At 42.9% G+C, this 144179-nt stretch overlaps 4 protein-coding genes and 1 long non-coding RNA gene across 6 annotated transcripts in view; all 5 read left to right on the top strand.

Annotated features, from left to right (window-relative positions):
- The window catches only part of LOC115173226 (triple functional domain protein-like), an 84263-nt gene extending 78480 nt beyond the window's left edge, over window positions 1-5783 (top strand). Inside the window, exons 49-51 of the mRNA XM_029731143.1 lie at window positions 1988-2188; window positions 3303-3441; window positions 3715-5783. Of these exons, the coding sequence (XP_029587003.1) occupies window positions 1988-2188; window positions 3303-3441; window positions 3715-4287 (913 nt within the window). The 3' untranslated portion in view covers window positions 4288-5783. The remainder of the gene's footprint in view (window positions 1-1987; window positions 2189-3302; window positions 3442-3714) is intronic.
- Window positions 5784-22424: 16641 nt separating this feature from the next.
- LOC115173212 (uncharacterized) lies at window positions 22425-23229 on the top strand. Its single transcript, XR_003871570.1, has 3 exons — window positions 22425-22512; window positions 22657-23029; window positions 23139-23229. It is a non-coding gene; the product is annotated as an uncharacterized LOC115173212 (long non-coding RNA).
- Window positions 23230-41869: 18640 nt separating this feature from the next.
- Window positions 41870-96913, top strand: LOC115173834 (growth factor receptor-bound protein 10). Of its 2 annotated transcripts, XM_029732278.1 has the most exons (17): window positions 41870-42120; window positions 52084-52198; window positions 54762-54852; window positions 64612-64855; window positions 65150-65273; window positions 83363-83519; window positions 84864-84979; window positions 85487-85561; window positions 87172-87309; window positions 87457-87567; window positions 90725-90823; window positions 90934-91011; window positions 91113-91229; window positions 91360-91426; window positions 94198-94285; window positions 94413-94506; window positions 94649-96913. In XM_029732278.1, exons 2-17 carry the CDS (start codon window positions 52148-52150, stop codon window positions 94793-94795), a joined length of 1797 nt encoding a protein of 598 aa, XP_029588138.1. In that variant the 5' UTR covers window positions 41870-42120; window positions 52084-52147; the 3' UTR covers window positions 94796-96913. The 2 variants fall into 2 exon arrangements, with proteins under 2 accessions (XP_029588138.1, XP_029588139.1); XM_029732279.1 differs by lacking the exons at window positions 41870-42120; window positions 52084-52198; window positions 54762-54852; window positions 64612-64855; window positions 65150-65273 and adding an exon at window positions 80607-80705.
- A 10022-nt stretch (window positions 96914-106935) lies between these two features.
- On the top strand, window positions 106936-109823 carry LOC115173835 (60S ribosomal protein L14). Its single transcript, XM_029732280.1, has 6 exons — window positions 106936-107006; window positions 107654-107755; window positions 108056-108150; window positions 108557-108656; window positions 109521-109574; window positions 109732-109823. Exons 1-6 carry the CDS (start codon window positions 107004-107006, stop codon window positions 109792-109794), a joined length of 417 nt encoding a protein of 138 aa, XP_029588140.1. The 5' UTR covers window positions 106936-107003; the 3' UTR covers window positions 109795-109823.
- Window positions 109824-122948: 13125 nt separating this feature from the next.
- On the top strand, window positions 122949-137667 carry LOC115173837 (SNF-related serine/threonine-protein kinase). Its single transcript, XM_029732281.1, has 8 exons — window positions 122949-123422; window positions 125525-125860; window positions 126137-126355; window positions 126565-126811; window positions 130206-130347; window positions 134046-134258; window positions 134778-134912; window positions 135101-137667. Exons 2-8 carry the CDS (start codon window positions 125738-125740, stop codon window positions 136485-136487), a joined length of 2466 nt encoding a protein of 821 aa, XP_029588141.1. The 5' UTR covers window positions 122949-123422; window positions 125525-125737; the 3' UTR covers window positions 136488-137667.
- The last annotated feature ends 6512 nt before the right edge of the window (window positions 137668-144179 follow it).

A 144179-nucleotide genomic window follows, 5' to 3' on the forward strand; every position in this document is an offset into this window, starting at 1 on the left:
GAAGTATAAAAAAATCTACAGTCAAAAGTTCAGACACTTACTCATTCATTTTTTTTTTCATTTAAAAAAAATATATTTTCTACATTGTAAAATAATAGTGAAGACATCAACACTATGAAATAACACATGGAATCATGTAGTAATCAAAAAAGTGTTATATATTTTTCTTCAAAGTAGCCACCTTCTCCCTTGATGACAGCACTCTTGGCATTCTCTCAACCAGCTTCATGAGGTAGTCACTTGGAATGCATTTCAATTAACAGGTGTGCCTTGTTAAAAGTTAATTTGTGGAATTTCTTTCCTTCATAATGCGTTTGAGCCAATTAGTTGTGTTGTGACAAGGTAGGGATGGAATACAGAAGATAGCCCTATTTGGTAAAAGACCAAGCCCACATTATGAAAAGAACAGCTCAAATAAGCAAAGAAAAACGACAGTCCATCATGACTTTAAGACATGAAGGTCAGTCAATCCGGAACATTTAAACAACTTTGAAAGTTTCTTCAAGTGCAGTCACAAAAAACATCAAGCGCTATGATGAAACTGTCTCTCATGAGGACCGCCACAGGGAAGGAAGACCCAGAGTTACTTCTGCTGTAGAGGATAAGTTCATTAGATAGAATTAACTGCACCTCAGATTGCAGCCCAAATAAATCCAGAGTTCAAGTAACAGACACATCTCAACATCAACTGTTCAGAGGAGACTGCGTGAGTCAGACTTTCATGATCGAATTGCTGCAAAGAAACCACTACTAAAGGACACCAATAAAAAAAAGAAACTTGCTTGGGCCAAGAAACACGAGCAATGGACATTAGACCGGTGAAAATCTGTCCTTTGTTCTGATGAGTCACATTTGAGATTTGGTTCCAACCGCCTTGTTTACAGATGATCTCCACATGTGTGGTTCCAACCGTGAAGCATGGAGGAGGAGGTGTGATGGTGCTTTGCTGGTGACACTGTTGTGATTTATTTAGAATTCAAGGCACACTTAACCAGCATCGCTACCACAGCATCCCATCTGGTTTGCGCTTAGTGGGACTATCATTTGTTTTTCAACAGGACACTGACCCAAAACACACCTCCTGGCTGTAAGGGCTATTTGACCAAGAAGGAGAGTGATGGAGTGCTGCATCAGATGACCTGGCCTCCACAATCACCCGACCTCAACCCAGTTGAGGTGGTTTGGGATGAGTTGGACGGAAAAGCAGCCAACAAGTGCTCAGTATATGTGGGAACTCCTTCAAGACTGTTGGAAAAGCATTCCAGGTGAAGCTGGTTGAGAGAATGCCTAGAGTGTGCAAAGCTGTCATCAAGGCAAAGGGTGGCTACTTTGAAGAATCTCAAATATAAAAGATATTTTGATTTGTTTAAAAGTTTTTTGGTTACTACATGATTCCATATGTGTTATTTCATAGTTTTGATGTCTTCACTATTATTCTACAATGTAGAAAATAGTAAAAATAAATAAAGAAGAATCCTTGAATGAGTAGGTATGTCCAAACTTTTGACTTGTAATATTTGATGAAAAAAATATTTTGGGCCTTACTGCTGTTAGACCATACAAACACATTGAATAACAGATTCACTACATGAAACAAAAGATAGTCCCCCAAAAAATCTAAAGGAAGTTTGTTCTGAAGTGTCTGAGATATAAGAAAGATCAGGAAAAATGTGTTATTTTTATTGACATGTATTTAACCTCTTATTTAGTGAGAAGACCGATTTTCGGTATGTCTCATAGTCTGACAAACACCGCTCTAGCTCTGTCATCTTTCACCGCAAATGCGGAAGTGTTACATAGATGGATGCGGTGGATTGAGACATATCCAATGCAAAAAAACTAAACCGTATCTATAGCTTAAACTGACACATTTTTATATTATGCTAATTTGATTTCCACCGGGGCGGGACATCGACCTTAAGGGGATAATGACGTTTCCAATGATAATGATGAAGATGACCACCGTAACCTCTTCTCCTTGCCCCAGGGGCCGGTTCTCTGTGGTCAAGCGTTGTGACCACAAGTCGAGCAAACGCACGGTGGCGGTCAAGCTGGTCAATAAGAAGCTGATGAAGAGAGACCAGGTGACCCAGGAGCTCAGCCTGCTACAGAGACTACAACACACACACCTTGTCAGACTGCTGGACACGTATGAGACCCCCAGCAGCTACGCACTGGTCCTGGAGATGTGAGTTACACACACACACACACACACACACACTAGTGCTGAGTGATTAGTGCTTTTTTTAGGTCAGTTCGATTTTAAAAAAGTTTCAAGTTTTTTCGATTTCAATATATATATATTTTTTTTTACATATCCCATTCAAAGGCACTTCAATATTTTGTATTTCCCATTCACTCTCTGACTGTCACACATGCACACTTACTCTTGTGTTACTGACTTGTTGCACAACTACTATGATTATTATTATTTGACAATGCTGGTCATTTATGAACATTTGAACATCTTGGCCATGTGCTGTTATAATCTCCACCCGGCACAGCCAGAAGAGGACTGGCCACCCCTCATAGCCTGGTTCCTCTCGAGGTTTCTTCCTAGGTTTTGGCCTTTCTAGGGAGTTTTTCCTAGCCACCGTGCTTCTACACATGCATTGCTTGCTGTTTGGGGTTTTAGGCTGGGTTTCTGTACAGCACTTTGAGATATCAGCTGATGTAAGAAGGGCTATATAAATACATTTGATTTGATTTGATACACAATCCATGTCTCCATTGTCTCAAGGCTTAAAAATCCTTATTTAACCTGTCTCCTCCCCTTTATCTATACTGATTGAAGTGGATTTAGGTGTCATCAATAAGGAATCATATATTTCACCTGGTCAGTCTATGCCATGAAAGGGCAGGTGTTCTTAATGTTTTGTACACTCAGTGTATATTACATTTGTTTTATTTGATGACTTTATTATTTCATTCCAAGTCATCATCTCATCTCTATAGAGCTGCTGCCTGTGCTGTCTGACAAAATCACTATTTTAGTAGTTCTTCAATGTACATAAGGCATACTTTATGACTGCTGAATACCAACTATCAATCACTTAGATTGTGTTCAGGTAGAGATACCTCACGAAGCAACTGCTCTATATCCCTCTCAATCGTACATTCTTCTGTCTCTTCACCATTTCCATTTTGGTTAATCGCTCAACATAAACACACACACCTGGTAGCACTCCTAGACCTCTTCAGCTACAGATTGGTCCTGGAGATGTGAATACACACACACACACACACAGTAGCATTCAACATTCTCACAGATCTGCTTGACGTGTGTGTGTTTCTCTCTACAGGGTTGACCAGGGTCGTCTCCTGGACTACATAGTGAGCTGGGGGAATCTGACTGAGGAGAAAGTGGCCAGCTACCTACGGAACATCCTAGAAGCTTTACATTACCTACACAACTGTAGGATAGCCCATCTGGACTTAAAGGTACTGTACTGTGGTATTAATCATCTTTCTTTTCAATTCTGTCTCTCCTTTCCATTTCTCTCCTTCATATCTCTCCATTCTTCCTATCTCTATCCTTTTAATTTCTCCATTCTCACTTCTATAGCTTCTATTTATACTATCCCATATCTCCCCTCTGTTTTCTCTCACTTTCTCTCCACCTCTCTCTTTTCTAAACCTTCTATTTATACTCTTATCTCCCTCCCCCATATCGCTCTCCCTCCTTCTCCTCCCTCTTTCTCTCCTCTCCCCCAGCCTGAGAACCTGCTGGTGGCCCACACCTCGTCCGGCCAGCCCGTGGTCAAACTGACTGACTTCGGGGATGCCGTCCAGCTCAACAGTGCCCACTACATCCACCCTCTCCTGGGAAGCCCTGAGTTTTCCTCCCCTGAGCTGGTCCTGGGGGAGCCCGCCGCCCTGACCTCTGACCTCTGGAGTCTGGGGGTTGTGACCTACGTCCTCCTGAGCGGGGCCTCTCCTTTCCTGGATGAAAGCGTGGAGGAGACGTGTCTGAACATCTGTCAGCTAGACTTCAGCTTCCCCCACCACTACTTCAAGGGCGTGACCCAGGGGGCCCGGGAGTTTGTCTGCCTGCTGCTGAGGGCCGACCCGTCCAGGAGGCCTCCGGCTGGGCTATGTCTGCAGGAGCCCTGGGTCCAGGGCCAGGCCAGTTTAGCAGACATCCAGGGACAGGGTAGGGTGGAAGGTGGGTGTCTGGACACGTCTCGCCTAGTGTTGTTCATAGACAGGAGGAAGCACCAGACAGACGCCAAGCCCATCGGAGGGGTACAGAGCTTACTACACAGCCGTCTACAGCCACGGGCCTGAGTGAGGGATGGAGAGAGATGCCCCCTCCCACCACCCTAATAGGAAGAACAGGACGTCCAGTCCCAAACAGACTCCTTGCTACATTCCCACTAGCAGCTTGTGTAGATCTAAGAAGATTTTATAGGTATGAGCAATATTATTTCCACCTAACCTCTCAGAAGACAAGGTGGAGACGGTATTGATAGAACCATATTGCTTAGACCTATCCAAATCCTTTCAGATCTATATGAGGTGACTAGGGTGTAGTGACTAGGGGTTGATTTGGGACTGGGCATCTCAGAGAAAGAAAAAGGTGGGGGGAAAAATGAAATTCACTGATCTCATCCTCTTTCAGATATGTTGTGGTTTTAAAGAGTCCTGTGGTCCTTCAACTGATCAAAACATGAGGCCTGTAGGCCTAGAGGTCCTTAGCCAATCAGAGTATTCCCTGAGAGAACACACACTGAGTTCTTAGCCAATCAAAACAAGGATGACAATGTCCTCACCAGTCTACTGCTGCTTGCTTGTTTACACTAAAACTGATTTTCGAAAGATGAAAAAATCTAAAACAGGAAAAATACTGACAAATCGATGGAGTAACATATTTGTCCTCTATCTTACTGAGAGTCAAACAAACAGAGCTTTCAGAGAGTGTGTTGCCAAGGAAGCTAGTGTTAGCACACATAGCAACCATCCCTTCCCTCTTGTTGCCAGAGAAAGAGAGAGCTGTTTTGTTTTTGTGCTTTTACAATATGTGACTCAAAGACTTTTGAGACACCCCCTTTCTTAAAGAACCAATGTATAAAGAGAGAGAACATTGTTCACAACTTTTCAAAAAAGTTTTTGAAAAAAACAACAAAAAACTCAAATTAACATTTCAAAAGAAGATTGAAAAAAACGCTCAGCAGTAGAAAGTCGCTACACTACTTTACAGCCCGGAGAGGACTCATCCATTGACTGAGCTCCTCCACTTTGTTGAGATAGTTTTATGTCTAATCAGAGTTTTCCAATTGCTGCGCTTATGTACTTAATCTAAGAAACCTTAATCTAAGTAAAGATAGAGATTCTGCTGACTGCTGCAAAGTCTCAACAACAGAAAATAATGATTTGTTTTGTTTTTGCTTTTACTAGAAAACAGAAATGGTGTTGCGCAGATTTAAGATGATTAAGCCTTACTTTGTATATAGACTCTTAACTGCCTTCTGTCCCTCCCGTTTCAAAATGGCCGCCTGCTTTTAAGGACATTCTTGGGACTAAAGAATCCTGCAAATGAAATGTAGTAGATCACCAATTGGGCGACTGAGCCTGAGTGGCAGCAGAGATGGTCAATCGGATGGAGAGTGAATGAGGAAAAGGAGCAGGAAGACAGAATACTGTAAATGCACTCAATGTATGTTATGTTTCCCCCATTCTTATCATGTGCAATGTTGCGGCTTTAACATTTTATGCAACTATTTATGAAGACATCTGTTGTACATGTAATAAATAGAGATAAAAGCATGTACTTGGTACTGCAAGCTCCGCTGGTAGTAGTCCTCATTATTTGACCTATGACCCTGTTGGGGTGTTAACTTATCACCATAGAATGGACATCCCCATTCAGGTCAATGACGCCATAATGGGTGCTGGTGGCCATTTTGAGTGTCCTCATAGGACATTCGAATCCTATGGTTATCACTTCCTAGGTAACCTAACCTTCTGGGGTCGCCCTCTACATGGCACCTATGGCTCGATCAATGAATCATTTTTTATTTGTCACTTTTCTTCCTCTCACTTTTTCTTTTTCTATAGAAGTTTACTGATATACCAAAGTTGTCCCAGCATTACCTTCCCTGTCCTACGCTATTGTTTTAATGCTATTTTTATTAATTAATGACATTTCACTTTATTTCTAACGTTTTACGCTATGGAACCCTAAAAAGGGTTGTTTACACTTTGTTTGACTGGAAGTTATGGTCTGGTTTTATTCTGGTGTTACGATAACTTTAGCCAGTCTACAAGGCGATAACGATCTCCACTTTTGGCATGGATCTCTGGAAATGCAGGGGGTTTCTGAACTTCACCTACCTGTTTAATCTAGACCATTGTAGACTACTGTTGAAAAATAGGTCATGTCCACTCACTGATTACTGCTTCTACAAGTGACCTGTGTCAAGTGTTAAAACAAGACTTCTCTCATTCAGCTGGCACTCTCTTCCTGAAGGCTTGTCTTATTGGGAGTTCTCGTGTGCATCCCAAATGGCACCCTATTCCCTTTATAGAGCCCTACCAGGGCCAGGGTCAAAAGTTGTGCATTACAAAGGGAATTGTGCATTACAAAGGGAATAGGATGCCATAGTGTTAATGAGCTGAATTTCAAACCCCTTTTATATGAAGTTATTTATGTAAAAAGAGATCATATTACAGCTGTTTCTCATGATTGAAATGATTAAGTGGGCTGTGTCAAACACCTGGGCTGCGTCTCAAATAGCACCTTATTCCCCATCCAGTGCACCACTTTAGACCAGGGCCCTATGTTGGAACTAGGTATGAGTTGATATTTGACCTATAGGTGCCTCTAGCTTGCTGTCTAACCTCGTACTAAACCTACTACAGGGCTCTTCAACCCTGTTCCCAGAGAGCTATCGTCCTGTAGGTTTTCGACTCCAACCCTGTTCCCAGAGAGCTATCGTCCTGTAGGTTTTCGACTCCAACCCTGTTCCCAGAGAGCTATCGTCCTGTAGGTTTTCGACTCCAACCCTGTTCCCAGAGAGCTATCGTCCTGTAGGTTTCGACTCCAACCCTGTTCCCAGAGAGCTATCGTCCTGTAGGTTTTCGCTCCAACCCCAGTTGCAACTAACCTGATCCAGCTTAATAACCAGCTAATTATTAGAATCCGGTGCGCTAGATTAGGGTTGGAGTCGAAAACCTACAGGACGGTAGCTCTCTGGGAACAGGGTTGGAGCGAAAACCTACAGGACGGTAGCTCTCTGGGAACAGGGTTGGAGTGAAAACCTACAGGACGGTAGCTCTCTGGGAACAGGGTTGGGGTGAAAACCTACAGGACGGTAGCTCTCTGGGAACAGGGTTGGGGTGAAAACCTACAGGACGGTAGCTCTCTGGGAACAGGGTTGGAGTGAAAACCTACAGGACGATAGCTCTCTGGGAACAGGGTTGGGGTGAAAACCTACAGGACGGTAGCTCTCTGGGAACAGGGTTGGGGTGAAAACCTACAGGACGGTAGCTCTCTGGGAACAGGGTTGGGGTGAAAACCTACAGGACGGTAGCTCTCTGGGAACAGGGTTGGGGTGAAAACCTACAGGACGGTAGCTCTCTGGGAACGGGGTTGGAGACCCTTGCTCTACAACATGCTTACAAACACAACACAACACTGATGAATGATTCTGGTGTATATGATAGATGTCTACAGACATTGTTCCTTTGGGTTGAATGGGGGGTAATTTAGTGGTTTAACCCTAGCCCCAATCTGGACATTAACCATTAGGTTTTGGGAAAATCTGACCCTGCATCATCTCTGAATCAAATGTCATGTTACCAGATTTGAGTTGATGTCATAGTTTGGGGTAAAAGGTAGTGGAATGTTTATTAGAACACTATATGGCCAAACAGTCAGTTAGATTTGTCATATAATTAAATGTATTGTTGCCATCTTTGCTGTTAGGGAATTATAGTGCAGGCTTTGAATGGGTCACGGGTGTCTTGAGTAAAATAATTAAATGTATTTAATTTTTACAATGAAAAAATACTCCAGTCTGAACTTAAATGACCAGGTAGAATGTGTGTAGAAAGGATAGTGAAATAAAAAATATATATAATTTAATCTTTAATTTTTCTTCAATGACAGTATTTTCAATAAAGCTATTAGCCGTGCTAATTTGGTTGATTTTGTGGTCTCAAACCAGCGAGTTTATTAACATTCTTCATCAAGAATGTGGGCAAAATGTTATTATTGACAATGAAAGAGGTGGGAATGTTGTTCCCTTGTCATATAATTGCAACATCTACTATCAACATAGCATTAAAATAGTTTTCCAGATTCTATTTGGGCTATTATTTTTTGCAATGCAAATATTGGGTTGCGACAGGCAACCTGGTCCAATTTGGGTATAGTATACAGGTATAGTGAGTCACCTGATAGGAACTTGCTAAATAGGGTAATTTCCTTCTGGCAGAGAGAAAGAGAAAATGCCCATTGACCAGCCCATGCTGTCAGGGAAGTATGTTGATTTATCTAATAGGAACATGCAAAACTGGAATATTTCCTTGAGGGAGGGAGGGACGGACAGGGAGAGAAGTGGCCCATTGTCAGGTCACCTGTACATTCCCATACCATATCATGTCCTTTAATTTATTTGTTAATCCATTTTTTGTAAAGTTGTATAAAGGATGTTGAAACATGGGAATGTGGACTGGGTGTTTTTTTCTGTTTTTTGTCTTTTTTTGGTCCCAATCTCATCCTATTTTATACATGAAATACATTATGATTTTTAAAGGGTTTTATTTCACGTTCTTTTTTATTTTCATTACTTTTGCATGTATATTTCTTTGTACAGAGACCATGAGTGTTTATGCGAATGTATGTAAATATTTTCATTATTTTTGCCATCAGTTATTTGGAAATTAAACATGGAACATACCCACTTGTGCTGTCCTCACTAAAGCCTTGCTAGCATTATCTAGGTTATCTTGCTAGCATTATCTAGGTTATCTTGCTAGCATTATCTAGGTTATCTTGCTAGCATTATCTAGGTTATCTTGCTAGCATTATCTAGGTTATCTTGCTAAGATTATCTAGGTTATCTTGCTAAGATTATCTAGGTTATCTTGCTAGCATTATCTAAGTTATCTTGCTAGCATTATCTAGGTTATCTTGCTAGCATTATCTAGGTTATCTTGCTAGGATTATCTAGGTTATCGTGCTAGCATTATCTAGGTTTTCTTGATAGGATTATCTAGGTTATCGTGCTAGCATTATCTAGGTTTCCATTCAATTGGCGACAGATTTTCATGCAAGTATTCAAAAATCTGCATGAAGAAATATGTTTCCTACCAGTGGTGTATTTCCACCAAATTGACTTGTTTCAGTTTTTTTATCAATACGTGATGACGTAGTGCACACAAAATGTAGTAGTTCGATCAAGTTTTCATATACGGAACAAAAAAAATCTAGAGTTCAATGTGTATCCATCGCATTTTCATCTCTACGGATAGTTTTGGCCAAAAACTGTTGCGTAAAATAGCAAATGTGTCTACTCTGGTCTTGGCACGTGCGCTGTAGCCAACAGCTCGCAGATACAGTACGGGTAGGCTAGTGAGTCGACATGATGAGATTACTTATTTGTCAAAATGGCAATGAAGCATCGATCATCATGTCACCAGAATAAGACCGTCAATATTTATTGAAAAGGTGTATCAAACTAATCACCGTGCACTTTCATTACCATATGAAGTTCATTGTAACTTATTTCATGTGTAGCCTAATAAACTGCATTATTTCCCGAGTCGTAGTGGAAGGACCACACACCATATCATCGCACGACTCCAATTTACTTAGATTATAATGATTCTTTTTTTTAACCAGGTTGGCCGGTTGAGAACAAGTTCTCATTTACAACTGCGACCTGGCCAAGATAAAGCAAAGCAGTGCGACACAAACAACAACACAGAGTTACACGTGGAATAAACAAAAGTACAGTCAATAACAATAGAAAAGTATATATACAGTGTGTACAAATGAGGTAAGATTAGGGAGGTAAGGCAGTAAATAGGCCCTAGTGACGAAATAATGTGATGGTTATTAAATCAATATTTGCGCATAAAGTAGTTTCCACCTTCTTTACCACATAATTTATTTTACCGACACAAAAAGATCCCACCATGTCGAACAAATAAATTATCGGTCGGCATTTATAAAATTGTACCGAATCTTACTGTTTCATTACAGCTGTCATGATTTTATTTTTAGATGATATGGCTTTACTCCCATAACAACTGTGGGAGGAAACGTGGTTATTGAGTACTTTTTTGTTGTACTCTTCAACAGTTTGTACTCTTCAACAGTAAATCTTCCAAGAAACAGGCTAGAAATTGATTTAATTATACAGTTGAAGTCGGATGTTTACATACACTTAGGTTGGAGTCATTAAAACTTGTTTTTCAACCACTCCACTAATTTCTTGTTAACAAACTATAGTTTTGGTAAGTCGGTTAGGACATCTACTTTGTGCATGACACAAGTAATTTTTCCAACAATTGTTTACAGACAGATTATTTCACTTATAATCCACTGTATCACAATTCCAGTGGGCCAGAAGTTTACATACACTAAATTGACTGTGCCTTTAAACAGCTTGGAAAATTCCAGAAAATTATATCATGGCTTTAGAAGCTTCTGATAGGCTAATTGACATAATTTGAGTCAATTGGAGGTGTACCTGTGGATGTATTTCAAGGCCTACCTTCAAACTCAGTGCCTCTTTGCTTGACATCATGGGAAAATCAAAAGAAATCAGCCAAGACCTCAGAAAAAAAATTGTAGACCTCCACAAGTCTGGTGCGTCCTTGGGTGCAATTTCCAATCTCCTGAATGTACCACGTTCATCTGTACAAACAATAGTACGCAAGTATAAACACAATGGGACCATGCAGCTATCATACCACTCAGGAAGGAGACGCATTCTGTCTCCTAGAGATGAACGTACTTTGGTGCGAAAAGTGCAAATCAATCCCAGAACAACAGCAAAGGACCTTGTGAAGATGCTGGAGGAAACAGATACAAAAGTATCTATATCCACAGTAAAACGAGTCCTATATCAACATAACTTGAAAGGCCGCTCAGCAAGGAAGAAGCCACTGCTCCAAAACCGCCATAAAAAAACCCAGATAATGGTTGGACAACTGCACATGGGGACAAAGATCGTACTTTTTGGAGAAATGTCCTCTGGTCTGATGAAACAAAAATAAAACTGTTTGTCCATAATGATCATCATTATGTTTGGAGGAAAAAGGGGGAGGCTTGCAAGCCGAAGAACACCATCCCAACCGTATAGTACGGGGGTGGCAGCATCATGTTGTGGGGGTGCTTTGCTGCAGGAGGGACTGGTGCACTTCACAAAATAGATGGCATCATGAGGGAGGAAAATTAGGTAGATATATTGAAGCAACATCTCAAGACATCAGTCAGGAAGTTAAAGCTTGGTCACAAATGGGTCTTCCAAATGGACAATGACCCCAAGCATACATCCAAAGTTGTGGCAAAATGGCTTAAGGACAACAAAGTCAAGGTATTGGAGTGGCCATCACAAAGCCCTGACCTCAATCCCATAGAAAATTTGTGGGCAGAACTGAAAAAGCGTGTGCGAGCAAGGAGGCCTACAAACCTGACTCAGTTACACCAGCTCTGTCAGGAGGAATGGGCCAAAATTCACCCAACTTATTGTAGGAAGCTTGTGGAAGACTACAAGGTTTGACCCAAGTTAAACAATTTAAAAGCAATGCTGCCAAATACTAATTGAGTGTATGTAAACTTCTGACCCACTGGGAATGTGATGAAATAAATAAAAGCTCCGATAAATAATTCTCTCTACTATTATTCTGACATTTCACATTCTTAAAATAAAGTGGTGATCCTAACTGACCTAAGACAAGGAATTTTTGCTAGGATTAAATGTCAGGAACTGTGAAAAACTGAGTTTAAATGTATTTGGCTAAGGTGTATGTAAAGTTCCGACTTCAACTGTAAGTGTAAAACCAGTGGCGTCATTAGGCCTGGGCTTCTACGGCTTCAGCCCCAGATGTTTTTGGCCCAGCCCCAAACCTTTTTATGCTCAGTCTGATATGCTTCCATAACCACACATCACTTGTGCTATGCAGTATAAAAATATATGTTTTGCTGACACATTTTAATGACAAAAATAAACAATACAATATACTGCGCTATCCAGTAGCAGGCACTCAAGAAGCCCCTGGAGTGATGTGGTGCCTGTTGTGATTGGTTGAGATTTTACAACGCAATGGACCGCTCGTCCCTTAACCCCTCCTCCACCCCTAGAGGCAAAACAAAGGGAGCAGGTTGAGGCTGCAGTGAATAAGATGGAGAGAGCAGAACAGACAGAAAGTCATAGTGCAGCAGCATCAGTAGAGTTAGCAACAGGTTTGTGCAGGGTTGGTGGTAGCTAACTGGCTACTCTTCCTCAGCATAAGAGTTGACTAATGCTAATAAGCTATAGTTAGCACTCAGCATCCTTATGCTATTGGGTGTCAGTCAGAGTTATTTCATGGTATATTTAGTGAATGAGCAAGCTAAGGATGTAATAAGTTATGATATTAGGAAAACATTTTATTTCCAGCAAATGTATTTGATGGGTTTTGTTTCTGTAGCTAGCTTGGCTGGCTAGCCACTTCGGTAGCTACTGGCTGGCTAGCTAGATGAGACCGAAGAGATTTTTTTTTTACTGAAGCATTTACACTACAAGACCAAAAGTATGTGGACACCTGCTTGTCGAACATCTCATTTCAAAATCATGGGCATTAATATGGAGTTGGTCCCCCCTTTGCTGCCATTGCAGCCTCCACTCTTCTGGGAAGGCTTTCCACTACTTGCTTCCATTCAGCTGCAAGAGCATTAGTGAGGTTGGGTGCTGATGTTGGGCGATTAGGCCAGGTATGCAGTCGGCGTTCCAATTCATCCCGAAGGTTTTCGATGGGGTTGTTCTTAACTGACTTGCCTAGTTAAATAAAGCTTAAAACTAAAAAATACACAAAATAAATACAAAAAACTAAGTCAGGGCTCTGTGCAGGCCAGTCAAGTTCTTCCACACGGATCTCGACAAACTATTTCTGTATGGACCTCGCTTTGTGCATGGGGCTTTGTCATGCTGAAACAGGAAAGGGCCTTCCCCAAACTGTTGCCACAAAGTTGGAAGCACAGAATGGTCTCTAGAATGTCATTGTATGCTGTAGCATTAAGATTTCCCTTCACTGTTACTTAGGAGCCTAGCCCAAACCATAAAAAACAGCCCCAAACCATTATTCCTCCACCAAACTTTACAGTTGGTCAGGTAGCGTTCTCCTGGCATCTGCCAAACCAAGATTCGTCCGTCGGACTGCCAGATGGTAAAGCGTGATTCATCACTCCAGAGAACACATTTCTACTTCTCCAGAGTCCAATGGCGGCAAGCTTTACACCACTCCAGCCGACGCTTGTGCTGAAGTTGCTTCCAGAGGCAGTTTGTAACTTGGTAATGAGTGTTGCAACCGAGGACAGATTATTTTTTCGCGCAATGTGCTTCAGCATTTGTTCTATGAGCTTGTGTGACCTACCACTTCGTAGTGGTGGAAAAAGTACCCAATTGTCATACTTGAGTAAAAGTAAAGATACCTTAATAGAAAGTTACTCAAGTAAAAGTGAAAGTCACCCAGTAAAATACTACTTGAGTAAAAGTGTATAAATATTTGGTTCTAAATATACTTAAGTATCAAAAGTAAATGTAACTGCTGAAATATACTTAAGTATATTGTAAAAAACGTAAAAATAATTTCCTTATATTAAGCAAAGCAGCCGGCACCATTTTCTTGTTTTTAAAATTCATGGATAGCCAGGGGTACCCTCCACCACTCTGACTTAATTTACAAACAATGCATTTGTATTTAGTGAGTCTACCAGAGCAGAACCAGTAGGCATGACCATGTGTTCTCTTCATAAGTGTGTGATTTTGACAATTTTCCTGTCCTGTTAAGCATTCATCATGTAACGAGTACTTTTGGGTGTCAGGGGAAATGTATGGAGTAGAAAGTACGTTATTTTCTTTAGGAATGTAGTGAAGTAAAAGTAAAAGTTGTCAAAAATAGAAATTGTACAGTACAGATACAGAAAAAAGCTACTTAAGTAGTACTTTAAATTATTTTTGCTTAAATACTTTACACCACTGCCACTTCACGGCTGAGCCGTTATTACTCCTTGATGTTTCCACTTAACAGCACTTACAGTTGACCGGGGCAGCTCTACCAGGGCAGAAATTTGACGAACTGACTTGTTGGAAAGGTGGCATCCTATGACAGTGCCACGTTGAACGTCACTGAGCTCTCCTGTAAGGCCATTCTACTGCCAATGTTTGTCTATTGAGATTGTATGACGGTGTGCTCGATTTTATACAACTGTCAGCAACGGGTGTGGCTGAAATGGACGAATCCACTGATTTGAAGGGGTGTCCATCTACTTTTGGCCATGTAGTGTATGTGCAAATCATATTTTGACTGCCACTTACAGCATGGTCTCATAGCCTAGACGTAACATAGTAAATGTAAATCTGGGACACTTAACCTCTCTAGGGTATGTGGGACGAAATCGTCCCACCTACTCAACAGCCAGTGGAATCCCGTGGCGCGATATTCAAATACCTTAGAAATGCTATTACTTCAATTTCTCAAACATATTACTATTTTACACCATTTTAAAGACAAGACTCTCATTAATCTAACCACACTGTCCGATTTCAAAAAGGCTTTACAACGAAAGCAAACCATTAGATTATGTCAGCAGAGTACCCAGCCAGAAATAATCAGACACCCATTTTTCAAGCTAGCATATAATGTCACATAAACCCAAACCACAGCTAAATGCAGCACTAACCTTTGATGATCTTCATCAGATGACACTCCTAGGACATTATGTTATACAATACATGCATGTTTTGTTCAATCAAGTTCATATTTATATCAAAAACCAGCTTTTTACATTAGCAAGTGACGTTCAGAACTAGCATATCCACCGCAAACTTCCGGTGAATTTACTAAATTACTCACGATAAACGTTCACAAAAAACATAACAATTATTTTAAGAATTATAGATACAGAACTCCTTTATGCAATCGCTATGTCCGATTTTAAAATAGCTTTTCGGTAAAAGCACATTTTGCAATATTCTGAGTAGATAGCTCGCCATCACGGGCTAGCTATTTTGAACCCCACCAAGTTTGGCCCTCACCAAACTCAGATTTACTATAATAAAAATTGGATTACCTTTGCTGTTCTTCGTCAGAATGCACTCCCAGGACTTCTACTTCAATAACAAATGTTGGTTTGGTTCAAAATAATCCATAGTTATGTTCAAATATCCTCTGTTTTGTTCATGCGTTCAAGACACTATCCGAAGGGTGACGAAGGGTGACGCGCCCGACGCGTTTCGTGACAAAAAAATTCTAAATATTCCATTACCGTACTTCGAAGCATGTCAACCGCTGTTTAAAATCCATTTTTATGCGATTTTTCTCGTAAAAAAGCGATAATATTCCGACCGGGAAACCATGTTTTCGTTCAAAGACAGAGAAAATAAAAACATGGTGTCGCCTCGTGCACGCGCCCCAGTCTCATTGTTCTCTGATTGACCACTATCCAAATGCGCTATTGTTTTTCAGCCAGGGCCTGCAAAGACATCATTCACCGTTTTGCCGCCTTCTGAGAGCCTATGGGAGCCGTAGGAAGTGTCACGTTACAGCAGAGATCCTCAGTTTTCAATAAAGAGAGTGTAGAAGCCCAAGAAATGGTCAGAGAGGGCACTTCCTGTAAGGAATCTTCTCAGTTTTTTGCCTGCCACATGAGTTCTGTTATACTCACAGACACCATTCAAACAGTTTTAGAAACTTTAGGGTGTTTTCTATCCAAAGCCAATAATTATATGCATATTCTAGTTTCTGGGCAGTAGTAAAAACCAGATTAAATCGGGTACGTTTTTTTATCCGGCCGTGCAAATACTGCCCCCTACCCTAGAGAGGTTAACCTCTCTGGGCTAGGTGGGACGTTAGCATCCCACTCTATTCAACAGCCAGTGGAATCTCGTGGCGCGAAATACAAATACCTCAAAAATGCTATAACTTCAATTTTTCAAACATATGACTATTTTACACTATTTGAAAGATAAGACTCTCGTTAATCCAACCACATTGTCCGATTTCAAAAAGGCTTTACAGCGAAAGCAAAACATTAGATTATGTCAGGAGAGTACCCAGCCAAAAATAATCACACAGCCATTTTCAAAGCAAGCATATATGTCACAAAAACCCAAACCACAGCTAAATGCAGGACTAATCTTTGATGATCTTTATCAGATGACACTCCTAGGACATTGTTTTATACAATACATGCATGTTTTGTTCAATCAAGTTCATATTTATATAAAAAAACAGCTTTTACATTAGCATGTGATGTTCAGAACTAGCATACCCACCGAAAACTTTCGGTGAATTAACTAAATTACTCATCATAAACATTGACAAAATACATAACAATTATTTTAAGAATTATAGATACAGAACTCCTTTATGCAATCGCTATGTCAGATTTTAAAATAGCTTTTCGGCGAAAGCACATTTTGCAATATTCTGAGTACATAGCTCAGCCATCACGGCTAGCTAATTTGACACCCACCAAGTTTGGGACAACCTAAACTCAGAATTACTATTAGAAAAATTGGATTACCTTTGCTGTTCTTCGTCAGAATGCACTCCCAGGACTTCTACTTCAACAACAAATGTTGTTTTGGTTCCAAATAATCCATAGTTATATCCGAATACCTCCGTTTTGTTTGTGCGTTCAGGTCACTATCCAAAGTGTAATGCGCAAACGCTTTTTGTGACAAAAAAAATCAAAATGTTCCTTTACCGTACTTAAAAGCATGTCGAACGCTGTTTAAAATCAATTTTTATGCTATTTTTCTCGTAAAATAGCGATAATATTCCAACCGGACAATGTTGAATCCATTCAAAGAGGGTAAGAAAAAAATGTCGAGGTCTCGTGAACGCGCATCTCCAGTCTCACTGTCCCCAGGCAGTCCACTGACAAACTCTGCTCCTGTTATCTGCCCGGAGACAGGAGACGCGTCAATCCGGTTTCTGAAGGCTTTAGAGAGCCAATGGAAGCCTTAGAAAGTGTCACGTAACAGCACAGATACTGTAATTTCGATAGAGATGCAACAGAAGGACTACAAATTGTCAGACAGGGCACTTCCTGCTTGTAATTTTCTCAGGTTTTTGCCTGCCAGATGAGTTCTGTAATACTCACAGACACCATTCAAACAGTTTTAGAAACTTTAGAGTGTTTTCTATCCAAATCTACTAATAATATACATATTCTCGTTTCTGGGCAAGAGTAGTAACCAGTTTAAATCGGGTACGTTTTTTATCCGGCCGTGAAAATACTGCCCCCTAGCCCAACAGGTTAAATGAGTATTATGTGTTACGTTTGGTATGGTGACATAAGACCAATGATTACTTAAAGCAAACTCATCACAGACAACTTGAACATTTTAACAACGTTCAACTACTAGTAACTACGTAGCCTGTTAGCTAACCCTAATCTTAACCATTTTAGTTAACCCTAACCTAAACCCTTTAACCTAACTCTTAAACTTAACCCTAACCTATACCCTAACCCCTAACCCCTAGCCTAGCTAATGTTAGCCAGCTATCTAACGTTAGCCACCTAGCTAGAATTAGTAACATTTCACACATTTTGCTAATTTGTAACATATAGTATGTTTTATGTGTTGGATATCATAAGGTGAATGCACCAATTTGTAAGTCGCTCTGGATAAGAGCGTCTGCTAAATGACGTAAATGTAAAAAAAATGTAAATGTATATTTTGCGAATTCGTAACATAGAATAACATATATGAAATAGGTGATTGACATCCACATATGAATACATGCAATATGAAAAGTAACATATACTATGTAGAGTATTTCGGATTTACTTACAGAATAATACAAAATACTCTGAGACCAGGTTGCCACTCAGGGTAATCTGTGGAAAGAATCCAGACTGAATGAGGTCTATATCCCACAGAAGCAATGATGTTAATCTTGGTCTCATTTCAATAAACACAAATGAATGTCCCTTTGCAAATACACTTGTACAGTAGAGACCTTGCAATCACACACTGTATTAGAGTTTATTTGATATTAATTTAATCACACATTTTAGTTCGGCAACACCTTATATGAAGGGGGTCTTTATGAAACCGGGCATAACACCTTTATGTGTGTTCCAGTATAATTTATAAACAACCGTCATAACGTATTTATTCAACATCATTCATAACCAAGGTACCACTAAATAGCTCTTTATCAGTACAATGGAAATGTCACTTCCTGACCAGTAATAGGGGTTATTTGTTATTATAGTTTGGTCAGGACGTGGCAGGGGGTGTTTGTTTTATGTGGTTTGGGCTATGTATTTAGGTAGAGGGGTGTTTGGTTTATGTGATCCGGGGTTTGTTAGTCTATGTTCTGTGTTAGTATTTTTCTATGTTCTATCTAGTTTTTTGTATTTCTATGTTTAGTTAATTGGGGTTGGACCTTCAATTGGAGGCAGCTGGTCATTGTTGCCTCTGATTGAGAGTACTATAATTAGGAGTTTGTTTTTCATGGGTTTTTGTGGGAGATTATTCTTGTTTAGCTGTTTGCCTGACAAGACTGTCAAGTTCGTTTTGTTTTGTATATGTGTTTTTCCTTCTTCACCTAAATAAAAAGAAGATGAGTATATATTTTCCCACTGCGTCTTGGTCTCTACCCTACGACAACCGTGACAGGAAATTCATATTTTCCTGTCATAGTACCAAATCCGCTGACATACTATTCATGCAACAATCTGGGAGCACCAGGTAAGCTTCAGAGCCTTACCCAGCTAGCAGTGTGAGAATTTATTCCTTGCTTAAGGCCACATTTTCATGGTCAGGGCCTCTAGCCTTTTGGGGGCCCTAAGTGAGATTTGGTTGGCGAACCCACCCACCAAGAGGTCAATTTTTTTTTCTGGCCCCCATCTTGAGCGGAGAGAAAAAGGTTTTAACGTTTATTTCCTGCAATTCTACATGTATTGCCATGGAGCAAAGAGAAAATATTTAAAAAATGTATAACAAATTTCATGCAATTTTACTACATTTGCCATGGGGCAGAGCATTTTTTAAAAACATTTTAAGCTAATTTCCTGCAATTCTATACATTTTGTCATGACTTATGCCACATTAATGATCTGAGTGACAGTGACTAACATAATCAATAGGGTCCTGTCATGCCAGATAGTGTCCCCCCTGTGTCACAATGGGATTCAATGAGTTCTAGCTTCCGTTGCTAGGGCTGTTGCAAGAACTTCCAAAATTCTGACTGGGTTACGTAATGAACCAAAGCGTCCGTTGCTATGCTGGTTGCTTGGCTCTATTTTACCTGGTAACGGTAGCGAAGGACTGAGGACGCGGGCAGTTCTAGTTCTTTTCACCTAATAAGAGCTTGCTCAGTCCACACCAAATTATTACCTCAGAATTTCTCTCCAAGGACTGTGTTTTTGATGGTGACTACCTACTGCTTCAGAGGCCTGAAAAGGCTGGAAAGAGAACCCTCTTTCTTTACCATATATTTGTCGTTATATAAGAACATATTGTTAAATAGGAAGAAATCATTTAAGCTGTTTTTAAATTTACGTTGCTAGCTACTATACTTATTTACCTCAGCCTGCCTAGTTAGCTAGCCAGACAGTTTATTTAGCTAACGCTAGCTAGCTACTGTAATTGCAATTGTAGCTTTCTGTTTGTATGTAGCTTGCACTTCAATGGCATCCCTCAAGGAGACTTTCATCTTTCTAACCAGGCAAAGTACTCTGAAGGCACCACTGATCTCGACAAGAGGCGCAACATTAAGAGAAATTCACAATTCAGGGTAACGTTAAGCAGTTAACTTCTATTAGATAACTGGATGGATTTAGCTATGTACAACCATTTTTCAACACCCATTTTCCATCTAGCTAGTTGGTCATCTACATGTTGCTAGCTATACATATAGTTCAGTGGAGGCTGCTGAGGGGAGGATGGCTCATAATAATGTCTGTAATGGAGTCAATGGAATGTTATCAAACCCGTGGTTGATACCATTCCATTGTACAGGGAGTGAACATTTAATGAATAACAGACATGAAACAAAACGAGGACAGCATCTGGACAAGGGAAACGAAACAACATCAATGCTAACACGAGGATCAAACTGAGGAATAGACAGATATAGGGGAGGCAATAAAACGTGAAGGAGTCCAGGTGAGTCCAATGAAGTGCTGATGCGCGTAACGATGGTGACAGGTGTGCGTAATGATGGGCAGCCTGGCGCCAGGGAGGGGGAGCGGGAGTGGGATGCGTGACATCCATTGACTCCATTCCAGCTATTATTATGAGCCATGCTCCCTCAGCAGCCTCCACTGATATAGGTATATGTCTGTCATATTGAGGTATGTAGCTATAAGTTAAACCTGATCAATAAAATGGATAGGTGTAAACAATTATGGTAATTCCAAATGCCCTTAACTAGGTAACTTTGCTAGACAAGCACAGAGAGAGAGGGGGGGTGGAGAAAGAGAGGAAGAATGTGAGAAAGAAAGGATGAAGTGAGAGAGGGAGAAAGAGATGGGGGAAGAGTGGAAGACGGAGAGAGATGGAAAGCGAGAAACAGAGAAAGAAAGACAGCAGTGCAAATGTACTCGTCTCTTCCAACTTGTTAGGCAATCGCATGTACCTACGGGGGAAGGATTGGCAGCCACACAGGAGGGTGATTTTTACTAAGGAGGAGAAGGAGGCCGTGCTGACAGAGATGCATGCTGGCCATTTCGGAGTAAAGCGCATCTTTGCCAAAATCAACCTACGCATCTTCTGATGGGGAAATGTCAAGGAGGTGGACAGCTGGGCAAGTGAGAGTCTTTTGTTTATCAATCACATTCTATTATTTCTGAAACTATTATGATTTCAATGAATGTCATATCAGAGAACAACCAAAGTTTTAATTTGTCACTTTTTGCTTAAAATGACATACCCAAATCTAACTGCCTGTAGCTCAGGCCCTGAAGCAAGGATATGAATATTATTAGTACCATTTGAAAGGAAACACTTTGAAGTTTGTGGAAATGTGAAAGGAATGTAGGATAATATAACACAATAGATCTGCTAAAAGATATTACAAAGAAAAACCAACCATTCTTTTGTACTTTTTTGTACCATTAACTTTAAAATGCAAGAGAAAGGCCATAATGTATTATTCCAGCCCAGGTGCAATTTAGATTTTGGCCACTAGGTGGCGTCAGGGTATGTGCAAAGTTTTAGGCTGATCCAGTGAACCATTGAATTTCTGTTCAAAATGTTGTGTCAAGACCGCCCAAATGTGCCTAATTTGTTTATTAATAACTTTTTATGTTCAAAATTGTGCACTCTCCTCAAACAATAGCATGGTATTATTTCACTGTAATAGCTCATGTAAATTGGACAGTGCAGTTAGATTAACAAGAATTGAAGCTTTCTGACAATATCAGATATGTCTATGACCTGGGAAATGTTCTTGTTACTTACAACCTCATGCTAATCACATTAGCCTACGTTAGCTCAACCGTCCCGTGGATGGGACACTGATCCCGAAGAAGTTTAAAGCTCAGTACCCTGTCTAGCCTGCCAGAAGTTTGAGAAGGTGAAGACTGTGGCGCCGGAGTTGAATCCCATCAAAGTTGTTTCCCCATGTCACATGATCGGTAAGTGTCCCAATTAAAAATGTTCCCTGATCATTTGTTTTGTAATGGTTGCTTTATTTGACTATAGCAGAGTTCAATATTATAGAATATGTGTTTTGTGTGTGTCAGTATCCTTACAAATATGAACATTTGCACACTGTATGACACAGATACGGGTAAGAATAAAATAATCTTCTCTCTAACACTTTAAATGTTAGGGTTGGACCTCATCGAGCCCTTCACAAAATCCAGGAATGGCAAAAGCTGGTGTCTGACAGCGACCAATCATTTTACCAAATGGGTGGAGGCAATACCCATTAAGGTCAGCAAAGGAAGAGAACGTGCTTAACGCTAAATTCCCTTCTGTAACCCATTTAAAAAGGGTGCTTGGAACCCCAACATCATTTTTGTTTTGTATGATACCCATCAAGGACTAAACTGGCGAGGTCACCTCCAAGGTGATAATGGTCATCTTCATTTTTACTTTTAGCAGACGCTCTTATCCAGAGCGACTTACAGTAGTGAAAGCATACATTCCATTTCATGCATTTGTTTTTTGTACTGGCCCCCCGTGGGAATCGAACCCACAACCCTGGCATTGCACACACCATGCTGGCGTTGCAAACACCATGCTCTACCTACTGAGCCACAGGGAAGGCAACACCCACAGTTCTCTTGAGGTCATCTTGAGTGACCGAGGTCATGAACACTGGAACAAGGTACGGATGTTATAGGTTATATTATGTCACCTATCATTTCTTTTATTTATTTTTTATTTTTTACCTTTTTACATGGTACATAATCAGACATATTTCAATATCTTAGAGTGTCAATAGGTAAGGCTTTCCTACCCCCTCCTCCAGGTTTGGTGAATGGACCAACCAGACCATCAAGACTGCCATGGGCAAGTCCCTTGATGGTAACCAGCAATGGTGGGAGAACAACCTGAAGGTAATTATCTTTCCACACAACAGCAGCGTCCAGACCACCACAGAGTACGGACGGGAGCCGCACCTATTGACTGAGGTAAACAATGCAATTGTTTATACAATTATTGCATATACTGTAGTCTTTCATATTTGTGATTGACTTAGTGTTGTTGTTTGTCTTTTGCTATTTTTGTATAATGTACTTTCAGATCACTGAAACCCCACCTGATGTGGTGGAAGTTGTGGAACCAGATCAGAACGCCTTCGAGGACCACCTCCAGGCACGGATGTGGAGGTTTTTGACCAGGTAAAAATGATTGTCTGCTGTTAATTTATATTCTGGCCCTCCAAGAGATATGTAAGAAATGTATTTGTAATACGAAATATAATTGCATTTATTCTTGTTATCAATCAAGGTGATACTGAACATGGACAAGGCGCAGGAGAAACAGAAGGAGAACTACCGGAGCAGAATCAAGACGGGGACCAAGTGCTACAACATCTGGCCAAATTACATGGTTGAAAAACATTTTTTATCTAAAAAATATATATATATATTAGTGCATTTGGAAAGTATTCAGACCCTTTCACTTTTTCCAGATTTTTTTCCCTCATCAATCTACACACAATACCCCATAATGATGAAACAAAAACAGGTTTGTAAAAATTATTCCCCTAGTACTTTGTTGAACCATCTTTGGCAGCGATTTCAGCCTTGAGTCTTCTTGGATATGACGTTACAAGCTTGGCACACCTGTATTTGATGGAGTTTCTCCCATTTTTCTCTGCAGATCCTCTCAAGCTCTGTCTGGTTGGATGGGGAGCATCGCTGCACAGCTATTTTCAGGTTTCTCCAGAGATGTTTGTTCGGGTTCAAGTCCGGGCTTTGGCTGGGCCACTCAAGGACATTCAGAGACTTGTCCCGAAGCCACTCCTACGTTGTCTTGGCTGTGTGCTGGGGTCATTGCCCTATTGGAAGCTGAACCTTCTGGAGCAGTTTTTCATCAAGGATCTCTCTGTACTTTGCTCCGTTCATCTTTCCCTTGATCCTGACTAGTCTCCCAGTCCCTGCCGCTGAAAAACATCCCCACAGCATGATGCTGCCACCACCATGCTTCACCGTAGGGATGTTGCCAGGTTTCCTCCAGATGTGACGCTTGCCATTCAGGCCAAAGAGTTCAATCTTGGTTTCACCAGACCAGAGAATCTTGTCTCTCATGGTCTGAGAGTCCTTTAGGTGTTTTTGGCAAACTCCAAGCAGGCTGTCATGTGCCTTTTACTGAGGAGTGGCTTCCATCTGGCCACTCTACCATAAAGGCCTGATTGGTGGAGTGCTGCAGAGATGGTTGTCCTTCTGGAAGGTTCTCCCATCTCCACAGAGGAACTCTGGAGCTCTGTCAGAGTGACTATTGGGTTCTTGGTCACCTCCCTGACCAAGGCCCTTCTCCCCCGATTTGGCCGGGCGGCCAGCTCTAGGAAGAGTCTTGGTGGTTCCAAACATCTTTCATTTAAGACTGATGAAGGTCACTGGGATCTTGAGGCCTTCAATGCTACAGACATTTTTTGGTACCTTTTCCACAGATCTGTGCCTGATCACAATCCTGTCTCAGAGCTCTATGGACAATTCCTCGACCTCATGGCTTGGTTTTTGCTTTGACATACACTGTCAATTGTGGGACCTTATGTAGACAGGTGTGTGCATTTCTGAATCATGTCCAATCAATTTAATTTACCACAGATGGACTCCAATCAAGTTGTAGAAACATCTCAAGGAAGATCAATGAAACAGGATGCACCCAAGCTCAATTTCAAAGGGTCTGAATACTTAGAGCAGTCAAAAATGTAAAAAAAACGGTTTTCACTTTGTCATTATTGGGTAGTGTGTGTAGATTGATGAGGAAAAAAAGAATAAGAATAAGATTTAGAATAAGGCGGTAACGTAACAAAATGTGGAAAAAGTCAAGGGGTCTGAATACTTTCTGAATGAACTGTAACTATTTGCATTTGCACACAAATTAACCAGAAGCTAGTTTTAGTTTCACTAAAATGGTGGAAGCCAATAATCTTCTTCAGTTGGAGCAATTGGACGGTCAACCACTGAACACTGTCAAGGTTGTCGTAAGGAGACGCGGACCAAAGTGCAGCGTGTGTGTCGTTCCACATTTTATTTACACTGTGAAACTATGCAAAACATAAACTAAAGAACAAAACAACAAACCGTGACGCAGAGATGAAACATACACTACTCAAAGACAATCTTCCACAATCCCAGGTAGAAAAAAACCCTACTTAAGTATGATCTCCAATTAGAGACAACGAGGACCAGCTGCCTCTAATTGGAGATCATCCCAAACAAAACCAACATAGAAATACAAAACTAGAACATGACAACATAGAAAAACTAAACTAGAAAAAAAACCTGTCACTCCCTGATCCAGTCTACCATAGAAAATAACAGCTTTCTATGGTCAGGACGTGACAAACGCCCTGACACCCTACACTTCGGTGAAGCCCAATAGACAAAGTATGTTAAGCTTTGGTTGACATTTGAGAAAACAAGAAATGGAAGTTATGCTGAGCTTATAAAAATGGAACTCTTCAATTTACCTCTCCAAATGACTTTAGGACCACTGACTGTCCAAACCCCCCAGGAGGTATCCCATCCACCAGAGCCAGTGAGTTCGGATCAGTCTGATTCTCTGTGCTCTGAGTCGGAGGGGGACCAGCTTGAGGTAGGCTATACCTTCCAAAAGTGTTGGACAGTACATATCTCCCATTAATAACACTGCACTAATCCATCACATTCTCACAGAAAAGTGTAACCTGTCTGTTTGCTTGTTTACATCTCTGTCTCCTACCCTGTTCCCTTTAACTCTGCTATTGTTCTCCAACACCCAGACGTGGATCCACCTGATGTCCTCCATTACCAACCACCCTCCAACTTTTCATTATATCATCTACAGCTACTGTTGTTGTCATTCTCTGCTAAGAAACGTTTCTTACTCTATCATACTGGGCACATAATATATGAGATACACACACTTCCGGCGCCGACAGAGATGGCCGCCTCGCTTTGCGTTCCTAGGAAACTATGCAGTATTTATTTTTTTAGGTATTATTTCTTACATTGTTACCCCAGGAAATCTTAAGTTTTATTACATACAGCCGGGAGGAACTATTGGATATAAGAGCAACGTCAACTCACCAACATTACGACCAAGAATATGACTTTCCCGAAGCGGATCCTCTGTTTGGCCCACCACCCAGGACAATGGATCAGATCCCAGCCGGCGACCCAAAACAACGGCGCCGCTGAAGGGGCAGACGGAGCGGTCTTCTGGTCAGGCTCCATAGACGGGCACACCGCTCCCGAGTATACTACTCACCAATGTCCAGTCTCTTGACAACAAGGTAGACAAAATCCGAGCAAGGGTGGCCTTCCAGAGAGACAACAGAGATTGTAACGTTCTTTGTTTCACGGAAACATGGCTCACTCGGGATACGTTTTCAGAGTCGGTACAGCCAACTGGTTTCTTCACGCATCGCGCCAACAGAAACAAACATCTCTCTGGTAAGAAGAAGGGCAGGGGTGTATGCCTTATGATTAACGAGACGTTGTGTGATTATAACAACATACAGGAACTCAGGTCCTTTTGTTCACCTGACCTAGAATTCCTTACAATCAAATGCCGACCGCATTATCTACCAAGAGAATTCTCTTCGATTAAAATCACAGTCGTGTATATCCCCCCCCAAGCAGACACACCGACGGCCCTGAAATAACTTAATTGGACTCTATGTAAGCTAGAAACCACATATCCTGAGGCTGCATTTATTGTAGCTGGGGATCTTAACAAGGCTAATCTGAAAACAAGGCTCCCTAAATGTTATCAGCATATCGAATGCGCAACCTGGGCTGGAAAAACCCTGGATCATTGTTATTCTAACTTCCGCGACGAATACAAAGCTCTCCCCCGCCCTCCTTTCGGAAAATCTGACCACGACTCCATTTTGTTGCTCCCAGCCTATAGACAGAAACTTAAACAGGAAATGCCCGTGCTCAGGTCTGTTCGGATTCCAAGCTTCAAGATTGCTTCGATCACGTGGACTGGGATATGTTCCGCATAGCGTCGGACAACAACATTGATGAATACGCTGATTCAGTGAGCGAGTTTATTAGCAAGTGCATGGGTGACGTTGTACCCACAGTGACTATTAAAACCTTCCCCAACCAGAAACCATGGATTGATGGCAGCATTCGCGCAAAACTGAAAGAGCGAACCACAAGGGTGTGTTCTCAGCCCTCTCCTGTACTCCCTGTTCACCCATGACTGCGTGGCCATGCACGCCTCCAACTCAATCATCAAGTTTGCAGACGACACTACAGTACAGTGGTAGGCTTGATTACCAACAACGACGAGACGGCCTACAGGGAGGAGGTGAAGGCCCTCGGAGTGTGGTGTCAGGAAAATAACCTTGCACTCAATGTAAACAAAACAAAGGAGATGATCGTGGACTTCAGGAAACAGCGGAGGGCGCAGCCCTCTATCCACATTGACGGGACAGTAGTAGAGATTGTGGAAAGTTAAGTTCCTTGGCGTACACATCACGGACAAACTGAAATGGTCCACCCACAGACACCGTGATGAAGAAGGCGCAGCAGCGCCTCTTCAACCTCAGGAGGCTGAAAAAATGTGGCTTGTCACCTAAAACACTCACTAACTTTTACAGATGCACAATCGAGAGCATCCTGTCGGGCTGTATTACCGCCTGGTACGGCAAGGTCAATACAGGTGCATCAAAGCTGGGACCGAGAGACTGAAAAACAGCTTCTATCTCAAGGCCATCAGACTGTTAAACAGCCATCGCTAACAGTGGGTGGCTGCTGCCAACATACTGACTCATCTCTAGCCACTTTAATAATTAAAATGTATGTAATAAATGTACTTTAAACAATGCCACTTTATATAATGTTTACACAACCTACATTACTCATCTCATATGTATATACTGTACTCTATACCATCTACTGCATCTTGCCTATGCCGTTCGGCCATCGTTCATCCATGTATTTTTATGTACATATTCTTATTCATTCCTTTACACTTGTGTGTGTGTAAGGTAGTTGTTGTGAAATTGTTAGATTACTTGTTAGATATTACTGCATGGTCGGAACTAGAAGCACAAGCATTTCGCTACACTTGCATTAACATCTGCTAACCATGTGTATGTGACAAATCAAATTTGATTAGATTTTTTTTTGATACGCAGATTAACTAAAAACACTAGCGCTGCAAACACTCAGAACAAAGAGAGCAGCAGCAGTGCCTGGACTTTGCAGTCTCCCGTTTCAAGTCCCCCTTCTGCCTGTTGAGAACAAGTGACAGGCAGAACCTCCCACCCACACAGCAACCACCTACTCTATATTCCACACACCAGAATTCAGTATTTTAGTCTAGGATTGCCATGTGAGTGTACAAACAAATCTGTGAAAATGAGTTAAGGACACAACTGTACCAATTTATTTTTAAAGTTTGTCTAAAAATCTTAAAATATTGCCAGGTTGGCTTTCACAGCTGTTTCATAAGGTGTTCATTATTGTAAGTTGTAATGTATCCTTTGGTGGTATGTATTTGTTGCACATTATTATTTGTTGTGTCCTAGGATCTACAATAGTGGGTACTAATGAGCTATGTTGTGTCCTAGGATCTACAATAGTGGGTACTAATGAGCTATGCGAGATAGATTTTTTAAAATCAAGATAGAGGACTACTGAAATGATATTTCAGTGTAGATAAGGGAAGGGCAGGTTAAAATAAAAACATGACAGACAGACAAGCCAGTGTATCAAACGGATTTGCATATGAAGGGAGTGGAAATTAGCTGACTTCGTGATCTGTAAGGAAAGTAACTTTAATGTGTCAAGCAGATTACACGTTTTCTTTGCTATTTCCGAAACGTAGCAACGTTTCAGACATGGATTTCATGTTGTAATGTTAACAAGGTACCCAAAAGTAGTTTGAAGTGACGTTTTCATTTTATTAACTAAACAAAACTTGTTTAAACAGTGAAATTGGCACGGAAATCAGCCTTGTTTGCATAGCGATGATGAAAATAATGTAATTTAGGCTGTAATGATCTCCAAAATTCTAATCATTAGGTCATCACACCGTTGATATAGCAATGGATGCTAATAGTTTATTGAAAACCATTATGATGGAGGGGACACTTTTTGGCTGGGGGACATTATTTGGCATGACAGGCCCCCTCGAGGTCAGGGCCCCTGAACACGTGCCCTGCATGCCCGGTCAGTATTCGGCACTGATTACTACAAGTTTAGATAACTGGCTAGACTATCTTACCAATCTAAAAATTGTTAGCTGACATGGCTTATTGAGTTTATTTATTTAACTAGGCAAGTCAGTTAAGAACAAATTCTTATTTACAATGACGGCCAAACCCGGCCAAACCCTAACCCGGACGATGCTGGGCCAATTGTGCGCCACCCTATGGGACTCCCGATCACGGCCGGTTGTGATACAGCCTGGAATTGAACCAGGGTCTGTAGTAATGCCTCTAGTACTGAGATGCAGTGCCTTAGACTGCTGTGCCACTCTGGAGCTTGCACCTTGTGTATTCTACTATTGAAACTCTCAACAGTAAGTTGAGATCCCAACTGAATTTCTAAGTGAATGCTTATGTCGCTAATGCCTGGAGCCGGTCCTGGTCATTGTAACATATTGAGTAACCTTGACTGAGACCTGAAGACTTGCATTTGCTCCAAAAGCTAATGCCTAGGCTTTAGCTAAGCAGAGGCTAACAGTATTGTGGTGTGCAGGACTAACCCAGTCAGTAACACAAGCTATCATTAGGCTCACTCCCACTAGATTCTTGTGTTATGAATACGCTATGTATACCCCCTTCATATAAAGTGTTACCTTTTAGTGTTACCTGCCCGCCCGTCTAGCATCACTACTCTGGACGGTTCTGACTTAGAATATGTGAACAACTACAAATACCTAGGTGTCTGGTTAGACTGTAAACTCTCTTTCCAGACTCACATTAAGCACCTCCAATCCAAAATTAAATCTAGAATCGGCTTCCTATTTCGCAACAAAGCATCCTTCACTCATGCTGCCAAACATACCCTCGTAAAACTGACTATCCTACCGATCCTTGACTTTGGCGATGTCATTTACAAAATAGCCTCCAACACTCTACTCAGCAAATTGGATGCAGTCTATCACAGTGCCATCCGTTTTGTCACCAAAGCCCCATATACTACCCACCATTGCAACAAGTATGCTCTCATTGGCTGGCCCTCGCTTCATATTTGTTGCAAAACCCACTGGCTCCAGGTCATCTATAAGTCTTTGCTAGGTAAAGCACCACCTTATCTCAGGTCACTGGTCATCATACCAGCACGCGCTCCAGCAGGTATATTTCACTGGTCACCCCCAAAGCCAATTCCTCCTTTGGCTGCCTTTCCTTCCAGTTCTCTGCTGCCAATGACTGGAACGAACTGCAAAAATCACTGAAGCTGGAGACTCATATCTCCCTCACTAACTTTAAGCATCAGCTGTCAGAGCAGCTTACAGATCATTGCACCTGTACATAGCCCATCTGTAAATAGCCCACCCAACTACCTCATCCCCATATTGTTATAAAAAAATGAGCTCCTTTGCACCCCAGTATTTCTACTTGCACATTCATCTTCTGCACCTCTATCACTCCAGTGTTTAATTGCTAAATTGTAATTATTTCACCATTGTAGCCTATTTATTGCCTTACCTCCCTAATCCCTAATCTTACTTCATTTGCACACACTGTGTATAGACTTTTCTATTGTGTTATTGACTGTACGTTTGTTTATTCCATGTGTAACTGTGTTGTTGTTTGTGTCGCACTGCTTTGCTTTGTCTTGGCCAGGTTGCAGTTGTGAATGATAACTTGTTCTCAACTGGCCAACCTGGTTAAATAAAGGTTAAATAATTGTAAATAAAATAAGTTATATCACCTGCGTGTGACAATCTCTCACAGTACACCTGGTACGCAGAAGTTATGAAAGATGTCTTTGGCAATGCCACCTGGTATGGATGGAAATGTATTGTCTAGGCTGCCTAGAACATAAATGATTGTCTGTCAGATAACATAGAGAATTGTGAGTCATTGTCTATAGGTAGGTTTCCATCAGGCCTGTCCTGACGTTGGATGGAAACCTGGCTATTGTAATTCCTTGCAGGGTGCATCCTCAGGTCAGGAAAAAAACAATTTAGAATGAGGAAATACTGAGATTATGGGTATAAATGACTGTGTATTCGTGCTGCATTAGTGTTCCAAAGAGCACAAACAAAAATATGATTCTCCTCACTTCAATACAGTTGACACTGGGAGGTTGTGTCAACTCAATACAGAGAAAGCAGCTGAAGCTAAACATACGTTAACGAAATAAGTGAATGAAAAACATAAACGTGTGTCAGGCCGAACAACGCCAGTTCCCTGTGACTGTATTCATGTTACAGCCTTATATGTTAATCGTCAGACATGTGGTTCTCGAAAAATGTGGGTCAGCGAATTCTACGAAAGATTGTGGATTAATCAAAGATGCCACACTAAGGCCGTTTACCATTGAAACATTTTTCAATTTCCGGTCTACTTAAGGGGTAGCTCTCCCATAGACACTAATGGGATAGCAGCTGTGTCTGGTCTACTTAGTTTATTGACTGTATATGAACCAGAAAGAAATGAGGGAGAGAGATGTCTCGCTTCCTCTTTCGTCTCTAATTCTGCAAGATGAAAAGCTGAAATGAGTATGACATCCTGGCATTTAAAGCATACTAAATGTTAGATATTATTCACATGAGCTACTATAAATCTTATTTTTTGGGAATACCCAAAATGCCTAGGCTTCTATTTAGAATGCAAGCACGGGTATTCGGACATGGCTGTCCCAGGCCACTGTTATTCATAATGAATTAGTATGTGATCTCTTCACCTGAGCCAGGCCCAGGACTGTTGATGCTGTTCAGTTTGAGTGTAGGTCGAAATAAGATTTTCTTTTCACTGTAAATAAAGAATTTGATCTGAATCTGTTGCATTGCCCTTATGGCTGCTACAATGTCCTATTCTACAACAGGTGGGGGACTTTCAGAGACTAGGGCACCCTGACTGATAATCAATCACTCAATCATATCAACACCGTAACACCGGACAGATTTCACATTTTTGACTTTAACATTGCCCCCTTGTGAAAAACTGATTGAACTTCAACCAGGAACTAAGAAGCTTGTCTGGTGATTAGGGCCTGTATCCACAAAGCGTATCAGAGTGCTGATCTAAGATCAGTTTTTCCTATTAGATAATAATGAATAAGATTATATGGATCCTAGATCAGCATTCCTACTCAGAGATGCTTTGTTGATCCGTGACCAGTTCATCACTCCTGTCCCTTCACATGGCCATTAGACCACTAGGTGGCGGTGTCACTCCAGGCAATATCCCCTGTAGAATAATGCTCAAACCCTCCATGAAGACTAATTTGTGTGTGCGTGTATGTTTACATTGTTATTTTACCTTTATTTAACTAGGGAAGTCAGTTAAGAACAAATTCTTATTTACAACGACGGCCTACCTAGTGTGTGTGTGTGGGGGGGGGGGGGGGGCAAAGGCTGCGCTGTCCCACAGTGTGTTTCTGTAAAGGGAGAAGAACAACAAACGTCACCTCTGTTCTGTCCTGGAGTGTTATCTCCCCCCTCTGACAGACTCCCCACCTCCCAACAAAGACAGGAAGCTCCCTGTCTCCCACTTTCTGAAAGGATGACTTCCTGCTTCCTGTCCTTGCGGGGGAATGTGGGAAAAACAGAGAGAAACAGGAAGTATCGATAAATCAGACCTGTAGTAGATGCTTATTGTTGCTGATTTCCCCTCTGCCGCTCTACTGTAAGAAGTGATGTGCCCAGCCAGCCACCACTTGATAGAGAGATTGGAGAGGTGAGCGGGTTGTTGGTGGAGAGTGTGTGTGTGTGCGCATGCGCGCATGTGTGTGTGTTTGTGTTATCACTGTGAATCAGAGGGCTTGATTCACCACAACAAGCCAAGCACTTAGGAGAAGCACTACAGTGTGGTGTGGTGACTGATGCTAAAAGTGGTTTATTTTTGGGGGTGCGGCATGGCTGCGTCATTCAGGGCCGTCCTGTCTGTCTTTATCTTCCTTCCTTCCTGTCTCCCTCCTGCCTCTCCATCAACATGTTTGTGTTCAGGGTCGCATCCCAAATGGCACCCTATTCGCTATTTAGTGCACTACTTTTGACCAAGGATAGGGCTCTGGTCAAAAGTAGTGCACTAAATAGGGAGTAGGGTGCCATTTGAGATGCATCCCAGGCCTAGTTGCGACTGTTACCAACCAGGAAATCCTGTGTGACCTCTCACTCCGTTCTCCCCTGAAAACACAGTCTGCCTGTCAGTGACGTTCAGGAGGTGGAATGTTCATCTGTGTTGTTGAACTCCTTACGTAACGTACCTCGGCTGCTAATCGGTGTTTGAACAGGCCATCTGAGGAGGTGGTGTTGGTGGAGGTAGTAGAAACATCAGCAAGACTTAGCCAGGGTATTGATGGAATGGAAGCCCTGTGACACAACAGACAGTAACATACAGAGCGGCAGAGGGGAAATCAGCAACAATAAGCATCTACTACAGGTCTGACACACTCGTTCCATCCCATTCAAACATACATGCACGTACACACACATGCGCACACACATGCACACACTCACGCACAAGATGGCGCCAACAGAGTGACTTTTATTGTGTTTATCTTTACTTTTTCTGTACAGAAAGGTCACACTATTATCATATATTATGATCGCCAAGCACTTCTGGACATCAGATCCACAGTTACTAACCTCGATTTCAACATCAAATACGACTTCAACTCCAACTCAGCTGTTCCACTGTTCATATGGGCCCTATTCCTTTGTTCCATGGGATACCCAAAACACCGCAGGCGTAGACGTGTGAGACGAGATGGAGTCCTGGTGAAATTGAGGCGAAGAGAAAACCGAAAAAGCTGTAATATTTTGTCTTACTGAAACGTGTCTGGATGATGACGCTATGCATGTAGTACTCAGTGGTTCCTCCATGCAACAGCATGATCAGAGGACGGCTTCGGGTAAGTTTCGTTTTTTGATAAATAGCAACTTGTCTGATGCTTCAAGTGTGAAAGAAATCTCAAGCTTTTGCTCACCTGATATAGAATACCTCATGGTAAGCTGCAGACCCTTTTATCTACCAAGAGAGTTTGTGGAGACTTTCTAATGCTGGGAGACTTAAAACCATCCTACCTCACTTCTACCAACACGTCTCCTGCCCCACTAGGGCCCTAAAACTCTAGACCACTATTATTCTACACACAGAAACACATACAAAGCCCTCCCTCATTCTCAAATCTATTATTCTACACACAGAAACGCATACAAAGCCCCCCCTCATTCTCAAATCTATTATTCTACACACAGAAACGCATACAAAGCCCTCCCTCATTCTAAAAACTATTATTCTACACACAGAAACGCATACAAATGTCACGTCCTGACCAGCAGAGGGAGTAGTTGTGTAGTATTTTGGTCAGGACGTGGCAGAAGAAGTCTGTATGTGTTTTCTAGTATGTCTGTTTCTGTGTTAGTCTTGTGACTCCTGATCAGGAACAGCTGGGTATCGTTGTTCCTGATTGGGAGTCATATATTAGGAGTGTGTTTTTTACCTGGGGTTTGTGGGTTGTTGGTTTAGCACTGCTTTATGTTAGCCTGCTAACTGTTCCTGTCGGTCTATTGTGTCTTGTTTTTTTGTGTTCATTTTATTCTAATTAAAAAGAAAGATGAGCATTCACATCCGTCTGCGTTTTGGTCATCCATTCACCACGACAGCCGTTACAACAAAGCCCTCCCTCATTCTCAAATCTATTATTCTACACACAGAAATGCTTATAAGCCCTCCCTCATTCTCAAATCTTGTGCAGACCATCTGGCAAGTGTCTTCACAGACATTTTCAATCTCTTCTTGTCCCAGTCAGTAATCCCAACATGTTTCAAGCTGACCACCATTGTCCCTGTTCCCAAGAGCTCCAAGGTAACCTGCCTTAATAATGACTATCGCCCTGTAGCACTCAGATCTGTAATTATGAAGTGCTTTGCAAGGCTTGTCATGACACACATCAACACCATTATCCCAGACACTCTAGACCCACTCCACTGCACCAACACCATCATCAAGTTTGCTGAAGACACGACAGTGGTAGGCCTGATCACCGACGGCAATGAGTCAGCCTACAGGGAGCAGGTCAGAGACTTAGCAGTGTGGTGCCAGGACAACAACCTCTCCCTTAATGCCAGTAAGACCAAGGAGGTGGTCGTGGACTATAGAAAAAAGATGGGAGAGCAGTTCCTTGGCGTCCACATCACTAAGGACTCAACATGGTCCACACACCCATACAGTCATGCAGAGGGCACAGCAGCACCTTTTCCCTCTCAGGAGGCTGAAAAGATTTGGCATGGGCCATCGGATCCTCAATAAGTTCTACAGCTGCACCACCGAGAGCATCTTGACTGTCTGCATCATCGCTTGGAATGGCAAATGCACCTCCCTTGACCGCAAATCTCTACAAAGGGTGGTGCGGACAGCCCAGTACATCATGGGGCCGAGCTCCCGGCCATCCACGACCTCAATAACAAGCGGTGTCAGAGGTGTCTGAGAGTGAACACGTTCCCTCTATCATATATACACAACATATTGCATCTGAATAACACATTCACGCAAGCACAGACGCGCACACGCAGACTGTGACAGACAGACAGTACCTCCAGCACACTCCCTTACCTCATATGGCTCCTACCCCTGCCCTCAATAGGTTCCCCTTCTTTTTCTGTATCATTCACAGGATGTTTTCTCTTCACTGATTGGGCCACAAGCTTGTCTTCCCTGTTTCTATTGGCCCTTGGCCAGAGTCCCGGTCTATGGCTACGAGATAAGACAATCAGGGTGGCCTTGTCAATCCTGGGGTTATCAGGACTACTGTTTATTCAACCCTAACTTCAGCTGCCACTCAAACCCTGCTAACGCTTTCTGTGTGTGTGTGTGTGTGTGTGTGTGTGTGTGTGTGTGCGTGTGTGCGTGCGTGCGTGCGTGTGTGCGTGCGGGCGTGCGGGCGTGCGCTTGCTTACATATATGTGTGTGTGTGTGTGTCACTCTACCCTGCCCTTGTTGTTACTATAGGAAACAAACCATCACACTGCAGTGTATCACAGGGTGGACCAGGCTATCAGGCGCTGGGCTCACTCTTGCATACTACACTCCAATGAGAACAGTCATACTTCCCCCTCTTTCTTTTTTTTCTTTCTTGGCGTGCTCAGAACAGATGTGTCAGCGTCTGGACCACTGCTAACTGCTCAGCCCCCCATTCCCCATTCCCCTTATACTTTTCTCTCTCCCTCCCTCCCTCCCCCTCTCCCTCATTCGTTTTGTTCTAGTTGTTCTGAGAAAGGATATGTTTGATGTTTTAAACGGAATGTTCCACAGCTCCTCAGTGGGGGTGTAGGGGTGGGGGTTAAGAGGTTGCAGCGATGCTCTTGTCATAGACATTAGCGTGTTCATGGAAAGCTGAGCCTTTCAGTGGACAGTCTGAATGGAAAGGTACTGTACATACCTTATGCTGGGAGGGGTGTGTGTGTGTGTGTGTCCTGATAGCACAGCACATAAGGCAGACAGAGAAAACTAGACACAGGTTATCAACTGATGGGATGGGAAAACAGCATATCCTCTGTGAAGCTATACACTCTTAGAAAAAAGGGCTCCAAAATTGTTCTTTGGTTGTCCCCAAAGGAACCCTTTGAAGAACCCTTTGGTTCCAGGTAGAACTATTTTGGGTTCAATGTAGAACCCTCTGTGGAAAGGTTCTATCTGGAACCCAAAAGGGTTCTTCAAAGGGTTCTCCTACGGGGACAGCGAAAGAACCGTTTTAGGATCTGGATAGAAAAAAGGTGCTAAGTGTAGGGAGGGAGAGAAGGAGGGAGAGACGGAGGAAGGCAGTGAGGGAAGGATGGACAGGGGGGGGGGGGGGGGGTTGGGGCTCCTTGTGGCAGGCCGGGCACCTGCAGGCTGACTTGGGCCATCAGTTGAACGTATTTCCTCCGACACATTGGTGCAGCTGGCTTCCGGGTTAAGCAGGCGGGTATTAAGAAGCGTGGTTTGGTGGGTCATGTTTCAAACTCTCTTAACATACTGTATCATAACTCAAATCTAAGGGAAATATTCCTACATGTAATTGGGGTTTTGGTTTTAAGTTTAAGTTTTAGTAAACAAAGAATGGGTAGCGTCAAAACGGGTAAAAAAAAGTCATGTTGATCTCAGAGAACAGACATGATAGCAATTAAGTGATCTTTGCATGTGCTTATAGTCATGGATTGCATTTGCTCCATTCATTGTAAAAATGTTGTTAGTCTGGCTTGATGGTGCACATATAAACTTGTTGCTCTGTTGACTAGGGCGGTTGCCTATGAGTTGCGTGTCGTGCAGAAAGTTGATAGACCGATTGAAGCAGAATAGAATGCACTCTATTACATCTAGACTAACTTACCGTAAGCTACCTATACACTCTGTATCGGCAGTTTGGTATTCATAATTTGGTTCACATGACATGAATATGCCTGTTTTCAATCCTAACAAAGCTGTAAGATTCCATCGCATTTCTTTTGGTGAAAACCCATCTGCATCCAGTGTGTTTCACACATTCCATTTAATTCCGTCTGTCCAGTCGAGGCTATATCTAATTCCTCCACTGATTATTGCTCAATGTATTTTAAGGAGTTGCTGGAAAAAGAGAGGACTTGCAGGTTCAGGAAAAGGAAAATGGGAGAAATGGAAAAAAAAGGAGAAAGCAATCCTTTATAATTCTGTTGAAAGGAGAATGATGTTCTTGTGTTTCTTAGTATTCTATTCCAGTAGTGGGTATTCCTTGTGCCAGATGGGAGGCTGGTGTTCCAACTCAAACATCTACAGCGGTCTACAGCGCCTCTACACCAGACTCCGGGAGATGGAACACAGGCCAGTTTAGCCTTTTAGAACATAATGAGTAAGATTACATGGTCTAGGTCCCAAATGGCACCCTATTCCCTATGTAATGCACTGCTTTTGACCCTATGGGCCCTGGTTAAAAGAAGTGCACTAAGTAGGAAAGAGAGTGCCATTTATGACACAACCACGGACAGGGGTAACCTCGTCCTCAGGCTAAATCCTACCACACAATACAGAAGGCTAGACAAAGGGGGATACAGCTGGTGGACGAGACTTTAGAGATAGGGGGAACCTGATCCATGATCAGCAACCCTACTCTAAGACCGTGGAATGTGGATTGCTATGTGTGTGTGTGTGTGTGTGTGTGTGTGTGTGTGTGTGTGTGTGTGTGTGTGTGTGTGTGTGTGTGTGTGTGTGTGTGTGTGTGTGTGTGTGTGTGTGTGTGTGTGATGTAGCAGCCAGACGTGATCTACTGTATGAGAGGAATGTTGTATTATTAGTGAATCATAGCTTCTGTTCTGTTCTCTGTATTATAATCTACACATCAACCTCTGACCTCATAGCTGACTGACTGACTATAGGAGGAAAAAGGGACACAGCACACACATACACGTACATGCACGGGAATGCATGAACACACACGTACACACACTACAGACCTGTTAACAACCAGCCAAAAAAAGGTCAGATTTGGAGCATATGTGTAAAGTTCATTGCCAGTCAGAACAAAAAAATCTGACTCTCAAATCTGTGTGTTCAGAGGTTTATTATGTTTACAGAACCTCATTACAACCAAATCCATGTTAAACCAATGACTGAATCTCCTCACACAAAAACAAGATTAGGCCATTTTTTCTTGCTAATTTAGGCCACAGAGATTACCAGGTGATTTATACAGTGATGCACTTCAAAGGTTAAAGGTTCGATGCAGCCGTTTTTATCTAAATATCAAATCATTTCAGAGTAAAAATAAAGTACCTTACTATGATTGTTTTCAATAAAAATGGTCAAAAAGAAACAAGAAAAACCTAGAAAAATGCAATTTGTCTCGCAAGGATTTTACCAGGACTGGGAGTGGTCTGAGGAGCCTAATTGTAGGAGCCTAATAGGAGGGATGTGTAACCTGAAAACTAGCTGTTGTCCAACATTTCCTCTTCTCCCACCCCTTCTAATGCGACAACCCCTGATGCTTCTCCCTCTTTTTCCCCTGCCCGGCTACAAAGTTTCTCCCTGCAGGTGGTCACTGAGTCTGATGTGCTAAAGGGAAAAAAAAGCTCCTTAAACTTAACCCCCAAAAAACATCTGGGTCAGATGGTTTTGACCCTTTCTTCTTTAAGGTTGCTGCCCCTATCATTGCCAAGCCTATCTCTGACCTTTTTAACCTGTCTCTCCTCTCTGGGGAGGTTCCCATTGCTTGGAAGGCAGCCACGGTGCATCTTTTATTTAAAGGGGGAGATCAAACTGATCCTAACTGTTATAGCCAAATTTCTATTTTACCCTGTTTATCAAAAGTTTTGGGAAAACTTGTCAATAATACAGTGACTGGCTTTCTTGATAGTATTCTCTCTGGTATGCAATCTGGTTTCCATGCAGATTATGGATGTGTCACTGCAACCTTAAAGGTCTTAAATGATGTCACCATTTCCCTTAATTCTAAGCAATGTTGTTCTGCTATTTTTATTGACTTGGCCAAAGCTTTTGATACGGTAGACCATTCCATTCTTGTGGATGATACAGTCTTATACTCAGCTGGCCCCTCCCTGGATTTTGTGTTAAACGCTCTACAACAAAGCTTTCTTAGTGTCCAACAAGCTTTCTCTACCCTTAACCTTGTACTAAAAACCTCCAAAACAAAGGTCATGTGGTTTGGTAAGAAGAATGCCCCTCTCCCCACTGGTGTGATTACTAACTCTGAGGGTTTAGAGCTTGAGGTAGTCACCTCGTACAAGTACTTGGGAGTATGGCTAGACGGTACACTGTCCTTCTCTCGGCACATATCAAAGCTGCAGGCTAAGGTTAAATCTAGACTTGGTTTCCTCTATTGTAATCGCTCCTCTTTCACCCCAGCTGCCAAACTAACCCTGATTCAGATGACCATCCTACACATGCTAGATTACAGAGACATAATTTATAGATTGCCAGGTAAGGGTGCTCTCGAGCGGCAAGATGTTCTTTGCCATTCGGCCATCAGATTTGCCACCAATGCTCCTTATAGGACACATCACTGCACTCTATACTCCTCTGTAAACTGGTCATCACTGTATATCTGTCGCAAGACCCACTGGTTGATGCTTATTTATAAAACCCTCTTAGGCTTCACCCCCCCTATCTGAGATATCTACTGCAGCCCTCATCCTCCACATACAACACCCGTTCTCCCAGTCACATTCTGTTAAAGGTCCCCAAAGCACACATATCCCTGGGTCAGTCCTCTTTTCAGTTCACTGCAGCTAGCGACTGGAACGAGCTGCAATAAACACTCAAACTGGACAGTTTTATCTCCATCTCTTCATTCAAAGACTCAATCATGGACACTCTTACTGACAGTTGTGGCTGCTTCGCCTGATGTATTGTTGTCTCTGTTGTCTTTGCCCAATAATGTTTGTACCATGTTTTGTGGTGCTACCATGTTGTGCTGCTGCCATGTTGTGTTGCTTCCATGTTGTTGTCATGTTGTGTTGCTACTATGCTGTGTTGTCATGTGTTGCTGCCATGCTATGTTGATGTCTTAGGTTTTTCTTTACGTAGTGTTGTGGTGTCTCTCTTGTCGTTATGTGTGTTTTGTCCTATATTTAAAAAAATATATATATTTTTAATCCCAGCCCTCTGCCCCGCAGGAGGCCTTTTGCCTTTTGGTAGGCCGTCATTGTAAATAAGACTTTGTTGTTAACTGACTTGCCTAGTTAAATAAAGGTTATATATATATATATATATTTTTAAATACATTGGCAGAGGAGTGCATACTCTCAGGTGGTCCAAAAACCCCACCCAGCCAAACAAGCTGACATTTCAGGCTGTCTTTTCAAACAAGTCTTAAACTAAAAGTGCATTATCATAATTTTCCCAATTTCACAGTATTGTTCCAACCTCATAGTGTGGAAATATATATAAAACACAGAAAAATCACGTTTTAGACTGCTCTGCCCCTTTGAAGGCACAGTCTGCAATATTGTTTCCTGCTTTTCATCAGTGATTTCAACTAATTAAAGATAAACCCATTGAAAGAGATTAACTTGGCCTCCCAAGTGGCGCAGCGGTCAAAAGGCACTGCATCGCTACAGACCCGGGTTCAATTCCAGGCTATGTCACAACCACCCATGACCGGGAGTCCCTTAGGGCGGTGCACAATTGGCCCAGTGTCGTCCGGGTTAGGGGAGGGTTTGGCCAGGGGGCTTTACTTGGCTCATTGCGCTATAGCAACTCCTTGTGGCGGGCTGGTTCTCCTGCAGGCTGACTTCGGTAGTCAGTTGAATGGTGTTTCCTCCAACACATTGGTGCAGCTGGCTTCCAGGTTAGGCTGGCGGGTGTTAAGAAGAGCGGTTTCAGAGGACGCATGACTCGACCTTCGCCTCTCTGGAGCCTGTTGGGAAGTTGCAGTGATGAGACAAGATCGCAATTGGATATTATGAAAAGGGTGGGTAAAAAAATATATATAAATGAGTATAACATGTAAAAAAAACTTTAAAAAATTAGTATAACTTATAAATGCCTTATGAGCGTGTCTTAACATACTGTATCATATCTCAAATCGAAGGAAATTATTGCTACATGCAATTGGGTTTTTGGTCATTTAAGTTTTAGTAAACAAAGGATGGGTAGCTTCAAATCATGTTTAAAAAAAGTAATGTTGATCTCAGGGAACAGACATGATAGCAATTAAGTGATCTTTGCATATGGTTATAGTATTGGATTGCATTTGCTCCATTCGTTGTAAAAATGTTGTTAGTCTGGTTTGATGGTGCATATATTGAAGACGGTGGCTTTATTATCGAGAGGGATTCCCTGTATGGGGAGGAGTCAGCTGCGTATGGAGGCGGTTCAGGGAAGAGTTTTCCTTCTTGTGTGTTAAACTTGTGGCAGTCAGCTGTTGGATGTCCAGTGTTAAATGTGTGTGTGTGTGTGAGAGAGAGAGAGAGAGAGAGAGTGAGTGAGTGAGTGGATGTTGTGTGTGACTGTGTACCCAGCTCAATAGGACAACGTGAGAGATAACTACAGGAGATTTACCCATTTGTTTGGTCCTTTTATCTAAAGGAATAGCCTACAGACACCGATTGTCACGCGCTCCCCTCGTTTCAGCTCCGTGCGTTTCTGTGTGCTAGTCCAGCAGGTCTCGAGGTGAGTCGTCCTTTCTTTACCTGATCTGATCCGTTATGTTTCTGTTTGGAGAAGTGCCACGAAGACTATTTTCTTGGCAAACGTTATGTTGTTTATGGTTGCTTTACATATCTCATGCACCCAGATAGAGTGGAGGGTACAGCCTGGTCTATAGGACCCTCTCACACATACTGTTGAGCAGACTAGTCTACCGGTTTCATAAAGCAGAAGTCGCCTACAACAACAACACACTATGCATCTTTACCTAAGTCACAGACTAAATCATAATAATATGTTCTACATTTTATACAAGATGTAGAGTGGACCTGAAATCATGGTTGCATCAGGCCAGAGGTTCTGTTAGTTTATGACAGTAAGTAGTTACTTTTGTTTGTCTGCATGGCTGACTGTCATAAAGACCATGACTTATTATACATAGACATTACATAATGTAATCTGTACCTTTTATGGTCTCAGCTATCTGACTGGCTTAGCTGCTCTGTCACTGAGTCATCTGTCAACCCCTCTCTCTAGTGCTCTCTCTCTCTCTCTACTAATCAGCTGTGCCTCCAGATATTGAATTGCAGGATCAGGTGTGTTCGTGCAGGGAATTTTTCAGAATCAGCAGAATTGACTTGGGTTGGGGGCCTTCTCAATAAAACTACACACACACACACACACACACACACACACACACACACACACACACACACACACACACACACACACACACACACACACACACACACCAGAGGAGGCTTGTGGGAGGAGCTTTTGGAGGACAGGCTCATTGTAATGGTTGGAATGGAATAAATGGAACAGAGTCAAGTGTGGTTTCCATATGTTTGTTTGATACCATTACATTCATCCCATCCATTACAATGAGCCCATGTTCCTATAGCTCCTCCCACCAGCCACACACACACACACACACACACACACACACACACACACACACACACACACACACACACACACACACACAGGGCCCTGACATTATTAAGTTGCTCTTTGTTCCAGTCAGCTCTCTGGTCCTCTATGTATGGCCAGTTAATCAGTTTCTCTCTCTCTCTCTCTCGCCCCCCCCTTCTGAAACACAAATTAAATGTCAGAAAATGTCAGAAAATGTCAAGTGGGTTGTGTTTCAATACATCAACATGGTTATTAGATGGACATGGCATGTTATTAACACCCATTCCCTGTCCAACTAGAGGCCAAATAACATGAAGCTAGTTAGTCTCTCTCTCACATGAAGCTAGTTAGTCTCTCTGTGTGTGTCTGAATGAATGAAGGGGTCAGTGTGATAAGACAGGAGAATGGGGTAGCTGTTAATAGCTGGCTTCTATTTTCAGCTTCTCGAGTTAGTGAGTTGGCCCAGTCATGTTTCTCCTAGCGTTAAAGCTCAGACATACCGGTAGAATTGTCAAACGTTTTTCTGCCGACTCTACTTAGCACCTTTGAACAGTGTCGGCAGTCAATCTCTTTTGTGTTCACACAGCAACGACCTTGGACGTCTTCAGCCACTCAGCCTTGTTAGCATACTCCAAACCAGAAGGTGGCAGTAGCGTTGCTTGGCAACGCATATCCATGCGTATTGCTTATGGTCTAGCTTCCAAGCTATCTAATGTTGCTTTTTTGTAGAAAGCCCTTGTTGATACTAGCCAGATGCCCACAGCTAAATAACTACCTAGCAAAGTGACAAATAAACAATTTAATTAACTTTCCATAATTAAACTGTCAGTGCTAGTCCATAGCCAAATGTTTAGCTAGCTTGCTGACGTTAGTGTATTCGCTAGCTAGCACAACATAGCTAGGTAGGTAGCTAGCTAGGTAGGTAGGTAAGTAGGTTCGTCGCTACCGGGTCGGCATACAGCAGGTACTGTTTTTGTTCTAGCAAGATGAGGAACAACCTTCCACTGATAAGAACCAGTGAGATTCTCTATATGTTCCATGCTTCACAGTGAGTTAGCCCAGTCAGTGTTTCTCCTAGCGTTTCAGTGCTGCGGCAGCCCACCGAAGATTGCCTACTAGCTCCACTCTGTCCAAGGTGAAAATGTTAACTTCCACTTAAATAGAATTTTCGCGTGCTCTTGGCAATCAGCAGTTGAAACAATAACAAAGCGCTTTTCCCGCCCCTGTTTACATTTACATGTAAGTCATTTAGCAGACGCTCTTATCCAGAGCGACTTACAAATTGTAAAAAGCTGAGGGATGGTGCTGGAGAAGTGTAATTAGTCTAATTCATAGAGAGAGCTAAGGACTGATTGATCATCCATGATATAAAGTATATATATATAAAGTATAGTTTTTAACCATGTTTAAAGTGCTATATAGTGTTTGTTTACGTTTCTTTGTTAACAAACATTGGAGTAAAACACTATTTTGGGTTCTGATGGGGTCTGACAGTTGAACTAAGCTGAGGCATTTCTAAGTTATATTCTTTAAGAATCAATGGGTACATATCATTCATTTTATTTTTTTATTTAACTTTTTATTTTTTACCTTTTATTTATACAGGTTTATTCTCATTGAGATAAATATCTCTTTTCCAAGAGAGACCTGGTCCAATAGCAGCAAGGGGAACAACGTTTCTGCCAAATTACATACACTCACACAACATTAACCAAAACTGTAAACACACATACAGTACAACAAAAACATATTACATTTAAAAACACAAACATCTTGACTAAAAACAGCTGGCCTAAAAACAATTGCACTCTTCTATAATATACTGCTCAAAAAAATAAAGGGAACACTTAAACAACACAATGTAACTCCAAGTCAATCACACTTCTGTGAAATCAAACTGTCCACTTAGGAAGCAACACTGATTGACAATAAATTTCACATGCTCTTGTGCAAATGGAATAGACAACAGGTGGAAATTATAGGCAATTAGCAAGACACCCCCAATAAAGGAGTGGTTCTGCAGGTGGTAACCACAGACCACTTCTCAGTTCCTATGCTTCCTGGCTGATGTTTTGGTCACTTTTGAATGCTGGCGGTGCTTTCATTCTAGTGGTAGCATGAGACGGAGTCTACAACCCACACAAGTGGCTCAGATAGTGCAGCTCATCCAGGATGGCACATCAATGCGAGCTGTGGCAAGAAGGTTTGCTGTGTTTGTCAGCGTAGTGTCCAGAGCATGGAGGCGCTACCAGGAGACAGGCCAGTACATCAGGTGACGTGGAGGAGGCCGTAGGAGGGCAACAACCCAGCAGCAGGACCGCTACCTCTGCCTTTGTGCAAGGAGGAGCAGGAGGAGCACTGCCAGAGCCCTGCAAAATGACCTCCAGCAGGCCACAAATGTGCATGTGTCTGCTCAAACGGTCAGAAACAGACTCCATGAGGGTGGTATGAGGGCCCGACGTCCACAGGTGGGGGTTGTGCTTACAGCCCAACACCGTGCAGGACGTTTGGCATTTGCCAGAGAACACCAAGATTGGCAAATTCGCCACTGGCACCCTGTGCTCTTCACAGATGAAAGCAGGTTCACACTGAGCACGTGACAGACGTGACAGAGTCTGGAGACGCAGTGGAGAACGTTCTGCTGCCTGCAACATCCTCCAGCATGACCGGTTTGGCGGTGGGTCAGTCATGGTGTGGGGTGGCATTTCTTTGGGGGGCCGCACAGCCCTCCATGTGCTCGCCAGAGGTAGCCTGACTGCCATTAGGTACCAAGATGAGATCCTCAGACCCCTTGTGAGACCATATGCTGGTGCGGTTGGCCCTGGGTTCCTCCTAATGCAAGACAATGCTAGACCTCATGTGGCTGGAGTGTGTCAGCAGTTCCTGCAAGAGGAAGGCATTGATGCAATGGACTGGCCCGCCCGTTCCCCAGACCTGAATCCAATTGAGCACATCTGGGACATCATGTCTCGCTCCATCCACCAACGCCACGTTGCACCGCAGACTGTCCAGGAGTTGGCGGATGCTTTAGTCCAGGTCTGGGAGGAGATCCCTAAGGAGACCATCCGCCACCTCATCAGGAGCATGCCCAGGCATTGTAGGGAGGTCATACAGGCACGTGGAGGCCACACACGCTACTGAGCCTCATTTTGACTTGTTTTAAGGACATTACGTCAAAGTTGGATCAGCCTGTAGTGTGGTTTTCCACTTTAATTTTGAGTGTGACTCCAAATTCAGACCTCCATGGGTTGATAAATTGGATTTCCATTGATTATTTTTGTGTGATTTTGTTGTCAGCACATTCAACTATGTAAAGAAAAAAGTATTTAATAAGATTATTTCATTCAGATCTAGGATGTGTTATTTTAGTGATCCCTTTATTTTTTTGGGCAGTGTATATACATCGATCAAGTGTTTGAACTCCACCAACGAAACTAGATCATCACATTATAAAATGTTCAAAAGAGAATTCCAGGACCACGGTGCTAAGTAACTAAAACTATTTCTACCTTGACCTGTTCTAATTTTTGGTACTGTTAGAAGCAAATCAGAATGGGGCCGTAATTGATACTTATTTCCTGACCTAACTAAAAAAGAACAGCGATAAAATGGCATTTTACCCAATATGGCCTTATAAATCAGTGTATACCAGTGTTTAAGCCTACGCAAGGTCAATGACGACCAGCCAACAGCGCTGTAGAGATCACAATGATGTTAGATGTTTCTGATTTGTAATGAACCTGAGGGCTGCATGATACACTGAATCAAGTGCTCTTGGGTACCATTAAACTGAAGACATGTTTATCAATTAACTCCCTGTAATTATTGTCACGCAATTAAACTGATTAATCGTTTAATTGTAATTAACTAGGAGATCGGGGCACCAAGGAAAATATTCAGATTGCAAAGTTATAATTTTCCTAATATAACTTTCCTATATTTTAACATTATATATTATAGTATAGGCCGATTACCTTCTGGTTTAAATTGTGTATTTTACCTCACGTCCAGTCTCATTCCAAACGTCGTAAATTGTTGTATCTGCACGAACCCAGTCTTTACTAAAATCATCCATACATCAATTGTCTTAAAATAATTTATTTACTACACTAAGTAATTAACAGAAAACATACAAACAGTAATTATCGTCACAAAGGATTGGTAGAGTAATGTGCCCTAGTGGCTAAACAGGCAGTGCGGCCTGTTTTGTTCAACAATGGATCATAAAAGTTCAGCTGAGGAGGTACACAGAGTTCATTAATATTAACAATTGATATGCTAATCCTTTGCACATGAACGCTCACTCATTCGGGAACAATTGCAATCAATATATATTTACGCTCAGTGTGTCGTCGGGATCCTTGTTGAAGAGTTCTGTTCTGTTGGAGAGTTTTGTCCGCGTTCTTTCTCTCTCTCTCTCTCTCTCTCTCTCTCTCTCTCTCTCTCTCGCTCTCTCTCTCTCCTCTCCTCTCCTCTCTCTCTCTCTCTCATCTCTCTCTCTCTCTCATCTCCTCTCTCTCTCTCTCTCCTCTCTCTCTCTCTCTCTCTCTCTCTCTCTCTCTCTCTCTCTCCTCTCTCTCTCCTCTCTCTCTCTCTCTCCTCTCTCTCTCTCTCCTCTCTCTCTCTCTCTCTCTCTCTCTCTCTCTCTCTCTCTCTCTCTCTCTCTCTCTCTCTCCTCTCTCTCTCTCTCTCTCTCTCTCTCTCTCTCTCTCTCTCTCTCTCTCTCTCTCTCTCTCTCTCTCTCATCTCCTCTCTCTCTCCTCTCCCTCTCCTCTCTCTCTCTCCTCTCTCATCTCTCTCTCTCCCCTCTCTCTCTCTCTCCTCTCTCTCTCTCTCTCTCTCTTCTCTCTCTCTCTCTCTCTCTGCTCTCTCTCTCCGCTCTCTTGCTTCTCTCTCTCCACCTCTCTCTCTCGTCTCTCTGTTAGAATGGATTTTCAAGAGCGACATTCATTAATGTCGTCATAGAATGGATGTTTCGTCGGTCTTCGCGTTCGATGATATAATTTACTTAGCTGCAGACTAATAATTAATATCAAAGACTTGTTCTTATTCTGTCGGTCTCGATAGTCTAAAAGTTAACCACGTGGTGTAGTTTCAGTAGAGGAATTGGATGGTAAAACCTATTGGCCAACTCACTAATGGAGTGGAGGCCTGGTCTGAAGAAAGTAGCTCAGGGTATAGTTTTATAGTGAACATGTCACATGACGCCTGGTCCTGTCTGTGTCCCTGGGGGGCATGCCGATGCCTGAGTTAGAATTGGATTTCTGTACCAAGCTTATCACATTAACATCAGTACATAGCATCTCAATGTATTACAAATAGCTTTATCCTTATTAATACATTTTATACAACCATTATGATGCAAGTCTCATCGCTGAGGCTATTATATAAACAGTTTTATGGTAAATGGCTATATTGTATCTTCTGAGTATCACAAAATTGTACCAAGCGGACCAGTTCGTAGCTGGATTCTTCACCAATCTTCCATACCTTCTCCAGAACACAAATGTCGCTCGGTTCTCCAATTCTCTATGAAACATGTGGTAGGAGATTCTCCTCTTAGAGTTTTTACAACCCTTTCACACAGGGCCTGGGTGGTTGGGGAAGGTAGGTTGGGGGATGGTACAAAGGGGAGGGGGTCAACTGTCCTCCCTGTACCCAAAGAGGCCAACGTCATGACACCTGCATATATATAGCATCAGTAAAATCTGAAACCGTCAGTAATGTACATCGTACCAGCTCCTTCCTGGCCTCAAAAGAAAAACAAGCCTTATGCCGGTAATAAAATCCTATTTTCAGCTTGAGCTTCCTTATCAAGTTCTCTACATGCACAGTGAAGCTCAGCTTATCATCAACCCACACACCCAAATATTTGTACACTTTAACTTGCTCTTAATTATGTCCAGCTAATTTAGCAATGACATGATTTGTAACATGCCTGGCATTTGAAAATACCATGCATTTTGTTTTACCCGAATTTAGAATCCGCTTCAAATCATACAGATTCTGTTGTATGATGTTAAATGCTCTTTGGGCATTTTCAAAGGCTAAAGATAAACTACTACCACTTGAATAAAGAACAGTATCATCTGCATAAAAATGAACATCCACTGTTTCAATAAGATCCCTAATGTTGTTGATATACAAAATGAACAACAGTGGGCCCAAAATAGAACCTTGCGGAACACCTGAGCACACCTCTATGGACTCAGATTTGCAACCATCTGCCATTACACATTGTGTACGATTTGATAGGTAATTTATAAACCAATCTAGAGCATGACCAGTAATTCCACAACATTTTAACCTTTGCACTAACACAGCATGGTCCACGGTGTCAAAAGCCTTCGACAAATCAATAAAAACAGACACACAATGTAACTTCTTATCAAGAGCACAGTGGATGTCATTTAAAACCTTCAATGTTGCTGAAACAGTGCTGTGGCCAGACCTAACACCTGATTGCATTCCATTTAAGATATTGTTTTCTTGGAAGTAGGTCTTTAGCTGCCTACTAACTAAGGACTCCAGTACCTTTTGATCGTACAGACAATTTTGAAATGGGTCGATAGTTGTCAAGTAGCGAGGGATCTCCACCTTTCAGGAGAGGCAGTACAAAAGCAGATTTTCATAACTTGGGGATTTCCTTAACATCAAGCGTAAGGTTAAAAATACATGTTAAGCGGGGAGCAATGATGTCAGCGGCTAGGTGTAGGAGGCGGGGGTCTAGTTCATCAGGGCCAGGGGATTTTTTAAAATCAATTTCTTTCAGGGCTTTACACACATCTGAAACAGAAGGATGAAAAGGAAAACCTGGTGAAGGAGTGCACAGGGGTGTCAGGTAAAGGGGGCTCAATTATACCTTTTGACCTTTTCAAATAAACTGCCTGCATCTAAAAAATGCTGGTTCAAGGCTTTCAGAATGGAGGTTCTCTCAGTTACAATCTGAGTGTCGACCAACAATTGTTTAGGAAGCTGTGTATCTTTTCTGCACTCCAAACCTTTCACTACTTGCCAAAATTTAGATGGATTATTTACATTTTGTGAAGTAGATTTCAGGAAGTGGTCTGCTTTCAATTTACGGATCATAGCCACACCCATATTTCGAAGACGTTTAAAAGCCATCCAATCATCTGCCAAACCAGTCCCTCTTGCTTTAGCCCACATAGCATTTCGTTCCCTTATGATTTTTGTAAGTTCCTTAGTAAACCAAGGGTTCTTTCTGCCCTTAATCCTGAATTTTTTAAAAGGGGCCTATTGCATACATCCTGGAATGCGTTGTGGAAGTAAGAAAAGGCTAGTTCAACATCAGGGATTAATTCTATTCCATTCAATGCTAGATACATCATGTAAAAAACCTTGAATATCAAACCGCTTCCAGTTTCTTTTCGTAATGACATGTGGAGATTGCTTAGGAATTTTACCATCTCTCACACAGGCAATGGCACAGTGATCACTTATGTAATTTGCAAAAATACCAGAAGCATTAAAACGATGAGGAGTATTGGTCAAGATCAAATCAATCAAAGAGGATTTCAGAGGATATTTTATATTCAACCTAGTTACACTGTTGACAATCTGAGTAAGATTGTCGGTATTGCACAGAATTTTAAGTTGATCAGAGCTAGATGTTAGCCAGTCCTGATTCAGATCACCCATCAGGACAAACTCAGAATTGACATTCTGTGATAACAATTTGAAAATACAATCCAGAGAGCCAACAGTAGCCGATGGAGGTCTATAACAGCAAGATACAACAATATTTAAAGATGAGCCAAGGTTTTAGGTTCAAAGACAGATATTCAAATTGCTTAGGTTTAGTAACAGAAGTCAGAATGACCACAGAAAACTTGTCTTTTACATATACAGCAACACCACCACCCTTAGATTTACGATCTGTATGAAAAACATTGTAACCATTTATGCCAATATTTTTGTCTGTAATAGATTTTTTAAGCCAGGTTTCAGAAAGCATAAATACATCCGGGTCGGCAGTTTTTATCCATATATTCACAAAATCAAGCTTCGGCAGAAGACTTCTTACATTCATATGCAAAAACTTCATTTATAAGTCCAAAAATGGATGTAGCAACTGCAGATTGCCTCTTTTTTTTAAAGTGGAAGTTAGGATTTTCCCCAGGGGAGAGCAACTGCCCCCTCTCATTGAACCACAAGTTCAAGGCCGACCGCCCTGTGGGCATTGTTAGCAGGAAACAGGATCCCCATTATAGTGAATGAAAAAAACTCAATATTTGTGTAAAAAAAAATCTAAAATCAAAGACAATCATGGTACCAATAATTTTATTCTAAGCTAGCTAAGGGCATATATCGCCTTGAACCAATTATTTTAAAATCACACACAGAAGTTTAGTTGCCAATGGCAACCTGCAGTACCCCAGTCAGCCTTCAACTTGAGTTACACAATGAGAGGGGGCAGCACTGAGCTAGCCTGCAACATCACTTCCTGAAGTAGCTCAAACTGCATGTCTCCATAAAATGCCATCTTAACCAACCTAATTTGTCTCCAATGTGCTATTGAGTCTTCACATAGGAATAAATGTGTCATGTGATCGATTGTTTTGTCCATTCATATACTGTATATACAGTCAAGGTTAGGATAAGCTTCATCATGGTACGGTCAGGAATGTGGCAGTGAGTTATCTGGGACCAGTGTGCTTAGTCAATGCATGTAGACCAATTTAGACACTCTAAGACTAGCCAATATTAGATAAGAAAGGAGACTTGAGTACTAGACTACGAAGCACTTTTAATGGAGATTCTCTTTTGAGCATACTTTTTAGTTCAGGTCTATAGGCTTACTTTTTGTCTGGGAAACTGGCCCTTAGTCTGTCGCTCTCCTCTTTTTTTTTCTTTCTTTCTCTCTCTCTGCAAGTGTTAAGTAGTCATGGGATAATCCCTTATTTAGTCTGAGGAATTGCTGTGTTTGCCAAGCATCGTGTGTGTGTGTGTGTGTGTGTGTGTGTGATTGTGATTTTGTTATTGTGATTTTGTTATTGTCTATCTCTACAGTTAGGGTTCCTTGTTTGATGGTCCGTTGGTCTCTCTGTTTAGGTATCTGGTCTGTGGCGTGAGAAGTAAATGTGATCTCCAGAACCGGAGCCTGCAGAAGGATAACATGGCCTTAGCCGGGTGTCCGGACTACTTCCTCCTCCAATCTAACTTCCAGGTAAAGACTATACACACACACACACACACACGACACCTGTGTCTGTGACTATAACCATAGTGACAGGGCTGGGTCTCACATGTTTGCATGCCTGCCGTAACCATGACAATGCTCAGCTGACACATAGACCCATTAGAAGTGCCAGTAACCGAAAGGTTGCTGGATCGAATCCCCGAGCTGTCAAGGTAAAAATCAGTCGTTCTGCCCCTGAGCAAGGCAGTTAACCCACTGTTCCCCGGGTGCTGAAGATTTGGATGTCAACTATGGCAGCCCTCCGCACCTCTCTGATTCAGAGTTAAATGCGGAAGACACATTTCAGTTGAATGCATTCTTGTACAATTGACTAGGTATCCCCTGTCCCCCCCTTACTACTGTAGTGAATGAGGCTATTGTGAGTCAAGCAGGCTTTTGTGCTTTAGTCTGAGTCTGAACCGTTGTGTCCTATAGGACTAGACTGGTGGCCCTTAAGGCCTATAAATAGACCAGCAAAACAAACAACTTCACAACATCAGACACACACCACCTTTCCCACCCACCCCAATCAGCATTTTAGTTCATTAGGGCTGAAAGCGTGGAATGTGTGTGTGTGTGTGTAAGCTGTCATGCTGTATCATGTTGATGGGCCAACCTTATCCATTATATAATGCATTGTCACACACACACACACACCATGCAGCCTCTCAGGGCTGAGACAGTAGGTTGAGTGTGTGTAGATGAGGACGAACCTCTTCCACATACTGTACTTGCATAACTCTCTCTGGGCATATTTTGTCCATCTGAGCCATGTTCCAAGACTCTCGGAGCGGAAGAGCTGAGCGCGTGTGTGTGTTTCCAAGCGGGAGAGCTGGATGTGAGCCATGGACACATTAGAGGGAGAAACACTTTGTGTGTGTGTGTAGCAGAGAACCATGCTAGAAGACTTTTCTCTCCAAACTAGGCTTTAGCTCAGCGGGCTAATTCTGTCTTGTGGCACACTAATAAACTGTGTTCAAACCCAGTGGTCTCCATATGCGTGGATATGGTGTGTACTGTGCAGGCCCAAGTTCTGCCATGCTTGCTAAGATGGTCAGACCTGCTCATTTTTACAACACTAGCTTCTCAAACCGCTCTCTCTTTCACCACTTTTGTCCTCGATCTGTTCAATACAGTCAGAAAAGACTTTCCGCAAGGTAAGGAAAAAATATCTAAATATGTAAAATTGATCAAATATCCCTTTATTGTGGTAATATAATACCTAACTCTGTTCTATTGACATGGGAATGTTGTAGTTACAACCTTCCTGCACGGTTATGTGGTATCACTGCTGCCATGGACCTGTGTGAAAGGTCAGTATGGTTGTGGTTATAGGACCGTTCTGGTGTGTCAAGTTTGTGTATGACGTGCATATTATATGTGTGTTATGGAGTGTTTGTGTTGTGTAGTTCTGGTTTCCACAGACGTATGTATGCAGCAGAGCTGTCCCTGGAAAATCCTTGGCTGCTTCTCGGAGCTGTAAATCTCTCTCTGGGCGTTTATGGATGTTTTCAGAGGGGAGTGGTGTGTGTGTGTGTGTGTGTGTGTGTGTGTGTGTGTGTGCGCGTGTGTGTGCCGTACCTCTGGCAGCGAGCAGTTCCTGGAAACTGTACTTCCGTGTTCTCCGCTTTCCTGGAAAATTGAAAATGTCTTTTTCCTTTTTTTTCTTTTTTTTTTTCTTTTTTGAATATATTCTCCTCAGCAGTGCTCCTTATCTGAGGCTACTTCGTGTGTGAAGAGCAGTTTTTGCATCTGTGTGTGCTGGCACATGCAAACATTTGTGTGTGTTTGTATATATTGGCTGGATGACAGATTCATATCCGTGCAGACAAAACTCTCCCAGACGTGTTCCAAACGGTTTCTCTTTCTCAAATGACACCTTAATCCCTACCACTACTTTGACCAGAGCCCTATGGGTACCTATGTTCAATTTGCATAAAAAACCAATACTATGCCAAGGGAATATGCATGTTGCCCTGCAGTGTATACTACCATTCAAAAGTTTGGGGTCACTTAAAAATGTCCTTGTTTTTGAAAGAAAAGCACTTTTTTTTTGTCCATTTTTAAAATAACATCAAATACAGTGTAAACATTGTTATTAATGTTGTAAATGACTATTGTAGCTGGAAATGGCTGATTTTTGTAAAAAAACAAATGTATTGAATATCTAAATAGGTGTACAGAGGCCCATTATCAGCAACCATCACTCCTGTGTTCCAATGGCCAGAAACAAAGACATTTCTTCTGAAACTCATCAGTATTCTTGTTCTGAGAAATGAAGGCTATTCCATGCAAGAAATTGCCAAGAAACTGAAGATCTCATACAACGCTGTGTACTACTCCCTTCACAAATCTGCTGTTTCCAGCTACAATAGTCATTTACAACATTAACAATGTCTACACCGTATTTCGGATCAATTTGGTGTTATTTTAATGGACAAAAAAATGTGCTTTTCTTTCAAAAACAAGGACATTTCTAAGTGACCCCAAACTTTTGAACGGTAGTGTATGTCCTGATTTTATTGTGCTTTCTGTTTCTCCATTCACACAGGAAACTGTGGACCGGACTTCCTCCCGCAGACCGGACAATTTGAATGGTCAAGGGTTTCAACTCTCTGCCCATCAGAACTCCGACCACCAAGGTGATTGTCCTCTCATCTCATCTATCCTCCCCTTTCTCCTATGTTGTCCAAATGAAGAGGCTATAATAGTGTTGTTATTTTTTTTGGTGCTCAACATTTTTCTCACTGGCAAGTGGGTTGATTTTTCCAGAATATCCAGCAGACTCCTTGGAATTCTGTAGGAATGCTCTTCTAGGAATGCTGTGGGAAGGCAGGCTGTAAATCTTCTTCCTGTTTGACCCGTTACTTCCTGGGGGTGTCGTCAACGCCTGGTCTCCATGGAGATTGTTGCTCACAGTCATGTTGTAAATATTGGCTCACTGTAAAGTATGTAGGCCTAAAGGACCATTCTTTTTATTTTACCTTTATTTAACTAGGCAAGTCAGTTAAGAACAAATTCTTATTTTCAATGACGGCCTAGGAACAGTGGGTTAACTGCCTTCCCTGTGGCTCAGTTGGTAGAGCATGGTGTTTGCAACGCCAGGGTTGTGGGTTCGATTCCCACGGGGGGCCAGTACAAAAAATAATGCATGAAATGGATGCATTCACTACTGTAAGTCGCTCTGGATAAGAGCGTCTGCTAAATGACTAAAATGTAAAAAATATAAAATGTTGTTCAGGGGCAGAAGGACAGATTTGTACCTTGTCAGCTCAGGGATTCGAACTTGCAACCTTTCGGTTACTAGTCCAACGCTCTGATGGCCTTGAGATATAAACTGTTTTTCAGTCTCTTGGTCCCAGCTTTGATGCACCTGTACTGACCTCACCTTCTGGATGAATGCGGGGTGGACAGGCAGTGGCTCAGGTGGTTGTTGTCCTTGATTATCTTTTTGACCTTCCTGTGACATCGGGTGCTGTAGGTGTCCTGGAGGGCAGGTAGTTTGCCCTCGATGACGCAATGGGCAGACTGCACCACCCTCTGGAGAGCCGTGTGGTTGTGGGCGGTGCAGTTATCATACCAGGTGGCGATACAGCCCGACAGGATGCTCTCAATTGTGCATCTAAAAGTCTGAGGGTTTAAGGTGCCAAGCCAAATTTCTTCAGCCTCCTGAGGTTGAAGCGATGCTGTTGCGTCTTCACCTCACTGTCTGTGTGGGTGGACCATTTCAGATCATCAGTGATGTGTATGCTGAAGAACTTGAAGCTTTCCACCTGCTCCATTACAGTCCCGTCTGTGGATAGGGGCGGGCTCCCTCCGCTGTTTCTTGAAGTCCACCATCAGCTCCTTTGGTTTGTCGACATTGAGTGAGAGGTTATTTTCCTGGCACTACACTACCAGGGCCCTCACCTCCTCTTTGTAGGCTGTCTCGTCATTGTTGGGAATCCGACCTACTACTGTTGTCGTATACGAACTTGATGATTGAGTTGGAGGCGTGCGTGGCCACACAGTCATGGGTGAACAGGGAGTACAGGAGGGGACTGAGCATGCGTCCTTGTGGTGAGGATCAGCGAAGTGGGGTTGTTGTTGATCCTCTGTGTTGAGGATCAGCGAAGTGGGGTTGTTGTTTCCTACCTTCACCGCCTGGGGGATGGCCTGTCAGAAAGTCCAGGACCCAATTGCACAGGGCAGGGATCCGACCCAGGCGATAGTCATTTAGTTCAGTTACCATCGTTTTCTTGGGTACAGGAACAATGGTGAACATCTTGAAGCAAGTGGGGACAGCAGACTGGGATAGAGAGAAATTGAATATGTCTGTAAACACACCAGCCAGATGGTCTGCGCATGCTCTGAGGACACGGCTAGGGATGCCGTCTGGGCCGGCAGCCTTGCGAGGGTTAACACGCTTAAATATTCATGTTGGTCATGGAGAAGGAGAGCTCACAGTCCTTGGTAGCGGGTCGTGTCGGTGGCACTGTGTTATCCTCAAATTAGGCGAAGAAGGTGTTTAGCTTGTCCACGACTTGACTGGTTTTCCCTTTGTAGTCCGTTATTGTCTGTAGACCCTGCCACATGCGTCTCGTGTCTGAGCCGTTGAATTGCAACTCCACTTTGTCTCTCTACTGACATATTGCCATAAGGAGGGAATAACTACACTGTTTGTATTCGGCCATATTCCCAGTCACCTTGGTTAAATGTGGTGATTCACGCTTTCAGTTTTACGCGAATGCTGCCGTATATCCACGGTTTCTGGTTAGGGTAGGTTTTAATAGTCACAGTGGGTACAACATCTCCTATGCACTTCCTGATAAACTCAGTCACTGTATCCGTGTATTTGTCGATGTTATTCTTAGAGGCTACCCTGAACATATCCCAGTCCGCGTGATCAAAACAATCTTGAAGTGTAGATTCCGATTTGGTGAGACCAGCCTTGAATAGTTCTTAGCACAGGTACTTCCTATTTTTTTGTTTCTGCCTATAGGAAGGGAGGAGCAAAATGGAGTCATGATCAGATTTGCCGACGGGAGGGTGGGGGAGGGCCTTATAGGCACTTTGAAAAGCTGAGTAGCGGTGGTCTGTTTTCTCAGAGCGAGTGCTACTATCAATGTGTTGGTAGAGCTTCGGTAGTGTTTTCCTCAAATTTGCTTTGTTAAAATCCCCAGCTACAATAAATGCGACCTCACTATATGTGGTTTCCATGTTGCATAAAGTCCAGTGAAGTTTTTTTGAGGGCCGTCATGGTATCGGCTTGAGGGGGAATATACACGGTTGTGACTATAAACGAAGATAATTATCAGCATTTGATTGAGGTATTCTAGGTCGGGTGAACAAAAGTACTTGAGTTTCTGTATGTTATCACAATCACACCATGAGTGGTTAATCATGAAACATACACCCCTGCCTGCCTTCTTCCCAGAGATGTCTTTATTCCTGTCTGGGCGATATACTGAGAACCCAACTAGCTGTACAGTCTCAGACAGTATATCCCGAGAGAGCCATGTTTCCGTGAACATTAGCAAGTAATATTCTGGAAGTGGTGGGTGGTGCGCCCGCTTCCTGAGTCGGACTAGAAGTCCACTCCGATCACCTCTTCTCCGCCGGCGGTGTTTTGGATCAGCCTCTGGAATCCGTTCAATTGCCCTGGGGGGTACGAACAAAGGATCCAATTCGGGAAAGTCGTATTCCCGGTCCTAATGCTGGTTTGTTACTGCCACTCTGATATCCGAAAGTTCTTTCCGGCTGTATGTAATAACACCAACAATTTCCTGGGCTAATAATGTAAGAAATAACACACACCAAAAAAATGTACATACTGTGAAGTTGCTTAGGAGCTAGAAGTAGAGCTGCCCTATCATGCCAGGCTATATCATGCCAGGCTATATCATGCCAGGCTATATCATGCCAGGCTATATTATGCCAGGCTATATTATGCTAGGTTATAGGGATGTGCATCTCTCCTTACAAGCACGATTCGATACGCATCTAGATACATGTGCTCCAATATGATACAGGAACAATACTTTTTGTTTGAAACGATTCGGTGTGATTTGATTAGTTGAATGGATTGGCGCAATTTATGTTTCTGTCCCCCCCACCTTTTATCTGAAATACTCATCACCCACTGATTTAACTTGTCAGATAGCAGATTTTTTAAAAACAATTTTTGCTAGTAATATGTCAATATTTATCTTTTAGAAATTAGCTATGACACACATAGCTAATTAATATAACAGTTTTGGATTTCACCCCGTTTCAAAAGCAAATGGTTTCGACCAAGAGCTGCTCTCTTCTCCCATTCCGACCAGTGCGGCTCGGGAAAATTATTGCTGTCCTTGTTATGAAATTACACCTTTACCCTTTTCATGTAAAAATGACCAAATGCATTGACTGTTTAAAGCAGAGCTAAACTAATATTTTGTACGGTGGACCTGGCAATCGAAAACCACCAATCAGCAGTTAGCTGTGCAGTCAGCAAAATGTGAGTTGTCCACTCCGGTAGCCCGGTGAGTTGTCCACTCCGGTAGCCCGGTACGTCTCCACCGGTAAAACAACATTTTCTACAGTGCATTTGGTATCAATGACCCAAAAAACTACATTGGTTGTCCCTCATGTAGCCTTTTGCACTTGCACCCATATACATGTTGAAAATGGCAGATTTGAACTCTGATAAGCACTTAAATTGGAATGCTGTACACTTCACATTTCCATATCATAAAACTCATGCTATATACAGTGTTAACTTTCATGATCACTATGTTTGATGTACAGTTACGCATGGCGTTATATTCTGGGTCGTCCTGAACAGAATGAGCCTATGTTTGTTGTATTGTGAAGGAAATGCACTCATGACTCCATTCTATTGCACCAAAATTACAATCTGCTTCTCTAAATTGCCTAGTGAAAGCCTAACACTGTAAGATCATATTTTATCATTTAGCTAGTCATGTTGGAAATTGAACAAGCTGTCAAATTATACCCATCTGACCCAGATTGTGATTTATAATGGACCGTTTTTGTATTGCTTAACAGTAATTGTGTAAAGGTGAAGATGCAGGGCTATGTTCCAAACAACACAACTACAAGTGTTCTTGCTCTAGTTCCTCAACGGCACAGCTAGGAGAGCTAAAAAAAAACACCTTCTAGTTGAAGACTCTTCTTTGAGTCATAAAAGTGCATTGAAATGACTTAGGAACTGTGCACACTTTGGAGATGTGTGTGTGTGTGGCCACTTGGAAACACCAGTTAGACCTCTCACTCAAACCCTTGTCATTTTTGTTGTCTTATGTTGCAACTACCCAAAATTCTGTTACTGAATGTATCCAGAGTATTTTCAGATTTCGTTATCAACAAATATGACGAAAAGTACAGTAAGTGTAAAATCAACATTGTAATGTTTTGGATGCAGTCTTGTGTCAGGTGAACTGTTGTGTTTTCACCTTTGTCTAATCATTTTCCCATTATCTCCAAACTGTTCAAATTTTTAATGGCTATATTGCATATACTTCCCATATTTCTTCTGTAAGAAACATTTCCATTTAGCCCTATCCATACGGTATAGGACAATTCCCACGAGTGTAAGGAGTTAATAAAGTCTGTTGTAAAATGGCTTTCGCAATATGAAAAACATCTGAATGCTGAAGGTGCCATGCAGATGTAGCCTACCAATATTAGAACAGGGTTAGAGTAGGCCTACCTCTCGTTGGCTCGTGCAGCTGCATCTCTCGCGCTGTGCAAACAGTTGTTATCTGACTTGTAGAGCAATGTTTGCAGAGTAAGGCAGAAACAATTGAGTTAAAAATGTTGCTGAACCTGCAATTCGTAACGTTTGAATCAGTTTTCTTACCGATGTATGCTTCATTTGGATCGGTGTGGGCTCCCGCGGACCGATACACTTGCCTATTTAGCTGGTTTAGTGACTTGAAGACTTCGGTATGTTGACTGTAGAGAATGATCGACTTCGGTATGTTGACTGTAGAAAGTGATAGACTTCGGTATGTTGACTGTAGAGGATGATAGAGACTTCGGTATGTTGACTGTAGAAAGTGATAGACTTCGGTATGTTGACTGTAGAGGATGATAGACTTCAATATGTTTTAAAAATGTTAATGTAACCTTTTATTTAAGTAGGCAAGTCAGTTAAGAAAATATTCTTATTTACAATGACGGCCTAGGAACAGTGCCTTGTTCAGGGGCAGAATGACAGATTTTTACCTTGTCAGATCGGCGATTCGATCCAGAAACCTTTCGGTTACTGGCCCAACTCTCTAACCACTAGGCTACCTGCCACCCCATGTTGAATGTTGGGGATGATAGAGACTTCGGTATGATTTTTCCTTGAATGTAACCTTTTAAGTATGACTGTAGATGGATGATGGTTCCAGTCAGACAGCAGCTCTAGTTTCACTTCTGACTCTGTAACAGGCCACTATGTTTAGATGCTGTATCACCTTACCTGCATAGGTGTGTGTGTGTGTGTGTGTGTGTGTGTGTGTGTGTGTATATGTGCGCTCATTAGGAATGTAAAGCATGTCAATGTCTCATTACACCATAACACCCTATAATAAGAACCATATTTACCCCCTCTCTTTTTATGTAATGTAGGTTTGTTCTCTTTTTCTCTCTCTCTCTCTCCCCCCCATTGGTCACCCCGTCCTATACATGAACCCCAGCATCACATGGCCTTGTGTCCCAGACTGTCCCCAGGGTGTGTGGTTAGAAAACAAATGGTCAGACCCTGTGTATGGTAGGGGGACCCATTTCTTGTCTCCAACTGATCTAAGCCTGTCTGTGTGTGGTTTTGGTGTCCCACTTTCTAGATTTAACATATGCGAGGCAGTGACTGTGTTCCCAGTGCTCCAGAGTCAGCAGACTCAGGCCTACACATGCACACACACTCAGAGCCTAGGGACACCTTAGAACATGGTAGAGGAAACATTTTAGTGGAAGGCTGGAGTCTTCTGTTATATTCCAATGGTTTCTTAATGTCCCTCTGACATACACTAGCTCTCTCTCTGCTCAGGACAGCATCCTAACTATCTACTGTATGTCTACTGTAGCTTGAGGAACTTGAAACTCTCAACCCTGCTGCACCACAGCCCCATTGATGGGAATTGGGGGATGTGTTTGGCCCTCCTTTTCCTGTAGTCCACAATCGTCTCTTTTTGTCTTGCTCACATTGAGGGAGAGGTTGTTGTCCTGGCACCACACTGCCAGGTCTCTGACCTCCCTATAGGATGTCTCATCGTCGTAGGTGATCAGGCAGGTCTACCACTATTGTGTTGTTAGCAAACTTAATGATGGTGTTGGAGTTGTGCTTGGCCATGCAGTCGTGGGTGAACAAGGGGTACAGGAGGGGACTAAGCACACACCCCTGAGGGGCCCCTGTGTTCAGGATCAGCGTGACAGATGTTGTTGCTTACCCTTACCACATGGGGGCAGCCCGTCAGGAAGTCCAGGATCCAGTTGCAGAGGGAGGTGTTTAATCCCAGGGTCCTTAGCTTATTGATGAGCTTTGAGGGCACTAGGGTATTGAACGCTGAGCTGTAGTCGATGAATAGCATTCTCACATAGGTGTTCCTTTTGTCCAGGTGGGAAAGGGCAGTGCCCGTCTGGTAGGCTCGCATCACTGATCACTTCATGGCTGGGTTTCCCTTTTGTAGTCTGTAATAGTTTGCAAGCCCTGCCACATCCGACGAACGTCAGAGCTGGTGTAGTATGTTTCTATCTTTGTCCTGTATTGAAGCTTTGCCTGTTTGATGGTTCGTCTGAGGGCATAGCTGGATTTCTTATAAGAGCCGTCACACCTTGAAAGAGGCAACTCTAGCCTTTAGCTCAGCGTGGATGTTGCCTGTATTCCATGGCTTCTGGTTGGGATATGTACGTACGATCACTGTTGGGACGACGTCATCTATGCACTTATTGATGAAGCCAGTGACTGAGGTGGTAAACTCCTCAATGCCATTTAATGAATCCAGGAACATATTCCAGTCTGTGCTAGCAAAACAGTCGTGTAGTGTAGCATCCGCATCATCTGACCACTTCCGTATTTAGCGAGTCACTGGTACTTCCTGCTTCAATTTTTGCTTGTAAGCAGGAATCAGGAGGATAGAATTATGGTCAGATTTGCCAAATGGAGGGCGAGGGAGAGCTTTGTACGTGTGTCTGTCTGTGGAGTAAAGGTGGTCTCGTTTTTAAAAAATTCCCCTCTGGTTGCACATTTAACATGCTGCTAGAAATTAGGTCAAATGGATTTAAGTTTGCCTGCATTAAAGTCCCCGGGCCACTAGGAGTGCCGCTTCTGGATGAGTATCTTCTTGTTTGCTTATGGCCTTATACATCTCGTTGAGTGCGGTTTTAGTGCCAGCATCGGTTTGTGGTGGTAAATAGACCGCTTCGAAAAATAGATAGTGTGGTCTACAGTTTATCATGAGGTAAGCTACCTCAGGCGAGACAGACCTCAAGACTTCCTTAATATTTGACATTGTGCACCAGCTGTTATTGACAAATACACAAACCACCAACCTTCATCTTACAGGATGCAGCTGTTCTGTCCTGCCGATGCAGCTAACTGTATATCCATGTTGTCGTTCAACCATGACTTGGTGAAACATAAGATATGACAGTTTTTAATGTCCTGTTGATAGGATAGTCTGGAACGGAGCTCATCCCGTTTATTCTCCAGTGATTGCACATTGGCCAATAGAGCGCATGGTAAAGGCGGGTTACTCACTCACCGACAAATTCTCGCAAGGCACCCGGATTTGCACCCCCTGTATCTCCGTCTTCATGCGAATAACGGGGATTTGGGAGTAGCTCTCCCTGTGCTCAGGACAGCATCCTAGTTTTCTCTAGTCTACAGTGACATCTATTGGTAAGAGCAAGATTTGCAGCATGTCTCCTTTTTGCTGTGTTTTAAATACACCTATCTCTCTCCCTCTCCCCACCTCCCTCCCGTCTTTACGTCTGTCTTTACGTCTGTCTGTCTCTGTCTGTCTGTCTCTGTCTGTCTGTCTCTGTCTGTCTGTCTCTGTCTGTCTGTCTCTGTCTGTCTCTGTCTGTCTGTCTCTGTCTCGTTCTGTCTGTCTGTCTCTGTCTCGTTCTGTCTGTCTCTCTGTCTCTCTCTCTCTGTCTCTCTCTCTCTGTGTGTGTTGCTCTGTCTCTCTCTCTGTGTGTGTTGCTCTGTCTCTCTCTCTCTCTGTGTGTTGCTCTGTCGCTCTCTCTCTCTCTGTGTGTTGCTCTGTCGCTCTCTCTCTCTCTGTGTGTTGCTCTGTCTCTCTCTCTCTCTGTGTGTGTTGCTCTGTCTCTCTCTCTCTCTGTGTGTGTTGCTCTGTCTCTCTCTCTCTCTGTGTGTGTTGCTCTGTCTCTCTCTCTCTCTGTGTGTGTTGCTCTCTCTCTGTGTGTGTTGCTCTCTCTCTCTGTGTGTGTTGCTCTCTCTCTCTCTGTGTGTGTTGCTCTGTCTCTCTCTCTCTCTCTCTGTGTGTGTGTTTGCTCTCTCTCTCTCTCTCTCTCTCTCTCTCTCTCTCTCTCTCTCTGTGTGTGTTGCTCTGTCTCTCTCTCTCTGTGTGTGTTGCTCTGTCTCTCTCTCGCTCTCTCTGTGTGTTGCTCTCTCTCTCTGTGTGTTGCTCTGTCTCTCTCTCGCTCTCTCTGTGTGTGTTGCTCTGTCTCTCTCTCTCTGTGTGTGTGTTGCTCTGTCTCTCTCTCTGTGTGTGTGTTGCTCTGTCTCTCTCTCTCTGTGTGTGTTGCTCTGTCTCTCTCTCTCTGTGTGTGTTGCTCTGTCTCTCTCTCTCTGTGTGTGTTGCTCTGTCTCTCTCTCTCTGTGTGTGTTGCTCTGTCTCTCTGTGTGTTGCTCTGTCTCTCTCTCTCTGTGTGTGTTGCTCTGTCTCTCTCTCTGTCTCTGTCTCTGTCTCTGTCTCTGTCTCTGTCTCTGTCTCTGTCTCTGTCTCTCTCTGTCTCTGTCTCTGTCTCTGTCTCTGTCTCTGTCTCTGTCTCTCTCTCTCTCTCTCTCTCTCTCTCTCTCTCTCTGTGTGTTGCTCTGTCTCTCTCTCTCTCTCTGTCTCTCTCTCTCTGTGTGTGTTGCTCTCTCTCTCTCTCTCTCTGTGTGTTGCTCTGTCTCTCTCTCTGTGTGTTGCTCTGTGTGTGTTGCTCTGTGTGTGTTGCTCTGTCTCTCTCTCTGTGTGTGTTGCTCTGTCTCTCTCTCTCTCTGTGTGTGTTGCTCTGTCTCTCTCTCTCTGTGTGTGTTGCTCTGTGTCTCTCTCTCTCTGTGTGTGTTGCTCTGTCTCTCTCTCTCTCTGTGTGTGTTGCTCTGTCTCTCTCTCTCTCTCTGTGTGTTGCTCTGTCTCTCTGTCTCTCTGTCTCTCTGTCTCTCTGTCTCTCTCTCTGTGTTGCTCTGTCTCTTTGTGTAGATGATGTGGATCTGGAGGCGTTGGTGAATGACATGAACTCCTCTCTGGAGAGTCTCTACTCCAGCTGCAATACCCACACAGAGACGGCCCCGCTGCTGCACAACAGCCACATGCACACCCCTCATCACGGGCACGCTCCTCATCGGTGCGTCCCTCGCTCCCAGCGCCCTACGCCCCCTATTCCCCCCTCCTGCCCCCAAGAGAGGCTGTGTCGCTCTCAGCCCGTACACATCAACGCCTTTAGGTAACTATGTCTCTATCTCTCTCACTCACTCACTCACTCACTCACTCACTCACTCACTCACTCACTCACTCACTCACTCACTCACTCACTCACTCACTCACTCACTCACTCACTCACTCACTCACTCACTCACTCACTCACTCACACACACACACACACACACACACACACACACACACACACACACACACACACACACACACACAGTATCTCTATCTTTCTATGAGTAAATGTAAATCTGTGGTTGTGATTGAGGTGTCTTTTATTTTTGTGCAACTCTGTCTCCCTCTACAGGAGGCTCCAGGAGGAGCCGCAGTGTCGTCCCTCCTCTCTCCCTGCCGTCATCAACCCCTTCCCTGAACTCTGCACCCCCACTGGCTCTCCCATCCTCAGCCTCATACACACCACAGACAACCATGTAAGCGCACACACACACACAGACGGAGTGACTTTTGAGTGCGAGTGCGTGTCTGTTGTTTCTGAATCAGCTGACTGGACTGTAATGTCCTGGCATAATGTTGTGTTTGGCCGTAGACCTGCCTTTCTTATGTTACTCAACAGTTCACGCTGGGTTATCGTGTGCGTGTGTGTGTGTGTGTGTTATTCATTCTGGTATGATGGTCATTAATCACACACACGCACACCCATTTGGCGCCAGACAGGTGACCGGAAAGATTTCAATTGATCTGACGTTTGAGAAATGTATCCATATGTATTGGGTGCGTAATCAATTAGGCCATCTTCCCACGCAGTCAGCTCCATCAGTAAACCAGGGATATTGGTCAAATGAGCCGCATTTGTGTCCTTAAACAGCCTATATTTAATTACAAAACATTATTCCTTGTGTTTCGATCTGTAGCATATGCAAAAATGTGTACCCTATTTTATTGGTTTTTGCTTTCCTAAAACACTAATTGTCCACCTCACGGTTCAGCTGTTGGAGATTTGAACACCAAATGCATAACGGCATTGCATGCATTGGCCTATAGGCTTAAGCGTCCACTGTATGATATTAATATTTAAAAGATAAATGGGAAGAAAGAGAAGCTTAGGCCTAGCCCCAGAGAGAGAGATGCCGGTGGCATGATACGACACGAACATGCGTTTTTTTCATGTCAGACAGGCTGCTGCATCTGTCAGACAGATTTACAGAAAGTGGTTAATTCATAAATGTTCTATTAGAATTTGTTATAAAGGTAAGCATTATATTGTTAGATTACAGGAGTAACTCTGGTAGGCCTAAAACATCCTTCATCTCAAGTTCAGCTGTCGGAATCAGTTGGAGCACCAGTGCGCACTGTCGTCATATCATAGGCCTTCAGTATAGTAGGCTAATAGCCACACCAAACCTTCACAAATGTTTCTAAACTTTTATTAAGGTAATATCTAAATTAAGTCAAGCCATTGTTTATAGGGAAAATACGAGTAGGATATTATATTGTGGCAAACACAACATTACAGTTAACTAAATAAAATGTCTCAACAGAATGAAACAAAACATATTTTGCATATTTAAAGAACTGGTTTAGATTAATAAAAAGGCCTACAATAATAACAATGACATATAATAATCATAAAACTAATGATTATAAATACAAATAAATAAATAACAATGGCCAGGTGCAAAGTAGCATGCATTTGGCCGCATCATTCTTCTCATCTTTGTCCACTACAATAGTTCAACTCCTCCACACGGAGGACATTCCCCTTGTAGCAGGGCTCCAGACTAACAGACTTGTGCCACTAAGTTTTTCAGTTGGTGGCACCAGCCCATGATTTGGTCGTACCAATTTTTTTGGGGGGGGGGATCATGCAGTAGAAAAAAATTGTAGGCCTATCAAGTTATTCACAATGAGGTGACCAAGAACCCGATGGTCACTCTGACAGAGCTCCAGCGTTCCACTGTGGAGATGGTTGTCCTTCTGGAAGGTTCTCCCATCTCTGCAGCACTCCACCAATCAGGCCTTTATGGTAGAGTAGCCAGACGGAAGCCACGCCTCAGTACATGACAGCCCACTTGTAGTTTGCCAAAGGCTGCCTAAAGGACTCTGACTCTTAGAAAAAAGATTCTCTGGTCTGATGAAACCAAGAATGAACTCTATGGCCTGAATGACAAGCGTCATGTCTGGATGAAATCTGGCACCATCCCTACTGTGAAGCATGGTCGTGGAAGCATCATGCTGTGGGATGTTTTTCAGCGGCAGGGACTGGGAGACTAGTCAGGATCGAGGGAAAGAGGAACGGAGCAAAGTACAGAGAGATCCTTGATGAAAACCTGCTCCAGAGTGCTCAGGTCCTCAGACTGGGGTGAAGTTTCACCTTTCAACAGGACAAAGACCCTAAGCACTCAGCCAAAACAACGCAGGAGTGGCTTCGGGACAAGTCTCTGAATGTCCTTGAGTGGCCCAGCCAGAGCCCGGACTTGAACCTGATCAAACATCTCTGGAGAGACCTGAAAATAACTGTGCAGGAACACTCCCCATCCAACCTGACAGAACTTGGATCTGCAGAGAAGAATGGGAGAAACCATTTTAGAATAAGGCTGTAACGTAAAAAAATTTGGAAAAATCAAGGGGTCTGAATACTTTCCGAAATAACTGTATTTGGGGCTAATTCACCACCTGAGTAAGTGGAAACTCAACACATTAGCTAGATTGCTAACTCTAAATATAATATCCACTCATAGTAGCCATGTATTAATCTAAAAGTTCATTTCATTTCCAGTTGTAGCCTACTGTTCAATGAGGCCTATGCACTCGCAATGGCCAATGTGCTTTTCACACACTCCATATCTGAAAGCCAGATCAAATATCTTTGTAAAATAGTTGCTGTTGAGTTTGGAATTGAGAGCTGAGACATCAAAAGTATACCTTCAGAAAGCTGAGGCAAACAGACACTTTCATTACAGGATTCATGAGGATAATGGATATAGCCTTCAAACTCAACTATGGACCTCACAGCCAGTTCCATTGTTCCCCTCTAATCAGGGACTGATTCAGACCTGGGACACCAGGTGGGTGCAATTAATAATCAAGTAGAACAGAAAACCAGCAGGCTCCGGAGGTGAATGAATGTGCAGCCCGCACTGATGTGACCAATACATTTCTTAACTCACACAACCAAGTCTAAGGGTCGCAAAATGTGGCTACATGATCACAGTTTGAAGCCCTGCCTTGTAAGCTTTTCACAATAGGCATACTCTCTAACTTTAATTTTACTTCAATTAAAAAGGCCTTCATCCTCGCAATCAACTGTAGCCTAGGCCAAAGCTCCTCTCTTGCTTTCTCTCTCTCTTCAGCAGCAGGGCAGCCGCTGACACACACACACACACACACACACACACACACACACACACACACACACACACACAGTGTTCTAGGTCTACAGGATGCTCGGTGTCCCTCTTCCTGGAGATGTTGCTGGGAACCTCTCAGTATCTGGGCTCTGTGAACCCTGCCAATACCGTCCACACACACACGCACACACACGCAGTATCTGGGCTCTGTGAACCCTGCCAATACCGTCCACACACACACGCACACACACACAGTATCTGGGCTCTGTGAACCCTGCCAATCCGTCCACACGCACACACACACAGTATCTGGGCTGTGTGAGCCCTGCCAATCCGTCCACACACGCACACACACACAGTATCTGGGCTGTGTGAGCCCTGCCTATCCGTCCACACGCACACGCACACACACACAGTATCTGGGCTGTGTGAGCCCTGCCTATCCGTCCACACGCACACACACACAGTATCTGGGCTGTGTGAGCCCTGCCTATCCGTCCGGCGTTCCGGCTTCTCCGACAGCGTCTCTGGGAAAGACAGACGCTCATTTCCCGTTCACACGCTTCCACCCCAGCTCGGAGCGTCACGGCTGTGTGTGTGTGAGTGTGAGAGAGTTTGTCAGAGTCCAGCCTTTCCTTCCCCCAGTGTGTGTTATTCAGAGAACCCAGTGTCCCAGTCACGCGCAGACACTGCTCCTTCTAAGTTACAGGACTGTATCGCTAGTACAGACAGGAAAATGTTCTGGCATTCATACGATAACATTAAGGAGTTTACCACATCAGTCACCGGCTTCATTAATTAATCTACTGTCCCTCTAACCACTCTGACATCAATGCAATTGAAAATCACATCCAACATTTATCATAACAGTATCAAGCTTTTAAAACTCATCTCACTGTGATCGATCAAAACGTTGAAACTGAGTGGAAAACATGGTCGTTGTGGATGTTGTTTCAAAGCCAAAGAAAATAGACAGCTCTTTGTAAGGTGATGATAAAAATGTAACCTACGCATATTAGAGCTTATGTATACACATAGGCCTATAGGACGGACCTTCATGTCTTAGAGTAATGATGGACTGTTGTTTCTCTTTGCTTGTTTGAGCTGTTCTTGCCATACTATGGACTTGGTCTTTTACCAAATAGGGCTATTTTCTGTATACCCCCCTACTTTGTCACAACACAGCTGATTGGCTCAAACGCATTAAGAGGGAAAACATTTACACAAATGAACAAGGCCCACCTGTTACTTGAAATGCATTCCAGATGACTCCTCATGCAGCTGGTTGAGAGAATGCCAAGAGTGTGCAAAGCTGTCCTCAAGGCAAAGGGTGACTACTTTGAAGTATCTCATATAAAACTTTTTAATTTTTATTTGTTCAACACTTTTTTTGGTTACTACATGATACTATATGTGGTGTTTCATAATTTTGATGTCTTCTATTATTCTACCATGTAGAAAATAGTACAAATAAAGAAACCCTGGAATGAGTAGGTGTGTCCAAACTTTGTTCTTTATAAGCCTAGACATTTCTATATGCAATCCTGTTTGAAAGCAGAGTTTTGATGGTTGCCACTGAAAAGAGGAGGATTCCAGGTGCTACTATATTTATTTCTCAGCAGCTAAAATTAAGCACATGCTCCACTATAAAACTGGAATAGCCTGCCGGGCAGGATTTGAAAAACAAACTGCGGCCACAATTTGCTATTAGAGTGCATAGGGATGACGTCTTTTCCCTCTTGCCCCTGCTCCTACCCATTTGATAATGGGCCATTCTAAATCGAAACAAATTGTACATACTAGTAAAGACAAGATTAAATTGAGAATAGTCAATTAAAATATGATCACTTGAGTGAACAGCTGTGCAACCTGAGACGAGGAATGGAGCCCTAGCTTTTTTTGCGACTTTCTCAAATAGCCTTTAGTCGCATAATTCTAACCCAACAGCGTTGCTTTCTAACCCAACAGCGTTACATGAAAATAACCAGCTAACAAAATGTCATGACTGCCACAGCCCTACGTATGTACATGTCCCAACCAGAAGCCATGAATTATAGGCAACATCTGCACTGAGCTAAAGGCTAGAGCTGCCACTTTCAAAATGCGGGAAACTAATCTGGATGCATATAATAAATTCCGCTACAACCTATAAGACCTCAAACAGGCAAAGCATCAATAGAGGACTTATACCTACTATGCCTACTATGCCGACTCTGATGCATGTCGGATGTGGCAGAGCTTTCAAACTATCACGGATTACAAAGGGAAACCCAGCTGCGAGCCTCCCAGTGACAACAGACGAGCTAAATGCCTTCTATGCTTGCTTCAAGGCAAGTAACACTGAACCATGCATGAGAGCACTGGCTGTTCCGGACGACTGTGTGATCTCATTCTCCATATGGCCCTGCGGCCTTGTGAATGTTAACTTGTTTAAAGGTCTTACGACCTTTAAACAGATGAATTACCAGGACGCGTACTCCTAGCATGCGCTGACCAGCTGGCAAGTGTTTCACTGACATTTTCAACCTCTCCCTGACCCAGTCTGTAATACCTACATGTTTCAAGCAGCCCACCATAGTCCCTGTGCCCAAGAACGCCAATGTAACCTGTCTAAATGACTATCACCCCATAGCACTCATATCTTTAGCCATGAAATGCTTTGAAAAGCTGGGCATGGCTTACATCAACACCATCGCAGACGCACTAGAGTCTCCAATTCGCATACCACCCCAACAGATCCAAAGATGATGCAATCTCCATTGCACTCCACACTGCCCTCTCCCACCTGGACAAGAGGAACACATTTTTTACATTTACATTTTAGTCATTTAAAAAAATTGCTACAAAAAAAATTGTACTGGCCCCCCGTGGGAATCAAACCCACAACCCTGGCGTTGCACACACCATGCTGGCGTTGCAAACACCATGCTCTACCAACTGAGCCACAGGGAAGGCTCAGTTGGTAGAGACTGCTATTCATTGACTACAACTCAGCGTTCAACACCCTTGTGCCCTCCAAGCTCATCACTAAACTAAGGAACCTGGGACTGAACACCTCCCTCTGCAACTGGACTTCCTGACAGGCCACCCCATTGGTTAGGGTAGACAACACATCTGCCATACTGACCCTCAACACCAGGGGCCCCTCAGGGGTGCGTGCTTAGTCCCCTCCTGTACTCCCTGTTCACCAATGACTGCGTAGCCGCATGACTCCAACACCATTCTTAAGTTTGCTGACGACATGACGGCGGTAGGCCTGATTACCGACAACGATGAGACAGCCTATAGGGAGGAGGTCAGAGAATGCCAGGACAACAACCTCTCCCTCAACATCAGCAAGACAAATGAGCTGATCGTGGACTACAGGAAACAGAGGGCTGAGTACGCCCCCATTCACATCAGGGCTGTAGTGCAGGGGGTTGAGAGTTCATCTCTGTCCACATCACTAAGGATCTATCATGGTCCACACACACACAGCACAATCATGAAAAGTGCACAACAATTCCGCTTCCCCCACAGGAGGTTGAAAAGATTTGGCATGGGCCCTCAGAGCTTTAAAAAGTTCTACAGCTGGAACGTTGAGAGCATCTTTACTGGCCTCATCACTGCTTCATTTGGCACCTGCTTGGCATCCGACCGTAAGGCGCTACAAAGGTTAATGCGTACAGCCCAGTACATCACTGGGGCCAAGCTTCCTGCCATGCAGGACCTCTACCAGGTGGTGTCAGAGGAAGGCCCTAAAAATGGTCAAGGACTCCAGCCACCCAATTCATAGACTGTTCTCTCTACTACTGCACGCCAAGCAGTACCGATGCACCAAATCTGGAACCAACAGGACCCTCAACAGCTTCTACCCCCAAGCCATAAGCTAAATAGTTAGTGCGGGTAGCTATTTGGTTAACAATTTTACTGTTATCTATCCTGTTTCCTAGTCATTTTACCCCTAACTATATATACATATCTACCTTAGTTACCTTGTACCCCTGCACATCGACTCGGTATTGGTACCCTGTGTAATAGCCAAGTTATCGTTACTCATTGTGTATTTATTCATTTTATTATTACATGTTATTACTTTTCTTTTCTTTCTCTATTTTTTTCTCTCTGCATTGTTGCGAAGAGCCCATAACTAAGCGTTTCACTGTTAGTCTACACCTGTTGTATACAACATTATTTATACCTACACACCAAGGTCAAAAGTTATTTATACATGTTACCGACTTCTTCCCACAAACACAGGGTCTTACCAGATAGCATAGCCTCCACAACAATGCAGACAAGAGTCTCAGACATGCCTTGTGGAAAGCGAGAGTTAGCCTACCATAAAAAAAATTTTTTTAGACCTACATGGTCTAATAAGAAAGTAAAATACTATCACGAAAATCCACTTTTATAGATGAGAGCATACATTACATAAAAAAAGAGGGGGTAAATATGAGAAATGAGATCACTGCACACCATTGTAAATACAACTCGTGTCTGTTTTATTTATTTAGCCTTTTGTACTTCAACAATTTGCACATTGTAACAACACTGTGCATAGCCATAATATAACATTTGAAATGTCTCTATTCTTTTGAAACATTTCTCAGTGTAATGTTTACTGTTCATTTCTGATTGTTTATTTCACGTTTGTTTATTATCTATTTCACTTGCTTTGGCAACATAAACATATGTTTCCCATGCCAATAAAGCCATGTGAATTAGAGCGAGTGAGTGTACTTCGTTTTCACTGGCTCTGTTCTCTTCTAGAATAGACGGGACTTCTCTCTTTCTTACCATCTTTCCTGTAATTCTTCCCTCTGTCTTTCTGTGTGTCTGTATCCATGTCATTTTCTCTCTCCATCCCTCTATATTAGTTGCTGTATGATCTGAAACTGAATAGATTTGAAAGTTTAAACGTTCAGACCTACAGTACCAGTCAAAAGTTTGGACACACCTACTCATTCAAGGGTTTTTATTTTTACTATCTTCTACATAGTTTTGATATCTTTGCTATTATTCTACATATGGAATCATGTAGTAACCAAAAAAGTGTTAAACAAATCAAAATATATTTTATATTTGAGATTCTACAAAGTAGCCACCCTTTGCCTTGATGATAGCTTGGCACACTCTTGGCATTCTCTCAACCTGCTTCATGGTAGTCATGCCTTGTTAATTTGTGGTATTTCTTTCCTTTTAATGTGTTTGAGCCAATCAGTTGGGTTGTGACAAGGTAGGGGTGGTATACAGAAGTTGGACCAAGTCCATATTATGGCAAGAAAAGCTAAAATAATCAGAAAAAAACAACAGTCCATCATGACTTTAAGACATGAATGTCAGTCAATCCGGAACATTTCAAGAACTTTTAAAGTTTCTTCAAGTGCAGTTGCAAAAACCGATAAGCTCTATGATGAAACTGGCTCTCATGAGGACCGCCACAGGAAAGGAAGACCCAGAGTTACCTTTGCTGCAGAGGATAAGTTCATTAGAGTTACCAGCCTCAGAAATTGCAGCCCAAATAAATGCTTCACAGAGTTCAAGTAACAGACACATCTCAACATCAACTGTTCAGAGGAGACTGCGTGAGTCAGACTTTCATGATCGAATTGCTGCAAAGAAACCACTACTAAAGGACACCAATAAGAAGAAGAGACTTGCTTGGGCCAAGAAACAGGAGCAATGGACATTAGACCGGTGGAAATCTGTCCTTTGGTCTGATGAATTCAAATTTGAGATTTTTGGTTCCGACTGCCGTGTCCTTGTGAGACGCGGAGTAGGTGAACAGATGATCTCCACATGTGTGATTCCCACCGTGAAGCATGGAGGAGGTGGGGTGCTTTGCTGGTGACACTGTCAGTGATTTTATTTAGAATTCAAGGCCCTCTTAGCCAGCGTGGCTACCACAGCATTCTGCAGCGATACACCATCCCTTCTGGTTTGCACTTAGTGGGACTGTCATTTTGTTTTTCAACAGGACAATGATCCAAAACACACCTCCAGGCTGTGTAAGGGCTATTTGACCAAGAAGGAGAGTGATGGAGTGCTGCCTCAGATGACCTGGCCTCCACAATCACCTGACCTCAACCCAATTCAGATGGTTTTGGATGAGTTGGACTGCAGAGTGAAGGAAAGCAGCCAACAGGTGCTCAGCTTATGTGGGAACTCCTTCAAGACTGTTGGAAAAGCATTCCAGGTGAAGCTGGTTGAGAGAATGCCAAGCGTGTGCAAGCTGTCATCAAGGCAATGGGTGGCTACTTTGAAGAATCTCAAATTTGTTTTGATTTGTTTAACACTTTTGGTTACTACATGATTCCATACGTGTTATTTCATAGTTTCGATGTCTTCGCTTATTCTACAATGCAGAAAATAGTCAAAATGAAAAACCCTTGAATGAGTAGGTGTGTCCAAACTTTTGACTCATACTGTAAGCCATGTTCTCATAGACCTCAGCTTTAAACCGCTTTTAGTAAGGACACGTGAAGTTGTGTGTGTGTGTGGGTGCGTGCGCAACTGGCTCTCACTATCTCACATCCGAATTAGACGTTCATCCATGTTTCTCAAACATCAAATTTGGAAGTATTTAAGGTTACGTTTAGGCATTAAATCTCAAAAACAACATAGCTGGATTTGAACTTGCAACCTTTGGAATCAGAGGCATAAGGTAGACGGCAACAGCACTCACTGTTGCCCCTAGTGGCCAGTTTCCACCTCATCTCCCAACGTCCACAGACATGGATGGACGTCAAATACTGACTTGTATCACAGGTGACCTGGCTGGCGTGTGTGTGTGAGAAGGCAGTTTCCCAGACAATGGGAATGGCCAGTCTTACACAAGTCTCAGTCAGGCCCTCTGGGTTAGCTGCCCTCACCACTGCCTGTCTCATTGGCTTGGTTTACTTTGGCATCTGTGTGTGTGTGGCCTCCACAATCACCTGACCTCAACCCAATTCAGATGGTTTGGGATGAGTTGGACCGCAGTGTGAAGTTAAAGCAGCCGACAAGTGCTCAGCATATGTGGGAACTCCTTCAAGACTCTTGGAATAGCGTTCCTCATTTTTTTATTTTATTTAAACTAGGCAAGTCTGTACTATATTATTGACTGTATGTTTGTTTATTCCATGTGTAACTCTGTGTTGTTGTTTGTGTCGCACTGCTTTGCTTTATCTTAGCCAGGTCGCAGTTGTAAATGAGAACTTGTTCTCAACTAGCCTACCTGGTTAAATAAAGGTGAAATAAAAAAATAAAATAAAAAGTCAGTTAAGAACAAATTCTTATTTACAATGACAGCCTACCCCGGCCAAACCCTAACCCGGCCAACGCTGGGCCAATTGTGCGCTGTCCAATGGGACTTCCAATCACGGCCGGTTGTGATACAGCCTGGAATAGAACCAGGGTCTGTAGTGACCCCTCTAGCACTGAGATGCAGTGCCTTAGACCGCTGTGTCACTCGGGAGCCCCCCCTTGAATAAGTATGTGTCCAAACTATTGATTGGTACTGTATATTTGGACACACCTACTCACTCAAGGGTTTTTCTTAATTTGTACTATTTTCTACATTGTAGAATAACAGGGAAGATGTCAAAACTATGAAATGACACACATGGAATCATGATAAACAAATCAACATATATTTAAGATTCTACAGAGTAGCCACCCTTTGCCTTGATCTATTACCAGTGTGATCATATACCTCAGATTTTGAAATCTAATTTCAAAATAGTCTGAGAAGAACAACATTGACAGGGCAATTCAAGCATAGCCAATATGAAGTGATAATGTAATGGGCGTATAGCCTACTACAAACCTCATTGCTACAGTACTGTTTTTAATATGTTCAAATTGCATAGGCTTATGTTTAAGTCATGTTAAAAAAAAAATCTGAGCAGTAGATCTTGGCTTGCATTTTGATTCAGAAATTGATCTTGACTCAAAGGTTGGTGATCACTGTTGTAGTTAATTACCACGTTTTCTGCACAAAACTATGTCGAATATTGGCCTGTTGGAAACTACAACTCCCTACTACATCCCACAGTTCAGGCTTGATCAGATTTATCTCGACAGAAACTTCACATTGAGCTCACAGAAAAAAAAACTAAATGGAATTCAAATAAATGAACTGACTTTGGTCAATTAGTTGTTCAAAAAACAAAACATTTTGTTAATCTCTCAGCACTAAGACAGAGGGACAGAAAGATAGAAAGAGTGAGAGAGGCAGAATGAGAGACAGAAAGAGGAATGTCTGTAATGTAATACTGAGTCATAATCAGCCTCATGTGTGGATTGCTGCATGCCAGCTGGCCCCTAATACAGCCTGCATGAGAACACACACACACATGCAAGCATTCACGTACACACAACATAAAATGTTATGTTAAGTAGCCCCACAGCAAGAGAGAGAGCTGTGGGTTGTCATAGGTCACATCCACAGAGATTAATTTCTGTGTGTGTGTGTATATATATGTATATGTGTGCGTCAGTAAAACTCTTCTTTCACATTACATCTTAACTATTAACACCCTCTTCCCTTCCATCAATCCCCTTTCCTCCACGACCCTCCTGACTCCTTCCTCCTCGCTCCGACTTCCTCTTCCCGCCCTCTTCCTCCCTCCAGCTCAGATATCTGACCATGTCATGGAGGGAGAGATGGAAGCGAAGCGTCTAGACATTATGAGCAGGCAGAATTATGTGGTTGTTAGTCTGGGTCAGTGTGTGTGTGTGTGTGTGTGTGTGTGTGTCACACCGAGACGCTCGCTCACACACTCGTGGTCTTAACTTGATTAGAGGCCACAGTTCAGCCTCAAACTCAATTTACCACTTAACTAACCTTGTCTTAACCACACACACGCTGTGGTCTACCCCCTTATCATGACTCAGGCTCTCTAACAGATAAACAGATTCCCCCCATGGAAGAAAAACAGAACTTTGTTTTTACATTTTAGTTTTTAAAGGTTTTTCAACCTCTATTGGTTTTAGGTTTCAGGGAGGTAGAGCGAAACACACAAATGATGTTAAGTAATACGGAACACACACACACTCAATGATCTTATGGCATTTATCACCGAACCTCTACATGTAGTAAGGAGAGGGAGGGGAGGGGGGGAGCGCGAGCGAGCGAGAGATTGTTTCTGTAACCCTTGGCTTCAGTCTTCCACATTTTTATTTGATGTTCTAAAAAAAGACTTGTGCCTCTGGGCTCGTTTAAAATCAAGAATTACATTACAGATGGACTGACTCAATCAATCACACACAGATGCCAAAGTAAACCAAGACAGGCAGTGGTGAGGGCAGCTAACCCAGAGGGCCTGACTGAGACTTGTGTAAGACTGGCCATTCCCATTGTCTGGGAAACTGCCTTCTCACACACACACACACACACACACACACACACGCCAGCCAGGTCACCTGTGATACAAGTCAGTATTTGACGTCCATCCATGTCTGTGGATGTTGGGAGATGAGGTGGAAACTGGCCACTAGGGGCAACAGTGAGTGCTGTTACCGTCTACCTTATGCCTCTGATTCCAAAGGTTGCAAGTTCAAATCCATCGATGTTGTTTTTGAGATTTAATGCCTAAACGTAACCTTAAATACTTCCAAATTTGATGTTTGAGAAACATGGTTGAACGTCTAATTCGGATGTGAGATAGTGAGAGCCAGTTGCGCACGCACCCACACACACACACAACTTCACGTGTCCTTACTAAAAGCGGTTTAAAGCTGAGGTCTATGAGAACATGGCTTACAGTATGAGTCAAAAGTTTGGACACACCTACTCATTCAAGGATTTTCATTTTTAGTATTTTCTACATTGTAGAATAAGCGTGAAGACATCGAAACTATGAAATAACACGTATGGAATCATGTAGTAACCAAAAGTGTTAAACAAATCAAAATATATTTGAGATTCTTCAAAGTAGCCACCCATTGCATTGATGACAGCTTGCACACGCTTGGCATTCTCTCAACCAGCTTCACCTGGAATGCTTTTCCAACAGTCTTGAAGGAGTTCCCACATAAGCTGAGCACCTGTTGGCTGCTTTCCTTCACTCTGCAGTCCAACTCATCCCAAACCGTCTGAATTGGGTTGAGGTCAGGTGATTGTGGAGGCCAGGTCATCTGAGGCAGCACTCCATCACTCTCCTTCTTGGTCAAATAGCCCTTACACAGCCTGGAGGTGTGTTTTGGATCATTGTCCTGTTGAAAAACAAATGACAGTCCCACTAAGTGCAAACCAGAAGGGATGGCGTATCGCTGCAGAATGCTGTGGTAGCCACGCTGGCTAAGAGGGCCTTGAATTCTAAATAAAATCACTGACAGTGTCACCAGCAAAGCACCCCACACCATCACACCTCCATGCTTCACGGTGGGAATCACACATGTGGAGATCATCTGTTCACCTACTCCGCGTCTCACAAGGACACGGCAGTTGGAACCAAAAATTCATCAGACCAAAGGACAGATTTCCACCGGTCTAATGTCCATTGCTCGTGTTTCTTGGCCCAAGCAAGTCTCTTCTTCTTATTGGTGTCCTTTAGTAGTGGTTTCTTTGCAGCAATTCAACCATGAAGGCCTGATTCACGCAGTCTCCTCTGAACAGTTGATGTTGAGATGTGTCTGTTACTTGAACTCTGAAGCATTTACTTGGGCTGCAATTTCTGAGGCTGGTAACTCTAATGAACTTATCCTCTGCAGCAGAGGTAACTCTGGGTCTTCCTTTCTTATGGCGGTCCTCATGAGAGCCAGTTTCATCATAGCGCTTGATGGTTTTTGCAACTGCTCTTGAAGAAACTTTCAAAATTCTTGAAATGTTCAGTATTAACTGACCTTCATGTCTTAAAGTAATGATGGACTGTCGTTTCTCTTTGCTTATTTTAGCTGTTCTTGACATAATATTGACTTAGCCCTATTTGGTAAAAGACTATCTTCTGTTTACCACCCCTACCTTGTCACAACACAACTGATTGGCTCAAACGTATTAAGAAGGAAAGAAATTCCACAAATTAACTTTTAACAAGGCACACCTGTTAATTGAAATGCATTCCAGGTGACTTCCTCATGAAGCTGGTTGAGAGAATTCCAAGAGTGTGCAAAGCTGTCATCAAGGCAAAGGGTGGCTACTTCGAAAAACAGATAATTTTAAATATATTATTGTTTAGCAGTCTTTTGGTTACTAGATGATTCCATATGTGTTATTTCATAGTTTTGATGTCTTCACTATTATTCTACAATGTAGAAAATAGTAAAAAGAAAAGGAAAAACCCTTGAATGAGTAGATGTGTCAACTTCTGACTGGTTGTGTGTGTGTGTGTGTGTGTGTGTGTGTGTGTGTGTGTGTCACAGTATCAACTTTGCTGTGCGCTCAAGGCTTCTTTTTCCTGTCTATAGGCTCAAGGAAACTGTGATCTGAACTATCTGATTGGCCAGTGGTAGGCTTGATTTGCTCTCTGGGCTCGTCAACAGCACGAAACAAATAACACATTTTTGAACCGACCTCAAAGCACTAGTTGCTCAGCACTAGTCTCATTATTATTGTTATTCACAATTTATACACTTGAATAATTGCTAGATTTTATTCAGTTTAAACTAAAATAATAAATCAATGGATAAACTAGAATCTAAATAAATATCAAATGATTTGTCACTCACTGTCTCTCTCCCTCACTTAATCCCCCCTCCCTCTCTCCTCTTTATCTTCCATTTTCTCTCAGCAGAATAGCTGAGCAATCCCCAGTCTCTCTCGCTCTCTCTCTCCCCCCTCTCCTGTCTGCCAGCCCCTATAGCTGACCCGTAATCCCAGTCTAAAACTAAAGAACTCTTTACAGACTCTTCCACTTTAACTAGTGACCAAACTGTTTCTCCCCCACAGCCCCATGAAAGACAACAGATACCTGTTCCTCATACTGCTCCATACCTGACCCTTCATCCCTTCATCCCTCCATCTCACACTCATCTGTAGAGGAGAAGAGGGCTGGAATGGAGAGGAGAATAGAGGGGGAGGGAAGAAAACAAAGGGGGAAGGTTGGTCTGATAGGAGAAATTGAAACCGTGAGGCAGCTAGAAAATGTTTGGAGATGCGTGACTATGAGTGTGTGTGTGTGTGTGTGTGTGTGTGTGTGCGTGCATGCATTTGTTTGTACGTCGTGTGTGACATGAAGTGAATTCTCTGCACGCATGACGCACACACACAAACACACACCACACTAATCCACTGGCTGAGTCTTAGAGAGAGGAGCATTCAGGCATTATCCTGCCCAGCATGAGAGGAAGTGCTCTCTCTCTCTCTCTCTCTCTCTCCTTTTCGTTCCCTCTCTCCTTCTCTCTCCCTGTCTCTCTCCCCCACCAATATTCCTTGTTCTATTTCAATGTCCCCTCCGTCGCGCCTTCTCCCTCTGCCAATCTCGTGTTCACTTTACCTCTCAGTCCCTCCCTCTCTTCCTCTCCTTTCCCCTCCTTCCCCCTATCCCTCCCCCTTTCTCTCACTCCACTCTCTCTCTCTGTCTCAGTAAAGTGAGGCTCAGTGTGAAAATGCCATCGTGCTCTCCTGACTGTTGCCTCTTTCAGGCTGTAGAGGTAAGCATGTTTGTATGTAGTGGGTAGCTTGTGTGTGGGTAGAGTGTGTGTGTGTGTGTGTGTGTGTGTGTGTGTGTATAACTTTAGCAGTGATGACATTCCACATTTAGAAACTTTCTCAAACTACTAAGAGACGCAATAAATACTTTTCTTTTGTTTCTGGAGTCTCCTTTCTAGTGCGTACCCTTTGTGTTCTCTGCTGTCCTGTCTCTGTCCTGTAATGGTCAAGACACAGCCTGGGCACTGGGCTGAGACGGTGGAAGGAGGAGGCAGAGAGAGCTGTGGCGTCACTTTTGGTTTCCTGTGATTCTCTGTGTTCTACCGTGGAGTTGTTTCTATTGTTGTGTGATTCTGTGTTTTACTATTGTGTTTCTATTGTTGTGTGATTCTGTGTTTTACTATTGTGTTTCTATTGCTGTGTGATTCTGTGTTTTACTATTGTGTTTCTATTGCTGTGTGATTCTGTGTTTTACTATGGTGTTTGTAGTGTCATGTGATTCTGTGTTCTACTCTGGACTTGTTTCTAGTGTCGTGTCTTGATGGGTTTGGGGATAAAACTTAATGATGGAAATTTAGGCACATTTTCTGTGGACACACACACAACACGCTCACACCCACCCTTACACACACACACACACACACACACACTTCCCTGCTGGGAGGAAGAAGATTAGGATGGAGAGATGGTTAGATAGAGATATCTCTATCAATAGGGTTTTGCTCACAGGTGTATGTGTGAATTTGAGTAAATGTGGTTGTGTTTTTGAGGCGTGAATATTTGTGTGTGTGTATATCGTTAAGTGTGTATGTGTATTTTTAAGTGTGAGTACTGTGTATGTTTAGGTGAATGTATGTATATTTTCAGGCATATGTTTAGTGCGTATATCTCAGAGGTATTTATGTACACTACCGGTCAAAAGTATTAGAACACCTACTCATTCAAGGGTTTTTCTTTATTTTTACAATTTTCTACATTGTAGATCAATAGTGAAGATATCAAAACGATTAAATAAAGGGTGGCTATTTGAAGAATCTCAAATATAAAATATATTTAGATTTGTTTAACACTTTTTTTAGTTACTACATGATTCCATATGTGTTATTTCATAGTTTTGATGTCTTCACTATTATTCTACAATGTAGAAAAAAGTAAAAATAAAGACGAACCCTTGAATGAGTAGGTGTTTTAAAAACCTTTGATTGGTAGAGTATGTATTTATGGTGTGTGTGTATACTGTATCTCAGGCATATTGTTAAATGTGTATGTTCAGGTGCGTAAGTGTAACCACGGGTCAACCGTTTTTCTGACAAGAACCGTATGTCATGGTCATGGTCAGCATTCGAGAATATCCTCATTTACATCAAATCAAATTATATTTGTCACATGTGCCGAATACGACAGGTGTAGACCTTGTGAAATGCTTACTTACAAACCCTTAACAGACAATGTGGTTTTAAGTAAAATAAGAGTGAAGAAAATATTTACTAAATGACCTAAAGTGAAAAAAGTAAGCAATAACAATAGTGAGGCTATATACAGGGGTACCGGTACCGAGTCAATGTGCGGGGGTACCGGTACCGAGTCAACGTGCGGGGGTACCGGTACCGAGTCAATGTGCGGGGGTACCGGTACCGAGTCAACGTGCGGGGGTACCGGTACCGAGTCAACGTGCGGGGGTACCGGTACCGAGTCAATGTGCGGGGGTACCGGTACCGAGTCAACGTGCGGGGGTACCGGTACCGAGTCAATGTGCGGGGGTACCGGTACCGAGTCAATGTGCGGGGGTACCGGTACCGAGTCAATGTGCGGGGGTACCGGTACCGAGTCAATGTGCAGGGGTACCGGTACCGAGTCAATGTGCAGGGGTACAGGTTAGTCCAGGTAATTGAGGTAATATGTACATGTAGGTGGGGGTAAAGTGACTATGCATAGATAATAAACATTGAGTAGCAGGGGGAGGTCAATGTAAATAGTCTGGGTAGCCATTTGATTAGTTGTTCAACAGTCTTATGGCTTGGGGGTAGAAGCTGTTAAGGAGCCTTTTGGACCTAGATTTGGCGGGCTGGTACTGCCTGCCATGTGATAGCAGAGAGAACAGTCTGTACCACAGGATCCGGATTCAACCATCTGGATAGAACGTAGAACAGATACAAAGTGTGTGTGTCAGTCTGTGAAACAGACACACAGTAGGACTAAGTCTAACAGCTCAGTGGCGATCAGGACTAGGCTGTTTTATTAACATTTCAACTGACTCAAAATGGCCGTTATTTAGTCTGGATTATTATGACATGAATATAAGGCATACAGTCATGCTTATGACAAGTCTTACAATGTGTTATAACTCCATCATAATGCATTATAGTTGCAGTGTTACAGTTTGAGCTCAGAAGGACAGTTTCTAGCAGCTCTATATGCCAATTTCCTGGACACAGATTTAGCCTAGTCATATTGAGCCTTTTAGTCCGTGGGCTTAACGGTTAACCGGCCCTTGATGTTTCCACTGCTCTTTACAGTGGCCTGTTTGTAAATGACTGTAAATGTATTTTGTGACCTTTCATTCAAATAACGGTGAACAGTGATGATGGGACAGGGACGTTGTCATATTGTTTTTATATGAACGCAATATTTCTCTCTCTCTCGCTGTGTGTGTGTGCAGATCATCAAGGTGTACAGTGAGGATGGAGCAGGGAAGGTGGTGGAGGTGCCGGCTGATATGAGGGCCAGAGACGTGTGTCAGCTTCTGGTCTATAAGAGCCACTGTCTGGATGACAACAGCTGGAGCCTGGTGGAGCATCACCCACTACTGGGCCTCGGTGTGTGTGTGTGTGTGTGTGTGTGTGTGTGTGTGTGTGTGTGTGTGTGTGTGTGTGTTAAGGAAGCATATACTGTAGACTCTAGCTACCTAAAAGCTTCAATCACATAAAATCCACAGTTCTGTTTAACCTTCTGTGACCTTTTTAGTGTGCTTTTATTGCCTCACCTTTTTAGTGTGCTTTTATTGCCTCACCTTTTTAGTGTGCTTTTATTGCCTCACCTTTTTAGTGTGCTTTTATTGCCTCACCTTTTTAGTGTGCTTTTATTGCCTCCCTCTTATTCTCTATCCTGTTTTCCACCAAGCTTTCCTATCTCTACTGACTGTTACTGGAATAGAAGACTGTTTTATACTTGGTAGATCATCGTAATTTCTGGAAAAACTGTATGGGAGAGATGGAATGTGAGAGGAGCGCAGAGAAAGGGAAGGGTGCAGAGGGAGAGGGGGAAGGGTGCAGAGGCACGGTGTCAGTATCAGGCCAATGCTGCAAACAGCCAATCCCAGGGCTGCATTGTTCGAGCCCCCAGACAGCTCAGACAATCAGCTCTGTCCCTCTACTTCAACAGGAAATTCCCCTGCTAGACGCCAGGACAGAGTGGCGTAGACACACACACACACCTTGAGCTCTGTGTTAGCCAGCAGTGAGGCACGGTATGGGTTCAATCCTTTTTGAGCAACTGTGGGTTTTAGCACTGTGTGTGTGTGCGTCCGCCCGTCCGTCCGACTTGGAACGTGTCAATATGGGTCTCCAATCAGCTGGAGTCATGTGATCTCAAGATCAAGAGCGAGAGAAAGGAGAACAGACTTCTAGCCTATACATCAAACTAGAGAGCGTTAACAATAAACGAGGTCTATTACTCTCAATAGTCAACTTCAGCTTTTCATACAAACTACAGTTATTTCTGACTGTGCTTTGACAGGGGGATGAGTTAGAGGGAGGGGAGACAGAGTTAGAGAGGGAGGGAGGGAGGGAGGGAGGGAGAGTGGGAGAGTGAGAGGTAGAGAAATGGATGGGAAGAAGAGGGTGAGACAAAGGGAGGGAGGGAGAGAGAGAGGGAGGGAGGGGATTGGGTGGTAGGGTGAAAGGAGAGGGAGAGGACAGGAGAACTGGGCTCGGCTTCTCTGTCCAATCAAGTTAAATATATGACATCATCCTACTGCAATGCCAAAACCTGCTTCTCTCTCACGCGTGCGTGCTCACAGCCTACCAATCTCTTCCCTCTTCTCTTTTCCAGTGGCAGTTCAGATACTGGAAACAAGTGTGATAACCAACTGTAGCAATGCAAATAAATGGGCTAATGGCTGATCTCTCTATTCTCCCTCTTCCTCCCCCTCCCCTCTGCAGAGCGCTGTCTGGAGGACCATGAGTTGGTGGTTCAGGTTCAAGCCTCTATGACCAGCGACAGTAAATTCCTCTTCAGGAAGAACTATGCCAAGTATGAATTCTTCAGGAACCCCCTGGTGAGTCCTCTGTACACACGTGCACACACTCAGTCGCACACACTGCCTGAGGTGATTCAGCAAGAGGGAGTGACCTCACCTCAGTGCTTTGGTAATGACTACAGTAAAACTACCATGTCGATCACACAAAAGGTAGGGGTGTGTGTGTGTGTATGAACACTCGCCAAGGGATTACGTCAGGGGGTGAGATCATACTGCATCTACTCTGGATCGTTCTCCTCTCTCCATCTCTCTCTCTCTCCCCTATCCTCTCTCTCTCTCCTTTCTCTCTCTCCTCTTTCCATCTCTCTCTCTCTCTCTCTCCCCTGTCCTTTCTCTCTCTCCTTCTACCCTCTCTCAACTACTCTCACCCCTTCCTTCCTTCCTCTCTCGCTCTTCTCCCCTCTCTCTCTCATTCTCTCACACACCCTCTTAATAGTGGTTCCATCACTAATGTGATACTGAAGTCCCTGAAGTATTTTGCTCTCTGTTCTCTCATTCTTCTGTATTCTCTCTATCTCTCTCCAGAACTTCTTTCCGGAGCAGATGGTGGCATGGTGTCAGGTATCTAACGGCTCCATCCCCCAGTCACAGCTCTTACAGGTGGAGTACTGTTCCACCACATGCACTAGTGCACACACATCAAATCAAAGTTTATTAGTCACTCGCGCCGAATACAACAGGTGTAGACCTTACAGTGAAATGCTTATTTTACAGGCCCTAACCAACAGTGCGATTTCTAAGTAAAAAATAGGTATTAGGTGAAACAGTAAAAAGACAGGGAAAAATAACAGTAGCGAGGCTATATACAGTAGCGAGGCTATATACAGTAGCGAGGCTATATACAGTAGCGAGGCTATATACAGTAGCGAGGCTATATACAGTAGCGAGGCTATATACAGTAGCGAGGCTATATACAGTAGCGAGGCTATATACAGTAGTGAGGCTATATACAGTAGCGAGGCTATATACAGTAGCGAGGGTATATACAGGCACCGGTTAGTCGGGCTAATTGAGGTAGTATGTACATGTAGGTATGGTTAAAGTGACTATGCATATATGATAAACAGAGAGTAGCAGCAGCGTAAAAGAGGGGTTGGTGAGTGGTGGGACACAATGCAGATAGTCCGGGTAGCCAATGTGCGGGGGCACCGGTTAGTCTCGCTAATTGAGGTAGAATGTACATTAATGTATAGTTAAAGTGACTATGCATATATGATAAACAGAGAGTAGCAGTGGCGTAAAAGAGGGGTTGGGGGTGTCGGGACAATGCAAATAGTCCGTCAATGACGATGGGCATGCTCGGTCCTCCTTTTCCTGTAGTCCACAATCATCTCCTTTGTCTTGATTATGTTGAGGGATAGGTTGTTATCCTGGCACCACACGGCCAGATCTCTGACCTCTTCCCTATAGGCTGTCTCGTCGTTGTCGGCTGTTGTGTCGTCTGCAAACTTAATGATGGTGTTGGAGTCGTGCCTGGCCATGCAGTCGTGGGTGACTAGGGAGTAGAGGAGGGGACTGATCATGCACCCCTGAGGGGCTCCAGTGTTGAGGATCAGCGTGGTGGATGTGTTGTTGCCTACCCTCACCACCTGGGGGCGGCCCGTCAGGAAGTTCAGGATCCAGTTGCAGAGGGAGGTGTTTAGTCCCAGGATCCTTAGCTTAGTGATGAGCTTTGAGGGTACTATGGTGTTGAACGCTGAGCTGTAGTCAATGAATAGCATTCTCACATAGGTGTTCCTTTTGTCCAGGTGGGAAAGGACAGTGTGGAGTGCAATAGAGATTACATCATCTGTGGATCTCGATGGGGGGTATGCAAATTGGAGTGGGTCTAGGATTTCTGGGATAATGGTGTTGATGTGAGCCATGACCAGCCTTTCAAAGCACTTCATGGCTACGGACGTGAGTGCTACGGGTTTGTCAGTCATTTAGGTAGGTTGCCTTAGTGTTCTTGGTCACAGGGACTATGCTGGTCTGCTTGAAACATGTTGGTATTACAGACTCAATCAGGGACATGTTGAAAATGTCAGTGAAGACACCTGCCAGTTGGTCAGCACATGCCCGGAGCACACGTCCTGGTAACCTGTCTGGTCCCGTGGCCTTGTGAATGTTGACCTGTGCATGTACACATATGCACACCTCTATCCCCACCCACATCCACTAGCACACATTCCACAGAGTCCTTACTCACTCCCGTGTGTGTTTTGGTACAGAACTTCCTAAACTCCAGCAGCTGTCCGGAGGTGCAGGGGTTCCTCTATCTGAAGGAGTCTGGCAGGAAGTCCTGGAAGAGACTCTCCATGTTCCTCAGACGCTCTGGACTCTACTACTCCACTAAAGGATCCTCCAAGGTAGGAATAAGATTAGGGATGTGTCCAAAAGGACTTCTCATTCCCTGTGTAGTGCCCTAGTGCCCAATTATCTGTATAGTGCACTACACTAAAGAAACTACTCCAAGAAAGGACTGTTCAAACCTCCTCCCTCCATCCTCTCTCTAGGAGCCCAGACACCTCCAGTTGTTGTCAGACCTGGAGGACAGTTGTGTGTTCACAGTGACCACAGGGAGGAAGCTGCACAACGCCCCCACTGACTACCAGTTCTGTATCAAGGTGAGGGACACACACACACACGGCCCCAGGTAGCAGACAGACAGTCCTGTGATGTGTGTGGGACACTCACACACACGGCCCCAGGTAGCAGACAGACAGTCCTGTGATGTGTGTGGGACACTCACACACACGGCCCCAGGTAGCAGACAGACAGTCCTGTGATGTGTGTGGGACACTCACACACGGCCCCAGGTAGCAGACAGACAGTCCTGTGATGTGTGTGGGACACACTCACACACGGCCCCAGGTAGCAGACAGACAGTCCTGTGATGTGTGTGGGACACACTCACACACGGCCCCAGGTAGCAGACAGACAGTCCTGTGATGTGTGTGGGACACTCACACACGGCCCCAGGTAGCAGACAGACAGTCCTGTGATGTGTGTGGGACACTCACACACGGCCCCAGGTAGCAGACAGACAGTCCTGTGATGTGTGTACCTCTGCGGGGGTTATCCCTGGAGGTAACCAGGTTATCCTGGCTCAGCCTAGTGGGATCGGCTGGGACAGGGCCTGCTAGGACACACTGAGCCTGACACACATCAATTGTTATTTGTCACATGCTTCATAAACAACCGGTGTAGACTAACAGCTTACTTACGGGCCCTTCCCAACAATGCAGAGAGAAAGAAAATAGAGAAATAATAGAAATAGTAAAACATGTAATAATAAATACACAATGAGTAACGATATCTTGGCCTTTAGAAACTATTCATACCCCTTGACTTATTCCACAGTTTGTGTTACAGCCTGAATTCTAAATGGATTAAATCATGTTTTTTCTATTTAGACACAGTACCCCATAATGACAAAGGGAAAATGTATTTATTATTATTTTTTTGCAAATGTATTGATAATGAAATACAGATATTTCTCATTTATATAAGTATTCACACCACTGAGTCAATACCTTTAGCAGCGATAACAGCAGTCAGTGTTTCTGGGTAAGTCTCTAAGAGCTTTCCACACCTGGATTGTGCAACATTTGCACATTATTATTTTCACAATTCTTCAATCTCTGTCATTGGTGGTTGATCATTGCTAGACAACCATTTTCAAGTAGATTTAAGTCAAAACTGTAACTGTAACTTGGCCACTCAGGAACATTCAGGAACATTCACTCTCTTCTTGGTAAGCAACTCCAGTGTAGATTTGTTTTAGGTTATTGTCCTGCTGGAAGGTGAATTCATCTCCCAGTGTCTGGTGTAAAGCAGACTGAACCAGGTTTTTATCTAGGATTTTGCCTGTACTTAGCGTACTTAACGCTGTTCCATTTATTTTTTTATCCTGAAAAACTCCACAGTCCTTAATGATTACAGCCTTCCCATAACATGATGCGGCCACCACTATGATCGAAAATATGGAGAATGGTACACCGTGTGTGTTGTATTGGATTTGCCCCAAACTTAATACTTTGTATTCAGGACAAAAAAGTGAATTGCTTTGCCAAAATGTTTTTTGCAGTATTACTTAGTGCCTTGTTGCAAACAGGATACATGTTTTGGAATATGTTATTCAGTCCAGGCTTTCTTCTTTTCAGTCCGTCAATTAGGTTAGTATTGTGGATTAACTACAACGTTGTTGATCCATCCTCAGTTTTCTCCTATCACAGCCATTAAGCTCTGTAACTGTTTTAGTCTTTATTGGCCTCATGGTGAAATCCCTGACCGGTTTCCTTTCTCTCCGACAACTGAGTTAGGAAGGATGCTTGTATCTTAGGCCGTCATTGTAAATAAGAATTTGTTCTTAACTGACTTGACTAGTTAATAAGGTTAAAAAAAATAAAAAATCATCTTTGTAGTGACTGGGTGTGTTGATATACCATCTAAAGTGTAATGAATAACTTCACCATGCTCAGAGGAGTATTCAATGTCTTCCGAGTGGCGCAGCGGACTAAGGCACTGTATTGCAGTGCTAGAGGCATCACTAAAGACCCTGGTTCGTTCCCAGGCTGTGTCACAACCAGCCGTGATCGAGAGTCCCATAGGGCGGCGCACAATTGGCCCAGCGTCGTCCGACATTGAATACTCCTCTGAGCATGGTGAAGTTATTCATTACACTTTAGATGGTATATCAACACACCCAAAAATGATTTAAAAAAAAATTTAACGGGTTTGGCCGGAGGACGTTTGGCCGGAGGGGTAGGCTGTCTTTGTAAGTAAGAATTTGTTCTTAACTGACTTACCTAGTTAAATAAAGGTTCAACATTTCTTCTCTTTTTTTTTTTACAAATAGGTGCCCTTCTTTGCGAGGCATTGTTAAACCTCCCTAGACTTTGTGGTTGAATCTGTGTTTGAAATTCACTGCTCGACTGAGGGACCTTACAGATAATTGCTTGTGTGGGGTACAGAGATGAGGTAGTCATTCAAAAACACTGTTTTAAACACTATTAGTGCCCACCAGAATGAGTCCATGCAACTTATTATGGGACTTGTTAAGCAAATTTGTACTCCTTAACTTACTTAGGCTTGCCATTACAAAGGGGTTTAATACTTATTGATTCAAGACATTTTACCTGTTCATTTGTAGTTCATTTGTAAAAATGTCAAAAAACATAATTCCACTTTGACATTATGTTATTGTGTTTAGGTGTCCACATAGTGTATATACATATAACTAGGAATAAAGTAACAGATAGTAAACAGTAGCAGCAGAGTATGTGATGAGTTAAAGTTAGTGCAAAAAGGGTCAATGCAGATAGTCTGGGCAGCTATTGGTTAACTATTTAACTAATTATTTAGCAGTCTTATGGCTTGGGGGTAGAATCTGTTCAGGGTCCTGTTTGTTCCAGACTTGGTGCATCAGTACCGCTTACCGTGCAGTAGCAGAGAGAACAGTCTATGACTAGAGTGGCTGCAGTCTTTGGCAATTTTTAGGGCCTTCATCTGACACCGACTGGTATAGAGGTCCTGGATGGCAGGGAGCTTGGTCCCAGTGATGTACTGGGCTGTACTACCCTCTGTAGCGCCTTTCTATCGGATGCCAAGCAGTTGCCATACCGGACAGTGATCTTAGTTGGAGAGAATATTCAAGAGCTTCAAGCAATATCTAGTTATAGATTTAGTGAATACTGACTGACGGTTTGTCTAACTGAACATCTGATTGTTTGATTGACAGCCCGGTAAGGTTCTGTGATTGGCTGATTGTTTGATTGACAGCCCAGTAAGGTGAGGAGTGAGTGCAAGGAGCTGAGGATGCTGTGTGCCGAAGATGAACAGAGCAGAACCTGCTGGATGACTGCCTTCAGACTGTTAAAGGTACAGTACACACACACACACAGAATCTTCTGTATAACTGATGTTTCATTTATATTTATTACTTGAAAATGTATTTTGTTGTGCGCTACATATATGTTCTGTTTTGACAGTATGGGATACTACTGTATCAGAACTACAAGAGTCCCCAGCAGCGGAAGTCTCCTGTCTCACACTTCTCTACTCCTGTGGTAAGACTCCTATTCACGTTTCTACTCCCTACTCTATTTAAGTAAACTAGGATCTATTGGAGAGCGGTAGCGTGGCTCAGACAAGTTCTCTGTCTCTGTAGAGGAGTGTGTCTGAGAACTCTCTGGTGGCCATGGACTTCTCTGGCAGGACGGGACGCGTCATAGAGAACCCTCTGGAAGCACAGAGCGCCGCGGTGGAGGAGGGACAGACATGGAGGGTGAGGAGGAGAGTATGAAGGAGAGGAACTGGATGGGATGGAAGATTGGGAAACTCAGACTAAGAAGAAGGTGTACTTCTATCATTCTGAATCTAAAATAGTTTTGTTTGTTTATCTTTCCTGCCGTCAGAAACGGGGTCACCGTATGAATGCTCTGGGCAGCCCCAGCCTCCTCCACCCATCTTCTCTCAGCTCAGGTACCCTACACTTTACATTACTTTGCTCTTATACCTGGGTAGTAGTACTGTAATAATTACACTAGTAACAACATTTAACAGTAACTTCATAAATGCTTAGTAATGCTGGAGGAGATGGCTGCCGTTTTACGGACTCCTAACCAATTGTGCTATTGTTATTTGTGACTTATTTTGTACATAATGTTTATGCCACTGTCTCTTATGACTGAAAATAGCTTCTGTGTATCAGGACAGCGATTACTCACCTCGTACTGGACAAAGATTTTTTCTTTAACAAGTCGGACGCAAAGAATTTACTTCAGACACCCGACAAGGCCCAAATCCCCGTCATTCGCATGAGAAAGAGACGGAGATATCTGGGATTAGGGTCGGGGTCGGGGTGCTTTGTAAGGATCTGATGGCGAGTGGGTAATCTGCCTCTACCATCAGTCCTATTAGCCAACGTACAATCATTGGATAACAAAATAGACAAGCTACGATCATGAATATCCTACCAACGGGACATTACAAACTGTAACATCTTATGTTTCACGAGTCGTGGCTGAACGATAAACACAGATAACCTACAGCTTGCGGGGTTTACGCTGCATCGGCAAGATAGAACAGCTGCCTCAAGTAAGACAAGGGGTGGCAGTCTGTGTATATTTGTGAACAACAGCTGGTGCACGAAATCTAATATTAAGGTTTTGCTCGCCTGAGATCTGAGTATCTCATGATAAGCTGTAGACCACACTATTTACCAAGAGAGTTTTCATCTATATTTTTCGTAGCTGTCTATTTACCACCACAAACCAATGCTGGCACAAACACTCAATGAGCTGTATTAGTTCCTAAGCAAACAGGAAAACACTCATCCGGAGGCAGCGCTCGTAGTGACCGGGGTCTTTAATGCAGGGAAACTTAAATCCGTTTATACCTCATTTCTATCAGCATGTTAAATGTGCAACCAGAGGAAAAATAACTCTAGACCACGTTTACTCCACACACAGAGACGCGTACAAAGCTCTACCTCGCCCTCAATTTGGCAAATCTGACCATAACTCTATCCTCCTGATTCCTGCTTACATGCTAAAACTAAAGCAGGAAGCACCAGTGACTCGGTCAGATGACGCAGATGCTAAGCTACAGGACTGTTTTTCTTGCACAGATTCTTCCAATGGCATTGAGGAGTACACCACATCAGTAACTGGCTTCATCAATAAGTGCATCGACGACAATGTCGTCCTCACAGTGACTGTACGTACATACCCCAACCAGAAGGCATGGATTACAGGCAACATCCGCACAGAGCTAAAGGGTAGAGCTGCCACTTTCAAGGAGCGGGACTCTAACCCAGACGCTTATAAGAAATTCCGCTATGCCCCCCGATGAACCATCAAACAAGCAAAGCATCAATACAGGACTAAGATTGAATCATACTACACCGGCTCCAACGCTCGTCGGATGTGGCAGGGCTTGCAAACTATTACAGACTACAAAGGAAAGCACAGCCACGAGCTGTCCAGTGACATGAGCCTACCAGATGAGCTAAATTACTTCTATGCTCGCAAGCAACACTGAAGCATGCATCAGCCGTTCCGGACGACTGTGTGATCACGCTCTCCGTAGCCGATGTGAGTAAGACCTTTAAACAAGTCAACATTCAAAAGGCTGCAGGGCCAGACGGGTTACCAGGAAGTGTACTCCGAGCATGCACTGACTAACTGGCAAGAGTCTTCACTGACATTTTCAACCTCTCCCTGACAGCATATTTCAAGCAGACCACCATAGTCCCTGTGCCCAAGAACACTAAGGTAACCTGCCTAAATGACTACTGACCCGAAGCTCTCACATCTGTAGCCATGAAGTGCTTTGAAAGGTTGATCATGGCTCACATCAACACCATTATCCCAGATACCCTAGACCCACTCCAATTTGCATACCGCCCCAACAGATCCACAGATGATGCAGTCTCTATTGCACTCCACCCTGGGACTAAACACCTCCCTCTGCAACTGGATGCTGGACTTGCTGATGGGCCACCCCCAGGTGGTAAGGGTAGGTAACAACACATCTGCCACGTTGATCCACAACACGGGGGCCCATCAGGTGTGCGTGCTCAGTCCCCTCTACTCTCTGTTCACCCATGACTGCATGGCCAGGCACGACTCTAACACCATCATTAAGTTTGCCGATGACACAACAGTGGTAAGCCTGATCACCGACAAAGATGAGACAGCCCATAGGGAGGAGGTCAGAGACCTGGCCGTGTGGTGCCAGGATAACAACCTCTCCCTCAATGTGATCAAGACAAAGGAGATGATTGTTGATAACTACAGGAAAAGGAAGACTACATCACTGGGGCCAAGCTTCCTGCCATCCAGGACCTCTATACTGCTCTTTAATAAAAAAAAAAATAATGTTTACTTTAAACTGCATTGTTGGTTAAGGGTTAAGGGCTTGTAAGTAAGCATTTCACTGTAAGGTTACCTGTTTTGTTCTGCGCATGTGACAAATAACATTTGATTTAATGGAGTGTATTGTTACACAAGTGGAATATGAAGCAGTTCCTACATCTGTGGTTACGTCCCAAATGGCACCCTATTTCCTTCATTGTGCAGTACTTATGGGCCCTGGTCATAAGTAGAACACTATATAGGGAAAGGGTGCCATTTTGGATGCAGACTGCTTGTATTTCTGCATGTGTAAAGCTGTATAGTGCACATCTTGTGTTTATACATTGAAAGCTGAAAATGGCTTTCAGACACCTGAAACCTGATGTTGTCTTTCAGTGATCCACAGAACACAGCTATGGTTCCATGGTCGCATTATTAGAGAAGAGTCCCACAAGATGATCATGAAACAAGGACAAGTAGACGGGTAAGACTTAGAAGCTGTATTATCATTCTTAAGCCACCCTCCCATCCATCCATCCTAGTACCCACGGACCATCCCTATGTATAGATGTACAGCATAAGTGAAAATGTTTTATGTGTGCATGTGTCAGGTTGTTCCTGCTGAGAGACAGTCAAAGTAACCCCAAGGCGTTTGTCCTGACCTTGTGCCACCACCAGAAGATCAGACACTTCCAGATCCTACCGGTCAGTTCTTTATACTCATCTACCTCTATTCTGTTCCACTTCCTTCTTGTTCATCCAATTTGGCTTCGTCTCAGTTTGCGCTCACATCCTATCTCCTGCCTCCTTCTCAACCGTATTGTATATTGTCTCCTCTTTCTCACAGTGTCAAGAGGAAGGTCAGATGTTGTTCAGTTTGGATGATGGCTCCACCAAGTTCACAGACCTGATCCACCTGGTGGAGTTCTACCAGCTCAACAGAGGGGTGCTGCCCTGCAAGCTCAAACACCCCTGTACTGCCGTGGCCTTGTGACCCTTCACCTCTGACCCGTGAACCATACGCCTGCCCTCTGGTCTCACTACACTACCCTCTGTCTGCAGTTAAATTCTCTACCCCTTGTTCACTAGGTCGTCAAGTGTGCACTTATTCACTCATTCCTCGTGGATTTAAAAGGAATGGAGTGTTGGAAGCTGATGGTACATGCTTAGTTACACCAATGCTTTTAAAATGTATGAGGGGTAGTGAACAATTGCACACTTTGAGGGGAGTGGTGGGGAATTGGAAAGTGGCTACACAGATAGATGGATGGACAGACAAACAGACATGTGGTGTACTATAGTGATCTGTGGATCCAACCAAGCCCCTGTTTCCTCCTCCTTCACCCACCTCAGACAGACGATAGACAGGGGGCTGGTTCCCCCGCACTTCTTTATTGATCATCAGGGATCGAATCGATCACAACGATTGACCATATGTAAAAATCAACCTGTGCAGTCCAGTCTTAATAAGCTGATCACCTGATGCTTCATGCTGCCTACTGGCTGACGTTGCCTTGGGGGCATCCTGAAGCATGAAGTTGCCTGGGGGGCATCCTGAAGCGTGACGTTGCCTGGGGGGCATCCTGAAGCGTGACGTTGCCTGGGGGCATCATGCCCTTCCTCTTCTTTCCTTATTGGACCAACCATCTCACTCTATCTCCAATACTTTATACACGGCCACTAGGAAGAGAAAAAGACAACAACAAAAAGAACACAGAACAAAAGCAAACCGTGTTGGCCGTTTGTTTGAAATGGCAGATGATTGTTTGAGATGTGGACTTCCCTGTCAGAGCTGATGGCGTTGATATGATGTTGTATTACTGTTGCAGAACTATTTGCACTTCTGAACAGACAGCCTACAGTTCTCTTGTAAACTGAATGAAGCTGAATGCTCCTTCTCAACTTGCTCTTCCTCCTCTCTTTCTGCTCCTCATCTCCTACTCTTCCTCCTCTTTCTTGTCCTGCTCCTCCTCCTCTTTCTTGTCCTGCTCTTCCTCCTCTATCTTCTCTTGTCCTGCTCTTCCTCTTCTCTTTCTTGTCCTTTTGTCTTGCTCTTCCTCCTCTTTCTTCACCTCTTGTCCTGCTCTTCCTCTTCTCTTTCTGCTCCTCCTTTCTGCGTAAGAAATCCCAGCCTGCTGATTGGATTAGATTGGATTAGAGGCTGGATAGCCTCTCTGTTCCTGCTACGTCCGGCTCCACCTGATCCCATCAGAACATTTGGAAAATCAAGAACATTCCCTGCATTCAACCCTAAAGTTCAGAGAGATGAGAACGGGACGGAAGGAAGAGAAGTCTCACAAACCTGCCCCCTGCACCTTCAATTTGGACTGTCAAGAGTTCAATCTTTCAGGCTACGTTCCAATACCCACACTAATATTGCACTTAGAACGTATGTCCAATGCATTTTTTCACTGTAAGTGAACAAAACATCATCACCGCCAGTCAGTATTGTATGAATGTCAATAAGTGTTCTCCAAGTCAGTTGTTAGCTTCCTACTGCGGTCAGCATGATGCTGTGTTCAAATACTATTTGAAATAATTTCAAATACTTTCTGTGCTTGATTGAGCTTGCCTGCCTTGATAGACCAATATAACAGTCCCAAAACTTCAAACCCCGCCCCTCTGGCAATCTAGAGCAATCTCCCAGGCATTTGATAGATTTCAAGCAGTATTTGAACCTAGGTTTGGCTATATTGTCTCTGACCCACACCTTGATGTTGTAGACCAGGGTGTCAAACTAATTCCATGAAGGACCTAGTGTCTGCTGGTTTTTGGTTTATCCTTTCAATTTGTGTCCAATTAAGACCTAGACAACCAGGTGAGGGGAGTTCCTAACTAATCAGTGACCAATAGATGTGAGAGGGTATTCATTCTCAGAATGCAGGGATCCATTTAAAGCACTCCCCAACGTGCCTGTATTTATGTTGAAATGTATGCTAAGTTGACTTTGCTGCAGCCATAGTTAAATTAGTTTCTCTCAACTTAAAGTGAATATTGTGAGCGTGTGTGTGTGTGTGTGTGTGTGTGTGTGTGTGTGTGTGTGTGTGAAGTCATACTATTATAATGCACATAGTCCATCTATCCTTCTATCTGAAATGTATTATGTTCCAAATCCTCCTCTTGTTTAGGAATGGAAAAAAGGGTCTAGTAGGAAGATTTCTGTGAGTATTGGGACTCAGCCAGCCCCTGTTTGGTCCTGTACAGTCCCGTCCTGTTTTGTCCTATCCTGTTCTGTCTTGTCCTATCCTGTTCTGTCCTGAACTGTTGTGTCCTAAACTGTTCTGTCCCGACCCATTCTGGCCTGTCCCGTCTTATCCTGTCCACGGGAGGTTCTAGACCATTTCAACTGGGGGGGCCAAGCTGGGGCCAGTTGTACTGTTAGAGGGGCCAGTTACATTAGACGTTATTGTTGTCATATCGTTTTCTTCACTGCATTGCCGGCATTAGCAGGCAAAAAAACATGTTCATAATCATCATCGTTGACGCTGTCTAATAACGGATGTAAAAAAAGAACGATAGCAAAAATTAGATATGTAAACATTTTTTCATACTCCACATTTAGGGGGGCCACAAGGGGGTCCAAAATTGTTGTCATAGGGGCACTGCCCCCCCCCCCCAGAACCGCTAGTGATCCTGTCCCGTCCTTCTCAGTCTTCTAGCGTGAGGCAGCAGAGCTGTTGGCCTAGCAAGTGTGTGACATAATACCTGCTCAAAGCTTCCACCAGGTTTACTAGACGCGCGCGCAAACACATACACCGTCCAGTGCCAGATTGACAATTAATAGCAAGGGGCTACCAGGCACTCTGCCAGGCCAGCTCTCTGAATAACGTCACTGTTGTCACTCCCGTCCCATCACTCCTGAACCATACCTGACTCTACAGCTCTACAGGAGTTTCCACTACTTCACCTCACTCAGAAGCTCTGGCTGGACATCTTAGTCAGTTACGGCAGGCAAAAATGTTAACCACCCCTCTGTCTCTCTCTGTCTCTCTGTCTCTCAATCTTTGCCTCTTAATCACTGTGTTATAATGCAATCCTTCACAGAAGTCCAATCATATGGATGTACAGTATATATAAATTCAGCATATGAATATCTATTTTATAGAATGTGAAACTATGGAAAAGCTGTAGATCTAACACTGTATCTAGGTTACAGATCACTATGAGTGCATTCCAGATGTCACCCTATTCCCTATATAGTGCAGTATTAAAGGGAATCGAGCGCCATTTAGGACATTGCCTATGTATTGGGCGTTATGCTTTTGCTCATCACTCCGTCTCAAATGAAGGTGAAGATTTTTTTTTCATTATTTGATTCATTGACTGTTTGCTTTTGATTTTATCACAAATTGAACTTTTATATATATAAAAATAATGTACCAGAACATAAACAGTAATAAATGAAGCTTTCAAACTGGACTCTTTTAGCATGCATTGAATTCTGCAGGATGTATAAGCTGACTGGCTCAGAGAATGTTAACTGTCTATGTAAGGACTTTCGATGCTGTCAAAGTTGTGAGTCGCTGTCCTGAACATGACTTAGGCCAGGATTCAATCAAAGGCGCGTTGTCGAAAAGCCCAGTGCACTGTCGACAATGCGCCTTTCAAAGGCAATTTCCCTGACGTTTGCGGAGATCACATTTATGGTAAACGCTGCAGATGTCGGCACAAGCGTAAATTACCTTTAAAAGTGCAATGCACTTGTCGACAAAGCACCTTTTGATTGAATCCAGACCATGCAGCTTTCCTTACATCGGTGTTTCCAAAACTGGGTCTTGGGTACCCCAAAGGGTGCACGTTTTGGTTTTTGCCCTAACACTACACAGCTGTTTTAAAATAATCAAAATTAGATGAAAGTTGATTATTTGAATCAGTTGTGTAGTGCTAGGGCAAAAACCAAAACGTGCACCCATGGGGACCCCAGGACCCAGTTTGGGAAACCCTGCCTTACACTCAATGGTGAGAATGTATTGCTTACTTCACCCATCCAGGTTTTCTGATCTAGGCCTACATCATAAAAAGGGCATGATCAATAGTCTAGGGCAGGGGTATTCAACTCTTACCCTACGAGGTCCGGAGCCTGCTAGTTTTCTGTTCTACCTGATCATTCATTGCACTCACCTGATGTCCCATGTCTAAATCAGTCCCTGATTAGATGGGAACAATGAAAAAATGCAGGTTAACTGGCTTCAAGGTCCGGACTTGACTTTAATGGGGCTAGGGACTAGAGATTGAAACGGAACCAGCTAAGGATATCTCTCTCATACATTTATCAAATAAGCCATGAAATAAATAAAAAAGTAAGGTTGGACGAAAGTTTCTGCTGTGCCAGTGTAGCCTTCCCTGTCTCTCTGCCCTTAACTCCATGTACCGTATCCCGGGTCCTGTTCCATACGGTAAACCCTAGCAGAACCTTTTTGCAAGGTGAAACTATAATCTTGTTTGTTTCAATTGGATATGTTCAGGTATTTTTTTTGTTACACTTTGGTTTAATACATTTTTTCACTACTGAACACAACCCATCTGTTCTGCACCACTCAAGCCCATGGGCAAGGATTCAAACAAACCCACAATCTACAACAGCTGACATCGCACTGCACTTGGCTTTTGAGGGTAATTCATGTTTTAGTTGATACCCACTGCATTTACCCCAAATAAGATCTCCACGAATGTCAGCAAAATGACCTTTTAATAGTTGAATGCAGTGTGCTGTCGGTGGGTGGTGCATTGTGGTTTGTTTGAATCCCGGCTCATGTCTTTTAACGGAGGTGTCTGTCCACTCCTGTTCTCTCTGAGAGCTAAACTTCAGGAAGACATCTGAATCAACCACATTGTATATCCTGTTCAGGTATTTTTGTACAAAAGGATTGATATATTCTCAGATTATTGGAAATTAGATTGAAAGGTGACATTGTTATGAACCAAAAGGCTGATCTGGTCATTATTATAACATCGTGTAATCGTCCTGTGGCTCTGGTGAGGTGGTGTGATCACTGAGAACGTGTTATGCATGAATTCTCTCTGTGTTGGCTGTGTGTTGAGGTGTCAGACGCCTTGTTTGCTCTTCCTCATAAGCCTACATCATGTGGGGGGGACTGCACTCTATCAAGCATCACACAAGTAGACTATCACTTTGACCAGGGTCAAAGCACACTTTTTATTTACACACACATTCCACTATATCATTTCCTTCCTCTTTTTAGTACGCGTCAAACTGCTCCTAGTCCAATCCTCATGCAACTCAGGACTGTGTGTGTGTGTGTTCTGATTCCCACACTGCCTCAGCACTCCTCTTAGAGAGGCGTGACGTGCTTGTCCTGCCCAGGTGGCACGTGTGGATTATAACGTGTTTAGAGAGTGGTGGAGTAATCAGGGCCCGGTTTCCCAAAAAGCACCTGAAGGCTAAGTTCATTTTAGAACCATAGGATGATGGGAAACCGGGCCCTGGGCTGTTCAGGAGTACTGTTAATCCCATAGGGTGACAGAGCAACTCTAACACTAACACACACGCAGGCACACACACAGACACAAAGACAGGTTTAATGTGTTTCTCACTGCTCTGTGCTACAGCCACTTCAGCAGGTGGCTCTATCCTAAACCACTTACACTTAACACACACAGTAAATGTAGCCAATGTGGGAATTGAACCCACAACCTTGGTGTTGCCAGCTCCATAACTCATAATAGCAATAACTCATGCAGGTTGTTAACATTGTTTTCATTCATCCTAGGACATTTACTCTTCCCACACTCATTCACTCACTAAGGGGCCTATGAGTACTGTACATGGCTACAATTTACTCTGTGCCATTACCCCTGTAAATCTAAGACGTCGGGGCATTCTTCTTCGCATTCTCTCAACCAGCTACACCTGGAATCCTTCTTCAAGACTGTTGGAAGAGGTCCCACATAAGCTGAGCACTTGTTGGCTGCTTTTCCTTCACTCTGCAGTCCAACTCATCCAAAACCATCTAATTTGGGTTGAGGTTGGGAGATTGTGGAGGCCAGGTCATCTGATGCAGCACTCCATCACTCTCCTTCTTGGTCAAATAGCCCTTACACAGCCTGGAGGTGTGTTTTGGATCATTGTCCTGTTGAAAACAAATGATAGTCCCACTAAGTGCAAACCAGATGGGATGGTGTATCGCTGCAGAATGCTGTGGTAGCCATGGTGGTTAAGTGTGCCTTGAATTCTAAATAAATCACAGACAGTGTCACCAGCAAAGCACCATCACACCTCCTCCTCCATGCTTCAGGGTGGGAACCTCACATGTGGCAATCGTCCGTTCACCTACTCTGCGTCTCACTGAGACACGGCGGTTGGACCCAAAAATCTCAAATTTGGACTCATCAAATCAAATCAAATCAAATTTATTTATATAGCCCTTCGTACATCAGCTGAAATCTCAAAGTGCTGTACAGAAACCCAGCCTAAAACCCCAAACAGCAAGCAATGCATGTGAAAGAAGCACGGTGGCTGGGAAAAACTCCCTAGGAAAAACTCCTGAGAAAGGCCAAAAACCTAGGAAGAAACCTAGAGAGGAACCAGGCTATGAGGGGTGGATATTATAACAGAACATGGTCAAGATGTTAAAATGTTCGTAAATGACCAGCATGGTCAAATAATAATAATCATAGTAATTGTCGAGGGTGCAACAAGCACGTCCGGTGAACAGGTCAGGGTTCCGTAGCCGCAGGCAGAACAGTTGAAACTGGAGCAGCAGCATGGCCAGGTGGACTGGGGACAGCAAGGAGTCATCATGCCAGGTAGTCCTAGGGCTCAGGTCCTCCGAGAGAAAGAAAGAAAGAAAGAGAGAATTAGAGAGAGCATATTTACATTCACACAGGACACTGGATAAGACAAGAGAATACTCCAGATGTAACAGACTGACCCTAGCCCCCCGACACATAAACTACTGCAGCATAAATACTGGAGGCTGAGACAGGAGGGATCAGAAGACACTGTGGCCCCATCCGATGATACCCCCGGACAGGGCCAAACAGGCAGGATCATCAGACTAAAGGACACAAAACTACCTCCACCAATTTTTAAAACCGGTACCGGTTACCTTCAGACGAGTCCACTTGTGAGGGTCATACAGAAAAACAGAGAACACCAGTGTTCGTGAGAATCTCCCCTTTCCATAGAGTGTAAGTAGTTTGTAGCCCATTCGGACGCTACAGACATTTCGTGAGAAGATAGATTTTTGGGATGTCTCATGGTCTGACAAACACAGCTCGGTCCCCTACCACCACAGATGTGGTGAGTTGAGATGCAGCCCATGCAAAAAAACATATCTCTAGCTTTAACTGACACATTTTGATGTGGATTTTTTTTGTATGTTACCTAGATTGACGCACCGGTGCATCAGACTCTTAAAGTCCTGGGAATGAGATGGGTGACTGTGGGTGCTGGAACCCTGTTCATGTATCTGAAATATCACATTTACCATCATAGCAGTTCACAGTGACCCTACTAGACTAGAGGGATCTTCCCTAAGAGGATAATGCCATCTGGTGGTTTAATACGGATGATGTAGCAAGCAGGGGTTTCTCTTCAAACTCTGTTGGTCACACACAGGGAAATTCTCAATCAGGAAAAAGTCTGTCCTCTGTCCTCGACTTGATTCCTCCGTCCTTGACCCGTAAACCGATAAGTGGTCGAGTGGCCCGAGGAAAGTGTAAATTTGTTAGTAGGTGAATGGAGCAGTATTCTCCCCTCCTCGATTACTTACTTCAGCAGAGGATGCACAAGAATATCCTCCTGGCGGCTAGTGCGGAAGTAATATCTGCCACACCCTCTTTGAATCAGCTGTTGTTTTCTCGAAGGAGAAGACCATGCACACATTTAAAAACGATATGGTACTTATCATTTCATCTATATAATGTCTTGCACAACTAGCTACATTTGTTTTGATCACTTGACACCGTTATGTTTGGAGGAAAAGGGGGGAGGCTTGCAAGCCGAAGAACACCATCCCAACCGTGAAGAATGGGTGTGGCAGCATCATGTTGTGGGGGTGCTTTGCTGCAGGAGGGACTGGTGCACTTCACAAAATAGATGGCGTCATGAGGTAGGAAAATGACGATATATTGAAGCAACAATATTGAAGCAACATCTCAAGACATCAGTCAGGAAGTTACAGCTTGGTCGCAAATGGGTCTTCCAAATGGACAGCATACTTCCAAAGTTGTGGCAAAATGGCTTAAGGACCACAAAGTCAAGATATTGGAGTGGCCATCACAAAGCCCTGACCTCAATCCTATAGAAAATGTGTAGGCAGAACTGAAAAGGTGTGTGTGAGCAAGAAGGCCTAAAAACCTGACTCAGTCACACCAGCTCTGTCAGGAGGAATGGGCCAAAAATCACCCAACTTATTGTTGGGAGCTTGTGGAAGGCTACCCGAAATGTTTGACCCAAGTTAAACAATTTAAAGGCAATGTTACCAAATACTAATTGAGTGTATGTAAACTTCTGACCCATTGGGAATGTGATGAAAGAAATAAAAGCTGAAATAAATCATTCTCTCAACTATTATTCTGACATTTCACATTCTTAAAATAAAGTGGTGATCCTAGCTGACCTAAGACAGGGAATTGTTACTAGGATTAAATGTCAGAAATTGTGAAAAACTGAGTTTAAATGTATTTGGCTGAGGTGTATGTAAACTTCTGACTTCAACTGTAGATACGTTATTTCACTTGCTTTGGGAATGTAAGATATGTTTCCCATGCCAATAAAGCCCCTTAAATTGAAATTGAATTACATGTAATATAATTTATGAGTGGAATCAAAGCCTATGTTTAAACCCGTTCTCATGCTTGAGTCTTCACAGAGAATTCAAGCCCCTTGGGTGCTGCCATAGATTTACATTAGAAGTGCCCATCAAAGAAGGCTCAAGGTCATTGGCCACAGATAAAAGGACATCAAATCATGTTATATCTACCATAGCTTTGATTGGACTGATCATGTCAACATCGCACTTTCAACATCTTAGCTAGCTAGCAGTCATCATCATGAATCAAGTCGACAATCTACTGGCAAATCCTTTTCAATCCTTGTCATATAAAGATAAATGAATTCTAAAACGTATCAGTGCTCATCGGCCATTGGACATAAACATTACACAATAAGTTGGAAATCGCAAACTCAGCAATGAGTGGTTTGGAAGGAATCAGTGGCTAACTGCAAGTGCTGCCAAGCAATCACTAGCCTGCTATTCAGTGGAGTGGGTGTGTGGTCCAAGTCTGGGTTTAAGGGTCTCTTTTCCTAGCTTAAATGGATAAACATTCACATACAACACCATGGGCCAGAAAAGGTTGTAAACCTCCAATTGTTCCCCACTATTCCACCCTCCCCATCCCAAATTGGGTTGGCATCCCAGTGACCGGCAGACCACCCCCGTCCCCCCAGATCCCAGGGCCCCCGAGCAGGGGCGGAAATCCCGGGGGGGACACGACCCCCCCATCCTGGGAAAAATATGATTTGTCCCCCCAATATATCACTGAAACATAACTATGTAATTTAAATAATATTTATAATACGCAATGAAAGCAATTGTGCTGATTATAGACACTTAATAGAGCGTTTTTAAGTTTCAAAAGATTGCAACCCCCCCACCCTTTGCCTCACAATGGTTTGATCCACTGCCAGTTCCTTAGTTAGCAAGGTAACAGAGGGGTCGTATCTACTGTCTGAAAGGCACTCAATTAACGTAACTGACGTGAGGTTAATCTAGTCAATCGCGCACACACACTAGCTGAATATGCAGAGCTAGCGCGCAAATATTAACTATTAAGCTAGCTAGTACCTATTCCATTTATGTGGCGTCGTCAAAGATGGAATCTTTGCTATCGTCAATTTACTCCAAGATCAGCATGCAGATGATGTAAGTTAGTGCTTCAAAGTCCCTGTGATAAGGTTAGCGATAAACTGAAGTCCAAACTGAACAGAACAACACTCTCTTCTACCATTGTCTTAAATATATTTAATGGTCTCGTTGCAAAAGCTAAATTGTCGCAAGGGAACTTTTATTTATTTATTTTATTTCACCCTTATTTAACCCGGGTAGCAAAGATTATAGCAAACACCACTGAAACTGAATTGGTGCTCGCTAGCTTTGCAAATTCAGCTATTGTTGGAAGCCAGCCAATATGAAACAAACTATTAAAATTACAAAAGGTTGCAGCATATGTTGTGTAAATGGTGAACTAATACAGCTGTCAACTCGTCATTTTAATCCGTTTCACATTTGCTAGCTACCTTTTAGATCGAAGCCCAAATAGAATGATAGAAGATGATAGAAGCCCATCTCCTACTGTAAACAACCTACACACTGTGTGTGTGTAGCCAGCCAGCCAGCCAGGTAGAAAAATGGCAGAAAAATAAAAGACGGACATCAGAGTATTTTTCAATACACCAAAACGCATAGTAAGAACCCTAGTAGCCTAATATCTCAAAGACTAGTTGATAAAATGTTCATAAGAAAGAAATGAAATTCTAATGGAAATGTTTCACAATGATGTCATTAGGCAGAGCAGGCAACAGATGGCACACAGACAGCAGAGTTGAGGACAGATATGCAGGGACAGACTGGCAGAGACAGGGAGTCTCAGGTAAGTTTGTTGAGTCTTTGTTTGGCAACATTATGAAAGGTTCTCAATCTCTAACTTTAAGCACCAGCTGTCAGAGCAGCTCACAGATCACTGCACCTGTACATAGCCCACCTGTAAATAGCCCATCCAACTACCTCATCCCCATATTGTTATATATTTTTTTGCTCCTTTGCACCTCAGTATCTCTACTTGCACATTCATCTCCTGCACATCTATCACTCTGGTGTTTAATTGCTAAATTGTATTTACGGTACTTTGCCACTACTGCCTATTTAATGCCTTACCTCCCTAATCTTACCTCATTTGCACACATTGTACATAGACTTTTCTATTGTGTTATTGACTGTACGTCCGTTTATTCCATGTGTAACTCTGTGTTGTTGTTTGTGTCGCACTGCTTTGCTTTATCTTGGCCAGGTCGCAGTTGTAAATGAGAACTTGTTCTAAACTGGCCTACCTGGTTAAATACAGGTGAAATAAAATTTAAAAAACTATTCAAAACAATGTCACTGACGAGGTTCTATGCATCTCTCGATTTGTACTGTTTGTATGAGAACAGACATTTTCAGTGATGAAATATAACAAGTCAAGGCACAGATCATCTCTTACTGACTCTCACCTTTTAGAAATCCTGCGAATAGTGACGTCAGAAACTATACCTGACTTCACTGCTCTAGTCAATGCCCATCAGAGACTTCACTCCTCACACTGATTGAGATGTTTAAATGTAATGTTGAGTTCTCTCTGTTTCTTGTGTTTTTGTGCATACACGTTAACAGGAGTTCTGTCCGTGGTGCTGAATGCACAGTGTACTTTTCCCTGTGTAGTTCATTGCATGTTTAATAATGAAAATACCTCCCAAAAGGAGAACATGGATGTGGTTTATTTCTGTGCATGTTAAAAAAGTAAAATAAGTAGCATATCTGGACGTGATTTACAGTAGATATATCTGTCAACACAGTCATACACATGATGTATAATCCTGTAATATGATTCTGGCCCACGATGGAAAAAATACATTCTAATGTGGACCTCTATGGAAAATAATTGCCCAGGCATGGTCTATGGGCGAGAGATCCCAGATTCAAATTCTGGATGAGCCCTACTTTTAAAAGAGACCAGATAGACTAGTAGACTAGATATTATAGCCTCCTAATATACTTCATTTGGTATGCCTACTAAATCGTTGTTGTACCTTGTCATTGCCACGATGGAAAGAGACGTGGAAACTCTAATTAGAAATAATTTGCACAAGCCTAGTACTATTGAATAGTCAACAAAAGTGTTGTGGATATCAGATAAATGTTACATGTAGAACTATCTAATCATTTACTTCAGGTGTACACTTTTTTAAGTACCAAACATGTTTAATCAAAGGAATCAATATAATGTAATAATGTATATAGATATTATATTTCAAACCAACACATTCCTTCCTCTGCACTAGGTGGCGTGATGAGCATTCCGAATTGTAATATCCAACCACGAAAAATACATCCCTCATTTGCGCATGCGTATTTACAGAACGGAAAGCGTTACTTCGTCGACCGGAAGCTTTGACGTCCTTTCTGAAGAGGACTGCCATAATGGTGAGTTTGTCATGAAGCTTGTAGATTTAGAAAATGTTATTAAATACAATTGTCCTTATTGTTAAGCGGCCTCAGTTAATATGGAAATAGATAACGTATTGCTATATTAGTTTTATTAGCGATGATTAAAATACTGTCAATGGATTTTAGACATTATTGAATGTCGGGTGTTGTGTCTGCTACAACGTGGTGAACAGGCCGGTAATCAGTAGGCTAGTTAGCCCAACCATGACAATTGCATTGCAATGGCGAGCGCATTAGAGTTGCTATATCTTATCCTCCGGCCTTTTTTTAAAGTTTGGTTTGTCGGTCCATTGTCGTATGTACGCTAGGTTGTGGGCTACTAGTTAGTATTCACCAGGACAGCTAACTAACTTTAACGTTAGTTAGCTAGCATGTTGATTAACGGTTAGCTTGTCTAGCGTTCACGGTTTTGTGGTGTCCCACAAACTGTCTATAATAGCCATGTTAAAGCCAAATCACATTTGTAAAACATGTAGTAAGTTAGGACAACCCTAGAAAAATATAAATTCAGAGTATTGGGTATAAGAAACTAGTGACCACAAGCCCACTGAAGGGTTTTGTTCTCGATTGTCTGAGCTTGCTACTTAGAGCGCCAGTAAACAACCCATATTATTTTCCTGCAGGTGTTCAAGCGCTACGTCGAGATCGGCCGCGTCGCCTACATCTCTTTCGGACCCCACGCAGGGAGCCTGGTGGCCATCGTCGATGTCATCGACCAAAACAGAGTAAGCATTGCATTGATGTCATCCTGATTTTATGCTAGAGGTCCCCAACTTTGGTCTAGGAGACCAAATGGTTGTGCAGGCTTTTGTGCCAACCCTGCTACTCTACTCTTCACATGTTCAGGTACCAGTTTAGAGCCCAGCTTGGTACCTGTATCTTGTAGTCTACTAGCATTTGTATGTCTACCCAGCAACCCTTCTCCATAGTCCTTTAATCAATTACCACATCTGTTAATTTAAGAATGGTTCAACTCGGTATCGGCATGTTTTGTTTATTTGAACTGATGGGTGTGTTTGTCTCAGGCGCTGGTGGATGGTCCCTGCACAGGGGTGAAGAGGCAGTCGATGCCTTTCAAGTGCATGCAGCTCACTGACTATGTCATCAAAGTACCACACAGGTGATTGAGAGGACACCATGTGTGTATTCACTAGGAACTAAACAAAAGCAAACTGAATGAAAGAGGGAGGGACCTACCTCTGTCCAATAGAAACCGGTTCACAAAATATTCAGCTATGGTTTGCACGAATAAATAAACCCAAGGCCTCATCAAGGCCTTGATTGGTGCAGTCAGTTGTATTACTGCTGGGCTGGTACAACATGCACACAGACACCTCAATCAATTGACTGGCAGCTGCTTTGTGTTTTCAAGTGAACTTTTTCTTATTGACTATCCTTGAGTCACAGACTTAGTAACCACACAGAATATACTACCTCACAACATGCAATTGTTTTGCTACAACTAAAGCTAAGGCTTACCTGTGCATATTTGGGTTCCCTGGACAATAACCCTTCCTGTGTTGCAGCGCTCGTCAGAAGTTTGTGAAACGCGCCTGGGAGAAGGCCCAAGTCACTGAGAAGTGGGCAGAAAGCAACTGGGCCAAGAAGATAGAAGCCAGACAAAAGGTACTGATATTTTGTACATTTTGATTGGCCTTTAGCTGTTAGTCGAAACAGCTACCCCTCCTGGGGTCCACGTGTTTGACAGAATGGCTCTGGGGTGGGGTCTGCTTATGGGTAGCAGTTGGTTTCTCAATGGCCGAGGTTAAACATATTTTGTCAAACGGGACACAGGTAACTTCAATCGGCTTTAGATGACTCACTGCCCACACATTTGGGAACGACATCCTTGTTGTATATACTGTCAATGCCCATGTGTCCCTTCAGTCTTGCTTGGGTTGTCTTTGGGGTTTTGTAGGAACAAAGTAGGTCCTGCACATCTTTAATTGATTTACAATATTTCTATGTATTTGTTGACCATTTTTGGTGTGTGTGGTGGCGCTTCCAAATACTACTTGATCACTGATTGTGGCTTAACCCCCTCATGAAAAGGTGTTTTGGTATGCTATGTTCCTCCAACTTAAAGGAAAATACCATTCAAACTATCTTTTGGTATTTGTTTAATTAGTCCACTGTTGATAGTCACTAAATGTTTTGCATGTCAGCATTCAAGTTTTCAAGAACTTTAAAAATACTGTGACACTTTCTATATTTTTAAAGTTGTATATCTTAACTTCAGTGCTGACATGCCAAACATTTGGGGACTTTATCCACATTGGACTAATGAAACAAATACCAAGAGTTTGGGTGGAATTTTCCTTTAATTAAGGGTGGTATCCACCAAACACCAAACAGAAGCAAATGGGCCAAAACAGGGAGGGACCTTCTTCAATTTGTCAAATACACAAATGTTTTGATTTCCATTGCAGAACGTTTTGCTATAGTGCTACTAATCTCTGTCTCAGTTGTATAACTGCTATGTCTCTACAGAGGGCCCAGATGTCCGACTTTGACCGCTTCAAGGTGATGAAGGCCAAAAGGATGGTGAGTGGAGAAAACATTTTGTCTCAAACATTATTACATCACATTATTACTTATGTAGAGTATTTTGGTTTGCAAATTAAATGTAGTGGAAATAATGAATTGAATAAAAAAAATACTTGTCACTAATGATCCACTGATTTGCTGTTTATGTCCACAGAGGAACAAGATCATCAAGCATGAGGTGAAAAAGCTGCAGAAAGAGGCAGCGAAGAAGGCGTGATCTAAAATAAATCCTCTGGTTAAATTGTTCTCCTTCGTCCTCTTGTATTTACTACTGCCCGCTTGTCAATCACAGGACTATCTAAAAGCTGATGACACTAACCTCTAACATTCTACACCTTTACTTTACCCAGGTGTGCCTATACATAACGTTGCACCTCCACCCGGGCCTTCATGCCATTGTTATGAACATCCTCCAAGCCACTACCCACAGTGCAATAGTCAAATCACATGTTATTTGTCACATGTGCCGCATACAGCAGGTGGAGACCTTAACGTGAAATGCTTAATTACAAGACCTTAACCAACAATGCAGTTTTAATAAAATATTTACTAAATTAACAAAGTAAAAATTAAAAACTATAAAATAAGAGGCTATATACAGGGGATACCAGTATCGAGTCACTGCGGGGAGCAGCGAGTAGCAGCAGTGTAAATGCAAATAGTCCAGGTGGTCATTTGATTAATTGTTCAACAGTCTTATGGCTTGGGGATAGAAGCTGTTAAGGATCCTGTTGGACCTAGACGTGGCGCTCAGGTACCGCTTGCCGTGCGGTATCAGTGAAAACAGTGACAAGTCTGACCGTGGTGGTTACCTAAAGCCGTGATAAACCGAGTCATTCTGGATGGGTCCCAACTACTGTTTAGTCTAAGTTACACTAGAGTGGCTCGAAATACGATTACATTTCTAAAGTAGTCAAACGTTTAGCAGGGACAACTTTGCCAGCATTATCATGTGGTAAAATTTGCTTACAGCATGTGTAACCGATGTGAAATGGCAAGTTAACGGTGGTGCGCGCTAATAGCGTTTCAATTGGGTGACGTCACTCGCTCTGAGACCTGAAGTAGTTCCCCTTGTTTTTGTGGCGCGATGGGTAACGATGCTTCGTGGGTGTCAGTTGTGTGCAGAGGATCCCTGGTTCAAGCCCAGGTTGTGGCGAGAGGAGAGGGACGGAAGCTATATTGTTACACATGGCAATGTTGTCATATTAGCTAAGTCAAAAATAGCTAGCTAGCAATGCTACCGTTAACTAGCTAAAATCCGGTGTCCCCTCAATGTTAGCTAACGTTATACTGCATCTAAAGTCAATCTGGTGATATCAAAATGGTGACAAAAGATTTTCCTTATAATTACAGTATTTGCCTCCTGTGAATGGCATTGTATTTCCAAGCCACTAATGCACTTTTGATAGTCTTCATCGGCGCTCGTTGATGGTGCATTGAGTAGAACGCTCAGGTGGGCATCAGTCCAAACCAAATGTGACGAAACATGCAACCAATGAATAAGCATTAAGACAAACTGCGACGGCGACCGTTAGAAGCAGCAGGTGGCCGTATCGTCTTTACTATAATATGGAATTACATTTTCTGCTAAATTCTACACTATTCTACTAATCTGTGTTGAATCGCCACCCATCATTTGATCTCTAATTTACCGTGGCCATCCCCTGCTGTTATCCGTTCATTGTGTTGTGTCAATGCTAAAGCCGCATCTGTCAAGTTTCAGAAGGGTGAAACGTAATAACCTGGAATATAGAAATACCATGAAAAGAGCTTGTGAATCACACATTCTGATTGTATCTGCATTGCAGACCTCCAAACAATTACAGATCACAGAATCACAATAACTGTCTGGGGCTGAAGTAAGAGAAGACTGCTCTAATTTTTTACTGTAAGGACGGGCTCACTTGAATAACACAAATGATTAACAAATTACTACTTTAGTTGGCATGAAATTATGGTAGTTTATGTACAGTTTGTTTTTACTAATTCAGTTGCGAGAGTATGTTTAAAATGGTAACTGGCATCGTGGTAGATGGTATGAGAAAAGCCGCTGCTATTCTCTAATCATCCAGTAGGTGGTGGTAAAAGATTGAGAAACGTCAACAAGCTAAAAATTGGGTTTGTGGTACTTTTCTAAGTGATCAACGCTGTTCACATATTCTGAGGGGTAGACTTGCCTTAATGAAAGTTTAAAGAATATTTTAGGGTTATGTTCAAGATCTTAAATTAATGCACCAGGGAGAAGTAAGTATATTGTCAGTAGCACTACCCTTCTGTGTGTAGGGCTAGATGAAGAGGGCAGGGTCTTCTGTACTACAGACGAGATGGGGGGATTCACTATCTCTGGTAGGGTGGGAGGGATGGGGAACCAAAAATGGAACAATCTGAGATGCTGCCAGGCTCAGGATAATGAGGGGGGTGAGAACAGCTTCTATCTAACAGAAGATAAGAGATTGGCCAATTTGACACATCCTCTAAAGATAGTACCGAGACACTGCCAACTGATCACAATGTGAAAGCTGCGGAACACACGTGGTTCACTCAAGGTCTTCAAATGCCCTGGGTTTTTTTTATATAGAAATACACTACATGACCAAAAATATGTGGACACCTGCTCGTCGAACATCTCAACATCTGTCGGAACTAGAAGCAAAAGCATTTCGTTACACTCGCAATATCTGCTAACCATGTGTTTGTGACCAATAACATTTATATAATCGTTTTGCTACATGTGCTCATAAGCATGGGTATTGTAGTAATCGTGTGCACATTTACCTGAATTCTACTGTTAGCTCAACTTTTAATCCAATCAGGAAGCCTATTGTGGCTAGCATACCCAGTTCTGTTGACTCTTCTGTCACCATGGATACTTCTGCTGTTTTCAAGTCTCGCAGAGCGGTTGGATTGTTATGTAAATATGCGAAGCCTAAAGTCTAAACGGGAATTTCTGGGTGTCTAGTGCTGGGTATCTCAGTGGCCTGGCTGAATAGTTTCATTATGGTTATTAAGGATGTTGCCATTGCTGACGATGTTAGACAAAAAAAGGGTGGGGCTTTATGTAAGATTTCCAGAATGTGTGAGCTGTTGGTTATAAAAGTGCCTATAAGCTAAAATATGCATATATTTATTGCTGCCGTCTACCGACCAACAGCTGCGTCGGCCGACACTGTTCGGTATTATTTCTGATTTATTTAAACCCTTTCTGATATCTGAACTGGTTGTGTTGGGAGATCTAAATCTTGATTGGTTTACACATGCCTCAGATCAGTTTAAGATTATCTGTCTTGAGTTCAACTCTGCTCAGCTAATAACGAAACACTCGGATTAATGTAAAGAAAAACTAGCAAACTCCTCATTGATCTTATCCTGGCTAACCGTCCCTATAAGTATTTGGCTATGGATGTTTTTGCAAATGATTTCAGCGACCACAGCTTGCATTAGTGATACATTAGCGACCGCAGCTTGCGTTAGTGAAAAACTCTGAGCCTCGTATAATTTTTCAATGTCACCCCAGGAAATTCTTCATGATATATATATTCATATATTATTCTGAGCTTTTTTCTACTATATAACTTTTTTCTACTATATAACTCCATTCCAGACCCTGTTTGGAAACTTACATTTGTCTCTTCCATTTTCACGTCTGACTGATAAACAGGTCCCTTTTCAAGTCAAAAACCGAACTAATTCACGGTTCTCCGGTACTTTCAGACCTCTTGATAAGAAATCAAGGCTAGACAAATTTTCTCGTTAGCTGATTGGCAGCTATTTAGGCAATTGAGAAATAAGTGCGCCTCGGTTAAACGGGCCATATCAAACTACTTCGCTGTGGCAGACTGTTATTGATCTCTCTAAATTATGGAAAACCATTAATTCAATGAAGCGGGGTAATTCCTCTACCGTCCCACCTAAGCAAGTAATTTGACTGAAAAAGTTAAGATTTGTGATGCTTTTTATCAGCATTTTTATCTCAACTGGTTTTCTGTTTGAAATAAATTGTGGTCATACTGGTCTTGGCCAGTCAGTTGACTGTTCTTCCCACATACAGCCTCCAGTTGCCTCGATTCATTATCAGCCAACCTCACGTGACTTGGGAAATGGTAGTCAGGGTTTTTCTTTTTAGCAACTCACAAAAACAGAAGTTCTTGCTGCCTTATTAGCTATTGACACGAAGAAGTCATTAGGGGCTGACAATTTGGACCCGTCTTTGCTTAAGTATGCAGCGCCCGTCATTGCTGCCTCAGTTACACACATTTTTTATTTAGTATCATGAAATATTCCAAAAGTGTGGAAAGCAGCTTTTGTGCTACCACTCCACATGGGCGAGGATAGTAGTGATCTCGATAATTAACCTATTTCCAGCCTCCCGTCTTGCGAAAATACTAGAATCATTGGTCAACAAACAGCTACATTATTTTCTATTTGTAAATGGTATTCCTAATGTTAATCAATCCGGAATCAGACCTAAACATTCTCATGGCTACCATGCTTGTTGTAAATTATATTGCAAAGGCCTTAGATTATAGAAAGAATTGTGCTTCCATGTTTGTAGACTTGTGAAAAGCTTTTGATACTGTAAACCATGTTATTCTGTTGAATAAGCTGTCCTCAATAGGGTTGGGTACAGATGCTTGTTTCATAATTATCTCAATGATTTAACTCAGGCTATCAAGGTAGATGGGGTCAAATCTGAGTTATTTGAGTTACATAAAGGGGTGCCCCAAGGTTTGATATTCGGCCCACTATGGTTTACAATCTATAAAATAACATTGGTAATGCTGTAAAAAAACAAAAAAAACATTTGTATGCTGCTGATAGTGTTGTATTCCATTGCTCCATCAGTTGGCCAAGCCTTTTCACATTTAAAGTCTGATTGTCAAGCACTGCAGAGGTCACTACTGGATCTAAAGTTAATGCAAACAAAACAAAATGCATGTTTTTTTCCTAGGTCCCATAACCCAGATTTAAATGAATTTGGAATGACTAGTTTGAACGGTACACAAATTGAGTGAGTTCCTTTCTAAATATTTCTTGGTATCTGGCTTGATGACAAACTGTCATTTAATCAACATGTCAGTGAGCTGGTGAAGAAGTTGAAGTTCAAGGTTGGTTTCTTTTACACAAACAAAGCATGTCTGACTTTTGATAATAGGAAGGAAATTGTCCAGGCTATTTTTTTATGTACATTTTAGATTAAGGGGTTATTATATCTATCAGTTCAGAGTAATGGAGACCTATGTTTATAAATGTCTTCTTTTGTTAATATATTTTGTAAAATTGTCCAGGCTATTGTTATGTCCATTTTAGATTAAGGGGGTATTATCTATATGCAGCAGCATGTACACTTAAACCAATAGATGCCGTGTTCCATCGTGCCCTTAGGTTTATTACTAGTGATGGTTATACCGTCGTGGCTAAAAGTTTTGAGAATGACACAAATATTAATTTTCACAAAGTCTGCTGCCTCAGTTTGTATGATGGCAATTTGCATATACTCCAGAATGTTATTAAGAGTGATCAGATGAATTGCAATTAATTGCAAAGTCCCTCTTTGCCATGCAAATGAACTGAATCCCCCAAAAACATTTTCATTGCATTTCAGCCCTGCCACAAAAGGGCCAGCTGACATCATGTCAATGATTCTCTCGTTAACACAGGTGTGAGTGTTGACGAGGACAAGGCTGGAGATCACTCTGTCATGCTGATTGAATTCGAATAACAGACTGGAAGCTTCAAAAGGAGGGTGGTGCTTGGAATCAATGTTCTTCCTCTGTCAAGCATGGTTACCTGCAAGGAAACGCGTGCCGTCATCATTGCTTTGTACAAAAAGGGCTTCACAGGCAAGGATATTGCTGCCAGTAAGATTGCACCTAAATCAACAATTTATCGGATCATCAAGAACTTCAAGGAGAGTGGTTCAATTGTTGTGAAGAAGGCTTCAGGGCGCCCAAGAAAGTCCAGCAAGCGCCAGGAACGTCTCCTAAAGTTGATTCAGCTGCGGGATCGGGGCACCACAAGTACAGAGCTTGCTCAGGAATGGAAGCAGGCAGGTGTGAGTGCATCTGCACGCACAGTGAGGTGAAGACTTTTGGAGGATGGCCTGGTGTCAAGAAGGGTAGCAAAGAAGCCACTTCTCTCCAGGAAAAACATCAGGGACAGACTGCTATTCTGCCAAAGGTACAGGGATTGGACTGCTGAGAACTGGGGTAAAGTCATTTTCTCTGATGAATCCCCTTTCCAATTGTTTGGGGCATCCGGAAAAAAGATTGTCCGGAGAAGACAAGGTGAGCGCTAACTTCAGTCCTGTGTCATGCCAACAGTAAAGCATCCTGAGACCATTCATGTGTGGGGTTGCTTCTCAGCCAAGGGAGTGGGCTCACTCACAATTTTGCCTAAGAACACAGCCATGAATAAAGAATGGTACCAACACATCTTCCGAGAGCAACTTCTCCCAACCATCCAGGAACAGTTTGGTGACGAACAATGCCTTTTCCAGCATGATGGAGCACCTTGCCATAAGACAAAAGTGATAACTAAGTGGCTCGGGGAACAAAACATCGATATTTTGGATCCATGGCCAGGAAACTCCCCAGACCTTAATCCCATTGAGAACTTGTGGTCAATCCTCAAGAGGCTGGTGGACAAACAAAAACCCACAAATTCTGACAAACTCCAAGCATTGATTATGCAAGAATTGGCTGCCATCAGTCAGGATGTGGCCCAGAAGTTAATTGACAGCATGCCAGGGCGGATTGCAGAGGTCTTGAAAAAGAAGGGTCAACACTGCAAATATTGACCCTTTGCATCAACTTCATGTAATTGTCAACAAAAGCCTTTGACACTTATGAAATGCTTGTAATTATACTTCAGTATTCCATAGTAACATCTGACAAAAATATCTAAAGACACTGAAGCAGCAAACTTTGTGGAAATTAATATTTGTGTCATTCTCAAAACTTTTGGCCACGACTGTAGAACTCACATTGTGCTTTGTATCAAAAAGTGGGTTGGGCCTCTTTGTATGTAAGGAGAGAGCAGCATTTTATTGTGTTTATCTACAAAGCACTCATGCTGAAACTTCCTATGTATCTATCATAAGTAATTCAATTTAGACTTAGAAATGACCAAACCCGGTCTCCGGCTTGGACAACACTGGAGGCCCCTTCGGTCCTCAGAGAGTTGGGTGGTAAAGCTGCTTTTAGTTTAATTTGCACCCTTTATGTGTTTATAATATAGAGCTCCCGAGTGGCGCAGCGGTCTTAGGCACTGCATCTCAGTGCTAGAGGTGTCACTACAGACCCTGGTTCGATTCCAGGCTGTATCACAACTGGCCGTGATTGGGAGTCCCATAGCGCGGCGTACAATTGGCCCAGCATTGTCCGGGTTAGGGTTTGGCCGGGGTAGGCCGTCATTGTAAATAATAATTTGTTCTTAACTGACTTGCCTAGTTAAATAAAGGTTAATAAAATAATAATTGTCTTCATTTGTTAATATGTTTTGTACGTTTGATTTATTTGTGGAGGGCTCATCTGTAAAAGAGACCCTAAAAGAGACCTCGACTTAAAGGACAAAACCAAACCACAAATTCCTATGTTTAACAATGTTAAACAGTGTTAAATAACACGTGGGGGAAAAAAATTGTGAACAAATGTTTATTTTGTCTGTATTAACAAGGTTGGTAGAAATTAGAAAATTGTAGTGAAAATCTGTTGCAGCTGAAGTCATCGACAAGTAAGCAAACGTAGCTACACACAATAATACCAAAGTCAATATCAGCATGTGAAGTAGCTAGCTAGCTGTAAAATCACCTAAACTAACGGCACTATCAATTTGGGGGAGTGTATCTCACTGAGTTCAACTTGCAGTTCTCTGCCCAGAGCGAGTGCAGAGCATGTTGCTATGGTAACAACGACCCTTTCCCATGTTTCCCCACAGACACACAGGGCACATTGCGAAATGGTACTTGAAGGAGAAACTGAGTTGAATAATTTGCTACACTGTTTAGATTGAGCACATCTAAATTAAATATATACATTGTCATGACAATATAAATGGATGGAGGTGTTCTAGACAAGTATGCCCATACCATATATTGGCTGATTTGTTGATCTGGAGGTAATGACATGTGATTGGTGTGTTATCCTCTATTTGTAGTGACAAGAACCATGTAGCTATGACACGTTCCTACACGACTTCCTGATTTTACACATGGACCGTTTACAAATTAAATTATGGAGAAAATTGTTAGGCTTTCACAAACAGGCTTTCACCAAATTGACAAGAGTTTAATGATTTTTATTTGTGGAGGTGGATTATCCCTTTAAACTCGGGATAACACCCTTTTGGATGCAGACAAACTGGGTTCAAAAACCCAGGTTCACAGTCAGAGCATTAACCTAACTAGCTTCAGGACTCTGCTGAATATATGTCCCTGGCCCTAATTACTGATATCTCAGTGAAGTGTTGTAAATATTACATAACATAACAGTCAGTTATTAGCCCTGCCAGGCCTGTTTTAGTTCACACTAACAGTCACAGGACACTAATAGGGCAGTGGGAGGGTGAGATGTGTGTTAGCTATTAGTCCAGCTAGATCTCTTGTTCGTGCCCTTTCTAGGGCAAATCATTTTTGGTTAAAAAAGGCAGAATAAAAATGTATTGATACAAAGTTAAGTCAGACCAACAGAGCACTCACATGGATTGCAGAGAGACATACTTCATGTAATTAAACAGATCTGACTCGTTAAGCACTGTAAGAGGTGAATAATTAGGAGGCTAATCAAGTGTTCTCTAGTCATGGCCCTGGAGAGGAACAGAAACAAGATGGCACTGACAGACATAGTCACCCTGTTCCTAGCAAACAGTATATATATCTTTTTTAGTTTTGTTATTTTTTTGTTGTTGTTATTTCTTACATTATTACCTACAGCCGAGATATTAGATATGCTAGTGAGTGACAGCCTTTCAACCAGAAATTAGACTTTCCTTTATTTGTACCCCCAAGGCACTTTCACTCATCACAGGGGCTGCTCCATGAGACCGTTGATGGAGAAGAGGAATACGGAGTGGGCTTTTAGTCCGACTCAGGATGCATGCATACAGTGCATTCGAAAAGTATTCAGACCCGTTGACTTTTTCCACATTTTGTTACATTACAGCCTTGTGCTAAAATTGACTAAATTCGTTTTTTTCCCTAATCAATCTACACACAATACCCCATAATGAAAAAGCAAAAACAGGTTTTTATAAATGTTTGCTAATTTACAAAAAAATACACATCACATTTACATAAGTATTCTGACCCTTTTCTCAAATAGTTTGCTGAAGCGATTACAGCCTCAAGTCTTATTGGGTATGACGTTACAAGCTTGGCACACCTGTATTTGGGGAGTTTCTCCCATTCTTCTCTGCAGATCCTCTCAAGCTCTGTCAGGTTGGATGGGGAACATCGCTGAACAGCTATTTTCAGGTCTCTCCAGAGATGTTAGGTCGGGTTCAAGTCAAGGCTCTGGCTGGGCCACTCAAGGACATTAAGAGACTTGTCCCGAAGTCACTCCTGCGTTGTCTTGGCTGTGTGCTTAGGGTCGTTGTCCTGTTGGAAGGTGAACCTTTGCCCCAGTCTGAGGTCCTGAGTGCTCTGGAGCAAGTTTTAATCAACAATCTCTCTGTACTTTGCTACGTTAATCCTTCCCTCGATCCTGACTAGTCTCCCAGTCCCTGCTGCTGAAAAACATCCCACAGCATAATGCTGCCACCACCATGCTTCACCGTAGGGATGGTATTGGCCAGGTGATGGTTTCCTCCAGACGTGACACTTGGCAATCAAGCCAAAGAGTTCAAACTTGGTTTCATCAGACCAGACAATCTTGTTCCTCATGGTCTGAGAGTCCATAAAGTCCTGATTGGTGGAGTAATGCAGAGATGATTGTCCTTCTGGAAGGTTCATCCATCTCCCCAGAGGAACTATGGAGCTCTGTCAGAGTGACCATTTGGGTTATTGGTCACCTCCCTGACCAAAGCCTTTGTCCCCCGATTGCTCAGTTTGGATGGGCGGGCACCTCTAGGAAGAGTCTTGGTGACAGACATGCTTTAGTACCCTTCCCCAGATCTGTGCCTCGACACAATCCTGTCTCGGAGCTCTATGGACAATTCCTTTGACCTCATGGCTTGGTTTTTGCTCTGACATGCACTGCCAACTGTGGGAACTTATATAGACAGGTGTGTGCCTTTCCAAATTATGTCCAATCAATTTAATTTAACACAGGTGGACTCCAAACAAGTTTGAGAATCATCTCAAGGATGATCAATGGAAACAGGATGCACCTGAGCTCAATTTTGAGTCACATAGCAAAGAGTCTGAATACTTATGTCAAGGTATTTCTGTTTTTTATTTTTAATACATTTGCAAACATTTATAAAAACCTGTTTTTGCTTTGTCATTATGGGGTATTATTGTGTGGTGATTGATGAGGGAAAAAACATATTTAATACATTTTAGAATAAGGCTGTAACGTAATAAAATGTGGAAAAAGTCAAGAGGTCTGAATACTTTCCGAATGCACTGTATATTTACAGTGCCTTCAGAAAGTATTCACACCCCTTGACTTTTTCCACATTTTGTTGTGTTACATCCTGAAATTAATATGTATTAAATTGAGTTTTTTTTGTCACTGGCCTACACACAATACCCCATAATGTCAATGGTATTATGTTTTTTGAAATGTTTACAAATTAATTCAAATGAAAAGCTGAAATGTCTTGAGTCAATAAGTATTCAACCCTTTTGTTATGGCAAGCCTAAATAAGTTCAGTAGTAACTGATTAACAAGTCACATAAGTTGAATGGACCATAATAGTTTTTAACATGACTTTGGAATGACTATCTCATCTCTGTACCCCACACATAAAATGATCTGTAAGGTCCCTCAGTCGAGCAGTGAATTTCAAACAGATTCAACCACAAAGACTAGGGAGGTTTACCAATGCCTCACAGAGAAGGGCACCTATTGGTAGATGGGTAAAAATAACAAAAGCAGACATTGAATGTCCCATTGAGCATGGTGAAGTTTTTAATTACACCCAGTCACTACAAAGATACAGACTCAGTTGTCCCAGAGGAAGGATACCGCTCAGAGATTTCACTATGATGCCAATGGTGACTTTAAAACAGTTGAATGGCTGTGACAGGAGAAAACTGAGGATGGATCAACAACAGTAGTTACTCCACAATACTAACCTAATTGACAGAGTGAAAAGAAGGAAGCCTCTACAGAACATTTTAAAAAATGATTCCAAAACATGCATCCTGTTTGCAAAAAAACCTGATTCAGCCTGCTTTTCACCAGACACTGGGAGATGAATTCATCTTTCAGCAGGACAATAACCTAAAACACAAGGTCAAATATACACTGGAGTTGCTCACCAAGACAACTGAATGTTCCTGAGTGGCCGAGTTACAGTTTTTATTTAAATCTACATGAAAATCTGAAAATGTTTGTATTTCCTTTATTTTTGGGATTTGTGTGCATTGTTTTGTATTGTTAAGTATTACTGCATTGTTGTGTATTGTTAAGTATTACTGCATTGTTGTGTATTGTTAGGTATTACTGCATTGTATTGTGTTGTTAGGTATTACTGCATTGTTGTGTATTGTTTTGTATTACTGCATTGTTTTGTGTTGTTAGGTATTACTGCATTGTTTTGTATTACTGCATTGTTGTGTATTGTTAGGTATTACTGCATTGTTTTGTATTGTTAGGTATTACTGCATTGTTTTGTATTGTTAGGTATTACTGCATTGTTGTGTATTGTTAGGTATTACTGCATTGTTGTGTATTGTTAGGTATTACTGCATTGTTGTGTATTGTTAGGTATTACTGCATTGTTGTGTATTGTTAGGTATTACTGTATTGTTGTGTATTGTTAGGTATTACTGCATTGTTGTGTATTGTTAGGTATTACTGCATTGTTGGAGCTAGGAACATAAGCATTTCGCTACACCTGCGATAACATCTGATAAATATGTTTACTCGACCAATCCAGAAAGTCCTGTTATTACAACTCTATAAAGTTGTTGCAATAACACCTAGTTTTCTCCAAAGGTCATTCATCTACATCTGTTATTATGTTGAGAATAGAACAGAGAGAGCAGCAGAAAGTGTGTGCACTTATGACGATCCTTGTGGGTACCGGATTTCCTCAAATGTCCCCATAAGGATAGTAAAACAAGGGAAATCTCCTTTGTGAGGACATTTCCCAGGTCTCCACAAGGACAAAGACTTTTTAGGGGTTAGGTTTAGGGTTACAATTAGGGGTAGGAGTTAGGGTTAGGGAAAATATGATTTTGAATGGATATCAATTTTAGGTCACCACAAGGATAGTAAAACATATGCTGTGTGTGAGTCAAATCACATACACATGGATAGCAAATGTTATTGCGAGTGTAGCAAAATGTTTGTGCTTCTAGTTCCGACAGTGCAGTAATATCTAACAAGTAATCTAACAATCCCACAACAACTACCTTACACACACAAATCTAAGTAAAGGGATGGAATAAGAATATGTACATATAAATACATATAAATACATGGATGAGCAATGACCGAGCGGCTTAGGCAAGATGCAATAGATGGTATAAAATACAGTATATACATATTGAATGAGTGAAGTGGCATTAATAAAGTGTCTGTATGTAGACAACAGCCTCTCTGTTAGTGATGGCTGTTTAACAGTCTGATGGCCTTGAGATAGAAGCTATTTTTCAGTTTCTCGGTCCCAGCTTTGATGCACCTGTACTGACCTCGCCTTCTGGAAGATAACGGGGTGAACAGGCAGTGGCTCGGGTGGTTGTGTCCTGGAGGGCAGGTAGTTTGCCCCCGGGATGCGTTGTGCAGACCACACCACCATCTGGAGAGCCCTGCGGTGGTGGGCGATGCAGTTGCCGTACCAGGCGGTGATACAGCCTGACAGAATGCTCTCAATTGTACATCTGTAAACTTTTGTGAAGGTTTAAGGTGACAAGACAAATGTCTTCAGCCTCCTGAGGTTGAAGAGGCGCTGTTGTGCCTTCTTCACCACACTGTCTGTGTGGGTGGACCATTTCAGTTTGTCTGTGATGTGTCCCCTGAGGAACTTAAGTGTGTGTGTGTGTGTGTGTGTGTGTGTGTGTGTGTGAGAGTGAGGAGAGCAGAACAAGGAGTGTCCCAGTAAGACCAACCCTTAGATGAGGCTCCTCTGCAATGTTGACTTTATCACCAAGGTTCCTTTGGTACAATGATGGCCAGGACTGGAATGTTGGGAGTGGAGAGTTGAATGAATTACACTTCTTCCTCCCTGCTCTTTCGCTCTACACATACTCACACTGCACCTGCATAGCGCGCCTCTTCAATGATTACAGTGTTCTGGGCTAGTAGTTTCCCATTTTGTGGTTATTTGCATTGATATGCGGGTGCTCGAGTTTTTATTCGATATGTCGTGTGTGTCAATTTAAAAACAGAAATGCATCTGGTGTGGTTTATTTGTTGTTGATGTTTGCAGATTTACGTACTTCTGACGTCAGAGATGACTAGAACCGATGCGCCCCAAAGCAGAGAGCGAGAGAGAACTGCTGCCTCTATCAGATTCACACACGGAAGCTTTGAATTAGCCGCAGTTATTTTCAGTGCTCAATCTAACTAAATCTAGTGCCATTGACAAGGCTGAAGACTGATGTTATCAGAGCACATTGTACAGCCTAGTAGCCTAATCGACGGTCGTTCTTCGAGGCAGTCTGCATTGAATTATTTATAACGAATGAACGCAGCGGGAAGGTCAGAATTAGCCTACATTGCAACTCACCGCAGCGCGGTAAGTCAACTAAATACCGTAACCGTCCACACACAGGTAGCCTATAGGATCTTTATGTATTTGCTTTTAGTGGCGACCTTAGGCTTGTTTGGCCGATACAAACATATTAGCCTATACTGTGTAGGCTATTAAAATTATACTGTACCTTTATTTGTGTATCAACATTGCGCTTGCCTACCTCGCCAATGCCATTGAAAAGCCATGGCTTCGTTGCGGGTTTCTTTGTCGGTAACAAATAACATTCACCATATAGCTTTGACAGCCTGTCACATTTTGGAAGAGGAAGAAAGGGTTGACACATGCGTTGTCCTGTGTTGACATGAACACTGTGCCATAAAGGACCAGACCCCTTGGCAGAGTGGCACACTCAGATAGCCTACAGGGAGGCCAGATATTTTGTCCCCAAAATATAGTCACTTATCTCAATTATTTAGTCTTCCAAAAATAGTAGCTAGGGTTCTGCAGTTGTTGTTTGTCAGCTTTGTAATGCCAGGCCAGGGATGCTGATTTTCTTCTGCCATATCCTACTTAAATAATAATAAGAAAAACAATAATGATTAAATATTAGTAATAAATAATGATATAATGCAGTTATTATACAGTGAACAAAACATATAAACGCAAATTGTAAAGTGTTGGTCCCATGTTTCATGAGCTGAAATAAAATATCCCAGAAATGTTCAGGACGCACAAAAAGCTTATTTCTCTCAAATGATGTGCACATGTTTGTTTACATCCCTGTTAGTGAGCATTTCTTCTTTGCCAAGATAATCCAGCCACCTGACAGGTATGGCATATCAAGAAGCTGATTAAACATCAAGATCATTACACAGGGGCACCTTGTGCTGGGGACAATAAAAGGCCACTCTAAAATGTGCAGTTTTGTCACACAGCACAATGCCTCAGATGTCTCAAGTTTTGAGGGAGTGTGCAATTGGCATGTTGACTGCAGGAATGTCCACCAGAGCTGTTGCCAGATAATTGAATTCATTTCTCTACCATAAGCCGCCTCCAACGTTGTTTTAGAGAATTTGGCAGTACGTCCAACCGTCCTCAGAACCGCAGACCAATGTGTATGGCGTCGTGTGGGCGAGCGGTTTGCTGATGTCAACGTTGTGAACTGAGTGCCTCATGGTGGTGGTGGGGTTATGGTATGAGCAGGCAAAAGATACAGACAATGAACACAATGGCATTTTATCGATGGCAATTTGAATGCACAGAGATATCCTGACGAGATCCTGAGGCCCATTGGCATGCCATTCATCTGCCTCCATCACTTCATGTTTCAGCAAGATAATGCATGGCCCCAGTTAGAAGGATCTGTACACAATTCCAGGAAGCTGAAGATGTCCCAGTTCTTCCATGGCCTGCATACTCACCAGACATGTCACCCATTAAGCATGTTTGGGATCCTCTGGATCAATTTAATTGACTGATTTATTTTTATGAACTATAACTCTGTAAAATCTTTGAAATTGTTGCATGTTGCATTTATATTATTGTTCAGTATATATTTGCTGACATTGTGGGGAGTGGTTGAAGTGTCTATTGGAAATGTAAGACCTTGACCCTTCATAGTACAGTGTGTCACAGTTGTGCTGACAGGGTAATCAATGCACACTACTGGAACAGTTATACAACACCCTGCCTGCCCTACTGCTTGCCTGCCTGTCTGGTTGGAGTGTGTCCTCACACTGAGGTAGCCTTGCCCTACCCATCTGAAATGTATTTTCTTCCCTTGCCCAATTCATCTGAACTGATCTGAGAATGTGAAAGCAAAAAGGTGGATCTGTGCACACACACGGACACACCTGAATAGTCACCTTTTAGGAATGTTCTTGGGAACAGTTCGGTCATGTCTCTGTGGTTCTTGGCACCAGAGCAGGAATTTCTGTAAGGGGAACATTACGCCTATCTGGAAGGAGTATTGTATAATCAGACAGGTGCGTGTGTGTGCCTAAACCTTCTCTATGGTGTTTGGAATGGTTCCTATGTGTGTGAAAATGATCAACTCTCTTTCTCCCCTATCTCCCTTTCTCTGCCTTCCCACCCCTCTTCCTCCCTCTCTCCCCCTCAACCCCCACTTTCTCTCGCTCTCACAGGGCTGGAACGCAGACTGCACCATGAGTTCCAGTTCACTAGCAGAAGACTGATCTAAGATCAGAATCTAAAGCCAAATTCATCATACGGTGGTAGAGGACTCCCGTAGGCACAGATCCAGGATTAGTTCACGGTCCCAACTATCCAGACTCTAAAATGCAAAACTGATCTTATATCAGCGTATAGGGCCAACTTCATCCCAATCCCCAGCAGCCATGGCAGGGTTCAAGAGGGGTCACGATGGGAAAATCGCCGGGCTCTACGACCTGGACAAGACGTTGGGACGAGGACACTTTGCCGTGGTCAAACTAGCACGCCACGTCTTCACGGGAGAAAAGGTAACTTGTCTGCCTGGTCTTTTCTGTGGGAAGATACTGCAATTCTGGTCCAGAGGGAATACTACTGGTTCTAATTTTCTACTGGCAGTAAATTGATTGATTCATGTAAAGTAATTGATTGGCTATCAATCCTGTAATTATTATTCCATATCAAGGTGACACTTAAGTTCAGACTGGACCTTGTAGCCAGAGGCTATATGTCCTAGGAGAAGGAGATGATGATTCTGATGAAGAACATAATAATAATAATCATCATCATCATTATTTCCACTCCAGGTAGCCGTGAAGGTGATTGATAAGTCCAGACTGGACCCAGTAGCCAGAGCTCACCTGTTCCAGGAGGTCAGGTGTATGAAGCTGGTGCAACACCCCAACGTGGTGCGTCTGTATGAGGTCATCGACACTCAGACCAAGCTCTACCTAATCCTGGAGCTGGGTGATGGAGGGGACATGTACGACTGCATCATGAAGCACGACGGAGGACTCACAGAGGAGGTGTGTGGTGGGTGGGGGAGTGTGTGTGTTGGAGGGGAGGGGTGTGTATGTGTGTGTGCTTGCATGTTTGTGTGCTTGCCTGTTTCTGTGCCTGCTAGCATTCGTGTGTGTGTGTGTGTGTGTGTAGCATTGTAAACACCCAACCTATAAAAACATAATATCATGATCATCATCACTAAAGCTGAAGATGTCTTCACTCCTCCCTCCAGGTGGCGAAGCGTTACTTTGCCCAGATCGTCCATGCCATCTCCTACTGCCACCAGCTCCACGTGGTGCACCGTGACCTGAAGCCAGAGAACGTGGTGTTCTTTGAGAAGCAGGGCCTGGTCAAGCTGACTGATTTTGGCTTCAGCAACAAGTTCCAGCCAGGGGAGAACCTGGCCACCTCCTGTGGTTCTCTGGCCTACTCTGCTCCAGAGATACTGCTGGGAGATGAATATGACGCGCCGGCTGTGGGTGAGTGTCTGTTGGGGGAACTATGTTTGTGTTGGGGGTAGGGGGAGGGAGGGTGTGTGTGTGTGTAGGAGTGTGTCTGTATTTGTATGTATGAAGGGACTGATTTCAGACTGGCTTGTTGTGATTTATCAACAGTGGCAGGTTGTTATTGCAATCTTTACTTCAGATAGATTTGAGACATACTGCCTTTTCTGTGTGGTGCTGTGATTTCTCTGTCTTTCTCTCCATCGCTCTCGCTCTCTCTCTCTTTCTCGCTCGATTTCTGTCTTTCTCTCCATCGCTCTCTCTCTTTCTCGCTCGATTTCTGTCTTTCTCTGTGTGTGTGTGTGTGTGTGTGTGTGTGTTAAACTCTCCAGAATCTATAGTCCAGCGTGTGTTCTTCCCAGTGGGAACAGTGCATACAGTCCTCCATCTGTCCCAGGTGAACTGCTAGATCATCTAACAGACCAGGCTAATAATGACCCTTACATGCAGTTGGCTTTTGGGTCAATTCCATTTCAAAGTCAATACAGTTAGGAAATATACTGAAATTCCAAGACATTTTTTTTTCTAATTGAAAACGTGGAATTGGGATTTCTGTTTACTTCCTGTGTTGACTGAATTGGTCCCAATAGAATGGACCCCAACCTTGCTTGGCAGACAAACTGGGACACTTTCACAACTATCAGACAACTAACGACAGAGGTGTTGCAGAGGGTAGTGCCTTAGCTGGTTATAGTATTAAGACATTAATATTAAGATCACTTTATTGGGGTGGCAGGTAGCCTAGTGCAGGTAGCCTAGTGGTTAGAGCATTGGGCCAGTAACCGAAAGGTTGCTGGATTGAATCCCCGAGCTGATAAGGTAAAAATCTGTCGTTCTGCCCCTGAACAAGGCAGTTAACCCACTGTTCCCTGGTAGGCCATCATTGTAAAATAAGAATTTGTTCTTAACTGACTTGCCTAGTTAAATAAAGGTTAAATATTTGTTTTTATTGGTCAACACATGGTCCAACCTAAATTTGACTTTAGCTTTTAACCCAACCCCTTTGAAAGACACACATTATTTTCCAATCGTTTCGTTCTGAACAGAACCATAATTTTTTGGTTCCGTTCCGCTGTTCCGACCAGCAAAATAAAGTTCTGAACCGGTTCGAACCCAAAAACAAGTAACAATTTATATTGTTCCTTTCTGTTCCTTTTTAAATCTCAGAAATATATATTTTTTTTACATTGATCTTGACATGAAATAACTTCACCAATCAGTGCTGATAGAGAAGCTATAAATAGCGGGCAAGCTATTTACATGCATTGGACAGACAAGTGTAGGGCACGAGATGCGACTGGAACTTTGCGGGTGGGGAGGGAGAGGGTGGAAAAGGAAGCTTGGCTTGAAGCGCTGGGCCTCTTGTTGTTATGACATGCATTATCTGAATTAGGCCCACAAATGTATACCTACGGAGGAGCGGCTTCTATGAAGGAACTTTGAATGTCTTTGAACTTCAAAGAGTTTGCATAGCTAACGGTGGAACAGAGCTAGCTAACTATGCTTTTAAAATAACGATTCTGTTCCGGAACAGTATAGATCACTTTCGTTCTAGGATCTGATCCCTGAACCAGTTCCAACCCCTGATACATATACAGGTTTTAGAGAGGCGCACCAGACTTTCCCCGTCGGACCCGGGATTCAAACTGTCAACCCTCTGGTTGCTCGCACGCCTCTCTAACCGCTAGGCAACTATCCGGTCTATATCTCACTCTGTATCTATTATCTTCTGAATGGAGAAGAGGTAGATAACAACATCCAAATCAAATATCAATACACAATGAAATTGGTTTCTACACCATAATGTGTTTCTCCTAGCACCTCTGGTGTAGCGACACCTCACAGAGGGACTAAATGATGGAAATAAAATGAAAAAGAAAGAGGGAAAACAAGAGGGGGAGGGGAAAGACTGAAAGGGGAAGAAAAAGAGCGAGAGAGACAAAGGGAATCAGTATTCATCCCCTGCACCCAGAGGCCAAGGCTTCAGACCCAGAAAGAAAGAAAGAAAGAAAGAGAGGGAGCATTTCACATTTTTCTGACTGAGTGGAGACGCAGGGCCAGTTTCCGTCTTGCTCTCTAGTTTATCCTTCTCTTTTGTGCTGAGCAGATGATCCGATTTGTGTTTGTAGTTGCTGACGCCTCTGGTTATGTGTGTGTGCTGTTGATATCACTCAGCAATGCGGTGACTGCTGAATGTAGCCCATCTGGCAGAGGTTGAGCGATGTCAAAGGAAATGGTAGGGGCACTGATTGTTATGGGGAGAGGGTTGTATCTTAACACCAGGCCTGTAAGAGAGGGTGCAGACTGGTGTTACATCACATAGCTGTCTCACTAATAGCAGTTCTATAGCTAATAAGAGAGACACTGTGACAAGCTCTCTTTAAATATGTATCCAAGTAACTGTCAGCCAGATGGTTTCTAAATAAAGTTATCGCAGAGTATGCCAGCCCACGGGTTTATAAATAAAGTTATACAGGAAGTTGTGAGTGACTGGGGGCACGGTTGCTAGAATACCTGGTGACGTGAAAACAGGCGATAGCAATGTTTTGTTGTCCTCTCTTACTGCAGTGTGTGTGTGTGTGTGTGTGTGTGTAGATAGCTGTTCTGAATAAGAGAACTGTTCTATGTACTGTAACATGACGTGTGTTAAAGGCATTGAAGGATGAACATAAACCCACTTTGTGTGTGTGTGCCTGCTTGTGTGGTGGTTCTTATGTGTGCGGGCCTGTATCCATGCATGGGTCCATGCATGAGCGGAACGTTAATGTGTGTGTGTGTGTGTGTGTCTCTCTGTGTGTGTGGTCAGGCAGATGCCCTAGGCCAGTGTGTGTATTTATGGAAGTGTCCTGGTCAGATGATTCATGCTTCTTCTGAGTAGGAGCAGGTTGTTCTTATGTAGGTCAGTGGAAAAAACATACAATACCATGCATCTCTTTCTTTGTCTTTCTGTATTTCTCCCTCAAATCTTTTTTCCCTCTTTCTGTCTCATTCTTACTCTCACTCGTTCTTTCCCTCTAACTGTTTCTCTGTTTTTCATTCTCTGTTTCACAAGTGAAATGTAGCTGTAGCTATACACCTTTTGCCAGGTATATGAAGAATCAATAAGAGGGGCTAACCTCTTTCTCTCTCTCTCTCTCTCTCTCTCTCTCTCTCTGTCTCTCTCTCTGTCTCTCTCTGTCTCTCTCTCTCTCTCTCTGTCTCTCTCTGTCTCTCTCTCTCTCTCTCTCTGTCTCTCTCTCTCTCTCTCTCTCTCTCTCTCTCTCTGTCTCTCTCTGTCTCTCTCTGTCTCTCTCTGTCTCTCTCTCTTTCTCTCTCTGTCTCTCTTTCTTTCTCTCTCTCTCTCTGTCTCTCTCTCTGTCTCTCTCTGTAGATATCTGGAGTCTGGGGGTGATTCTGTTCATGTTGGTGTGTGGCCATCCACCCTTTCAGGAGGCCAACGACAGTGAGACCCTCACCATGATCATGGACTGTAAATATACAGTAGCATCACACATCTCCTCAGCCTGCAGAGAGTGAGTCACACACATGCACGTACAGACACACTCCATTTGAAAGTACTCTGTAGCTGCTGCATATTTCATGCCTATAGATGTGTGAAGAGCGAGAGTAGAGAGCAGAGGGGATGAGAGGAGAGAGGGAATGTGGAGAGAGAGGCCTAGTATAAAAAGACAGTATCTCTCCTCTCCTCTCCTGGTCACGCCTCTGCAGTAGAACCCCAGCCCCAGTCCCAATGCTGTGTTAAGTTGAGTGTATCTCTGATGTTTCCATTAAAACATCAGGCTAATCTATTTTTAACATTGTTCCGCTGCTGCTGCTGTATTGAACCACAGCTCTCTGCAGTGTGTATGTATGTATGTGTGTGTGTGTGTGTGTGTTTAGATGGCTTCTGACTAGGCTAGTCCCCATTATACATATCACACCATCACCAGGCTGGCCTTGTTATGGGTTGTCATATTCCAGATGCAAAGCCTCTATTTATTAAAGTAGAACTGACAACTTTTTAGCAACATGAAATCTTACTCAAATCTGTTCATATTATACCCCCACAAAGAATATGTCACCTTTTTTTATATGTACTTCCGGATAATCAAGAACTTGAAAATGACCATATCTAAGTGTTCATAAGTTCATGTTTGGGAATGATGTGTATATATAGCAAGGCATTTGTGACAATTTGATAGCAATAGAGTGGGAAAGCGTCCGTGCATTTGGACAATTAATAGACACTGCAGTAAATAAAACCTGATACAAACATCTGTCTCGTCCAGGACCGGAGTCTACGCAGACCGGTGCGCCATAGCCAATCAGAGCTACAGTAGGCCTATATGCAAATAAGCCATTTGGCACTCTAGCCTGTCATCATTCACTATGAACTGGACTGTGTGTTTACAGGCAGTAGGACCTGTCATCATTCACTTTGAACTGGACTGTGTGTTTACAGGCAGTAGGGCCTGTCATCATTCACTTTGAACTGAACTGTGTGTTTACAGGCAGTGGGACCTGTCATCATTCACTTTGAACTGGACTGTGTGTTTACAGGCAGTAGGACCTGTCATCATTCACTTTGAACTGGACTGTGTGTTTACAGGCAGTAGGGCCTGTCATCATTCACTTTGAACTGAACTGTGTGTTTACAGGCAGTAGGACCTGTCATCATTCACTTTGAACTGGACTGTGTTTACAGGCAGTAGGGCCTGTCATCATTCACTTTGAACTGGACTGTGTGTTTACAGGCAGTAGGGCCTGTCATCATTCACTTTGAACTGGACTGTGTGTTTACAGGCAGTAGGGCCTGTCATCATTCACTTTGAACTGAACTGTGTGTTTACAGGCAGTAGGGCCTGTCATCATTCACTTTGAACTGGACTGTGTGTTTACAGGCAGTAGGGCCTGTCATCATTCACTTTGAACTGGACTGTGTGTTTACAGGCAGTAGGGCCTGTCATCATTCACTTTGAACTGGACTGTGTGTTTACAGGCAGTAGGGCCTGTCATCATTCACTTTGAACTGGACTGTGTGTTTACAGGCAGTAGCAACAGCGCGACTTTAGATCATTAGAACACATTTGCCAAAAGCCAGAAAATACACCTGAATGGATTTCTGCAATTATGTAAATAACACAGGAGTCCTACTACATTTGGGAACTTCACAGTCCTATTCGATCAAACAACCATGAAAAGGTGGGCTCTCTCCCCCTCCGTTACCTATGCACATCAACAACACCAAGATCAACAAGTAATACTAGCTAGGTAGCTAGCTGCTGGGAGAATGTCTTGTGATTGGAGAGTGGGTGAGTGACCGATCTTTTCCCCTCATATTGTTTTTTGGTGGCTACAATTAGAGATGCAGGCTAGCTAGCAAGAAATGTGAATCGTTTTGATAGCTTGCTATGCTGAACTTGAACGACTGTTATCCACAGTTAGCATATCTCTTATTTGTCAATCAAATGTATTTGGCAGGGATCAAATGGGCGGGCAGGCAAGTTCCCATTCAGTTGTCTGCAAGCTGCAGAAGGACAAGCAGGCTACTATTCCCCATCGTTTATCAGTGCGATTTTGACAGCCAACTAGCTGAAGCAGTTTGAGGGGGTTTATCTAATGTTCCCTCGTTAGATTTTAGCTCATCTCACTCTGGCTAGTATTAGGCTCCATGTTTTTAGCTTGCTAAATAAATAGCTAGCTACATAAATAGATACACTATCCCAGGGCTGTCAAACTCAGTCAGCACACCTATGTACATATGATGCTGTATATAGCATTTTAACATATTAAAAAAAAGAATGTTTGTCCAGCGTTTGCTGCTATGCTTGCAGATGTGCATAATATGGTGCGACCCTAATCAAAAAGTATTTAACTCCAAATAACAAAAACGTAGCAATAGGTTGTTGTAACATTTAAACTTCAAACATGTTTAAACATTTTTTGCACTGCAAGGATCACCTGTGTGGTTGAATGCAGCAGTGGTGTATGGTTCACTCAAAATGTATTGTAGTTGAGTAGCCAGCCTAGACTACTGCTCAAATGTATTGTAGTTGAGTAGCCAGCCTAGACTACTGCTCAAATGTATTGTAGTTGAGTAGCCAGCCTAGACTACTGCTCAAATGTATTGTAGTTGAGTAGCCAGCCTAGACAACTGCTCAAATGTATTGTAGTTGAGTAGCCAGCCTAGACTACTGCTCAAATGTATTGTAGTTGAGTAGCCAGCCTAGACTACTGCTCAAATGTATTGTAGTTGAGTAGCCAGCCTAGACTACTGCTCAAATGTATTGTAGTTGAGTAGCCAGCCTAGACTACTGCTCAAATGTATTGTAGTTGAGTAGCCAGCCTAGACTACTGCTCAAATGTATTGTAGTTGAGTAGCCAGCCTAGACAACTGCTCAAATGTTGCTGTAATAGACCTACATGTTTGTCTTTTGCATTGTGTTTTGTTGCAGGTTTTGTTATTTGGTTATTCACTGTCAAGCTTTAAAAACCAAAGCCAGACTGCAATATTTTAGTAGTCTACCTAGGAATGGGACATGTGTCTGTACACTTTCCCTCCACTGCACGCTGTGAACTCACCGATGTAAGCCCTTCAGGCTGTAATTTCATAAAGTAGATGACTCAAATGTTGACTCATTTTATATTGGCTTGTGTTTGACACATGTGCACTAGCCTATTAGCCACGTTATGATTGACTTGTGATCATTGATAGTTTGATTGTATTGACATTCCCAGCCTTAGTTACAGTCGTTCGTTTTAGTCCAGAATATTGAGTCATTGATCAGGAGGCAGCAAACAATGTATCAGACCAGCTGTGATTTACAACCTGATAGCAATATTTTTTGGACTACCAAGAAATATTTTGGTGAATTACATTAATCATGCATTGAACTGCATCTATCTATTCTGCCAACAATGCCTTACCATACGTGAATACATTTTTGGTCAAAAAGAACCTATTTTTAAAACCTCTTATAAAGTTGGTTTTGAAGCATAAACTGGGAATTTTATATTTTTTACTGATTTTATGATTGTCTGTTTTGTTTCATATCTACAAATTCATTAAAACGCTGCCAGTTCCACTTTAAGCCTTGTATTAAGATTTGATTTAACATCTGTAGTTACTATGGTAACCAAAATGTAATAATGAAATTACCATAATTAATTAACTGTACCTTCATCTCCCTCACTCATCTCTGTCTTTCCATCTCTCCTTTTATCTCTCTAGTCTGATTGACTGTATGCTGCAGAGAGACCCTAAGAGGCGGGCCACTGTGGAGCTGATCCAGGGCCATGACTGGCTGCAGGGAGTCGACCCCTCCCCTGCCACCAAGCTGACCACACCCCTGGTGTCGTACAGGAGCCTATCAGAGGAGGAGCACGGCAGTATCATCCAACGAATGGCACTAGGTGGCATCGCAGACAGGGACACCGTCACAGAGTAAGACACACACAAAATGAATGTACTGTAATTCTACGAAGGCCTCTCCTTTCCATTTCTGTTCACACAGTCCTGTCATTAGGTTGTGATGATCATTATTAGTGATTGTCCTGTCATTAGCTTCTGGTAATGATGATTATTAGTGACTGTCTTGTATCGCTGTCCTCTCGCATCACTATGCCAGGTGGAGTGACGCTAAATTGCTTCCCCACTGTCGTCATCAGCGTATTTATCATTAGCAGCCCTCTGAGCGCCTGTTCTGCAGCTGGTGTCGCGTTAAATTGATTCCCCACCCCTGTCTTCTCCGTTGGACTGACAGCAGCCATCGCTATTTCGGTTCTGATCTGCTTGTCGGATTATGATTGTGTGTGTGAGATTGGTGAGGTTAGCTAGTAGTTATGGTAATCTAGTATATAAAGTATGTTCTGACGTATGTTCTAAACTTGTCCCCTCTCTCTCTGCCTTTCTCTGTCTCTCTCTTTCTCATTCTCTCTCCCACTCACCCCCCTCTCTCTCTAGAGCCTTGGAGTCTGACCAGTATAACCACATCACAGCTACATATTTCCTGCTGGCAGAGAGGATACTGAGGGAGAAACAGGAGAGAGAGCAGAACAACCACACATGGTCCAGCCCCAGCCACAAGGCCCAGTTCAGGTACAGTAAATATAAACACACACAACACAGAATGTTGTGGGCTGTGTTTCTGTCAGTCTGCACTGCACTCAGCCCAAGGGGGGGGGGCTGTCACAGTAAATAAACAAGTAGAGACAGAGAGGGAGGGAGCTGCCACAGTAAATGTTGTTAAAACTCTCTGCTCCCTCTCTCTGCTTAACCCTCTTCAGGCAGTCTTGGCCCACCAGAGTGGACGTGCACCAGGACATGGGGGACGGTTTGGGGGGTACCCTCATCTCCCACCCAGGGGGCCCCCAGTCCCCCGCCCGCAGTGCTGAGAGCCTGGTCCACCACGGACCCAGACCCAAAACATCCCTACTGGAACTCAACCACAGACAGTTGGACAATAACACACAACCCACACACACTCTGACCCTCCAGGCTGATGACACACACACCACACACAAAGCACTCCCTTCTGTCGGTTCAACTAGAGAGCACCAGGACAGGGGCCTCCGGCCTCCAGTCAAGCCCCACTCCATCCCCCTCAGGCTGGGCTCCCTGGCCTCGCCCACCCCCTCTAAACCACGGAGCCCCAGCCTCTTCAGCCTAGATGAGGAGGAGGAAGATGAGGAGCAGGATTCGTCTCCCTCGGTTCTCCCTTCTCAGGTGGTTCTCCGGCATAACGTTGCCTCATCTTCATCCTCTTCCTCCCCTTCCTCTGTCTCTAACCGACTGACTTCTCGTAAGAGTGCACCTGTCCTCAACCAGATACACGAGGAGGAAGGAGAGGAGGAAGTAGAGAAGGATGACAAGGGGAAGGAAGGAATGATAGAAGGAAAGAAGTGTGTGTTCAAGCCAGAACAAGCTTTCCTCAGCCTCCACACTGGGATGTTGACGTCGTCAGGTGTGTCGTCCCCAGCAACGGTTACCAAGGTGGCAACAGTTGCCATGGCGTCTCCCACCTCAGAGAGGAGAGATGACAATGACTCTGTGAGTCAGCGGAGACCGGACATGGACACGACAGGACCAAGACAAGGAAGACCTAGCTTTGCCAGTGGTGGGGGAGACAGAGGTTGGAGTGGGGGAGACAGAGGTTGGAGTGGGGGAGACAGAGGAAGAGAAAGCCCCTCTGCTGATGGCTCAGGTACAGGGGCGGGACTAGGCTCGGCCAAAGCAGCCAGCGGATTGGTGGAGAGCCTGAAGCTGATGAGCCTATGCCTGAGCTCCCAGTTCCACAGCCTGACAGCTGGGGGAGGAGGGTTAAGGGGGGGGAGCTTGGACCACCAGGACCAGTCAGTGTGGAGGATGTGTATGGGGGGCTCTACAGGCAGCCTGGATAAGGTCTCTCTCCTGGGGGGTCCGTCGCCCGGAGGGACCCACCACCTCCAGCACCACCCCCTTGACCACTTCTCTGACCCACAGTTCGAGGCCACGTCCTCGGGCACACTGAGGCTGAGTGAGCTGGACCTGGCCAGGGAGCATCACCAGAACCTGAAGAACAGAGTGCTACAGATGCCTCTCAGTGATAAGACTATGTCAGTCAATATACACAGGAGCCCCAAAGAGGGTCTGCTCTGTCCCCCTTCACCGCACAGCTGCTGCCAAGTCATATAGACCACATCTATCATCCTCTCCTCTCCACCCCCCCCCCCCCCCCACCCCCCCTTCCTGAGATGGAACAACATAATTATAGTTGCACAATGACAATCTTTAGTTCATCCATGTTTTTAGACAATCATATTTCAGTTATTTTAATGCTGACTGAAAATAGGTGGGGACATGACCTTGTGTTGTGAATGAAATGAGAAGTCTAAAAGATAATATCATATTAACCATCAGGGCATCTGCTGTAATTGGTTGAAATGCAGTCTGATACAACTACATTATATGGCAACTTCTCTTCACAGTTTCTGTTGTTAGTCTTGGACAGACACACACACTCTCTCCATTCGTGACTCTGTAAATATGTGTAAATACAAAGTAGTACTTTAGTAGTACAGTACTTCTATTAGCAGTGCTTCCAGTAGAGCTGTGATGAGTTCTAGTCAGACCCTGACCACTATCAGGGTTGGGCTCAATGCCATTTCCATTCAGTCAATTCAGACAGAATTTTGTCATAAAGAGGAATTGAGGAAAATTGGACTTGGAATTTCAGTTTACTTCCTTATTTGACTGAATTGACATTGAATTGATCCCAACCCTGACCACTACAACCCCGTAGAGTGTTCCAAGCCAAGACATTAACAGTATCACCCCTGCAAGTGTTGCTCTGTTGTGACGGTGTTTGACATATTCTTGTGCGATATCTAACTATCTAAGTATGTAGATGCCAGTGCATGTGTTCTATTGTACGAGACGACTTCTAGAGTTTAAACATCCACCTGGGGACTGTTTCAGTAAGCAGGATCAATGAGTTAGCCAGCTAACTCTCCTAAATATTCTAAAATAACTTCATATTTTCCAGAAATATAGATTTGAAATTAGCATGGTGTAATTGACTTGACAACCCACAACAGTTTAGCTTTCAAAATGAACCAGAAAAATTAAGATATATATATATATGACTGTTTTTAAAGTTAGCTGGCTAACTTAATGACACTGCTTTCTTGAACACCCTACCTGTACTGCACTATGACACTGTAATGGCCTAAAACTATGTCACTCCGCCTCGCACAACAAATTGTACAACAACCACAACAATATATATTCCAATAGATATGTATTGAGCCTAATGTACTGTACTGTATGTATATGGTAATGTATAAAAAATAAACTGTTGTGAATAAGAATGATGTTCATTTTGTTATGTTTCTTTCTTGTTTGTGTAATAGGCGTGAATGTTCGTCGCTTCCTTGCTCACCCTTCCTCAACTAGGAGTGATCTTACATCCTCTGCCTCACTAACACGCGTCACCGCCCGCTTGACAATGTCTTGGCCAGTTGGGCCACTGAAAAGGTATCGAGTAGAGACAGTTTAAGCTGGAAAGTGAAGTTGTGTTACAATCTGTTACATTTGGATGTTGTGTTGGGTTGGTGTTTTAATCTTTGCTGACACATGACCGAGCACAGACTGCTACTGCAGATAACAAAGATGAAATGTATTGAAAGGCAGAGTGAAAGCGAGAGAATAGACGAAAGGGAGAAAGATACACCACGTGAAGGTGTGCCTGAATTGGAAGGACAAAATGTGAGTCGGAGAGAGAAAGAAAGAGAGGGAGAGAGACGGATGGAAAGGAAGAGACAGAGAGAGACAACAGCAGGTCCTTCAGATGTAGGTGTAATGTGGCAGTAATCTAAAACACTCAGTAAACATGTATTGTCCCCAGGACACCTAGTTACTGAGAGGAGGTAGCCATTCAATATGCAATCTAGTCACAGTGTGTGCGTGTGTGTAATAATAATTCATCATTTGGTGGGTCCTTCTATTTGTCCTATTGCACACATGTACAAGTGTGTATTATACACATGTGAATTGGATGTGTGTGTGTGTCATCACAATTAACTGGTGTAATCATTAGGCCCTGTCACTGAAAGTGAGGAAGCAATGCTTTCACAGCAGAGAGAATGTCAAAGGAAGAGAGAGATCAAAAGAAAGACTGCTTTATGACATGGCTTTTAAAAAGTCGCTATATAAATCCTCTGTATTATTTTTCTCTTATTCTGCAGTCTCTTTTTGTTTCTTTGGCCAACTCTTTTGTCATTGTCATGTTGCTAAACAGAAACACACTAACATTGTGCTTGGATGTCTGCCCATATCTATAGAGCTAGCTAGTTATCTGTCCGCTGACTGGGACTTTGGACCCAGGGTCTGTACAAAGCACACCATTCAAATTGTTCCATAATGACGGGGTGGCTGTTATGTAGCAGTATTGACTCTTGACGCACTGAACCTGTGAACATACACTCTCTTCTACGATCTTCTATCTGATAAGGGAGTGGAGAGGAAGAGAACAACATAGAGAGAGTGAATGAATGAATCAATCACTGTACTTCATTGATCCCCAAAGGGAAAATGTGTTTTTCACTGGCTGCAGAAAGGGAAGGTCACAGAAGGTCAGGACAGCCTACTCCTTTCCCACCTTTCAGCTCCAACCGGCATTATAACTAGCACTAACAACCCATAATACTATGGTTGGAACACACACACACACACACACATCATTTCTTGCGATTCCAAGGGTTACGAAGACGTCACCGGTCTCCATGGCTTTGCTGTTGCCAAGATACGGCTCTCTAGGGATGGGATGTTGACGTGACAGGCGAGGTGAGGCGATAGGGAGAGAGAGGTGACATAAGAGTGTCAGTGTTACATATTAGGGTGGGGTTGGCTCCACTTTAGACTATAAGCGAAGAATGTAGGCATCAGGGTTGGGGTCAAGTCCATTTCAAATGAGTCAGTTCAGCAAGTGAATTGCCAAAGTTTCGACAGCAAGATGCCTTTCTTTAGTAAAACGCTGGTGATCTTTTCATAAATTATTTGCAGTGCCAGCCTGTGTGTGTTGTGTCAGTGATTTGCATTGTTCATCATCCCTTACAGTAGGATAACTTGCATGGTGATACTTCAGCACCACCTTCAGGCAGGCATAGTTCAGTCTGTGTGTGTGTGTGTGTGTGTGTGTGTGTGTGTGTGTGTGTGTGTGTGTGTGTGTGTGTGTGTGTGTGTGTGTGTGTGTGTGTGTGTGTGGTAAATTGACAAAATGGTTTGACTATGATTGGAACACACACACACACACACACACACACACACACACACACACACACACACACACACACACACAGACTGAACTGGTGGATACGATCAGAGACACCATACACGTTGTGGATTGAGACGAGAGCAGAGAGAATTACAGATCTAGATTAGATCTAATTTCAATTTCTTAGGTGAGTAGATGTTTGTGTCTGAAATCTAAACTTATTCCCACTACTTTTCAACATATGGCATCTTAATCCTAATATTTAGTGCACTACCTTTCAAGATAGGGCACCTTATTCTTAATATATAGTGCACTACCTTTTAAAATAGGGCTCTGGTCCAAAGTGATTTACTATATGAGGAGTATAGGGCCTTGGTCAGTTGTAGTGCACTATATAGGGGTAGGGTGTCATTTAGGATTTCTTGTATTTTATTTACTGGACATAATACTTAGATTGGCAGCTGAGTCAATGTTACGCATCACAGAGAAAATAAATGTAATGTGTTGAATCCTTCAAAGTGACTACCAGAAAGTAAGAATTGTTTCCAGATAATTGATCTATATATTATCTAGTATACTAGCCAGTAATAGCTAAAGTAGACCAGTAACATAAGGCATTATGGAAGTACTGTCGCAACAACTGTCAAGGTTTGTTGATCAAGTTTGATCTGTTTTGTGTTTGATAGTAGTAAAAGGAGACCGAAATAGGTGTGTATTAGCATGATGAAAGTGTTTCCATGAGATATAACCACCTAGTTATGAGAGTAAAAGTGTTTTAGGTGAGCATTTTGCACTACATAGAACTATAGAATAAATAGTGTTGAATTTCCTCATACTTAAGATGATCATGTGTTCCATGACTAAGCACAATGACATGAAGAGAATGTAGCAAGTATTTGACCCCCTCTCAATCAGAAAGATTTCTGGCTCCCAGGTGTCTTTTATACAGGTAACGAGCTGAGATTAGGAGCACACTCTTAAAGGGAGTGCTCCTAATCTCAGTTTGTTACCTGTATAAAAGACACTTGTCCACAGAAGCAATCAATCAATCAGATTCCAAACTCTCCACCATGGCCAAGACCAAAGAGCTCTCCAAGGATGTCAGGGACAAGATTGTAGACCTACACAAGGATGGAATGGGCTACAAGACCATCGCCAAGCAGCTTGGTGAGAAGGTGACAACAGTTGGTGCGATTATTCGCAAATGGAAGAAACATAAAAGAACTGTCAACCTCCCTGGGCCTGGAGCTCCATGCAAGATCTCACCTCGTGGAGTTGCAATGATCATGAGAACGGTGAGGAATCAGCCCAGAACTACACGGGAGGATCTTGTCAATGATCTCAAGGCAGCTGGGACCATTGTCACCAAGAAAACAATTGGTAACACACTACGCCGTGAAGGGCTGAAATCCTGCAGCGCCCGCAAGATCCCCCTGCTCAAGAAAGCACATATACATGCCTGTCTGAAGTTTGCCAATGAACATCTGAATGATTCAGAGGACAACTGGGCGAAAGTGTTGTGGTCAGATGAGACCAAAATGGAGCTCTTTGGCATCAACTCAACTCGCCGTGTTTGGAGGAGGAGGAATGCTGCCTATGACCCCAAGAACACCATCCCCAAACATGGAGGTGGAAACATTATGCTTTGGGGGTGTTTTTCTGCTAAGGGGACAGGACAACTTCACCGCATCAAAGGGACGATGGATATCTTGGGTGAGAACCTCCTTCCCTCAGCCAGGGCATTGAAATTGGGTCGTGGATGGGTATTCCAGCATGACAATGACCCAAAACACACGGCCAAGGCAACAAAGGAGTGGGCCTACAACAGCCCAACACAGGCCAGCTCACACCAAGCCCAACACGGGCCAGCCTACACCAATGCTCAACACAGGCTAGCCCACACCAAACCCACACTAGCCCAACACGGGCTAGTCTGCAAAACCCAACACAGGCTAGTCCTTAGCAGCCCAACACGGGCCAGCCCATACCAAGCCCAAAAAGGGGTAGCCCACTCCAACCCCAGCACGGGCTGGCCCAATTGAAGCCTAGCTAGAGGCAGTGGCTCATTAGAATGCATGGGGGCTTGGTTTGCACACAGTTATTTATGTGCAACAGTTACTGAGAGTGTTGTTCCAGTTTAAGTGTTCTGTTGTGTGATGCCCACATTTCTTTACTTTTTGTACACTGCCAATGATAAAGTCTTTCAAAAATAGATTTAAGTAACTGTATGTGACTATTCCAGAAATCCAGAAATGTGAGAAACATAAAAGTTTCTCTTGTAAAAATATATGTATGATAGTAACAACTTGGTTGTCTTTCTGATACAATGTAACTCGTACCCTAAATACCTTTAAGGCTTGAAACTTATGGAATTTATGCATTTAATTAAATTGTAATAAAAATACAAGTTAAATCTTGTTTAATAACAAAGGTGCATCAGCCCAATCTGGGAAGCCTACATGGGGCTAATATTTTAGCCCGCAATGGGTCCACATCGTGCCAATGTGGGCATGTTTGTTGGGCCACACAGGGCAAATACCTTAGGGGGCAATGTGGAGCCGATGAGCAAAGGAACATTGGCCCAATGTGGGCAGCCTACATGGGGCCAATCATTTAGCCCGCATTGGGTCCACATCGTGCCAATGTGGGCATGTTTGCTGGGAACTGACATGGTGCCTTTTCCCTATGACCCCAGGATCAGTGTAAATGATAGACACTGCTTGTGAGATAACATTCGTTTAAATACACATTGAAATATACAAGAAAAGATGGTAATGACTCAAGGCTCTTTGACTTGACATGTCACATTATTTCCAGGGCCAGATCAGCAAGGGAGGATTGTGGTGGTAAGTCTAACCAAAAGGAGGGAGACTATTCTTCAAAATAACTTTATTTTAAGATTTATGACTAAGTCACACAAGACAAGCCTGTATCAGTAAAAATACTAACATATAACAATAGACAATTCTCTAAGTAAAACAGCATAGTATGTCTAATTAACCAGTATAGTATGTAATTAATATTTAATTTCCACCACAGAATAGAGTATGCATGTGTTTTCATTGTTTAGTGCCTTCAGATTGTGTTACAGCCGGAATTAAAAATGGATGAAATGTGTTTTTTTTCTCACCCATCTACACACAATACCCCATAATGACAAAGTGAAAACATGTTTTTAGACATTTTAGCAAATGTATTGATAATGAAATACAGAAATATCTAATTTATTTAAGTATTCATACCCCTGAGTCAGTACATTGTAGAAGAACCTTTGGCAATGATTACAACTGTGAGTCTTTCTGGGTAAGTCTCTAAGAGCTCCCCAGTGGCGCAGCGGTCTAAGGCACTGCATCTCAGTGCTAGAGGCATCACTACAGACTCTGGTTTGATCCTGGGCTGTATCACAACCGGCCGTGATCGGAAGTCCCATAGGGCGGCGTACAATTGGGCCAGCGTTGTCCGGGTTCGGGTAGGGTTTGGCTGGGGTAGGCCGTCATTGTAAAATACAAATTGTTCTCAACTGACTTGCCTAGTTAAATAAAGGATAAATAAAAACAATTATACAAATAAGAGCTTTCCACACCTGGATCGTGCAACATTCTTTCAAAAATTCTTCAAGCTCTGTTAAATTGATTGATGATCATTGCTAGACAACAATTTTCAGATCTTGCCATAGACTTTCAAGTAGATTTAAGTCAAAACTGTAACTCAGCACCTCCGGAACATTCACTTCATTCTTCTTGGTAAGCAACTCCAGTGTAGATTTGGGCTTGTGTTTTAGGTTATTGTCCTGCTGAAATGTGAATTCATCTCCCAGTGTCTGATGGATTTTGTCTGTGTTTAGCTCCATTCCGTTTATTTTTTTATCCTGAAAAATTCCTCAGTCCTTAACTTTTACAATCATACCGATAACATGTTAAACTCAGGATGCATGTTTTGTAATATTTTTATTCTGTACAGGCTTCCTTCTTTTCACTCTATCAATTAGGTTAGTATTCTGGAGTAACTAAAATGTTGTTGATCCATCCTCAGTTTTCTTCTATTACAGCCATTAAACTCTAACTGTTTTAAAGTCACCATTGGCCTCATGGTGAAATCCCTGAGTGGTTTCTTTCTTCTCCAGCAACTGAGTTAGGAAGGAGGCCTGTTACGTTGTAGTGACTAGGTGTATTGATACACCATGCTCAAAGGGATATTCAGTGTCATAAAAAAATGTTTTTTACCAATCTACCAATAGGTGCCCTTCTTTGAGAGGCATAGGAAAACCTCCCTGGTCTTTGTGGTTGAATCTGTGTTTGAAATTCACTGCTCGACTGAGGGACCTTACAGTTATCTGTATGTGTGAAGTACAGAGATGAGGTAGTCATTCAAAAATCATGTTATACACTATTATTGCACAAAGAGTGAGTACATGCAACTATGTGACTTGTTAAGTTTACTCTTGAACTTATTTAGGCTTGCCATAACAAAATGTTTGAATACTTATTGACTCAAGACATTTCCGCTTCATTTTTTATTCCTTTGTAAAAATGTCCACTTTCACATTACGGGGTATTGTGTGTAGGCCAGTGACAAAATAAATCTATATTTAATCCATTTTAAATTCAGGCTGA

Source organism: Salmo trutta, chromosome 34 (genome assembly GCF_901001165.1).
Source record: "Salmo trutta chromosome 34, fSalTru1.1, whole genome shotgun sequence".
Lineage (NCBI taxonomy): Eukaryota > Metazoa > Chordata > Actinopteri > Salmoniformes > Salmonidae > Salmo > Salmo trutta.

Excerpts from the sequence above, each read along its gene's own strand:
- LOC115173834 (XM_029732278.1), top strand. The coding sequence starts at position 52,148 with ATGGCCTTAGCCGGGTGTCCGGACTACTTCCTCCTCCAATCTAACTTC. Across the intron at positions 90,824-90,933 it reads CTGCCTTCAGACTGTTAAAG|TATGGGATACTACTGTATCA; the intron begins GTACAGTACACA and ends CTGTTTTGACAG. Across the intron at positions 94,507-94,648 it reads GACACTTCCAGATCCTACCG|TGTCAAGAGGAAGGTCAGAT; the intron begins GTCAGTTCTTTA and ends TCTTTCTCACAG.
- LOC115173837 (XM_029732281.1), top strand. The coding sequence starts at position 125,738 with ATGGCAGGGTTCAAGAGGGGTCACGATGGGAAAATCGCCGGGCTCTAC. Across the intron at positions 126,356-126,564 it reads ACGGAGGACTCACAGAGGAG|GTGGCGAAGCGTTACTTTGC; the intron begins GTGTGTGGTGGG and ends TCCTCCCTCCAG. Across the intron at positions 134,259-134,777 it reads GACAGGGACACCGTCACAGA|AGCCTTGGAGTCTGACCAGT; the intron begins GTAAGACACACA and ends CTCTCTCTCTAG.
- LOC115173835 (XM_029732280.1), top strand. Across the intron at positions 107,756-108,055 it reads ATGTCATCGACCAAAACAGA|GCGCTGGTGGATGGTCCCTG; the intron begins GTAAGCATTGCA and ends TGTTTGTCTCAG. Across the intron at positions 109,575-109,731 it reads TGATGAAGGCCAAAAGGATG|AGGAACAAGATCATCAAGCA; the intron begins GTGAGTGGAGAA and ends TTATGTCCACAG.